Below are 111,315 nucleotides of genomic sequence, written 5' to 3' on the forward strand. Positions count from 1 at the left end.
TACTTTTACTTAAGTAAAGCAATTGAGTACTTTCTCCACTACTGCTCGTTGCTCACTTTTTTCCCCACAATTGTCTTGGATTCAATAAAACACACACACACACACACACACACACACACACACACACACTCACACTCACACTCACACACACACACACAGTAAAGATGACATTGTCTGTCAGGTGGAAACCTTGTAAGTCTAAACTGTTATTTATCAGGAAACAAATAATAATAAAAAAGAACCTTTTGTTCCAGTGGATCCAATGTAGTTATTATTTAATCACAAAGATAATACTTTTCCTTGGTTCAATACTTTTACAGTATAAAACCAGTGGTGGAAAAAGTACTAAAATGTTTTACTGAAGTAAAAGTACCAATACTTCAATGTAGAAATACTCTGTTACAAGTAAAAGTCTGGAATTCTAAATATACTTAAAGTACCAAAAGTAAAAGTACTCGTTAGGCAGAAGGTCCCATTTCACAAGTTTTCAAATGAATAAAATGTATAAAAATCCTTTGAAAATAGCAGATCTACAAGCTCACAACGTGTCGCAAAGTGACGCGTTGTGAGCTTGTAGATAGAAAAATCATGAAAATGTGTGCAAATCTTTGAATATATATATTTTTTTTTAAAGCGAACATTTTAAAGCAAATCTTTGCTTCTGGGGGTCCCTGGAACAAAACATGTTGAGATGGTGGGGGGGTCCGTGGCCAAATACATATTATTTTGGGGGTCCTTGACATGAAAAAGTTTGAGAACCACTGCTCTATTCTGCATGTTACTGAGCCCTTTAATTTATTGGCTATTTAAAAAATTGCAGATCTACAAGCTCATAGCGCGGCACTGAGTGCCGCGCTATGAGCTTGTAGATCACTTTTTTTTTTTAAATGTGTGCACATTTTTTAATATAAAGTTTTTAAAGCGAACATTTGTAACTCAAATCTTTGCTTCTGGTCCCTGGAACACAATATTATTATATAATATATATTAATTTATTATATATAATATATATTAACATATTATATATCCCTAGAACACAATATTTTACAAATGTTCGCTTTAAAAAATATATATATATTCAAAGATTTGCAAAAGTCCAAAAATAGCAGATCTACAAGCTCATAGCGCGGCACTCGGTGCCGCGCTATGAGCTTGTAGATCTGCTATTTTGAATAGCCCAAATAAATCTTAAAATGACACAGATGTGTTCCCGGTCTTAATGCCACCATATAGAAATACTGTGTTACAGTAAACAGGTTACAAGTAAAAGTACTGTATAGAAAGTTGTAAACTTGCAGTAAAGCATTTTGGGGCAAACAGTGTTGGTAAAAGTACTCAAATGTTTTACTTAAAAGTATAAAATACTGCAAAGTATAAATACTCTGTTACAAGTAAAAGTCCAGAATTCAAAATGTTACTTGAGTAAAAGTACAAAAGTTGTTGCAGAGGCCCTCTAAGAGCACAGTGGAGTGCCAACTGTTACCACCCTAAACTAGTTATGTACCAGCTGAGGTTCATGATAATTAACTGATTAGAACAGGTGTGCTGCCTCAGAGGCAATCAAATCCTCAGTCAGACTTTCTACACAGAGAAAGAGGAACTAACTAACTACTAGAGAAGGAGGAAGCCTAAACTGACTGTCACATCTCCAGACCCAAACCTGTTCCTCTTGTGAGTGTTCAGTGCTAAGTCTGTTTGGTTTAATGTTGGTCAGCAGAGATGTGCTTAATGTTAAGGTCAAGTCATAAGTCATGTTTGTGTTGAGCCTAATTGTTTGGTTAATGGGAAACACAGACCCTGTGCTACTGCATTTATTTCTGCCATAAGTTTGGGATATTGATGTTTCCTTCCATGTTATTCCCTATTGCTGAATGTTCTGTAATTAGATGAGAGCAGTACATGTTACAGACCACAGGCAGGGGCGGATTAACCCTTCATGGTGCCCGGTGCTTGGACCCGGTAAAAATGACGCTTCACCGGCGCGTTTTAGCGCTCCTTTAGCACCCCTGCTTCTAAATGTCGGCGTTTTTTTTTTTTTTACGCCGTTTTTTACGCCCCCAACCTTGGGGGGGGCCCCAAGGTTGGTGCCCTGTGCTTCAGGTTTGAATCCTCATCTGGACACTTATCTTTGATGTTTGAAGAAAAGTTAACAAGATGTTTGAATAAAAGTTAACAAACAGCTTGTCGAATACATCTAAAATCATTGTGTCTGTGGCACAACATATGTTCAGATGGGGGTCCATGGCCTGATACGTAGAAATTTGGGGGTCCTTGACAATAAACAGTATGAGTACAGTGTTCAGTCACTGGGTAAATTAATACCTAATGCTTTAATAAGACTCATTAAGATATTTTCTTCAAAAATGTTCTAGTAGTTTTATTAGTTTTAAGCTCGTATAGTTGTGAGCTTGTAGATCTTCTACTTTCGAACAGCCCAAGTATGAAATAGGGTTACAGTGGTTAAACTGATTCTGATGCTACTGTACATTAACTCCTTTTAGCTGGGGACCCCCTGGAACCCCCTCAAGGACTCCTGGGGGTCCCCGGTCCCCACTGTGAGAACCGTTGTGCTAGGAGACTGAGAACAGGTGACTTTCATCCATCCATCCATCCATCCATCCAGGCAGTTGTATGTAGTGAACTCATCTGCAAATAAAATATGGAACAGTTTGTAAAATGGGGGTATGTCTACCACTTCATGTACCACTACCCCTAGTGGTACATGAAGGTACTGCACGGGGTATATGTGACAGAATCCACTCAGAAAGTGGAAAATGTTAGCATTTATTTTACTGTTATGTTTAATACTAAAACACTGACAAAACATTGCGTGAATCTGCTGATCTATAAAATGTAATAACAACCTGACTAGCACAGCTGTTATTGAATAGAAAGCTAAAGTTATTTGCACATTATTCGAACACATCAGAGGTTCTCAATCTTTTGTCGAGGACCCCCAAATTGACCACTGTAATAAACAGTGGTGGAAAGTAACTAAGTACATTTACTTAAGTACTGTACTTACCGGTAAGCACATTTTTTTAGCTATTTGTACTTTACTTGAGTATTTCCAATACTTACTTACTTCTCTCCACTACATCTCAGAGGCAAATATTGTACTTTTACTGCACTATTATTTGACAACTTTAGTTACTAGTTACTTTGTAGATTTTGATTATTATTACAAAACATACATTAACGACTTCTGCCCTATATACATTACGGCCGTTTGAAAATGGCAGATCTACAAGCTCACAATGCGTCGCTTTTTATACATTTGAAAACTTGTGAAATGGGACATTAAGCATAATGAGCACTTTCTACTTTTGTACGTTAAAGGACAACTTTGGTGTTTTACAACCAAGGTTAATGTTTTAGCTAGTAATTAAAGTAAATAAAAGATGAGTGTTACACATTTTTTATTTACTGCCTTCTATAGTTTTAGCAATGTTTGCGATCTTTTTTACAGTGGGCGGGGGCATTCGGGCAGGTGGCTAAATATGTATTTTTTTACACAATAACCCGGCGTTTTCTACTGTAAATTATTATTTACAGTAGCTCTTCTAGCCCCCAATAACTCACATCTGGCCATCGAAGACCACAGGACCTTTTTTATTGTGTAAAAAAATACATATTTAGCCACCTGCCCGAATGCCCCCGCCCACTGTGAAAAATATCACAAATTGCTAAAACTATAGAAAGCAGTAAATGAAAATATTCATCTTTTATTTTATTTAATTACAAGCTAAAACATAAACCTTGGTTGTAAAAAAACAAAGTTGTCCTTTAAGTATATTTTGATACCAATACTTTTGTACTTTTACTCAAGCACATTTTTTATTCCGGACTTTTACTTGTAACAGAGTATTACCATTGATATTTTTTACTTAAGTAATAAAAACGGAGTACTTTTCCCACAACTGGTAATAAACGATGCTGTAATGATGGGGTCTTTTCCTGTACAATCATCAGATAATGAGGAACAACAGTGTTTGCCATTTATTACATTCATCATCAATTATAATATAAAACAAAACGTCACATTGGTGGGGCGTATGTACAGTAGAGCATTGGTTCTCAAAGTGGGGTCCGGGGACCCCCAGGGGTCCTTGGGGGGGGGGGGGGTACCAGGTGGTCCCCAGCAAAATTAGGTAACATAGCGTCGCAGTCATTTTAACCACTTAACCATATTTTATACTTTGGCTATTCAAAAATAGCAAATCTACAAGCTCATAGCGCGGCACTGAGTGCCCCGCTATGAGCTTGTAGATCTGCTATTTTTGAAAAATCCCTGGCACAAAATGTTATTTGTGATGGGGGTCCGCAGCCCAAATACATATCATTTCAGGGGGTCCTTGACATGAAAAGGTTTGAGAAGCACTGCAGTAGAGCGTCCGTTTTGGTTCATGTAAACATTCTACAGCATATCCTCAGTCATAACACATGTATTACTACATATTTATACACATTTTAAACATTCTACAGCATATCCTCAGTCATAACACATGTATTACTACATATTTATACACATTTTAAACATTCTACAGCATATCCTCAGTCATAACACATGTATTACTACATATTTATACACATTTTAAACATTCTACAGCATATCCTCAGTCATAACACATGTATTACTACATATTTATACACATTTTAAACATTCTACAGCATATCCTCAGTCATAACACATGTATTACTACATATTTATACACATTTTAAACATTCTACAGCATATCCTCAGTCATAACACATGTATTACTACATATTTATACACATTCTTCAAAACTATATATTTTTATCAGACTAATAGGTCCATATATCTAGAGGGCTTTGTTTTCATTCTGGTCCCTGTAGCTGCTTTTAGGTTCACATTCAACAACCTGTTTATCTTAAAATCCATTCAGACCAGGATCGCATCTGTGCCATTTTCAGATTTATTTGTCGATTCAAAAATAGCAGATCTACAAGCTTGTAGATCTGCTATTTTTGAAGAAAAATATACACACACACACACACACACACACACACACACACACACACACACACACACACACACACACACATTTTTTACTCAAATCTTTCCTTCTGGGGGGGGGGGGGGGGGTCCCTGGAATAAAATATTTTCAGGTGGGGGTCCGTGGCCAAATACACATCATCTTGGGGGTCCTTGACATGAAAAAGTTTGAGAACCACTGATATATATATATATATATAGCAGCATGTTTTTTTTTTCAGAAAACAAACTGTTAGGATTTAAAAGACAAATGCCTGCATGTGTTTTAATTGTAGAATCCCCCCAGAAGCAAAGATTTTAGTAAAAAATGTTCGCTTTAAAAAAAGAGAAATATTCAAAGATTTGCACAAACGTTCTCGATTTTTCAAAAATAGCTGATCTACAAGCTCATAGATACATGAGCTTGTAGATCTGATATTTTTGAATAGCCAAGAAATCAAAAAAAAAATGACACAGATGCGTTCCAGGTCTTAATGGGTTAATACAAATTAATAACAATCAAAAACATAGCGTAGTAAAACAATAATAATAATAAGAGTAGCGTCTACTGACGGATCAGAGAAATGGACTAAATGAAACACAGGACAAACTCTTCTCTCTCTCTTTTACCAACAGGATTCACAAACGGTACCGTTGCTGTCAGGGCAGAAATCTCTGCATTTTAAAGCTGCACGACGTAACTTTCCTCTTCTACCCCGGATTTGACACGTTGCTGACATGCTTTACCATTGAGCTAATTAGAGCCGGCCTGCTTGCTCAGGGGATAAATCGACTCTTGACCCATCAGGTCAGAATTGGTGTCAGATCCATGTGTCTAGGTGAGACACGATCTAAATGTCTCAATAGAAGAGCAGGGAGACAAAACACAACCACCCCGATTATATAAGTTATATTGTATTAACATACTAACATGCTAAACAAAAAATACGTAGTGCTGCTTTAACTTTTCGTGGTTTCTGTTGTCCATCGATACCCTACATCATTCATACTACAGTGTCACACTGAAGTTGCAAAAAAAAAGCCGATCTACAAGCTCACACAGATCGACGACTTTTTGTTTGCTATTTTTGAATTTGTTTTAAGTGCAAGTGGTTAAAGGTAGGGTAAGGGATCTTCTTTGGTTAAAATAAGTGTTAAATAAGCTCTATGTTGTGATAGTAATCATTACTATAGAGTGTTAGTTCAGTAACAGGAGTCTCCATGTCTCTCCAGCTCTTTAATAAACAGAAAATGCATTTTCAGGACGGGATACCAATTTTGTCCAATCAGGATAGAGAACTCAGTCAGGATACAGATGAAACAAATGAAATAGGAAGTGATGACACAAAGAAATTAGCAGAAAAAAATTGGAACTGGAACAAGCCATAATTTTTTTTTAAAGCTGATAAATGGGTACTCTCTCCTGATTGGCTGAAATTTTGCAACCCACCAATACTATATATTTTCTGCTTATTAAAGAGCTGGAGAGACGTGGAGACCTATGTTACTGAACAAAAACTCTATAGCAATGATTACTATCACAATATAGAGCTTCAACTTCTTGTCAAAAAAATAGTTTAGTTTTAACCAGAAAATATCACTTACCCTATACTTACCCTTTACCTTTAAGTGTGTCTGAACGTTTTATGAATATTGAACCAATGAAAAGTATTAACCAGAGCTTGTGACTAAATAATAACTATCCATTGGAACATTATCTGAAAAGTAGCAGTTTTGGACATACAGGGTTCCACCTGACAGTGACTATATGTAAAACATAGATAATATGATTTTCTGACCCAACATAACAGATGTTCATGGCTGTGCCCTAACAGTTTATGTATTTATTTATGTATAATTACAGTATCGGATTGCTACTCACTTGACCTCCAGCCTAATAGTACTGACCAAATCACCATGATGTCACCGCAACAACAAATGTCTTCCTGTGTGGATAATAAAAGCATAGTGTAGGCGTATAGCATTGGGACACATTATTATCTCTCTAAGGGAACAGAACACTTATATTCTCTTGTTCTAAATATCCACACGTTGACAAATCAGACACAGCTAATGTAACGGACACTTTATCAGTGGTACTAAAACTTTTCAGGTCCCGACCTCCCAAAATAATCATATTTGAACTGGGGACCCCCCAAAATAATCATGTGTGAACTGGGGACCCCCCAAAATAATCATGTGTGAACTGGGGACCCCCCAAAATAATCATGTGTGAACTGGGGACCCCCCAAAATAATCATATGTGAACTGGGGACCCCCCAAAATAATCATGTGTGAACTGGGGACCCCCCAAAATAATCATGTGTGAACTGGGGACCCCCCAAAATAATCATGTGTGAACTGGGGACCCCCCAAAATAATCATGTGTGAACTGGGGACCCCCCAAAATAATCATATGTGAACTGGGGACCCCCCACCCTGACAAGCACTTGGAATTGTAGGAGTTGAGGCATTACATTTAGTTTGACTCGTTTCCACAGATAAATATTGTGAAAATAGCTGATCTTCAAGCTCGTAGATCGGCTATTTTCAAAGAAAATGGTAATATGGTTTGTTGATTACTTTCAACACAGTAATGGTCTTATTTATTTGATCATATTTTCCATTTTAGAGAAAAAAAGGTTTCAAAAGTCCTTAAATTGTCACTGTATAAATGTGCAGATACCCTGTATACACTTATACTGTATGTTGGGTTGTTTACTGTTGAGTGAGAAAACAATGTTCCACATTAAGCTAATCATCTGGGGACCCCTCCGAAAAATTATTTGGGGACCCCCCTGAGGGTCCCGACCCACAGTTTGAGAACCACTGCCTTAGACATTCCACTTGTAAATACTGCCTTAACCGTTTGATTACAAAACATTCTGATTTGGTCTATACATGTGTTCTAAGTGCATCTGCTGGAGCAGAGGTCTCATAGTGCCACACACACACAGGCACACGCACACACACACGCACACGCACAGGCACAGGCACAGGCACACGCACACGCACACGCACACACACGCACTACTGTAAAGTTATGCATAGACATGCCTATGTGCATTCAGTCACAGATACGCACACAATGTGTACACACCCACACACACACACACACACACACACACACACACACACGCACACACACACTCTAGGGCTGGGCAATATATGGATATTCTATCGATACTGAATCTTTTTTCTGTGTTTGAATCACTGAAGTGCAAGTCCTATAATTTGTAGCGATTAAATACGTTGTGAGCTTGTAGATCTTTTGAAATTAGAATTTTCTTTTATCGTCACAATATTGATATATAGAGGTACTTGCAGGGGTGGACTGGCCATTTGGCGTACCGGGCAAATGCCCGGTGGGCCGCGGGCCAGTGGGCCGCTGGGCCACCCAAAAAAAAAAAAAAAAAAAAAAAAAGTTTTTTTTTTTTTTTTTTTTTTTTTAAATCAAATATTTTCGTTCCCGTTTTAGGATTATTACGGTCATTTCAGGGTCGCGTGGCCCAATTATTAGTTATGTTAATGTTTGGGCTGGGATGCTTTCCAGCAGGGGCCTCAGTGCGGCTGCAGAGTTCATGTGCAGGGCTGGGCTGAACAGTGAAACGCTCAAACGCTCCCCCCCCCCCCCCCCCCCCCGTTGACAAAACGGTCCGGGGGGGGGGGGTGGGCCGGTCCGGACCAAAATGCCAGGGCTGAATTTTGGTCCCAGTCCGGCCCTGGGTACTTGGTCCAAAATATTTTGACATTTGACTTTGTCCATATCGCCCAGCCCTAAAACACACACACACACACACACACACACACACACACACACACACACACGCACACGCACACGCACACGCACCCGCACATGCACACGCACATGCACACCCCCCTCTCTCTCATCGTGCCAGCGTTCCCATCAGAGGCTCCATGGCTGCCAGGAAGCAGGCCTCGAACTCCTGGTCGGAGAAGCGGGCGACGGACTGGCGAGCGTTGCGTCTGATCTGCAGCCTGGCGGCGGGCGGCAGCGCCAGGATCCGCTCCATGGCGTCGGCGTAGCCGTCCTCGTCCTCGGCCAGGAAGCCCGTCTGGCCGCCGTCCCACGGCACCACGATGTCCAGCTTGGGCCCGCCCAACTTGTGGGCCAGCACGATTAATTTTATATAGGCATATAACATGGACTCACAACAATATTTATGGCCTGAAGGCAAATGATATTCTTAGATAGTAGATAGAAATAGTTTGAGGGGGGGAAACTATTATTAATATATTATTATTATCATTATCATATTGCTATGAGAGAAACTTATAAATGTATTTGGCTGTCTAGATCACTTTGTCCAGGAGCTATTACATTTTAATAAAGTGAAATCTGTCATTTATTGACGGTCCCTAAAGTTTGTGAATGGAATATCTCTGATTCTGTTAATAATTAATATCTGACTGGATGAATTAATATCTGACTGTCAGATATGAATTCATCCAGTCAGATATGAATTCATACAGTCAGATATTAATTCATCCAGTCAGATATGAATTCATCCAGTCAGATATGAATTCATCCAGTCAGACATTAATTCATCCAGTCAGATATGAATTCATCCATGGATGAATTAATATCCACCGTGGTGAAGAACAAGAATATGAGGCGGTTGCCTGACAACCAACGACCTAATCATTGCGCTGCTGTTCCTCTCTAGACCAAGTTAATCATATAATCATATAACAAAATAATCATATTTGAACTGGGGACCCCCCAAAATAATCATATTTGAACTGGGGGGACCCCCAAAAATAGTCATATTTGAACTGGGGACCCCCCAAAATAATCATATTTGAACTGGGGACCCCCCAACCCTGACAAGCGCTTGGAATTTGGTACATTTGGTTTGACTCGGTTCCACAGATACATATTGTAAAAAATAGCCGATCTACAAGCTCACAATGCCTCTTTCTTTCTTATATTATTTGACAATTTTGCCAATGTTTGACCAGTTTTTATAGTATAGTTTGTTGATTACTTTTGATGCAGGAGTAGAGTAGCCTATAGGCTAATGGCCTATTAATGGCCTTTCTTTTTTTTAAAGGTATTAAACAGCCTTAAATTGTCACTTCACTGTCAACTGGGCAGACCCCCCTTGGGAGTCCCGACCCACATGTTGAGAACCACTGCTCTCTAGAGTAGAGTCTATTAGACTACTTTCTACTGTCACACTCAGCTCTTGTCACATGGCGTTTCACGGCCAGTAGGGGGCGCAAGGAGTGCCGAGTAGACGATTTGGTTGCGTGCAGCAGCCGCGGTTGCCTGACAACCGACTAGAAAGAAGCAAGCCAATCACGGCGCGACCATCCCTCCAGACTATAGGATGTATACCTACCAGCCCTGGAGTGAACGTTGTGTAAAACGTTGGATAAGGACTCTTAGGACTGTGTGTGTGTGTGTGGTCATAATAGATGGTGGTTGTACAGCAGCTCTGACCGTGACCGTGCGTGAGAATGTGACTCGCACTGCGTTTCAATAAACACAAAGCTTTATTTGTGCGTGCGTACCAGTTGTTTACTAGTGTGTGTGTGCGTGCGCGTGTGTGTGTTAGTGTGTGTGTGTGTGTGTGTGTGTGTGTGTGTGTGTGTGAACCTGAATCAGCTGCAGCGTTGTGTTCTTCACAAGGTGAGTGTAGCTTTAGATCAAGACTATCATACTGTAGGTGCATTTTATCGAGTCTGACTTTTTACTATCGTATCTACGAGAGTCTTAGCTCCACCCCCCCACCAGTTTGCCCTGGAATGTCACCAGTAAAGCCCGTATTTCTCCCAACATGTACAAAATGCTAAATATAAGGTGCTTACCCGCTTGCCCCAAATGTTAACTAGGTGTCCGGAGTGTTTAAGTAATGTGTTAGTCCATATTTGTCAATAAATAAGTGTTTTAATCCGTCTGTGGCCGATTCTGTGGGAAGTTCCCATGGGCGGTAGTGACGGGGCGCATCCGGTGAAAGCCGGAATTACACTCAATGTAAACAGGAAGTAAACGAAGGTTCGGCCACAGACGGGATTAAAACACTTCTTTATTGAACAACATGGACTAATACATTACATACATACTCCGGACACCTAGCTAACATTTGGGGCAAGCGGATAAGCACCTTATATTTTGCATTTGTACATGTTCGGAGAAATACGGGCTTTACTGGTGACATTCCAGAGCAAAATGGGGGGGGGGGGGGTACATACTACGAGAGTCTCGATCTAAGGCTAGTTACGCATAAAGCCCCGGTTCTACTTATACTCGCGTTATGCTGTGTTCACACTGGCAGCTACAATGCTACAGGCTACCAGTGGTGTAAAGTAACTGAAGTACATTTACTCAAGTACTGTGCGTACTTAAGTAAATATCTGAGTACTTCTTCCACCATTTCATAAAGCCCCAGTTATACTTATTGTTATGCTGCGTTCACACTGGCAGCGACAAAGCTACAGGACAGGCTTATAGTCAGGGGATATTAGCAGAAAGATTTCCAATCTTGGAATAAATTCCTTACCAAAAAAAATCTTCACCAATGTGTTTGTAAAGGTGTCTAGTAACACATCTCACAAAGACTGAAATTCAGTTTCCCTAGGAGAATTTTTGACAGCTGCTGAAAGTTGGGGTACCCACCATTTCCCTGCATTTCCATTCAGGGCAAAAAAAATCAAAATGTAATTCTGTTTTAAGTAGCATGTGAGGGGTCAAACTAGGGTGTTTTTATGATTCTGAATCCATTGCAAGCATTTGTTTTGCACCAAAACCACTCCTTGGGCTAAAAACAGCCCAATCTCAATGGGCTTTTTACACAAAAAGTATACCTGGACAAGGATGGCTATGGCCGTTTTCTCAATGGAACATGGAAGTAGGGTTGCCAACAATTTAAAGTAAGGGACACATCATTTCTATGCATTTTTTTTGCATAGAAAACTATGCATTTTGGCACAGTTGTACCTATAACACACAATACAAACACAACAGGTCTTACACCTGCATTAGGCTACTGTATCACACTTACTGTAACATGGCTGACTGTAACTAGTTCTATTCAGACCATAAATCACAAGGAATGCAATGCTTTAGCCATAGACCAGATAATGTATTATGTATGTATGTATGTATGTATGTATGTATGTATGTATGTATGTATGTATGTGCAACCCGATCTCCAGAGATTACCGTAACATTGCACGGAACGAGTGCACTTCATTCCGTGGATAGCCGCCTCGGAACTCCCGAATTGCGTGCATATGGTACGGCGCTGCCTTTGTGACAAAACCATTTCGGAGGCGCGCAGTCACAGGCGAATTGTCACCCCGTGAAGGACCACCGAGGGAGCTAAGGCGACCGAGTTGCCGTCCTGAACGGTGGGACATTCGCCTGTGCCTACTCAGCGCCGTTTGAGTTATGTACCGATAGGCACAGAATCGTAATTTTTTTTGTGGGGACTGCTCTGCTTCCGGGTTTTTCCGTGTTGCGACTGGTTACGCCCACCGTGGGACTCGCCGTACATATGCACGCAATTTGGGAGTTCCGAGGCGACTATCCACGGAATGAAGTGCACTCGTTCCGTGCAATGTTACGGTATTCTCTGGAGATCAGGCTGGTATGTATGTATGTATGTATGTATGTATGTATGTATGTATGTATGTATTTATGTTTTGCATTTTGACACTGGCAGTTGTTTGTTTGCAAAATGTGGAAAAAAAGCTAATTATAAAAGTATGCTTTGAAAAATGGTATGAAATAATGTTAAGTAGGCAAAATGTACACTTCAACGTATCGTTTATGCCATAATGACATCCACAGGTTTTATAGCAATAGTTGAAATTAGGCCGTACCCAATATATAATAAGTACACATGATGTGAACATGCACGGTACATCATTATCAGTCTTAATGTTATCCTTCAACTTCTTGTTTCTTCCCCAAAATGAGTGGATGTAGACGAGATGCGGTGCAACTGCTAAGTGAAAGCGCCGCCCCGTGAGCCCACTTGGGGTGGAGGTTCTTCCTTGGCCGACTGGGAGCGCAGAGTTTCACACCAAACGGTGCAGCGGTGTCCGAGATTAGCTGTACACACACACACGCACACACACACACAGACACAGACACACGCACATGGACAGGAGCAAAAACATAATCTCCGCCTCCCGGCCTTTCGGCCAGGTGGAAATAATATAATAACAAACCCCACGGCTAAATTAGGTTTGGCAATGAACTATGACCTTTAAGTACTACACATATCACTGAAGTCAAGAACCCAATATAGCAGAGGACAACAAGACAGTTGGTCTTGTTGTCTGGTACTTTGTACAGAGGACAACAAGACAGTTGGTCTTGTTGTCTGGTACTTTGTACAGAGGACAACAAGACAGTTGGTCTTGTTGTCTGGTACTTTGTACAGAGGACAACAAGACAGTCGGTCTTGCAAGGAGGCTGCAAGAGACACTTGCCTCGGTTTACAGAAGGAAACTTTAGCATCATATCTGCTATGAGGTCCCATTTCACTGTTGTGATGTGATGCACTCAAAAGCACATGTTGTATAGCAGTAGTTCTCAACCTGTAGGTCAGGATCCCACATGATTAAGGACTTTTAAGACCTTTTTAATACCTGAAAAAGACCATTACTGCATCAAAAGTAATTGACAAACTATACTATAAAAACTGGTCAAACACTGGCCAAATGATCAAATGATATAAGAAAGAGGCAAAATAGGGCTTTGTCAGTCGACAAAAGACGGTGCAACTGCTAAGTGAAAGCGCCGCCCGCTAAAATAAAAATGCTTTCTGACATTTTATTTAGGCTGCTAAAATAAAGATGCTTTCTCACAGTTAGGACGCTAAAATAAATATGCTTTCTCACAGTCTGGCCAATAGGCCTTCAGTGTACTATATGTCTTCCTTAACCAATTCTCTCCGTAGGTTGACCCTCCCCAGCTGCTGCAGCCACCATGGCGTTGCTTCAGAGCTACTGTGAGGCCAACTCCTCCATCTCCCGGACGTGGGTGGACCACGGCATGGCCCCCTGCTTCTACTTCACCCTGGTGCCCTCCGTGCTGCTCAGCCTGGCCTTCCTCCTGGGCACCGTGCACTGCGTCTGCTACCAGCGCTACGGCACCGCCATGGAGCCCAAGTTCATCCCGCGCTCCCGCCTCTACGGCCTCCAGCAGGCCGTCTCCGGCCTCCTCCTGCTCCAGTTCGTGGGAGGGATGCTGTGGCGGGCGGCAAGGTGATTATTATTTAACCCGTTAAGGACGATTCTAAAACATGTCTGCAGGGGTCGACACTATAAGGTCTCAGAGGCACTTGCCCGTCGGGCAAGCACAGGTCATGTTCTACTTGCCCACAGGTCTTGCCCACTTGCCCGAAAAGTCAATCGTCCAATATAAATGTATAGGTACATTTTGAATGACCGTTCAATTTAACACTTATTTCTCACTGTGTGTGTGTGTGTGTGTGTGTGTGTGTGTGTGTGTGTGTGTGTGCGTGTGCGCGTGCGCGTGTACGTGCGTGTGTGTGTGTGTGTGTGGGGGGGGAAGGAGAGAGAGAGAGAGAAGAGGGGACAGAGCACTCTGGCCACGTTCAGGTGTTTAGACAGATATCTCGTGTTGTGTTTATAGTGAACTAAAGACGGTTGTGTCTCCGCCCAAAACTCGCAGTTGCCCGGTCGGGCAACCCCAAAGCAAACTCCACCTGCCCGCAAGTTTTGTTTACCCACCACGGGCAGTCGGGCAGCCGTTAGTGTCAACCCATGTGTCTTCTAAATCAGTGGTTCTCAAACCACTGAGGAGGACCACCCAAAATGATGTGTATTTGGCCGCAGACCCCCATCTGAAAATGCTTTGTGCCAGGGACCCCCCAGAAGAGAAGATTTGTGTTACAAAAATTCTAAATTATTCAAATGTTTTAAAAAATGTTCAGAAATAGCAGATGTACAAGCTTGTATATCTGCGGCCTGGACCTCTGGTTCCAGCCTATGATACGATACCTCGTCATTTATCACATGATAATATTTCATTTAGTCACATTTTGATCGCTTCAGTTGATGTTGCTGTTTTATACTCTTACTGTACTATTTATATTATTACTTTACTAACATGTAGCTGCACTTTAACAATTATTGTGCAGCTACAATGTATCGTGAACCTAGTATTGTGATTCCATTTGAATCGTATGGTGAGTTGAGTGATATCTGATATAATAATTGCTGTTATGGCCGATAACCGATATAAACCGATATATGATGTCATTCTGTACAAAAAAAGTAATAATATTTTAGTCCATTCTGAAAAGGCATATAAACACTGAATTTGGAAAAGCAATGGCTTTCTTTTTTTTAAAGATATTTTTGGGGCCTTTTTTGCCTTTTATGTATAGTATATATATATAGTATACTTTTAATAATAATAATAATAATAATAAATTTTATTTGTATTGCACTTTACATTTGAAACAAACCTCAAAGTGCTACAGTACATAATAAAACAGATAACGAAAACCAGTTGCAAAAGAATCAAAAAAATCAAAAAGACTAAAACAGGATTAAAACATGTTTAAAACAAGTTTAAAAAGGAGAGACAGGGTTATTAAAACCGGCTTAAAAAGCTAACCAAATGCTTTGTTAAAATGGTAGGTTTTTAGTGCTCTCTTAAAAGTGTTCACAGTTTGAGGAGCTCTGAGATGGTCTGGGAGTGAGTTCCACAGCCGGGGGGCAGCTGCACAGAATGCTCGGTCTCCCATGGTGTGTTTTAATAGTATAGATGGACAGGAAACAGAGGAGAGAGATGGGGAGAGACATGCAGCAAAGACCGTCAGGAACGGGAATCGAACCCGCGGTGCGCTGTCAGGCTGCCTATGAGCCTTGGTGCCCGGACCTCTAGGCCAGCGGTCCGGGCCCCGATATATTATTCTGATATGGGTTCTAAGGCCAACATCGGCCAATACCGATATGATGACTGATTCATTGTCCATCCCTACTGTGTGTGTGTGTGTGTGTGTGTGTGTGTGTGTGTGTGTGTGTGTGTGTGTGTGTGTGTGTGTGTGTGTGTGTGTGTGTGTGTGTGTGTGTGTGTGTGTGTGTGTGTGTGTGTGTGTGTGTGTGTGTGTGTGTGTGTGTGTGTGTGTGTGGGGGGGGCATCGCAACGCATTGTGAGCTTGTAAATCGGCTATTTTCAAATGGCCTAAATGTATATAGGGCTGAAGTGGTTACTGTATGTTTTGTGATACTGTATGTGGTGCTACTAACAGAATGGTTCAGTCATGAGACGTTTTTTCTCTTTATTCCATGCTTTGCAGTGGAGGGGAGCTGCCCGGCTACGTGCTTCTGTACGGCTGTTTCTCTGCGCTGGGCTGGGTCTGGGCCGTGGTCCTGCTCAGGGTGCTGGTGATGGACCGCACCCGAGGACACAGCGCCGCTCTGCTGCTCTTCTGGGCCCTGGCCTTCTGTGCAGAGAACCTGGCCTTCGTCTCCTGGTTCAGTCCTCACTGCATGGTGGTGGGCTCTGGAAGACCCCCAGCAACATAATGAGAGATGGTTCAGTCCTCACTGCATGGTGGTGGGCTCTGGAAGACTCCCAGCAACAGGTGAGAGACAGTGTTGCCAGATTTTGCGAGAGAAATAACCAGGTTTATGAAAACAAGGCCCAAAAAAGGACGACTAGGTCACATGAGCATTTTAAACCTATATCTATTGGATATTTGAAAATAGCCGATCTGCAAGCTCACAACGCATCGCGATGCAACACGTTGTGAGCTTGTAGATCGCTATTTTCAAAGACTTCTTGGTACAGGGGTCCCTGGCACAAAAACTATTTTTAGATGGGGGTCCGTGGACTAAAATACTGGTGTCGGTATCGGTGAGTGTTCCAGCCTATGCCGATACAATACCTTGTCATTTATCACATGATAATATTTCATTTAGTCATATTTTGATCGCTTCAGTTGACTGTTTTATACTCTTACTGTACTATTTGCATTATTCCTTTACTAACTTGTAGCTGCACTTTAACAATTATTAATGGATTTATTTATTTATTCCTGGATCAGTGGTTCTCAAATCTTTTAATTTCTGAGAGTGTACAAAAGTGAACCAAATGGACCCGTAAGTGGTCCCAGTGGTTGTACACTCTCTGAGTTACAGTCCTGTAAGGGTCCATTTGGTTCCATTTGTACACTCTCTGAGTTACAGACCTGTAAGGGTCCATTTGGTTCCTTTTGTACACTCTCAGAGTTACAGACCTGTAAGGGTCCATTTGGAACCTCTCAAGGAACCCTGAGGGCAGGGACGTGCACAGATAGACTCTAGGTGGTGCTAGAGCACCTGCCCTTTGCCCTCTTGACCAGAAGTGCCCTTTTGAAAAAAAAAAAAAAGATTTTTTATTTTTATTTTTTTAGTTTACAGTATGTAGCCCATGGTGACATCGATCAATTCTGGATTAAAAACTTCTAATATATTAACAATTCCCAAAAATATGCATTGCAATTTTCTTCTATAAATCTCACACTACTAGGGCAGCTGGCGGTTCCGCGCGCCGCGCAAGGTGCCCTTTTTTTTTTACTTGAGCACCTGCCCCTCAAAATGTCTGTGCACGCCACTGCCTGAGGGTCCGTGGACCCCACTTTGAGAACCACTGGCCTAGATGTGTTTAAACTACACACTGGTATTGGATCAGTACTCAGTATCGAGCGATACTCAAGCTATGGATATCGGGAAGGAAAACATCTGTACATCTCCACTAACAAAATAACTGACACTGGAATTGGGAAAAAACTTTTTATTTATCCGAAATGTAGGCATGTAACATAAATCTATTAAAATCGATTCAAACTGGTGACAATTTAAATCCATTTAATAAAAAAAATATTTAGCCCAAAAAAAGAAGAAAATACTGGATTTTTGTAAGAGAATTGATGGAAAGAGTTTTCAGTCATTTGCTACTGTATTGAAAAGAGGATGAGAGAAAACACATTATTATAGTATAGAAAATACTAGATTTGTCTGGAAAATGATTGTGTTTAAAAAATGGTATCGTGAACCTAGTATCGTGACTGGAATCGTATGGTGAGTTGAGTGATATCTGATATAATAATTGCTGTTATGGCCGAAAACCGATATAAACCAGGACAAAAATAATCATTAATTTTGTCCATTCTGAAAAAGGCATATAAACACTGAATTTGGAAAAGCAATGCCTTTCTTTTTTTAAAAGATATTTTTTGTCTTTTTCTGCCTTTTATGTATAGTTTTATAGTATAGATGGACAGGAAACAGAGGAGAGAGATGGGGAGAGACATGCAGCAGGTACTGTAAGGAGTTAAAGGAGTAGTTCACCAAAAAAGGACTGTATTGCTATCAATGACACACCCCATGAAGCCATGAATTCATGGAGATTGTTTAGTTTTTGTTGCATTCCTGAGCCAATCATTCGATGACCAGAGGAGTTGGTCCTATTGACCGATGACCCGGTCATCAAATGAATGATGATGACTCACCACTAAACACCCTGCCGCTCATCAAAGAGGGAAAGACATTTGAACCTTAACCTTAACCTTTGAAGGTTAAATGTGTTTTTATTTATTGTGCTGCCTAAAATGTTAAATGGTGCATTTATATATGGTAAATGGTGCATTGATATAGCACTTTTATCCAAAGCTCTTTACATAGATTGTGCATTACATTCACCCATACATTCACACACCGATGGAGGAGGAAACCATGCAAGGCATCAACCTGCTCATCGGTAGCAATTAGAGGTTCAGTGTCTTGCTCAAGGACACTTCCACACTAACTCTGGGGGAGCCCGGGATCGAACTGAGAATCCGACCGCTCTACCAGCCACTCTACCCCTGAGCCACTGCCGCCCCAGATGTTATGTCTCAATGAGGTCTACCTGGTTAAATAAAGGTTAAATTCAAATATTATATTAAAGGTAGGGTAAGTGATTTTCTTTGGTTAAAATAAGTGTTAAATAGCTCTATATTCTGATAGTACTCATTGCTATAGAGTGTTTGTTCAGTAAAAGGAGTCTGCTTGTCTCTCCAGCTCTTTATAAAACAGAAAATGTATTTTCATTTCAGTTTCAGTTTCATTTCCAATTTTATCCAATCAGGATAGAGAACTCAATCAGGATATAGATTAAACAAGTGAAATTGGAAGTGATGACACTAAGAAATGAGCAGGCAAAATTGGAACTGGAACACTATAAAAATGAAGCTTAAAAATGGGTACTTTCTCCTGATTGGCTGAGATTTTGACACCTACCGGAAAATGTATTTTCTGTTTATTAAAGAGCTGGAGAGACAGGGAGACTCCTGTTACTGAAAAAACACTCTATAGCAACGATTACTATCAGAATATAGTGCTTTAACCTTTTAACAAAATACTTTTTGTTTTAACCCAAAAATATCACTTACCCTACCTTTAATAATAATATACAATTATTTAATAATGGGGCATGGTGCTGGGTTAGTGTTCACAGTAAGAGTATTACATAATAATGCTAAAACTATTCAACAATGGGACATTAATAATGGATCCCCCAAATGTTTATGATAACTTTATGCAATGTCATGTGTAGATTTCTCTACTCTTTGAATACATTTTCCTTAAAACAAAAAAAAACAAAAAAATTTGATTGATTGATCATTAAAACAAAATTCCCACAGCCCACCCATCTGACCACTTAACATGGTGTGTTCAGTGAACCCACATCCTTTACAGTTTTACATGTAAGAGTTCTCTCACTGTCACCTCAGGCTGCTGCAGTCTGTCCTGCAGGCGCACTTAATGGCCTGTAGGAGTCACTGTGGAGCTGGTGGTAAGTCAAGCCCCCATCACTGTCTTTCCATCTCCGTGTGACAGGAGTTCATCTACGGTTTCCTTCCAGATGTCTTTACAAGACATTTCAGTGCTATGGACCGAGGCATGCTACATCACACATCCTCATTCATTAAATATCATGTGGATGGATTGATCTTTCACCTATTTTAATGTATCTTTTCCTCAGATTACATTCATTGAGGGTCTAAAACAGATATTATAATGGAATATTTGATTGTTTATTTTGAGCCATTATTATTATTATTATTATTATTATTATTATTATTATTATTATTATTATTATTATTATTATTATTATTATTATTATTATTATACACTACTAGACCAGCCAACTATTTAAGTTGATTCTTAAGTTTAAATTGTGAACCTGTTCTAACTGAGGTTCCACAGTGATAACGGTTAAACAGCATATTCTATTTTTCATTTTCTTTCTGGTGTAAAACTCACTTCTCACTGATGAAAAAAACTCAATGGGCGCTCCCCGTTCAGCTTTTCCCACTTCTACTGGTTTCCCACATGTACTGTAACATATACATTTGAAAATGGCAGATCTACAAGCCCATAACGAGTGGCATTGCACGTGTTGTAAGCTTGTAGATCTGCTATTTTCAAAAAAAATCTTGAAACAAAATTGGGGTGTTTTAGAAACATTCTAAATACACAAATCTTGAATGGGGCCCCCTGGCATAAGATATTTTCAGATGAGGGTTCATGGACAAATACATAACGTAGCAACTTTACGGGGGGGTGGGGAGTGGGACAGAGTCGGAAGTCGCTTATAATAAGCAGACTTGGCAACGTTGCCAGTGTGTGTTCCCCTCCTTCTGCTCAGCCCCTCCCCTCTGTGTGAGGCCCCTCCCCTCTGTGTGAGGCCCTGATTGACAGACTGTTCCCACCTGGACAGCCCAGCTGTACAGTCTGTTCATTGGACTGGTGTGTGTATGTAAGGAGTGTTGTTGATAATGTTTTGTGTTTGCTGTGCTGTATGTATTCCTGCTCCAGTTTATTTCTGTTTTGTATTTTTGAACTTGAAGTTTGCATGTTTTTCCCTCTGCTAAAGGAGTTCAGTTTTTATTCAGTAAGGGCGCGCTCCCACCAAGAGTTGGCTGGTCGCTGTTAAACGCAGGTTGTGCGCGGCCACAGTTTTTTGCAGCCAGCGGATTCTAAAAAACGGGAGTGTCGCGCCTGTCACTCACTTTCAGGACCCTCCCCGTAGCCCGCACTGCCTACTGCCTTGAGTACCATGTTGCTTCCTGAGTCTTGAGACAGTCCGCCTTCCACTCACCCGATTGGACAGAGGGAGAAAATCAGCGCCTGCCTCCAGCAGTTTTATGCTTAGTCGCGGAGAGCAGATAAACGCAAGGTCTGCGCGACTAGCGGAAAAATCTGCTCTTGCGTGAATCAACGCATTTGCATTGACAATGCATTGGCAGATTCTGCAAACAGCGGCCAGCCAACTCTTGGTGGGAGCGCGCCCTAAAGGAGTTTTCTGTTTTTTTGCCTACAACCTTTATTTGTGTGCGTTCTGTGTTCTACCTTAGAGAGAGAGAGAGAGAGAGAGACACACACACACACACAGAGCAGGCTGTACATCATGCAGCACCAATACAACCTTGTATCTCCATATTTCAACTTTTTATGTGCTTTTGTAAAAGAAAGAAAATGCCCTCCTTTGAGTGTTGCACAAAAGTAGTGAAAATGGCAGATGTACAAGCTCACAGCACACAGCGATGTGGCGCTTTGTGAGCTTGTAGATCGGCTATTTTCACTTTTTAAATGTGTACATGTTTTTATAATGATAAAGGAAGGTTTTTGGACATACAAGGTTTCTGCCTGACATCAACACAATGTCAGATGTGAAACCTTCAAGCTAACCACAAGCCTGCCTCTCTGTACCCACCATCTCTGTAGGTCTCTGTACAAACATACACTGAACAGACACAATGTTATGCTTTCTATATCAACTATGCAGTATGAGGATAATATGTAAGGAGATATTGTGTCATATTATCACCAGCTGTTATTTATAATGTTTTAGTCTACTGGATGGAATGCAAGAAACAGATGCAAAACTTGCAATAATGAGCATGTGAACAAGTTCAGGACTTTATTGTTTATTGAAATATCACAGAAGACATCAGTGTAAAGTGGATAATGGACAGTGTTTAGACCCATGTCCTGCACTGTGAAGCCAGGACTGCATCTATAATACTTTAGATATAGGGACAAAAACTATGCTATTGTATGAAAATATAAAAAGTCAATGAATAACATGACTGTAGTATAGTGGTCAATAAAGGCTCTGTCATATTATCACCAATGTAATACTCCTGACATGGAATATCATGGACTGAAAGCTTTGATATTATTGAAAATGTGCATTATGTACAGTAGGTGTTGAGAAGGTTTCCACAGCCACCACATCCAGTGCTGTAGTGGAGGAAATATGAACAGCAACAGGAACACAAACATACATTGTTCACTATAGCCTACATATTGATTCTGAATATTTCAAACTGTTACAATACTCATTTACAAATATATGCATATTTATTGATATGACTTCTCTGTGTTCTCTAGGTGAAAGGTTAAGAATTTAACACACAGGCTACGCTGACACAAGCACATACGTATGCACACGCACACACACACACACACACACACACATACACATACACATACACATACACATACACACTTACACACACACACACTTGCCCCACATGTAGCAGCCCCTCCTCTCACTCAAAGTGCTGAACGCAGCTCAAATAATTATACTTCCTCTTTCCATCTCTCTAGTATGATTTGGCCAGGCCTCCTCTTTTGCATAATAGCCACTGATGAAAACCCCCACACACTCCAGAAATGACAGTTGTTTTGCTTTTATGGGTTTTTAAGTGCATAAATATAATCATAAACATAGGCTACAACGCCTATAATAGAATAAGAAATCAATGTAGTAATGATTGTAAAGGTTGAGCCTAGATATATATTATATTTGGGATCCTGCGTGCTGGGCCGGCGCTCCGGCCTCATCTCTTCCCGCTCCGCACGGCGGGGAGAGACGCACCAATAATTCCTTGTATCTCCATATTTAAACTATGTTTTCATAAAATTAATGCCCTACTTTGAGTGTGTGTCGCACAAAAGTAGTGAAAATAGCCAATGTACAAGCTCACAACGCACCACGATGTGGCGCTTTGTGAGCTTATAGATCGGCTATTTTCACAATTTTTAAATGCTTACATGTTTTTATAATGATAAAGGAACGTTTTTGCAAATCAACATCAATGTCTGCCTGACATCAACACAATGTCACATGTGAAAACCTTCAAGCTAACCACAAGCCTGCCTCTCTGTAACCGCCATCTCTGTCCCACTGAGCATTTTTCGGGCTATTAGACGTCTAAAATACGTGAAAGTGAAATCATAGCCGTTGAAATGACGTCTATAATATAGACGTCTATATATAGACGCTTAAAAAACAGCTAATCAACGTCTAGGCTAAGCCTAGACGTCTAAAAAACTTTCACTGTTAGACCAATTATAACCCTGTTGTAGACGGAGGTCTAATAGCCAACTATGGCTCACTGGGGTAGGTCTCTGTACAAACATACACTGAACAATGTTATGCTGTCTATATAACTGTATTCAGTTATATAGACAGCTGTTATTTATAACAAATGATTTATTCTACTGGGTGGAATGCAAGAAACAGATGCAAAACTTGCAATCTTGTGTGAGCATGTTCAGGAGGTCATGTTTATTGAAATATCTCATTTTTAGAACAGATGAACTCAGTGTTAAGTGTATAATAGACAGTGTTAGACCCATGTCCTGCCCTGTGACGCTAGCCATCTATAATACTTTAGATAGGAGATGCTATTGTAGTCAATTAACCCATTAAGGACCCCCACAATGATATTTATTTGGCCAAAAATGTTTTGTGCCAGAGACACCCAGAAGAGAACATTTTTGTTAAAAAAAAATCTTTCAAGATTAAAAAAAAATGTTCAAAAATAGTAGATGTACAAGCTCGAAGTGACACGATGTGAACTTGTAGATCTGCTTTTTTTTTAGCTATAATAGCACAGCTATAATAGCACTTCTGAAATGAGTTAGATGAGAGGGAACGACCAATGGGGGGCTGACAGGGAATTATTCACTTTATTATTATATTGTCTCTATTCTTCTCATCAGGGAGTTTATCTTCTCTGGTAGAATGTGGAAATTGTCCGTTTGCGCTTCTAAAAAGTAAACAAACAAATACATAAAGATCCTATATGATAACAGGCCATCATAACATAATGTAACTGTAGCATGTAGAGTCTTGTAGAAAGCGGGGCAGTGTGGTCAGAGCAGCAGAAAAGCAGCTTCCTCTTTACGTCTAGAGAAGAGGAAGTGCAGTGTGAACACTAAGGGTAAATGAGAGAGAGGTTAGTTTCAACACAGTGATGTCTGTGGGGTCCCCTGTATGTAAGCTTATGTCACGGTTGTAGTTCATCTTTCATTTATCTTATGTTTGTGTATTTGCTTTGTCTCTCCTTTGTGTTTCTATTGGTTTTCAGGACTTGGGGGAGCAGTGATTGGGGAGCACCAGGGCCCGGTGCTCAGACCACTCCCTTTAAAGCCCTGGCCTCCAGGTCCCTTTTGTTCACCTTATCCATTATGCACTCCTAACAACAATGTGGTTAATACATACATCACTACATAGACATATGAAGGTAGACGCCTCCTCTGGCTCTCAGGCATCTGTATCTCGGGCGCCATTTTGGAGAAGGCAAGCTTCCTGATTACTTTTTTCCAGGACTTGGCAGAATCTAGTTGTATAAAAAATATATAACAGGATATTTTTATACAACTAGATTCTGTCAAGTCCCGGAAAAGACGTGCTGTGATTGGCCTGTAGTCAGGAAGCTTGCCTTTTCCAAAATGGCGCCTGAGATACAGGTCGCTCCAATGAACTGCAGAGTCCAATGAGGAATCTAGGTTTCTATGTCTATGCATCACTAGCCTGGCTCCAGACCATAGACCCCGCCCACTCCACTGAGTGGCACGCCTCAGTGTGATAATCAGGCTCAATAAGCCATGCATGTGGTCACTGTTGTTTACTGATATAATCTCATCTTTTATTCAACTCAGGACCATTGTTGCGTGTGGCCATGACATCATTCTGACCTAAATCATTCACTAACCCTCACTGTCTCTCCTCTCACTCAGGCTGGCACACCTGCAGCTGATCTGGAATTGCTGCCGCCCCAATTACAGCCTCTATAAAAGACAGATTTAGTTCCACTCCAGACACAGACCCAGCAACAGCTCAGAACCCACACCATTGTTTATTACGGCTGAAAAGCCTTTTCTTTAAGTTATTTAGTTTACTTTAGTTTGTCCTGGAGATGGCCGGTAATTCCATCCATTCCATTCCTTCACAGATCACATGGTATGGATCACAGAATCATACATAAACATTGTATATATCAGTGTATAAACTGTCTCTGTGGTGCCCATGCCTATGAGTGATAATACATTATTTAAAGGGGGAGAACATTCTTCAGAAAAACACCCAACTTAAAAATAACATTTGGCTTGTCAGACTGAAGTATTCAAATGAATGTCAACATGGATAGATGATTTATATAATACTTTTGGTATGTTTTGTCTGAGATTAATAATACTAGCATTCTTACACTCAAGCAGGATGTGAAACTCATAACCAAGTCGGTTGTCATTACATAGGTTACAGAACCTCTGGGTTTTATTGTCTCCGCCAGGCCGAAAGGCATGGCGAGAGAGTATGTTTTACCCCCTGTCCGTCCGTCCGTCCGTGTGTCCGTCCGTCCGTGTGTCCGTCCTGTCCGTCCGTTAGCAGCTAATCTCTGGCACCGTTGGCCCGGCCGCTGCAAAACTGTGCACGCACACTCCCTGGATGCCAACTCAGAACCTCTGGCCCTGGAATTGTTCAGATTGGCCTGTGATAGCGCCACCAGGAGGCCGATATGTGCAAAACACATTTATTGATACTACTCCTACAGATTTTGTCCAAACATCACACAAATCGGTACACAGTATCTCTATAGTCATGTGATCAACACGGATTTATCCGATTTCCCATATTCCATCCCGATTGCCTAAGATTGGCTTCCAAAGTTTGCAGGATTGTTCCGTTTTGAACAAAATGCCTCAAATCATGAACGCAGCTTGCGATTTCCGTGAAATTTCACACGCACATTTCTATTAGGCCGACAAAGAAATGCCACCCTTTTCACATTGGCCTGTTATAGCGCCACCAGCAGGTCTAATTTTGCAAACATATTTTTGGAACAAAATCAAATCATGAATGCAGTGTCCGATTGCTGTGAAAAGCCCTTGAACAAATGGCACCCTTTTCACATTGGCCTATTATAGCGCCACCAGGAGGCCACAATAACGTACCTGACCTGGCGGAGACCTGTGCTCCGAGGAGCACTTTTTCTAGTTATTATATCTTATACCTTCCAGTAATCTTTGGGATTCTAGTATTATTCACCATAAAAATTACAAATGACTTATCCATACTTTAGATTTTCACACAGCAGGTATTTATGTACAGTAGCTTAAACTCTAGTTTAAACTCTACATAAATATCACATGATGTCATGCTATTAAGTTCAATTTGACGCTTTTGCAGAAAGTGACCTTTCAGCCTCTCTCAACAGTTAGTTTCAACCAGCCAACGCTACATCTCTGTGATGACCAAAGGTATACAGTATACTGTAAGTGTATACATGTTATCTGCACATTTATAAAGTTACAATTCAATGACTATTAACAACTTTTTGGCCAAATTGTCAAACGTAAGAAAGAGGTAAACATTGTGAAAATAGCCTCGCAGTGTAAAGCGTTGTGAGCTTGTAGATCGGCTATTTTCACAATATCTATGTGGAACCGATTCAAACTAAATGTAATGCCTACGATTCTAAGTGCTTGTCAGGGTGGGGGGTCCCCAGTTAAAATATGATTATTTTGGGGGGTCCCCAGTACAAATATGATTATTTTGGGGGCTCCCCAGTTCAAATATGATTATTTTGGGGGCTCCCCAGTTCAAATATGATTATTTTGGGGGGGGTCGCGGCCTGAATAGTTTGGGAACTCCTGCTGTAGAGTGAACTCCATAGACCAATTATTTGTTTACCAACATTGAGACTGGATGCACAGGTGATTGTGATCACGTGAAATGATTGAATCAATTCTCAGCCTGTTTCGGGGTGCGCTGGTTTCAGCACACCCCAACCCCCTCTGGTGTGTTGGCTAGTGCTGCACGCCCTAGCGAGACCTGGCAGAATGGGTTTGACGCTTGCGCAGTATGACGCTTGCAACCAGTGTGACGTCGTCTGTTAAGGGGTCTATAGAACACAATCATAATGTTCCCATTAGACACCACACCCAGTGGTGTAGTGGAGGGGATGTGAACAGACACTTCTAGTGTGTGCACAGGGGCGGATTAACCCTTCGTGGTGCCCGGTGCTTGGACCCGGTTCGGCGCCCCCCGGGCCCGTTTTGTCAACGGGGGGGGGGGGGGTTCCGCAAAAAAAAAGGACGCTTCACTGGCGCGTTTCAATGTTGTAGCGCTCCTTTAGCAGCCCTGCTTCTAGATGTCGGGGTTCTTCACACCGTTTGGTGCCCCCCCCCCCCCCCCCCCCCCCCAGGTTGGTGCCCTGTGCTTCAGCACCTCAAGCCCGTTGGATAAGCCACCACTATGTGTGCAGCAACAATATAGGTTTAGTGTTGTCACAAATATATATTGTTCAATCGCCAACACATTGATTCTGAATATGTCAAACTGTTTCAATATTCATTTGTTTCATTATAATATAATAAGAATATTAATTCTTCTCATCTGTGCCTAGTTGAAAGGTTAAGAATGCAACACACACACACACACACACACACACACACACACACACACACACACACTGCACGCAGCTCAAATAATTGTGCTTCCTCTTTCCGTCTCTCTAGTATGATTTGACCTCAATTTGTTCACAACCACTGATGAAAACTGAGGGCAAAAAAAACTCAAAAGTCCCTATTTTGCCATCTGGCCACCGAATTGAATAACTTAAAATGTACTTAACAGGATCTCACCAATTCATTTTAAATCAAATTTTGATTGCTTTCCCCCCCCCTCCAGACATTACAGTTGTTTAGCTTATATTGGCGTTAAGTGCATAAACATAATGCATGAACAAGTATGAGGCTACACATCATAACAGGCTGCTCCCTGTAGCACATGTAGCTTCAATGTAACTGTAGCATGTAGAGTCTTGTAGAAAGCGGGGCAGTGTGGTCAGAGCAGCAGAGAAGCAGCTTCCTCTTTACGTCTAGAGAAAAGGAAGTGCAGTGTGAACACTAAGAGGAAATGAGACAGGGAGGATAGTTTATCTCTGTAGGAGGAGAACCACAGTGACTCTGTCTGGTCAGCAGAACTGATCATCTATAGCTGACTAGGTCATTTAAGGACAGTTATGATGTTTTCACTCGTAAGGCCAATACATGCTCCTTCATAAAGGTTTCATAAAGGGAGGTGATGTACTGTAACTACATATTGATGTCATTACAAACTTCTCTCAGAACTCCTGCTCTCCCAGGTGTCTTGACTCTCTGAACTAGTTCAGAATTAAAGCCTGTCCGAAGTTTCTTCCCGATGTCACAAGGTATTGGCCTTTACAGAAAGACTGGAAGCCACACAGGACGATACCAACCTGAAAGTACAGAGGAAAAGCAGCTGAACTTGACAGTTAATTGACGTGACAGTCACCGGTATAGAGGTTGTTATTTTAAGTGTGCATAAACCATGTGTGTGGTCTGTCAGCTCGCCTGTTTACTGATCCGTTTTGTAGCCCAGGTCACAGCTCTGTGTTTTAACCCATTAAGACCTGAGGCTGATTCTAAAAACACCTTCTAAATCCTAACCTTTTCTGAACATGTTGCTGTATGTGGTCTCTGTCGGGTAGAAGAACCTCATGTGTCCAAAACTGTTACAGGATTACAATTCAAAAATAGCAAAAAGTAGCAGATCTACAAGCTTTGAGCTTGTAGATCTGCTACTTTTGTAATATGATCAAGTTGGGCGTTAATTTAGGAAAAAGCACAACAAGTTAAAATATGGAGATAAGAGGTTTCTGCCCGACAACAACGATATATAGTAACAAATAAAATGACACGGATGCTTTCCCAGATTTAAAGCTATGACAACGTATAGGCTTTCTGGGTCTAAATGGTTAAATGTATTGTTTCACGTGTGTGTGTGTGAATTCAGTTAAAAACTGCTGTGATGGGTTTTTCTTCACCTCCTCCTTTGCTGATTGCTGGTGTCAATAAGACATTATTCATACCCAGCTGTGACTGATATCAAATATTTGAAATGTTTCTTTACATTACAGTTTCATTAATAACTGTAATGTTAGTTCTTGAATGACAGTGGCAGTCCTCCTGTAGGCCGCGTACGGTTGGATCCGGGCCGTGTGTGTATAGAAACAAACAAATGGTGCCTGGTTCGGGGTCTGATGCACTGTGTGCCCCCCGGAGTCCATCCAGGGCTTAATTACGGCTTCCTTATTTGTCTTTTTTCGAGTCAGTCCGACGCTCCCCAGCCCGCCTATGGCCGGAAAACGCACCTTGTAGACCAGTCAGCTATGCCTGCTGACCAGCCGCTATGCCTGCTGACCAGTCAGCTATTCAATTCAATTTCAATTCAATTTTATTAAAGTGTCAAATCACAACAAGTTGTCTCAAGACACTTTACATGTAGAGCAGAGACCCAACAGTCCCACCCTGAGCAAGAAAGTTTTGCGACAGTGGCAACGAAAAACTCCTTAACTGAAAGAAACGTCAGGCAGACCCAGGCTCTAGGGTGGGGGCCTTCTGCCTCGACCGTGTCGGGGGGAAAATAATAGAGAGAGAGTGGGAGGAGAGACAGAGAGAGATACAAGTAGTAGAAATAACAATAGTAGCAAATATAATAGTGTAAGATTTTGCCGCAGGCTGAAAACCCACCTCTTCAGGAAACACTACCCTTCCTCTCTGCCTGACCTACTTGTTGTTAACTAGTTGTACGAACGCTTGTTTTCTATTGTTGTATTGTTTATTGGATCTTGTTTAGTCGAACTTATTTGTTTTAGCTCATGCTCATTTGATTTAGCTATTTTGTCTCATCTGTTTAAGAAGGTAGGTAGCTGATATATTGCACTTTTACCTTAAGCGCTAGGTATACTCTTGGTTGCTTGTTTTTGCAGAAAATTCACTAAAGACTTCTGGTGATTAGTAGTTTTCGTTCCCTACCTATGTTGAATACACTTATTGTAAGTCGCTTTGGATAAAAGCGTCTGCTAAATGACTGCAATGTAATGTAATGTATAACATAGTACAACAATAATGTGTATACAGTATATAATGGTATAAGAATGTTAAGATAATATACAGTATAGTGTAGTGGTATAGTGTAATGTAGTAGAAATCCACAGTCGTGCTCCATGGAGAGGCCAGGTCCGCATCACACTCTTGATCTGCAGCTGGGGGTCCGTAATGACAGTCCATGGAAATGCGACATGGGAGATAAAAGAAACCCTGAGGAGCGGGTCCCCGGATGTGGAATTAGTGGCTGGCCTTACTAGAGCGTGAGTCCGTACAGTGATAATTACAATTGCACCAGTGGGACACAAACCCACACAACCAAAAGGGAGGAGGAGAAGAGAGGACGAGATAGCTAGCTATGCCAGCTGACCAGCTATGCCAGCTGACCAGCCAGCTATGCCGGCTTCGATTAGGAAGCAGTTCTAACGCATTCACCAGAACAGATGATTTCTTAGTAAATACTTACAGGTTAATGATCAAATTTATGTCTGCTTTATCGTCATTTCCCCCTCTCTAATCCCCAATCAAGAATAAGACACAAACTTCATTTGTTCCTGTGAAATTAGGCAATGTTTGCCAGCTGTGTCCATTGCATTCGCAAATGGACTGGGGACGGTTCAATTTATAGGCTCTAAACTTTCAGAGACAGTTTTTACTGTTAGCCGTGGCACGCCGCTGGAGGCAGCCTCCATCCTGTCATGCAGCTATTAGTCGACAGAGATGTGCAAACTATGTCTCAATACATAAACAAAATAAGAATTTCTCTTTTTAATGCTAAAATGAGTGTTGTGTAGAGCAGAAACACTCAGCATCTATCAGTACACTGATACATGTTATGAACATCCATATTCTGATGAAGACCCTGACATTGAAAAAAAAAAACACTTAAATATCTCACAGTGTCATGTCATGTGGGTCTATACAGTATCTATATGTAGAGTAACAAGCCCCTCAGAACGCATCGAGGAAAGGCTTGGGCTACTTTGATGGAAAGGGCCACTAATTTACACACTCACTCCAGGGGGTCACATTGTGTATCTGCACTCTCACTAGGCTATAATAATTAAAACGGTCATGTAAACTTGCATGTTTGGAATTGCAACAGCTGAAATCAATAATATATATTCATATATTGACCCATGGTCCACATTAAGTGAAGGTGGGGCCCGCATTGGTCCTAGGGCCGCCAGTTGTGGAATCTATAGAATCTCTTGTCTTCATGAGGTGAAAGTTCATATTTTGAACATACTGAAAATGATCATCTATGTAGTGTAATGTGAAATAATGTCATCATAAAAACAATCAGTGTTTTAATTTCTCTTCACACTCTTTGCTTTATTGAGTCATTTCATCAAAGTCTCAGCAACACATTATTCTCAGGCTGAGGGTCAGAAGAGTGTATGAGTGTCAGTATTAGTTAATGATATTCAATCATGTGACAGGTTGTGTTTTAAAGACACTTGATGCCTGCAGTAAAACACATTCTGCTCTTACATACCATGTGCACAAGATGTAACAATAAATACAACCTTGAACATTTCAGATACACTGCAGGCCAGACTGTAATGGACCAAGCTTTGATTGGCATTCATTAACCTTACATACCACTTGTATCATGTTAGAATAGGGACAAAACTTTAATTATATTCTTTAATTTTTTTATATTCTGAAATTATGCCGGGAAAATATATTTTAAAAGATCAAAGTGTTGACTATTAAACCATGTAATGGGCCAACCTCCCACAGTTTAGATGTCAACTCCATAAAATGGCATATCTGATAGAGTTGACATCTGACGGAGTCTGACGGAGTTCCACAGCACAGTCGTAGTTAGTAATTTATTTTTCAAAGTTGCTTAGATTTCTATCAATGCTAATATAATTACACATTTTAAAACATATTTTAACAAAGATGATATTAATAGTACATTCTTACACCTATGTTATCAATACACATGGTTAGTTTTTTTAACTAAAATGTTAGAAAAGTTTAGATGTAAAAAAAAAGTCGTATGTAATTCATATATATAAATCCTTTAAGAATATATTTTCACCCAACATTTTTTTAAATTAGTGTGTTAATAAGTCATCATTTGAAATGTTTTGGTAGGACATGATTTGTCCTAATTCTCAAGAATGGGTGATATACATGTGGAACATCCATTACTATTGCTGTTTGTATATGCATGTTGAGATGTTGTGTTTTTGGCAACAACACAGAGCCATGTATAAAGATGAATGTCTCAACAACCAAATGTATGCAACATCTAAATAAAAGTGTGTTTTTTATATTTCTTCCTGACACATAGTTTCCTGTTCAAACTCATTGACGTCACAGATGTTGTTCTTAGTTGAGTTTGAGGAAGAGACAACTCCCTCAGATGAACTCAGACACTCGACATCGATGGATGTGAAGAAGCAGCGTCTTTTCTCTCAACGTCTCCTCTTCTGATGAAGGTAAAACGTCTCTTTGAATGAAGGCTCTGGTGAATGTGTGAATTCACCATCCTATAGCAGGACAACATGTTTGAGTATTATGTGGTATTGCATTGCACTATATGAATGTGGAAAAAATGATCATAAGAAGTAATATTATATTTATATTGTAATACTTACAGACCAGATTAGTTAAATCATACATGGGCAACTGGCGGCCCGGGGGCAACACATAGCCCCCACCTTCACTTAATGCGGCCCGCAGGTTAATATCAGAATACTGATATATTATTGATTTCAGCTGTTACAATTCCAAACATGCAAACATGACCCGCTTTAATTATTTCAGTCTATATTAGTAGCTTAATGACTAGTACTAAAATTCTATTGTCTTTTTTATGTCCAATGTAGTTGTATTTAAGTTCATAAAGTTGTGTCCCTCTGGAGTGAGTGTGGAAATATAGTGGCCCTCTGCATCATCAAAGTTGCATCACCCCTGGGTTAAATGAAAGTCTGATATTCAAGGTGAAAACAAGGCTCCAGTCTGGCATGGTGTTTAACATGAACATAAGCTGTGTTGTGTTAGCTGTGTGTCTCATGGTGTTTAACATGAACATAGGCTGTGTTGTGTTGCTGTGTGTCTCATGGTGTTTAACATGAACATAAGCTGTGTTGTGTAGCTGTGTGTCTCATGGTGGTGTTTAACATGAACATAAGCTGTGTTGTGTAGCTGTGTGTCTCATGGTGTTTAACATGAACATAAGCTGTGTTGTGTTGCTGTGTGTCTCATGGTGTTTAACATGAACATAAGCTGTGTTGTGTTGCTGTGTGTCTCATGGTGTTTAACATGAACATAGGCTGTGTTGTGTTGCTGTGTGTCTCATGGTGTTTAACATGAACATAAGCTGTGTTGTGTTGCTGTGTGTCTCATGGTGGTGTTTAACATGAACATAAGCTGTGTTGTGTTGCTGTGTGTCTCATGGTGTTTAACATGAACATAAACTGTGTTGTGTAGCTGTGTGTCTCATGGTGTTTAACATGAACATAAGCTGTGTTGTGTAGCTGTGTGTCTCATGGTGTTTAACATGAACATAAGCTGTGTTGTGTAGCTGTGTGTCTCATGGTGTTTAACATGAACATAAGCTGTGTTGTGTAGCTGTGTGTCTCAGCACTGAGAGTCCTGTAGTATATTATCTGCAGGTGTCTTGTTATCAGTGGTGTAAAGTAACTAAATACATTTACTCAAGTACTGTACTTGTGTACAGTTTCAGGGCACGGCCCCAACCAACTTTTATTTTACCTCTGGGGCGGAATCTGCCAATGCTTTGTCAATGCAAATGCGTGGATTCATGGGGATTTTTTCCAAGAATCCACGATTTGCATTGACAAAGCATTGGCAGATTCCGCCCCATACGTAAAATAAAAGTGTGGTGGGGTCGTGCCCATAAGGTATCTTTTACTTTACTTGAGTATTTCAAATGTTCAGTACTTTTACTTCTAGAGTGCCGCGCTATGAGCTTGTAGATCTGTATTTTTTAAATCGTGAAAATGTGTGAAAATCTTTGAATATCTTTTTTTCTGTAGCGCACATTTTTTACTCTGTTACAACTTCTGGGGGGTCCCTGGAACAACATATTTTGAGATGGGGGTCTGCGGCCAAAATTCATATAATTTAAGATTTGCTCAAATGTTCACGATTTAAAAAAAATAGCAGATCTACAAGCTCATAGCGCGGCACCAGTGCCGCGCTATGAGCTTGTAGATCTGCTATTTTTTAATAGCCAAAGAAATCTAAAAAAGACAGATTCTTTCCCGTCTTAATGGGTTAAAGACCTAATGAAATGACAAATACACATTTAGAGCATACCCACGGTCATAATGAGGACATATCTATCATTATATGCCATATAAATGATAGAATATATATGTATATATATATATATATATATATATATATATATATCTGCCACTAGTGACGTGGCCGTGGTCCTGCTTATATATGGGCGTATGAGGTTTGTTTATGGTTATGTCTGAGTCAGAGTGACGTGGCCGTGGTCCTGCTTATATATGGGCGTATGAGGTTTGTTTATGGTTATGTCTGAGTCTGAGTGACGTGGCCGTGGTCCTGCTTATATATGGGCGTATGAGGTTTGTTTATGGTTATGTCTGAGTCAGAGTGATGTGGCCGTGGTCCTGCTTATATATGGGCGTATGAGGTTTGTTTATGGTTATGTCTGAGTCAGAGTGATGTGGCCGTGGTCCTGCTTATATATGGGCATATGAGGTTTGTTTATGGTTATGTCTGAGTCAGAGTGACGTGGCCATGGTCCTGCTTATATATGGGCGTATGAGGTTTGTTTATGGTTATGTCTGAGTCTGAGTGACGTGGCCGTGGTCCTGCTTATATATGGGCGTATGAGGTTTGTTTATGGTTATGTCTGAGTCAGAGTGATGTGGCCGTGGTCCTGCTTATATATGGGCGTATGAGGTTTGTTTATGGTTATGTCTGAGTCTGAGTGACGTGGCCGTGGTCCTGCTTATATATGGGCGTATGAGGTTTGTTTATGGTTATGTCTGAGTCAGAGTGACGTGGCCATGGTCCTGCTTATATATGGGCGTATGAGGTTTGTTTATGGTTATGTCTGAGTCAGAGTGACGTGGCCGTGGTCCTGCTTATATATGGGCGTATAAGGTTTGTTTATGGTTATGTCTGAGTCAGAGTGATGTGGCCATGGTCCGCCCGCCGGCCGGCCGGTCCTCTCATTAGTCGGATAATGTAGGATATATTATAATATGTATGAGTGGGTGAACTTCATATCATTACTGTATAGCAGTGGTTCTCAACCTTTTCAGGCCGCGACCTCCCAAAATAATCATATTTGAACTGGGGACCCCCAAGGTAATCATATTTGAACTGGGGACCCCCAAAATAATCATATTTGAACTGAGGTCCCCCAAAAATAATCAGATTTGAACTGGGGACCCCCTAATATAATCCTATTTGAACTAGGAACCCCCAAAATAATCATATTTGAATTGGGGACCCCCCACCCTGATAAGCACTTGGAATTGTAGGAGTTGAGGCATTCAATTTTCGGTATAGATAAATATTGCTCACAAGCTCACATTTGCAAGGCGTTGTGAGCTTGTAGATCTTGTAGATAAGAAAAAAAGCCTCTTTCTTATATTATTTGACAATTTGGCCGATTGACCAGTTTTTATAGTATAATTTAATTTGTTGATTACTTTTGATGCAGTAATGGTATTTTTCTTTTCTTTCTTTTTGAGGTACTAAAAAGGTGTTTAGTCCTTAAATTGTCACTTCACTGTGATCTGGGGACCCCCCCCCAAAATAAATCAACCTGTGGGTTCTCAACCCACAGGTTGAGAACCACTGTTGTATAGTACCTACACATGACCGCCATCTTGTTTTGACAGGGTGAAGTTTGCCGCTGTGCATGTCGGCGCCATCTTGTTTTGACAAGGTGAAGTTAACGGTTGTGCGTGTGGGTGCATATGAAAATGCACCCACAAAGTGAATTGCTGTAATTTTTATGTCAAATTAGTGCAGCATTGGTTCAAAACGAGTAAACTAAATTAATATCTTTATAGCCTAGTGGTGCAGCACAAAATAACCAAATAACCACACAATATTACATTTAAATATACTGTCTTGAACAAACTAAAATATGTCTAAAACCTCAGCAATTCCAATGCAACAAAATAACTCCTCATCTAAGCCAGTGGTTCTCAACCTTTTCAGGCCGTGACCCCCCAAAATAATCATATTTGAACTGGGGACCCCTCACCCTGACAAGCACTTGGAATGCAGGAGTTGAGGCATAGCCGATCTACAAGCTCACAATGCCTCGCAAGGCACAGGCGTTGTGAGCTTGTAGATCAGCTATTTTCTAAATGTTTGCCTCTGTCTTATATTATTTCTTATGTCTGAGTCAGAGTGACGTGGCCGTGGTCCTGCCTATATACAGTATGGGCGTATGAGGTTTGTTTATGGTTATATCTGAGTCAGAGTGACATGGCCTCCGGCTGGCCGGCCCTCTCGTAAGTTAATTTTAATGCAGGATATTATATGAATATGAAGAATATGTATGAGTGGGTGAACTTCTTATCATTGCTGTATAGCAGTGATTCTCAACTTTTTCAGGCAGCGGCCTCCCAAAGTAATCATATTTGTACTGGGGACCCCCCAAAATAATCATATTTGAACTGGGGACCCCCCAAAATGATCATATTTGAACTGGGGACCCCCCAAAATAATCATTTGAATTGGGGACCTCCCACCCTGATAAGCATTTGGAAATGTAGGAGATGAGGCATTCAATTTTCGGTTCCACAGATAAATATTGTGAAAGTAGCAGATGTACAAGCTCGCATTTGCAAGGCGTTGTGAGCTTCTAGATCTGCTTCAAAAGAAAATGCATCTTTCTTACACTGTTTGACAATTTGGTTGATTGACCAGTTTTTATAGTATAGTTTGTTGATTACTTTTGATGCAGTAATGCTCTTTTTCTTTTCTTTCTTTTTGAGCTACTAAAAAGGTATTAAAAGTCCTTAGATTGTCACTTCACTGTCATCTGGGGACCCCCCCAAAAAAAAATCATGTGGGGACCCCCTGGGCCACAGGTTGAGAACCACTGTTGTATAGTAGACATGACAGTAATTATTAAGTGTTGAACATGTAGATCTGTAGACATATGCTCTGTAGACAGCTTAAATATTGTGAACATAATGAACACAGTCTATGGAACAGAAACAATCAGTGTTTTAATGTCTCTTCACACACATTCAATCAAAGTTTCAGCAACACGTCATTAGGCGAAAACAGCTGATCTACACATTCACAATGTCTTGTGCATACGATGCGTTGTGAGCTTGTAGATCAGCTATTTTCCATGCATTGCGACACTCATGATGACGATTGACAAAGTATAAATCAGGCTTAAAGGAGAAGTTCACCCAAAAAAGGACTTATTTTCTATCAATTGCACACCCCATGAAGCCTTGAATCCATGGATTTATTTTTGTTTTTGTGGCATTCCTAAGCCAATAATTTGATGACCGGGTGTGTATCCGGTAGGAGACACAAATGATCTACTTTGTGTCTCCTACCGGATACATTAGCCGGTAGGAGACGGGAATCAAATTATTAGCTTAGGAATGCCACAAAAACAAAAATAAATCCATGGATTCAAGGCTTCATGGGGTGTGCAATTGATAGAAAATAAGTAATTTTTTGGGTGAACTCCTCCTTTAAGACACACTAACATCCACTTAGATCAAGGGTTCCCAAACTGTTCAGGCATTCCACATTTTGGTGGCATAGCAGTAAAACAAAGTTAACCCCTTGTTTGAGCCAAATCTGGGTTGAACGTGATTTGTGGAGCTCCCTCTGGTGTTGTGATTGTGGACGTGTTTGAGGTGCATAGTCTAAGTGACATTAGATGAGTGCTCCTGTTAGAGTCCTCAATGTATTCCTACTGACCAGTGAGGAGATCCTGTAAAAGCTCTTGTGAGCTTGTAGATCAGCTATTTGCCCTTTTCTTTTGGCAATATTTGACAATTTGGCCAATTTGGTATTAAAAAGGACTTAAAGTCATTAAATTGTCACTTTATAAATGTGCAGATACCCTGTATGTCTACGCTTATAGTCTATGTTGGTTTGTTTACTGATGAGTGATTTGGGAACCACTGACTTAGATGGTGCGGGTGTGCGTGTGTGCGCGTGTGTGCGTGCGTGCGTGTGTGCGCGTGTGTGTGCGCGTGTGTGTGTGTGCGCGCGTCCTTTGTCAGTTAATCGGTTCAGGAATATAAAAGACATATTACAGGTTGTTTTCCAATCAATAGTTGTTTGATGTGCACACTGTATAATGTTATTGAGGCATCTAAACACACTGTATAATGTTATTGAGGCATCTAAACACACTGTATAATGTTATTGAGGCATCTAAACACACTGTAAAATGTTATTGATGCATCTAAACACACTGTATAATGTTATTGAGGCATCTAAACACACTGTAAAATGTTATTGAGGCATCTAAACACACATAATGTTATTGAGGCATCTAAACACACTGTATAATGTTATTGAGGCATCTAAACACACTGTAAAATGTTATTGAGGCATCTAAACACACTGTATAATGTTATTGAGGCATCTAAACACACTGTAAAATGTTATTGAGGCATCTAAACACACATAATGTTATTGAGGCATCTAAACACACTGTATAATGTTATTGAGGCATCTAAACACACTATAATGTTATTGAGGCATCTAAACACACTGTATAATGTTATTGAGGCATCTAAACAGCGACATGTGTAGTTTCTGGCAGTGTTGCCAGATTTTGTGAGAGATAAGCAACAAGATCTAGGAAAACAAACCCAAAAGAAGCAACTAGGGCACTAGGCCATTATGAGCACTTTAAACCTATATACTTTATACAGTACATTGGAAATAGCCGATCTACAAGCTCACAACGCATCGCAATGCGACGCCTTGTGAGCATGTAGATCTGCTATTTTCAAAGAATCTTGAAATAAAATGTGTAATATTTGGAATATTTTAGAAACATTCTAACAACACAAATCTAGTACGGGGCTCCCTGGCACAAAACATTTTCAGATGGGGGTTAGGGGACAAATACATATTCATTTGGGGGTCCATGACATGAAAAGATTTAAGAACCACAGGTTAAAATAATTTAAATTCAAAATTGTGAAGCAAGCCCAAATAAGCAACTAAGCTAAACAAAATGCAACCGACAACTACCAATATTTATAAGCAACTTCACAAAATTAAGCCCAAAGTCGCTTATATTAAGCAAACGTGGCAACTGGTTTCTGTCTCTTTAGACAGCTCAATAAACGTATACAGTGTACACATCAAAAAGCAACACAGCAGAAAACAATGTGTGATACAGTATGTCTTCTTTTATTTTCCTGGGCCGAGTATTTCACAAAGGTCACAGTCGTTCAGAAATAGTGTTTGTTCTAAGCTGGTCCACCTGGCTCTCATTGACTCCAATGTATTCCACGGCCAAACTGCAGAACTGCAAAATGACATAGATGTCCGTACCTTCTTTTTATATACCTTGCCAAACACCAACTAATACAGAGGTTGTTAACAGGTCCTGATGTCCTGATTGGCTGGATGTTTCGCCTAGTCACCTCCAGACCCGCTCACAGTACTGTCTCCACATGTGCTTTGTGCTCATGAATATGTAAGCAGGTATGTGATGTCTCACACCTACACTATGTTAATGTCACACTGGCTTAAAGTAGGTACTGTCATAAAACATAAACCAGTCATATAAAACATTATATTTAACATCATACACTATAACAATCACATTCACAAATCATTGTATGATACTCAGTCAGGACTGACTGATTCTGACATCATAGACAAAATAAAGAATATGATACATATATTAATACATCTATGCACAGCCTCACCAGGTGTCATCATATTGTTGTACAATATTGATTAATGTGAAGAAACATTGCCTTCTCTTTCAATGTCTCCTCTGCAGATGAAGATCAACTTTGACTTGATCTGGATGTAAATTCACCAGGTAAGAATCCTATATGGGAATATTAGAAATGTTTGATGATTGCATTATGTGGTATTACATTGTATTATGACTGTAGGAAATAATTGTATAAGATAATTATTTTTGAAAAAATCTGTATATACATTCAGTGATATAGATTTTTTAATTTTTTTATTTTCAGTGCTGGCAAGATAGCAACAGCAGGTAACAATATAATACTAAACCTCATATACATTGGTGAGTCATGAGTCATGTATGAATTGTCCCATTCTGGTGAATGAAGTCATGTGGTTGTTTTACCGACACAGACATGATACCATGTGATTAAGATAGATTTATTGTAGCCATATCTGGATTATGAGACGATGGGCCCCTGGCCACAGGCTTTCAAAGTGAATGTTTAGGCTAATCCTATAGGTTGCAGTATGACTTTTGTGTCTGTGTCATTGACTAATCCCTTTGACAAGAAATATAAATGTAATAACCATGACAATTCATGCAAAGGCTTTTCTTGGGCCTCTTGGGCCCCTGGGCCGAGGCCCAGTAGGCCCATTCAGAAACCCACCCCAGAATGGAGCAAATGGAGAGGAAGAGACTCAATCTGTATACCCTATGACATCACTTCATTGTGTTCATGAATACATGGATTCCTGATGGCTTTGAACTCATCAACATTCACACCTTTGTATTTGTCTGAAGCAGACAGGGGTCATCAATGTGTCCGTGGCAAGACTTATCCATGTCTTTTTTAAACGTAAAAATAATAATAAATACATTATGAAACATTTACTTTTGTTTCTTCTTATTGTGTTCAGGTAATGTGTGATGAAAGCACTGACTGTACTGATAAGAGCCAATTAGTCTCATGTTTTCTTCAGAATAGAGAGGCCACAGATTTAATTAATGCAGAAATATTGCAAAACAAAAATGTTCCATCACAAACCGGCATGGTGATGACCCCTGAAGAGGTGTTTCATATCTCTTTTTATTCTAATGCTTCTTATTCTATTGCTTTTAACTGTGTTATGGAAATTACAGAGTTAAAAAACAGAAAAAATGGTTTAGTCTCAGGGATACAACTCAGACATATTTCTTGCAGTTATAGCAGCTTCCCTACATACAGTGAACAACAGAATCATGCAAAACAAGTCATCCTTTGCCTGTTATATCAACTTCCAAAAGGCTTTTGACTTTGTCAACCGAGATCGACTAGCTTATCGTCTTCTGGAAGAGGGTATACACGGAAAGTTTTACTGGGCCATACAATCTTTGTATAAAGCCCCCCAGGCATGTGTTAGACTCCGTTAGAGTAAATGATTACTGTTCAGGGTGGTTCCCAACGCCATCTGGTGTCAAGCAAGGGGATTGTCTCTCCCCTACACTTTTTGCTATATTCATCAACAATCTGGCCAAGGAAATCAAACAACTAGGATTGGGTTTACACTATGATGGCAGTACCAAACTAGACATTTTGATGTATGCAGATGACATAATTGTGGTAGCAGAAAATGAAAATGATTTACAGAAAATGTTGATGTGTACAGATATTGGTGTAAAAAGTGGAAACTGACAGTTAATCATAGTAAGACTCAGATCAAAAAATATCACTTACCCTACCTTTAAATATGCAAATTAGGCATTTAGTCCATGAGCCAGAGCCCCAAAATTGAGCCAGATATTGAATATTCCCTCGTTAAAAACCAAACAAAATGAAATAAGTATGTTGACTCTGGCTTTGTCCAATGTTCGAATGTTGATTCTGGAAACTTATGCAAATGTTGGCATATTTTCCTAATGCCTAATTTGCATATTTAAATATACAATTTCAGAAAAATTGTAATACGATAAATCATTGTCATGTAAGTGATCAACTCCGGAAGTTTCATTATGATAACTATTTTTTTAATTTTGTCATTTTTTCACCTGTCATGTACGTATGGGGAAAATAACAAAATGTGTGATAACCATGAAAAAGCTACTCCACATGTGGAAAGGTTATCATATATTTATTTACTCGTATTGACCCTATGAACAATTTAATATAGGTTTGGTTTTGCCCACTCTTTCGATAATCATTGCTCAATTTTGGGGCTCTGGCTCATGGACTACAGCTCATATGTATGTAGAACACACTCCTTTAACCACTTAAACCCTATACTTAGTTGACTGCAGTCCCCCAGGGGTCTATACTACTACCAAATCTCTCTGCTGAAAATAGCTGATCTACAAGCTCATAACCCATTCCAAAGTGACTCGTTGTGGGATTGTAGATTGTGCTTTTTGCATAATGTTGGCCTATTATATCATGACCAGAATAGGGAGGCTGGGGTTCAAGTGGTTAAAATGGTTAAACTGTCTTTATGTGTTGAACACCAGTTGCTCCATGTGGGTTTGGGAGTCAGACTCATTAGTGTGAAGTCCTGAAAAAAGTTCAGTCAAATCTAATTAATCTAATCATCTTTTAATCATCCACACTTACATTAAGCTGATCTGCTATGGGAATGTAGCACCTGTCTACCACACACAGACAGACAGACAGACGCACAGACAGATAGACAGATTGTGTGTGGCTCAAAACTCCTGTTTGTGGACATTGTTGGACAAAATGTGTGAGAATTTCAGGATTCAGTTTCAGCACTAGAGATTATTTTCTTCATTTATCCAAAGCATAAATTACACCATTGCTGATGGTCAGTCCTTCCCACACAACAGTTCAAATGCAACATTGAAGCTACCAGAAAGCCTATCTTGGGTGAGCGTCACAAAACCTAACATCCGGATTTGATTGGCCAACAAATGTCACATAAAAATGACACAGCTTGACATCTGGGTTTGATTGGCCAAGCTTTGTGTGACATAGTGCTATGATGGGCGCTACTCGATTTTGGACTGGGGAGGTTATTGAAATGATTGTATATACAGTATGGAGCTGGTTTAGTAGCATTATGGAGGTTATTGAAATAATTGTATATAGGGCTGGTTTAGTAGCATTATGGATGTTATTTAAACTATTCTATATAGGGCTGGTTTAGTAGCATTATGGAGGTTATTTAAACCATTGTATATACAGTAGGTCTGGTTTAGTAGCATTATGCTGGGGTGGTTATTTTATCGATTGTATATAGGGCTGGTTTAGTAGCATTATGGAGGTTATTTAAACTATTGAATATACAGCAGGTCTGGTTTAGTAGCATTATGCTGGGGTGGTTATTTTATCGATTGTATATAGGGCTGGTTTAGTAGCATTATGGAGGTTATTTAAACCATTGAATATACAGTAGGTCTGGTTTAGTAGCATTATGCTGGGGTGGTTATTTTATCGATTCTATATAGGGCTGGTTTAGTAGCATTATGGAGGTTATTTAAACTATTCTATATAGGGCTGGTTTAGTAGCATTATGGAGGTTATTTAAACTATTCTATATAGGGCTGGTTTAGTAGCATTATGGAGGTTATTTAAACCGTTGTATATAGGGCTGGTTTAGTAGCATTATGCTTGTCATTCACCCTGGGGCGTACACTGTTTGGCCAAGCTGTCTCCACTTGTCACATGTGCTTTGTGCTTTAAAGCAGGTATGTGATGTCTCACACCTTTTATGACTGACAAACCAGTCATAAAACATTATATTGAGCATCCTACATGATATATGAACATGTGACATGTTCACACTCGGCACTGATGAAGGTGAATAAACTTTGTCTTCTTTTTCAATGTCTCCTCTGCAGATGAAGGTTGATCATCTGGATGTGAATTCATCAGGTAAGGGAAATTTATGTCTGATTAGTACATTATGTGGTATTATGAGTCTATGAAAGTATGAAATAATTGTATAAGTCAATGGTGAACGATTTGTAAAAATCGACAGACAGATCAATGTTTGAACAGTATTGTTTTGCATATATAAATACAACCATGAAAGATGATGGTGATGAAGTATTTTATAATGTATATTTCAAACATCACATGGATGCACCTGGGACATATCATCAGTGTTGTAGCCTGGGGTCATCGGGTGTTTCGGGTCTCGCAACATACACCCTCGCCTAGGTGACCCAGCCAGGGTTGATCAAGCCCTGACTTACGTCCCAGTAGCTAACCACGGTCAGTCCTTTTAGGGAAAGACAGGGCCACTCTCCGGAACTACTCTGCCGGGACTGGGGGAGGCTCTGGCACGTGGAGGGACTAGGCTCTGTGGGTGGCTCCTCCTTCGTCTCACCAGGTCCAGGACCTGAGCGCTGCACCAGACTCCCCCCGATCCAAAAATGTCCTATCTGTACTGTATATTCATAATGTTTCAGGAGTAGGTGAACATATCATTGAATTTATGATATTGTTTTAATATATGAATGTATGAAAGTATACAAATATGAACAAGTCATTTAACCTGTAACTGCTCCCTGGGCACTCTTAAAAACTTAAGGGGAACTTCCTGACATCCTGATTGGTTGTTTTTTTCATCCTGTCCTGTTAGTGCTGTGTCTACTTAAACTCTCCTGTGTAATTAGTTCCATGTCTGCCTGCTCGTCCTGCACTTGGGTCCTACTTCACACTCATATCCTGGCAGTGTTGTGAGCTTGTAGATCAGCAATTTTCCATGCATTGTGTTATCGTCATAATATGACGATTGTCAAAGTATAAATCAGGCTTAAGACACATTAAACAGCCACTTATTGTGTGTGTGTGTGTGTGTGTGTGTGTGTGTGTGTGTGTGTGTGTGTGTGTGTGTGTGTGTGTGTGTGTGTGTGTGTGCGTGTGCGTGTGTGCGTGCGTGTGCTCTTCCTCCCAAACACCAACTAATACAGAGGTTGTCCTGACATCCTGATTGGCTGTTTATTCATCTATTCACCTCCAGACCCGCCACAGTACTGTCCCCTCCTGTGTTTTGTGCTCATGAATATGTAAGCAGGTATGTGATGTCTCTTACCTTTGCTATGTTACTGTCACACTGGCTTAAAGAGCAGGGGTCATCACTATGTCCTTTATATTCAATAAATAATAATGCAGTGTATCTGAAACGATGTTTTTTTCATTATAATGTTCTCATTGTGTTCATGTAATGTGCGCTGAAAGCACTGACGGTACTGATAAGACTCAATTATTGAACTCCCAAACATGGTATAGCCTTTAACCATGCTGCATTGATACCTGTTTAACGCAAGGTTTATAGGATACTTTAATTAATGCAGAAATACTATCATTTTAAAACCTGTATCACATTGGCACAGACACAATGGCACATCAGGAGTCCACTGATATACATTTAGTCTAGGTCTGTGTATCTGGTTATTGACCGCTCATTATTATTGTCTGTGGCAAATAGAACATCTGACAAAAATGTCCATCACAAGCCGGCATGGTGATGAACCCAGTAGTGTGTGTTACAGTATGTTCTGTAATACATCATAAACCACTCAGTCATTTAAAACCATACTATTGCAACAACAGAATCACATTATGACACACTATGGATGTAGAACATCCATGACTATGCAACGCACTGATCGTCTGAAGCAGGGGTGATGCAACTGTGATGATGGAGAGGGCCACTATATTTCCATACTCACTCCAGAGGGACACATTGCATGTACTGTCAGGCAGACACCTCTTATCTCCGTATTTTTACTTTTTTCGTAATTAATGCCCTACTTCGTCATTCTATCTCACACAAAATTAGCAAAAATATCAGATCTACAAGCTCAAAACAGAGCTTGTAGATCTGCTATTTTTGCAAATTTTGTATTGGATTCCTGAAAAGTGTTTTTAAAAATGTTTTTATTTAATTTAAAATGCATTTAGTTATACTTATATATATGAACAAATACATTGGACATAAAAAAGACAATACAAATGTAATACTAGTCGTTAAGCTATTTTTTATAATTAGCTACTTTTTATAATTAAAGCAGGTCATGTTTGCGTGTTTGGAATTGTAACAGCTGAAATCAATAATATATCAGTATTCCGATATTAACCTGCGGACCACATTAAGAGAAGGTGGGGGCCGCATGTGGCCCCCACCTTCTCTGTATGAGCTGTCAATACTATTACCAGATACACAGACCTAGGGCTACCAGTGGACTCCTAATGTGCCATAGTGTCAGTGCCAATTGGATAGACATTTTAAATGATAGTATTGCTACATTAATTAAATCAGTGTCCTACATATTGTGAAGAAAACCTGGCTGTATACAGGCATCAATGCAGCATGGTTTCATGCCATGTATGGTCTGGAGTCACCTAGTCTTATACTTGGACTGTATAATTGTCATTATATAATAATGACAGTGATTCAGGGAATGAAATAGATTGGATATGTGCACACTCATCACTAGATCACTTCTAACAACTGTGTCTGCACTTATGGGTCAAAATATATATAATAGTGATTTATTTTCTTTGTTTTCAGTGATGGACAGATAGAAACACCAGGTGACAGATGTTACTGAAGGTCATTCCATTGGTGAGTCATGCATGACGTCACAGAGCTGTTTGACAGATACACATTTACTTCATTAAGTGAACAAAACAACCTTCTTTATATTAACAACAATCCATGTGTCTAACTGTACCTATAAAGCAATGTCCAACATCTTTTTCTAATTGAGTCTTTGTTAGTTGATGTGGTTAATGTGCACCATCTAGTGGACTCATTGTACAACTACACCACCTGATGTGTGATTTCTCTGCTGTAGTTTTAAACTGATTCATCATCTCAGAAGTGGACTGACCACTAGGTGAAGAACATGTTAATACAGACTGGATGTAGTAAATAAAGCACTTATTCCCAGTAGGATATAGAGTATAAATTATTCTAAGTTATTAAGTTAATTTGTTAAATTGTTAAACCGTTCTGTCCTTCATGACAGCAGTGGATATAATAACTTCAATCAAACAAGATCATCTGCATTCACCTACAGTCACTGTATATGTGTAATAGTGTTTTATTATAGTTCATTCACCTACAGTCACTGTATATGTGTAATAGTGTTTTATTATAGTCCATTCACCTACAGTCACTGTATATGTATAATAGTGTTTTATTATAGTTCATTCACCTACAGTCACTGTATATGTGTAATAGTGTTTTATTATAGTTCATTCACCTACAGTCACTGTATATGTGTAATAGTGTTTTATTATAGTTCATTCACCTACAGTCACTGTATATGTGTAATAGTGTTTTATTATAGTTGTATTAAATGCAGTTCTAAAGTTTAGCTTTAGAACTGCCTTATGTGCCACTTGTGATAATACAGTATGTGACCTGTAGAGAAGATTATGACACATTATCCAGATATGTATCCATTTACTTTACATGTCTGCATATTGCTGTGGCAAATATAATAACAAAGACTGGATGGAGTCATCTGGAGGAAGTGATTCTTACAGGTCTTTGATGGAGATGTATTGATGTACACTCTATTATTGTAAATAATTACAATAATACAGTGCAGAGAGAACCATATATGGCTTCAAAGAGACTAGGATAACAGGGGCCTGTTTCACGAAACCTAGATAGCAGATTAACCCGGTATTTATCAACTATCCTGCATGGATTAATTTATTTTGGTTTAGCTATGAATTGTTTTCATAAAAGCCGAGTTATCTAACCAGATTAACTTAGACAGTTATCCTGGATATGTTTATCCATGACTCGGTTTCATGAAAGCATTGCTACATTAGTTACCATGGAGATTTAGCTGGTCCAAAGCAGGCTAACAGCCAGGTTTAACTAATCCTATTGACTTTACTGTTTATTAAGCAGTTAATCTGATCACAAATCAATGGGCTTTTCCACACTTATTCAATTCTTATGTGTTTATGTTGCTTGCGTAGTTTATGACTACTTAAGCCCTATATACTTCATTATACATCTAATAACAAATATATAGGCTGCACAACCTCATCATGACAGCTTGTGAGCTTGTAGATCGGCTATTTTCACTATTAAAAAAAACATTTTGAAGAATAAAAAAAATGCTATTAAACATTGTGGCATTATAATACTAATTATTTGTGAAGTCGGACTATGATAGACCATAGTTTATGGGTGATCTATTTTGCTAGGCCCATTTGTGGAATATATAACTGCACGCACAGGAATATGAATATCTATCAATGAGTCCATTGATACCAGTGAGATTTGTTTTTCCGCTGCCGAGTTGTAGATTAGCTCGAGTAGATTATTTTCTGGACTGGATTCTTTATTGATCTATCCTGACGAGTTATTAGATTACTTTTTACAGTAAGTACAATATCGTAGAGCATCACAGAGATTCACTTGAATTAAATTTTGTAGGCTACTGTGCATGTCGGAGTGATCTATTCAAATAGATTTATACAAAACTAGGCTGATCTTCAGAGCTTGATCATTAAGTCCTTTTATTTTTCAAGTCATGCAATTCAATATAATATAGGAAACATAATAGTTTAATCTGAACCACTTAAACCCTCAATAAGTCAAACACACCACTGTACTACGTTCTTTTTTTCACTTTTAGGCCTACACCTACAGCCAATCTAGTCGATCTACAAGCTTCCGTCGCAACGCGACACATGTAGGCTTGTAGATCGGCTAATTTTGGTGGATGTTCCCCCAGAATAGGTTTGCTAGGGTTCAAGTGGTTAAGGAGAATCAAATAGGCCTACATCCCGTTTATTTTGTATGTGTTGTAAACATGAATACTTTACTAAATGTTACTGTTACTGGTTGTTATATAACATATTAATATTATTATGCTTACAGTATTGAGAATTATTTTATATTATTATTTATTTTATTATGAAGTTTAAGTGAAGAGCAGTGGTTACATGTTAGCCTGGGATCCAGCCTGCTTCACTACGTTTGGCAGATTCTTTTTTTCTCACTTCGCTTCTCAGTCTGGAAAGCCTCCTATCTCCAAGGGAGGCGGGACTGGATTTGTCTTACACCCAGGATGATTTAATTCTGCTTTTGTGAAACGGGCCCCAGGTCAACAATGAACCTAACATCTGTCTAAATAACATACTATCCTAATCACATTCTGTACATTTGTGGTACAAAAAATAATAATCTAAAAAAAACTATAGAAGGAGTGACCAAGATATGTCTACAAAGTAACCTTGGTCAATCACTAGCATCCATCGAAAGAAAAGGTGTCAAGAAGGAGTATAGGGAGAGTGAACTGCAACGGGAGCAAGGATGGAGAGGTTCTGACCTGGCCTCCATGCCTTCGGCCTCGCAGAGCCAAAAATAGCCGGTTTATTGTGTAAAAAAAAACAAAAAAATCCAATTACCCGAATTATCCCCAGTATCGCTATAACGATAGAAAGCTATAAATGAAAAAAGAAATAACACTCATCTTTTAATTATTATCATTATAAAAAACAAAGTTGTCCTTTAAGCTGATCTACCACACAAGCGGACTTGAGTCCAAATTGACCCTTTTTCCTACGATTTCATTTGCCAGTGTCTCCCCTTGGGGACTCCACACGCTCTAACACCTTCTCCCCCGCGCAGCAGGGATATCATTTTCTTTTAGATATCAATTAGCACTTCAATCCCACTCAGACCTCACAGGTAGGCTATGCTTCATTTAGTTTAGGCCTACAGGCAGAAAAATGTAATCTAATATAGGCTATAACTGGGAACGTTTTTACGGGAGGAAAATATTCCCAGAAACCTGGCCAGTGGCTATACCCACGTCATTAAATACCAGCATTTCAGTCGCTTTTACGCTGTAAAAAAATATTCACTGGTAGCGACAGAGTAAACAATGTTTCCTTACATAGATTAACATTTCAAAGTTACATTAATGCCTGCTGTCTGCAGCCAGCATCTGTCTCAATGTGCACAGACACATATCTCATTGAAGAGCATAAACAGCTGATCTACACATTCAAAATGTGTTTGTCAAGGTCTGCTCCGCAACCTTTGGAGTTTGACAATGTTCGTCAATTTGGACATTTATTTCCCTGGTTTAGGTTTTAGTTTTGTTTGCCTGATTTACTTTTACTTCTGTAACTGTGTTTAGTATGTTCAACCTCTGTGTGCAGGTCTGAGTTCTGTTAATTCCACAGGTGTTTGTTGAGCATCTTATTTTGTAGTAATGTTTGGTTTTATCTGTTACCGGTGTTGTCTCATCCCACTGATTATTGGTTCTTGTTCACCTGTGTTCTGTTAGTCTCGTCCAATCCTGTGTTGATTGTACTTTGAGTTCACCTGTGTTAGTGCTGCGTCTACTTTATAAACTCCCCTGTGTAATTAGTTCCATGTCTGCCTGCTCGTCTAGCCCCTTTCGGGACCCTGTTTACCTTTTTGTATTTGGGAAGGCGGTATCCAGGGTCCCTTGTTGGTTAGAACACGCTCTCTCGTAACGGCGGCTACCACTGTCTGGTCTCGGCCTTACATCTCGTCGCTTAGAAGTTGCAGAGATTTCTCAAAGGTACCAACAAGAGCAATACTAACACGCGAACAAGCGGCATCAAAAAGCGGGGATCGGCGATGCCGTTTAACATTTTTAATAATTTAGTAAACCTTAAGCTCATTTCTCACACTCTGCTCCTGCAGCTCCACTGCCCATGTCCCGCCCCCCCGCGGTGACTGACAAGCTGCGCGTCCTACGTTACTGCCTCTGATTGGCGAGCTCCTACATGCTTGCATGACAATCACAACGCGGGGAGGCGGGACATGGGAAGTGGAGCTGCAGGAGCAGAGTGTGAGAAATGAGCTTAAGGTTTACTAAATTATTAAAAATGTTAAACGGCATCGCCGATCCCCGCTTTTTGATGCCGCTTGTTCGCATGTTAGTATTGCTCTTGTTGGTACCTTTGAGAAATCTCTGCAACTTCTAAGCGACGAGCTGTAAGGCCGAGACCAGACAGTGGTAGCCGCCGGTACGAGAGAGCGTGTTCTAACCAACAAGGGACCCTGGATACCGCCTTCCCAAATACAAAAAAGGTAAACAGGGTCCCGAAAGGGGCTACCTGCTCGTCCTGCACTTGGGTTCTACTTCACACTCATATCCTGGCAGTGTTGTGCATACAGTGTTGTGAGCTTGTAGATCAGCTATTTTCCATGCATTGTGACATCGTCATAATATGACGATTCACAAAGTATAAATCAAGCTGAAGACACATTAAACTGTGTGTGTGTGTGTGTGTGTGTGTGTGTGTGTGTGTGTGTGTGTGTGTGTGTGTGTGTGTGTGTGTGTGTGTGCTTCCTCCCAAACAGAGGTTGTCAACAGGTCCTGACCTACTGATTGGCTGGATGTTTCGTCAATAGTCACTTCCAGACCCGCCCACAGTACTGTCTCCACATATCACATGTGTCATGTGCTTTGTGCTCATGAATATGTAAGCAGGTATGTCTCACACCCACACTGTGTTAATGTCACACTGGCTTAAAGAGTGTTCTAAGAGTGTTTTAATGTAGGCTACATTAAATCATACACTTATTTATACATCATACAATCATACGTTAGCTCCATTATGGAGCGAATGGAGAGGGAGAGAATCTCCTTGTATGACATCACTTCATTGTGTTCATGAATACATTGATTCCTGATGGCTTTGAACTCATCAACATTCACACCTTTGTATTTGTCTGAAGCAGACAGGGGTCATCAGACTTGTCCATGTCTTTTTTTAAACATAAAAATAATGAAACATTTACTTTTATTCATTATAATGTTCTTATTGTGTTCAGATAATGTGTGATGAAAGCACTGACTGTACTGATAAGAGCCAATTAGTCTCATGTTTCCTTCTGAATAGAGAGAGCCCACAGATTTAATCAATGCAGATATATTATTTAAAAAAAAAATGTTGCATCACAAACCGGCATGGTGATGACCCCTGAAGAGGTGTTTAGTCTCTCTTCTTATTCTATTGGTTTTTATTCTACTTTAACAGTTTATTTTGGGAGTTCTAGTAAAGTATTAAATGAAATAAACGTATATAGATATTTTTTTTCGCGATACTGTATCGATACTCCAGGCCGTTATATCGCGGGGAAAAAAAAGAGAAAAGGATACAGATACAGGCTTTATGAAAAAACATTAGAAAAACCTGTCACTGATCTGCAGCTACTCAATATGTAGTGTATATATATACAATATGTAGTTGTGATATATGTATATATGGCAATATGGCAATATGTATCGTATCGCAATATATTGCAATATGTATCGTATCGCAATATATCTTGATATCGCAATATATCGCATTATATTGCAATAATATCGTAATATATGGCAATATTTATCGTATCGTAATATATCGTAATATAATCGTATCTTGACCCAAATATCGTGATACGTATCGTATCGTGAGATTCTTGCCAATACCCATCCCTACTCTGCTGTGTTAACATTATGGATAACCCATTCAAGTGACAAATTAAATGTGAAACACAAACTATTGAGAAAACAAGAAGATATGCTGATAAAGACACTCTATACATTTGGAAACATAATTTTATTCAACTCTATATCGTCTCCAGTTCATGTAGGATCATTTTAAAAGTAGGCTAACTCTCATATTAATCTCATAGAGAATGCATTGACAGCTGCAGTACATCGTTCTAAGGGACCTTGCGTGGGTGCACTGTCTCAAATGTGGGTGTGAAATTTGTAGTTTCTGTGTGTCTCTATACCTCATTGGCCTCTCAGGGTCATCACGGCCGCCATATTTTGTGGGGAAAGCCGCGCCTCCTAATGATGTATGTCTATTAAAGCAGGCCGTCTCTCCAGTATTAAAATCATCGTAACTCGCAGAATTCTCAACCAATTTTCACGTGGTTTGATTTGTTATAAATGTCAGACATGTAGTACAATATGATACAGGATAAGTGGTTAAATACAAAATGTGGGTTTTCATACCAGAACAATCTTACAAAGTAACAGTAATAGTTATAAAACAGAAGAAATTAGTTTAGTCTCAGGGACTTATATTCTATACAACTCAGATATTCTATATAACCTGCAGTTATAGCAGACCTTACATACTCTAGTATGGAGGTGGTGTTGACGTGTGGCCCAGTGGCCAATAAGGCGTTTACTTATGGCTATGGTGCATTCCCACATAGACATAAAAAGGTCACATTGGATTCTGGGCCTGTATGTCCCCGCGGGCGCCATATTGTGGAGGGGAGCTCATAAGAGGCAGATAAGCAGCAGCTTGGAACTTGGCAGAACTCCACTGAGAGAAGAGACATGGTTAGTCTGTGTGCAGCTTGGGATTGGTTCAGAACAAAGTGTTTGTGTTATTGTCTTTAGTTGTGTCTCAATTTTACTAATTGTGCTTGCTTCACCACATCGCCACACAACACACAAATTACAGAGTGGCAACACGGCAAAAGTTGTGCAAAAACATTATCTTCCAGGGATTTTAGTTATTTTATTTTATTTATTTATTTGATGTATTAACCATTATGTTATAGGCTACTACTCTGCGACTTTGATGTTATAATTGCTTTCAACTGTCTTGGAGTGTTATTTGTTAACTGTACTGTATGCTTTCAGTGCCATTAGAATATGGAACAGAGACTGTCAATGATGGTAAATTACTGTCTTTCAAATGTGATGGATATGGACGTTTTTTGGTCCAAAAATGTAACAATAATTACCACAATTAAATAAATAAAATTGACAATGATATAAACAAAAATACATAATAATTTAATAGTAGAGAGAAGACCGCCTGCTTCAATAGACATACATGCATTAGAAGGCTCGGCTCCTCCTTCCCAATATGGCGGCCATGGTGACACATCGCTCCAATGAACTGCAGCGGCCAATGAGTTATCTGCGTTTTTATATCTGTGCATTCCCATATCGGATCCAATGAGCTGTATCACAATATGGCCGCCATCGCACACACTACATCTCCCAGAATGCCTCACCACTCTCACAGGTGTAGATGCTTAAGAGAACATATGACTAGAAGGAGCTTGACAAACACAGCATTCAGGAAAGGACATTGATGAACAAGAGCAGCTCAAATGTATGTAGAACACACTCCTAACCACTTACTGTAAACCCCTATACTTAGTTAACTGCAGTCCCCCATGGATCTACTACCAAATATCTTTGCTGAAAATAGCTGATCTACAAGCTCATAACACATTCCAATGTGACTCGCTGAGAGATTGTAGATTGTGTTTTTGGCAGAATGTTGGTCTATTATAACATTACCAGAATAGGGATGCTGGGGTTAATGTGGTTAAAATGGGAACAAAACTGTCTTTATGTGTTGAACACCAGTTGCTCCATGTGGGTTTGGGAGTCAGACTCATTAGTGTGAAGTCCTGAAAAAAGTTCAGTCAAATCTAATCAATCTAATATTCTTTTAATCATCCACACTTACATCAAGCTGATCTGCTATGGGAATGTAGCAGCTGTCTACCACACACGCACGCACGCACGCACGCACGCACGCACGCACGCACGCACGCGCGCGCGCGCACGCACGCACGCACGCACGCACGCACGCACGCACGCACGCACGCACGCACGCACAGACAGACAGACAGACAGACAGACAGACAGACAGACAGACAGACAGATTGTGTGTGGCTCAAAACTCCTGTTTGTGGGCATTGTTGGACTAAATGTGTGAAACTACTGTAAGACTCAGGCTTCAGTTTCAGTACTATAGAGTTTATTTTCGTCATTTATCCAAAGCACAAATTACACCATTGCTGATGGTCAGTCTTTCCCACACAACAGTTCAAATGCAACATTGAAGCTACCAGAAAGCCTATCTTGGGTGAGCGTCACAAAACCTAACATCCGGATTTGATTGGCCAACAAATGTTGCATAAAATGTCACAAACTTGACATAGGGCTCGTTTAGTAGCATTATGGAGTTTATTTAAACCATTGTATATAGAGCTCGTTGTGAGCTTGTAGATCATCTTTTTTGGTTTGCTTATTGTTACGGTCTCAAACTTTTACTGAAGTAATTTAGATTTGAGGACTTCTGAGTATTTTGGATGTGTATCACTTTCACCCCACGACAAAAACACATTTTGTACTTTTAACTTCATTACATTTCTAGGAAGGGAAAAAGTGCATTATGAATTAAACACTTAAGCCCTGTTTCAAATAATAAAAATAGAAGACATGTTGTGAGCTTGTAGATCGGCTGAAGTACAAGTTTTACCTCACTTTCATAAAAGCTTAAATGTGAATTAATAGCAGCATATTTTATTATCTCTTTTTAAATATGAATAAGAACTTTAATATCAACTTAACTGTTCCAGCCTGGGGGCTGGGTGGTTGGTGCAGTGCTAAAATCTATTGATTGATTTATTGATGTAGTTTATTTAGAAAGACATGAGAATAGTACATGACAGTACATAACAGTACATGGAAGTACAAATTCACAATACAAGGTCTACTAAACTGGAAACCCTCATTAAGCATTACGCTTGTTTAAGATGAGAACCCCATGCACACAAATCATGATGAAATATAAGAGGCAGGCAGATATACACACTACTATACAGAATGTCATACAATCAGCTTTCAGGTTACTGGTATGACGAGAGGAAAATAATATATATACATATACAAAAGAGGAAAATGAAGGAGGGGGGGGGGGGTAGGGGGGGGGTAGGTTAAGACTTTTCGAATTGCAGCCTCCTGAAGGTGTATCTTTAGGGCAGTTTTGAAAGTGAGTAGGGTTTTACACTCCTTTACTCCTTTTGGTAGGGCATTCCACATTCCACAAACCTATTCCACTATAGGCACTGGCCTATAAAAGTTTCAAACTGAAGTGTTTACTCAAAGACATTCCTGGTTATGTAGGAATGCAGGTACCAAAGGCACTCAAGTCTAATTGTGATGGACACAAAATAATAGCTACAACATGTGGCAAGTAACTAAGTACATGTATTCAGACATGTACTTAATTAGACCAGTTTGGGTCTATTTCGGACTAAATTACATAGTTCGGACTAAATAACATATAGGCTCATTTTCCTACTTATATTGATCTCAAATAACTGGCCATGTGGTCTATTTGCAGAATTGCCCCTGTTGTCCAGTTTCCCCATCAGTCCCCAGCAGCCCTCATAGCATAGAGCAGAGTCCATAAGCTACTTACTCTATTTGTTGCTGTCAAAAGTGATTAGTTTTTCATGAATCTGTTACTAGTTGTCAGTACACACACATCCATGCCTTTGGTTGTCCCACACTGCTAAACAGATGTTATGCTGTTATGTTTATTGCCAAGTAGAGTGTGTACAGTATGTTCTGTAATAAATCATAAACCACTCAGTCATGTAAAACAATACAGTTGCAATCGCACTACGACACACTATGGATGTAGAACATCCATGACTGTTGCAACATACATCCCATGTTCATAACAAGCTTTAAAAGATGAATGTATTCTCTGTGTCTTGACTGTGTTTGACTCCACTGTTTTATCCACAACACATGTAGAATATACAGTATAGATACCAGTAAAGTTTACCAGTTTCTATTCTTCTGTGTTTAAAAGTGTTTAAAATCCTTTTTGAAACTGTTCTTTGCCTTTCATGACAGCAGTTGATAATTACTTTAATCAATACGGATCGTCTGGCGTCACCTACTCTTATACTTGTGATTCAGTGAATTAAATAGATTGGATATGAGCACACTCATCACAAAATCACTTCTAACAACTGTGTCTGGACTTTCAGTGATGGACAGATAGAAACAGTTATCCATATATAATATATATATATATAGTGCTGGGAGACTTGAATCAGTGCTATCTGGACACTGTGTTGCCTGGATTTGAACAATATGTTAAGGATGCGACGAGGAAAAATAACATTCTGGACAAGTGTTATGTGAACATTCCACATGCATATGTTGCCACGGTTGGGCCGCCTATATTGACCTCTGATCACAACGTTGTGTGCATGACCCCAATTTATAAGTCAAAACTGAAGAGAGGAAAGCTGGAGAAGAAAGTAGTTAGGACATGGACAAATGAAAGCAAGGAACAACTGAAAGCATGCCTGGACTGTACAGATTGGGACACTTTTAGAGATGGTTCATTGGACGAAATAACCACAGTTACAAATGATTACATTAATTTTTGTGTACAGCTGGTTGTTCCTACAAAAGAAATTAAAATCTATCCGAACAATAAATCTTATGTGACCAAGGACATAAAGAATGTTATAAATGAAAGGAAAACAGCCTTCATAAACAAAGATTTCGGTGCCCTTAAGTTGACAGAAAAAAAGCTAAAAACTAAAATGAGGCAGGCAAAATTGGCACATAGACAGCATCTAGAGGATGCGTTTAAAGCCAATAATCACAAAAAGGCGTGGGATACTATGAAATCCATGACAGGAATGTCATCCCCAACCAAACCTATTGTGACAGACAATGAACTTGGCTTTGCCAATGACCTAAATACTTTCTATGCCAGATTCGAATCATTAGGTGATTCCTCTAAGTGCACTGAAATACTGAAGGCTGTAACACCTGCCCCCTCAGACAGAATTATCATCACTGAAGAGGATGTCAGGAGAGTGTTTCGGTGTACTAACACAAGGAAAGCTAATGGGCCGGATGAGTGCAGTGCTTTTCTCCTCAAAAACTTTGCATCTGAGTTGGCTCCTGTGTGGCAACCAATATTTCAAACCTCTGTAGATACACACATAATTCCTCTGTGTTGGAAAACCTCGCACATAAAACCACTACCCAAAATCCGATGTCCAAAAGAACATAAGGATTATAGACCCATATAGTCCATGAGCCAGAGCCCCAAAATGTAGCAGATATTGAATATTCCCTCGTTAAAAACCTTTGAATCCAACATCTTAACAAAATGAAATAAGTATGTTGACTCTGGCTTTGTCCAATGTTGATTCTGGAAAGTTATGCAAATTTGGGCATATTTTCCTATGCCTAATTTGCATATTTAAATATACAATTTCAGAAAACTTGTAATACGATAAATCATTGTCTTCATGTAAGTAATCAACTCAGGAAGTTTCATTATGATAACTCTTTTTTAAATTTTGTCATTTTTTCACCTGTCATGTACGTATGGGGAAAATAACAAAATGTGTGATAACCATGAAAAAGCTGCTCCTGTGGAAAGGTTATCATATATTTATTTACTCCTATTGACCCTATGAACAATTTAATATAGGTTTGGTTTTGCCCACTCTTTCGATAATTTTTGCTCAATTTTGGGGCTCTGGCTCATGGACTAATAGCTCTCACTTCAGTGACCATGAAATCACTGGAAAGAATACTGTTGCAACATCTTGTGAGTATAACTAAAGACAAATTTGACCCCTGTCAGTTTGCTTATAAGAAAGGTTGCGGTACAGAGGACGCGGTTGTCACACTGGTCCACTTCATTACAAAACACCTAGATAAGTCTAATAAGAATCATGCAAGGGTGCTGTTCTTAGACTTCTCTTCAGCCTTCAATACAATACAGTCTGATATTCTGGTGTCAAAGATGGTACAGTTGGAACTGAATCCATACTTAATTCACTGGTATGCTTCCTTCCTTACGAACAGAGTACAGAGGGTGAAAGTGAACAAAACCCTCTCCTCAGCATTAACTACTAATGTTGGTGCTCCCCAGGGTTGTGTAAGCTCAGCTGTACTTTTCACCCTTTATACTGACAGCTGTCGTACTGAGGAATGTCTGTCTGAATGTCGCACTGACAAACCAGACCAATACATTCTAAAGTACTCTGATGATACAGTTTTGATTTCTCTTTTGGATAGTTCCAGTGATCCTGGACTGCACCAACACAGAGTAAATAAGGTGGTGGAGTGGAGTGATAACAACGCTCTTATCATTAACACAAAAAAGACAGAGGAGATTGTTTTTGGTGCCCCACTAGAGATACACAGATCCCCCATTACTATTCATAGTGAACAGATCAACCAGGTATGTTCGTATACATACCTAGGAGTAGTAATTGACCACCTTCTGTCATGGAAAGACCAGATTGAATCAGTGGGTAAGAAGACAAAGCAAAGAGTCTATTTCCTTCGCCGCCTGAGATCTTTTGGTGCTAGTAGACAGATTCTTCTTTTGTTTTTCACTTCTGTTATTATGAGTGTTCTGCAGTACTGTAGTACCACCTGGTATGGATGTCTGTCTGTAGCCTTAAAGTCACAACTGCTGCAGCAACTGAACATTTGTTCAAAGATTGTTGGACAACCACTTCAGAGGCTCTATACATCTACGTATAATGACAGTATGATAAGGTTGGCAAGGAATATCACTTCAAACACTAGCCATGCTTTGTATGGAGAATATAGATTGCTGCCTTCAGGAAGGAGATACAGTGTTCCTACATACAATAAGGTCAAACTGAAGAGGTCCTTTGTCCATCAGACGACATTGAGGCTTAATCAGGAGTTTGTAGGCTTGGGGTAGGCTGAGAGGTGGACATTGCTCTTGTCTTTGTATGTCTTTATGTATGTATTTTGTTTTGTTTTGTTTCTTGTGTCATGTGAAATGTGTGTACTGTTTATTGTTTATTGTTGCATACATGGCTGCTGGGTCGCAAGACAAATTTCAGTGTGAACTGACAATAAAGTATTATCGTATCGTATATATGTATCCATTTCCTATACATGTCTTCATATTGCTGTATGTGGAAAATACTTATATTACATCTGGAGGAAGAGATATGATGTTCTTGGTGGTTTATGATGGAGATAGTGTTTGTGTTGTTTTGTTTGGTTTGGTTGTGATGTAACTGGACAGGATGTAAATGTGACAAACTCAAAAAGAGAAAAAATAAGGGGGAAAAGATCAATTAGACAGAATATTATGTTTAAAAACAGCTCACATTCTGAATGTCCATTTCAGTGACGTTGTTGAGCCACATCAGTAATGAAATGATTGTGATTTATTTATAAAGCTACACAAATGACCTGAATTCATATCCATGTGTTTATGCCTTGTTCAATGTAGTCTGTATGGTATAATAATTCTGTACCAATACGTAGTTTTACAGCCTGTTTACTTTAAAGTATAACTTTTAATAGATCAGACCAGCCACACTTCACCACCAAAGCCATGCCCCTTCTCAGGGAATGATCTCCATTGTAAGCCCACGCTATTAGACAAACATTAGCTTATATAGTTTAAAAACACTGTCCAATATCTTTTTGATTATATTTCCGACAAGTTGGAAATATTCTGAGCATTTCCACACTATTTGTTTCAATACTTTGTTTGAGCTTATGGGTAACTACTGTATCTGCTCTGCTCCGACCTGCTGCCGTCCCATGAGATTACTTCCACATTCAGCACATCAAATGTATTTGTTGATAGACATGCACACTGTGATAGATAGATAGAAAGATAGATAGATAGATAAATAGATAGATAGATATCATGAATCAGTCATTATCAACACTCTTCCAGAAATACACAAGTTAGACTCGCGAACGCGGGAAGCGAACGCAGCGCGAAAATAACATAGCAAGAAGAAATCTAAAACTGTCCTCAAACTAAGGCGTTTTGAACTTGCCATCCGGCCTGAAATATGCACAAATGACATGGAATTCTTAGATATCCCAATAGATGAACTCGTCTAGATGCTTTTAGATGTGTTATTTTTGACTGTAGCTGCTATATTTCTCTCAGAGGAGTGTAATTAGTTACCCAGGGGCAGGCGGATTTCAGCAACAGGCAGTGCACACAATACTGCACACAGACGGACACACGGACACACACACAACCCGAGCACGGTTTCATAGTAAGCAACACTTGCTTTCTGCGTGCCTCTGTTGCAGGTCCCAGGTAGCCAGGACAAACATACAGATAATAATGTCCTGTTTAACAGGAGAAAGGAGAACACAGAATATTTTAGTTGTTTGCAGACTGGTTGCTCTCATTGGAATTTATTAACAGAATTCACAGATTCACAATTCACTTTGTTTCCCATTTCTTTTGTTACTTTGTATTATCATTTCAATGTCTTTTACTTTGTCTTCCACTTTGTTTTCACCAAAATCACTCAATTAAACCACAACTGTATTACTGGAGTTAAACACCATTACAATATTGCATGTTCTTCCCATATTCTTTTCCATAGCAAACATGTTCACATCATCACTTCCAAACATACAATACAGTACCCAATTAGACCTTCATTAACTGTCTTGTCTTTCTCAGGAATATTCACCTTTAACTTAATGCACTTTTAGCAAGTATTTATTTAGCAATTATACTTTTCTTCTTCTTAGTAATGCAGCTTTAAGTTACTGTACTTGAAATGTTCATTGACCAAATCCTGAGAGTTTAACTAATATAACCAAGTCCAAACAGAATAAAGTAGCATGTCAAACTTCTTACAGAACACACAAAATATACCAAAATACATTACTAATACTTATACAAAAACGGGAGCTCTTATTGGGAGTCTGAATTAGGATCAGAAGGTCCTATGTAAACATTGCGCACTCACGTCGCCATTTTGCATTGATTGCTCCAGCCAAACTACTGTGTTCTGCACTGGATTCATTCACAAACAATAACCACATCTTGTAAACACTTTAGAGTTAGGCTCCACCATCAGAACGTGTACTTAATGTTATAATGATCACATTGATACCATTTAGTGAGTTGATGCACCACAACTAACCTGTTTAACAGGAGAAAGGAGAACACAGAATATTTTAGTTGTTTGCAGACTGGTTGCTCTCATTGGAATGACGTGAGCTTCCTGTCTGCAGGTAATATCCCATGAGGGAGAAAACACTCTGATACTGCCCCCTACTGACCAAGCTGAATACTCATACTGATAAATTAACACTGACAGCTCCAAAAACGATTTCAAAGCACAAAAATAAAATAAATAAATCAACACAAAAATGTGACACATTATGGGTGGGTCACACGCTCCCCGACAAAGAAAATGACTCCCGGCATTCAAAAAACAAAATACTCTTTTCAATACACTTTTTTTCAAGTCAAAACTTGTATGTACATGTCTGCGTGTATGTTAGTATGCAAAGGAAGGCACAGTGTATGGCATCATGACAGTGTATGGCAGTGTTGGGTATAGTGTGGGATAGGGTGGGTAATGTGGTGTTGTTCCCCATGCTGGCAATGTTTGTGGTCCGCAAAGTCCAATACTGTTGGCTGACCCCATTGGCTGGTAGGATGGCTGACCAAGAGACTCATATGTCAGCGTCCTGGGTGGTCTCCTGTCTCGCACTGGTCTTCTGACTGAATCACACTGAGGGGATGTAGGACTGTCATGGTTAGTATCATACCTGGCTTGGTCATGTTCATGTTCTGCATTCTGTTCATCATAATGTTGTTCATATCCATGTTCACTGAATTGTTCTTGCTCCATCAGTTCATGTTCCTCTGCTGTGAAGCTGGGATGCTGTCTGTGCTCTCCTGCTCGTATAGTCAGCCTTGCTTGTTCATGTAAGGATGGAGAGGTCACAGGGTTTCTTTGAGGCACATGGGTGGTTGTTACATTTGGCCTGTGTGGCTCCGCTGGCCTTGATACTCTGAGCCAGTACTGTGCTCTGGGGACATCTTCATCTTCATCAGATGAAGCACTGCTTTGGAAAGGCTCTCTCTCTGTATTCCTTTCAACCTGACTCCTGTTCCTCTGTCTCTCTTTAGTTGGTGCTTGGCTCTTTGACTGTTCCACCACACTCACAGGCAAGTCATTCACAAGGTGGAGAAGATTCCTGTGCAGAGTACGGACTTTGCTGCTACCTGTCTCTGGAGACACTTTGTAAACAGGGCTGTCATTTATTTGTTCCTTAACAATGTTTACTGTTTGTTCCCAGTAGGACCTGAGTTTTCCTGGACCTCCTCTCTCACTCATGTTGCGAACTAAAACTCTGTCACCGGGCTGTAAAACAACCCCCTTCACATGACGGTCATAGCGCTTCTTGCCTCGTGCACTGGACTGCTGACTGTTTTCAGATGCAATGCGGTAGGCTTCTTTCATTCTCACAGCCCATTTGTCCGCGTATCCTTGGGGTGTTTCACCCTCCTCTTCAGAGGACAGACCAAAGAGCAGATCTACGGGGAGGCGGGGGTGGCGCCCAAACATGAGGTAGTGGGGTGAGAACCCTGTGGCCTCGTGTCTAGTGCAGTTATATGCGTGCACCACCTGTGGTAAATGATCCTTCCAGTTACTCTTTTTCTCCTCTTGCAGTGTTCTCAACATCTGAAGCAACGTCCGATTGAATCTCTCGGCAGGGTTTCCCTGTGGATGGTATGGGGTTGTCCTGGAGTGACCCACCCCAGAGAGATGCTGCAGGGTCTTAAACAGGGAATTCTCAAATTCACGGCCTTGGTCGTGGTGTAATTTGGATAAAAACCCGAACCGAGGAATAAAGTCATTGAATATTTTCTCTGCAGCTGTTCTGCCTGACTTATTTCGTGTTGGATACGCTTGGGCAAATCTGGTGAAGTGGTCTATGACTACTAAGATGTATTCGTATCCACCCTTGCTCTGCTCCAAGTGCATGTAATCGATAGACACAAGCTCAAGAGGTGCACTGGTCGTGATGCTGCCCATCGGTGCTCTATCATGGACCACAGGTTTCTTTTGCTTGATACAGGGGCACTGTTTTGTGACATAGGCCTCAATGTCCTTTTTCATGAAGGGCCAATAGAAACGATCTCTTGCCAGCCCAATGACTCTCTCTGATCCTAGATGAGCCATGTCATCATGGAGATGCTTCAATACGAGGGGCCGATATTCAGAAGGTAGGACGAGCTGCCGTCGCCCTCCGGCGCTCCTGTACAGCAGGTCACACTCCATATACAGTTTACCCCACTCATGCATGAGTCTTTTCACAGGGCCACCTGCTTTCTTCCTGTCCTCATTTGTCAGTGCTGTCTTTGACTGTTTCAGCTTGATTATCTCACTGATGGCTGCATCCTGCCTCTGAGCTCTGATCAGTTCACTTTGGCTGATGGTCGGTACTGGGGACTTAACTTGTGACTCTGAACTTTGGGCCAGGTTAAGAAAAGCAACATAGGCGATGTCACGCCTTTTTGCAGCCTCACTTCCCTCCCAAGTAGCATGTATTGCATCTCTGTTGAGCTCTTCAGTACACTCCTCAACATAACTGTTTATGTCCAGTGGGAGACGGGAGAGTGTGTCAGCATCCACATTGAATTTTCCTGGCCTGTACTTTAGGTTGAATCTGAAGTCAGCAAGCTCTCCGACCCATCTGTAGCCTGTGGCGTTCAGCTTTGCAGTACTCATCACGTATGTCAGTGGATTATTGTCTGTATACACTGTAAAGGACGGGGCATAAAACAGATAATCCCTGAATTTTTCACATACCGCCCACTTTAAGGCTAAAAACTCCAGCTTTCCAGAGTGAAGGTTGTAGTTCTTTTCAGCGGGGGTCAATGTCCTTGAGCCATATGCGATGACTTTCAACTTTCCACTCTGACGCTGGTACAAGACTGCACCGAGTCCCAGCTGACAGGCGTCTGTGTGGAGGGTAAAGGGCAGTTCAAAGTCAGGGTATGCTAGTACAGGTGGGTGTGACAGGGTGTCAATGAGCTGCTCGAGGATAGTCTGGTGACAATCAGTCCACTGTATGGGGGTCTTTGAGGGCATCTGTGCTCCTTTACCTTTCTTTATCTTCCCCTGTTGTGCTTCAGGATTTCCTTTCACTTGTAGCAGCCCATACATTGGCTTAGCGATACGGGAGAAATCTTGGATATACATCCTGTAATAACTCAAAAAACCTAACAGTTTACGGACATCCCCCACCGTAGTGGGTCTCTTCTCCCTCAGTGACATTACAGCCTCGATGTCTTTTGGGTCTATTCTCACCCCATTAGCTGACACCAACCTCCCCACATACCTGACCTCTGGCTTGAACAGTTCACATTTTGTGGGTCGCAGCTTGACACCATGACGTTGCAGGGCTCTCAGGACTCGACGCACTGCTTCGACATGATCAGCGAAGCACTTGGAGTAACAGAGGATGTCGTCAAGGTAAGGAATACAGCATTCATCACGCAAGTTGACAAGCATCTCCTCCATGCTGCGCTGGAAAGCAGCGGGGGCATTGCTGAGACCAAACGGTATTCTCACCCACTCATGTAGACCCCAAGGCGATATGAAGGCTGTCATGTGGCGGGATCCTTCGGCTATGTAGCCCTGATGATAGGCTTTGCCTTGGTCAAGTATGGTGAACCAGCTGTGGCCGCCCAGGGTGTCCAAGAGATCCTGGATGCGAGGCAGTGGGTGGCGGTCTGGTACTGTTTTCTGGTTCAACTGCCTGTAATCAATACACAGTCTTAGAGATCCATCACGTTTTCTGACACAGACAACAGGTGCTGCAAAGGGTGATTTTGACTTGACAATCCAGCCTTTTGCAAGCAGCTCTTGGATGTACTGTTTGACCTCTTGATAGAGTGGTTTGGGAATGGAGGCATATGTTTTTTGGACTGGAATGTCATCTTTTAGACTGATGGTCATGTGGAGGCTTGGGATGTCACCAATGTCACCATCATCGCGAGCAAAAGCTCCTGATTCCTCCATCAACATTTGTTTCACCTCCTCTTGTTGCTCATCTGTCAGATGACTGACATCCACTGGTGGGTGCCACAGGTCTGCAGTGGGTGGGACCTGCTTAGAACTGGGGAGAGGTGAAGAGTCAACAGCGTTTACATGGATACTCTTAGGGTCTCTGTGGGGACTGTCTGTCTCTATGACTTTGTCAATGGGCTCAATGCGGCCTAGGACTGTAAAGCTTGGCAAGGTCACATCATGTTGGGAGTGGTTTGACACTGGCACTTTAATGAAACACCTGTCTGTCTGGTGAATCTCCATTAGGCCTGCTCCAATGCTCAATGTCTCCAGCTGTACACTGTCAAGGTTGGGTTCAAACAACACAGATGGCTCTGAGGGGTTAATATTGGCTGGAACCCTGCACTTAATGTGAACTACCTGACCTGAACAAATAGTGACCTCTTTGAAACCCACTTTTACAGCAGCATGTTCCTCTTCTGGGGAGTTCTGAGTCCGAATAAAACTCACTATGGCCCCAGCACTAGCATCATCAATCTCCATGGCACCGGCAAGGAGGTTAGACAGAATGGACATGAGTTTAGGCCGGCCTTCATTGCTCTTAATGAGTTCTTGGATTACATTAAAACCAACTACTGGTCTGTCTAGTTTCAGGCAACTCACTAGGAAGGGTACACGGATGGATAAGTCTGGATCATCATTGCCTTGCAGGTTTACCACCACTTCAACCCATCCGTCGTAGGGCACTTCATCACCTGTGACTCCAGACACATTCAGCTCATTATCCATTAGCTCACAGAGAGGTCGAATATCTTGGCCGGGCAGGTACTTGTTTTTCCACGTGCGGTCAATTAGGCTCACATTGGCTCCCGTGTCCAGCAGGACAGTGACAGCGTAGCCATTCATACTACATTTTAGCAGGGATTGGCGGCCAATGAGTGGGGCTACTAACTTGCATGGCTGTGATGTATTGTGAGATTGTATTGTGCTGGCATCACTGACCTTAGCTGACTTTGGTTTTGGGCCTGTTTGGGGTTGGGACATGGGCTCCGGAGCAGTCAAGGGTTGTCCCTCTGTCTTGACCGCACACCGTTTCCCGACGGTTTCTGTTTCTTTAAGCACCCAACTGCACGATGGCCTTCTTCTCCGCATACGAAGCAGTGGTTGCAATTTGGAATGGACTGTGCGACACATTGTGGGCAGCCATAGGGTCTCTGTGTCTTTCTCTCTGATCTGGGCTGATCAGAGTTATAGTAAGGGGTTGGTGCACACCGCTGCTCTGGTGCATGGGCCTGTGTAACTAGCTGTTTCAGGGTCTCCATTGCCTGGGTCAATGCTTCAACCTGTGAACTCAGTCTCTGTATCGTGTCATCTTTACTGACTGTGCTAACTTTTACCTCACTCTTAACTTTCTCCTCAGGTTCAGCCTGGGTGCTATGGGCTTGGGTTACTTTACGGGCAGAGCTGCGGCCAAATCTGCGCTTTCTCTCACTTTCCTCTGTTGTGGTCTTTATCACCTGTCGCAGCAAAGCTTCATCAGATACTGTCGGGTCAGCAAGGAGAGGCTTGATCTCACGCCTGACATCTTCATACTTCTCTCCTATTCCCTGACATATTGTGTTCAAGAATATGCATTGTATGGTGGAGGCATCATACTGAACAACTGAGCCTGTCTGTTTAGTAGTGAACATAATTTTTTGTTTGAGGCCAATCATTCTATACAAGAATTGCTGTGGTGTCTCATTTTCATGTTGCTTGGCACACATCAAGTCCTGAAAGAGCTCTGTGCATCCTTTTTCACCTAGGTGTGACTGGAGGAAGCTTTTGAGTTCTGTGACAGCCAGGTCGTCTTTGTTTGTCAACATATCTCTGAAGTTGCCAGGTTTGATTGCACGGAGCACACCTCTTATGACCTCACCCTCAGTGTGTTTCTCTCTGAGACCTTCATCTATTTGTTTGCATAAGCTGTTGTAGCTGAGTTCAGATGTAGTGTCACTTATTTGGCCCCCATGTATCCTGAACTCTTTTCGCTGGAGATAAGCAAGATCTTGTAGGGAGACCAATCTCTCTCGGGTTTGGCGTGGTGGTGTGGTGTCGATATCACTTTGGTGACGCGGCCGGTTGCCACCTTGTGCTGGGGTTCTTAGAGTCATTAGGGGGTCATTTGCATCACGGTTGTTCAGGTGTGGGTCAGTTGTGGTTGTCAGACCAGAAGATGTGGTGGGAGTCACTGTAAACTCCTGTAGTTTCCTGCCTATGTCTTCATACATGGCTTGTAGGTGCTCTACATTTGGCGTGGTTGTGTGGGCGTGTGTACTGGGGTTAGTGTGTGGTTGTGTAGTGTCACCCGAGTGTGTGGGTGGTGCATTTGAACCAGGTGGATGTGTTAGATCATCTGAAATGACAGGAAATTCAAAACAATCACGCTTTTTGATAACCTTCAATATCACACCATTCAATATCATCAACCGACTAATACCCTCATCATCAGAATTAAGCAGATCATCAGATTGTATAAAGGAAAGGATATGGTCGATGCAGCTTTCGTCATCAGTTGAGTTCAGCTCGTCTGTTCCTGGATGATCAGTTCCGATGGACATCGCAACCTCATAGGCTTCGGTGCCTGAGAGATTGTACAGTTTCTTTTTCATGCTCCATAAGATTTCTTTGCGTACTTGAGACATGGCCTTAGCTGCAGTGATGACACCTTGCTTCTGTCGTCGCGCTTGCTTCTGTCGTCGCGCTGCAGCCACTTCACTTTGCCTCTGTAGTCGCACTGAGTTTCTGTAGTCGCACTGCAGTCACAATGCAGTCTCTGTAGTTGCACTGCAGTCTCTGTAGTCACACTGCAGTCTCTGTAGTCACACTGCAGTCTCTGTAGTTGCACTGCAGTCACTGTAGTCACACTGCAGTCTCTGTAGTTGCACTGCAGTCTCTGTAGTCACACTGCAGTCTCTGTGGTTGCACTGCAGTCTCTGTAGTTGCACTGCAGTCTCTTCGGCTCTGTTGTCGCACGTCACCTCTGTACTGTAGTCGCACTGCAGTCACGCCACCTCTGCACTGTAGTTGTACTGCAGTCGCGCCACCTCTTCTCTGTAGCCGCACTGTAGACACACCACCTCTGCTCTGTAGCCGCACTGCAGACACGCCACCTCACTTTAGTAACGTGCAGTCACTCTGGCCTTCGGGTTCATATATCACTGGATCAGCAACCGTCAAACCATCAATGGCGTTGCCAATCCCGGACGAGCCCCCAAATATCTGTTGCAGGTCCCAGGTAGCCAGGACAAACATACAGATAATAATGTCCTGTTTAACAGGAGAAAGGAGAACACAGAATATTTTAGTTGTTTGCAGACTGGTTGCTCTCATTGGAATTTATTAACAGAATTCACAGATTCACAATTCACTTTGTTTCCCATTTCTTTTGTTACTTTGTATTATCATTTCAATGTCTTTTACTTTGTCTTCCACTTTGTTTTCACCAAAATCACTCAATTAAACCACAACTGTATTACTGGAGTTAAACACCATTACAATATTGCATGTTCTTCCCATATTCTTTTCCATATTCTTTTCCATAGCAAACATGTTCACATCATCACTTCCAAACATACAATACAGTACCCAATTAGACCTTCATTAACTGTCTTGTCTTTCTCAGGAATATTCACCTTTAACTTAATGCACTTTTAGCAAGTATTTATTTAGCAATTATACTTTTCTTCTTCTTAGTAATGCAGCTTTAAGTTACTGTACTTGAAATGTTCATTGACCAAATCCTGAGAGTTTAACTAATATAACCAAGTCCAAACAGAATAAAGTAGCATGTCAAACTTCTTACAGAACACACAAAATATACCAAAATACATTACTAATACTTATACAAAAACGGGAGCTCTTATTGGGAGTCTGAATTAGGATCAGAAGGTCCTATGTAAACATTGCGCACTCACGTCGCCATTTTGCATTGATTGCTCCAGCCAAACTACTGTGTTCTGCACTGGATTCATTCACAAACAATAACCACATCTTGTAAACACTTTAGAGTTAGGCTCCACCATCAGAACGTGTACTTAATGTTATAATGATCACATTGATACCATTTAGTGAGTTGATGCACCACAACTAACCTGTTTAACAGGAGAAAGGAGAACACAGAATATTTTAGTTGTTTGCAGACTGGTTGCTCTCATTGGAATGACGTGAGCTTCCTGTCTGCAGGTAATATCCCATGAGGGAGAAAACACTCTGATACTGCCCCCTACTGACCAAGCTGAATACTCATACTGATAAATTAACACTGACAGCTCCAAAAACGATTTCAAAGCACAAAAATAAAATAAATAAATCAACACAAAAATGTGACACATTATGGGTGGGTCACACCTCCTTCCACTGCGTTCGCAATCAGATGGAAGATAAATTTCAACTAGATGTGCAAAATGCAGTAAGTAAGTAATCGGACGTGATGTCACCAGGTCAGAGCAGCTACGCTGTAGTTACACAAAGCTCTCGTTCTTAAACAAAATACTTACATTTTATATATATACATATATATGTTTTTAATGATTGGATACAGTTTGAATTAAATGAGCTATCTAGGTCTAATTGTCTTACAATGGAGATCATGCCCCCCAACAAGGGACACGGCCTAGGCGCTGACGCATTTGGCTGTCTGATATATTATTCATGTGAAACTAATTATGATTCTGTCTTTTCACTTTCTGAGAGTTTGTTTTGTTGAATGTTGTTGTTTTTTGGTTTAGTTTTTCTTCACTAAGAGTTTCTTCGACTAAAGTTTTCTTACCTTTTCTATGACGTTATGATATCTTAGGATGAATGGTACTGTAGAAATTTTTCATAACTCCACCCCTGAGTCGCCACAGCTTAAAAGGTGCGCGGATAGGCCTTAGGTTAGATCACATATTTTAATAGCTTTTTTTCTAATTTTTTTTGGTGAGATCTGACGTTCATAGTGACAGAACACTATGCAACCAAAAAAAAAAAAAAAAAAAAACAGAAGTCTCGCTAGACGAGATTGAAATCTCGAGATTTCAATCTCGTCTAGCGAGACTTCTGTTTTTTATTTTTATTTTTTATTTTTTTGGGACAGTGTTCTGTCACTATGAACGTCAGATCTCAAAAAAAAAAAAAAAAAAAAAGCTATTAAAATATGTGATCTAACTTAAGGCTCAGGGGTGGAGTTATGAAAAATCTCTACTGTACCATTCATCCTAAAATATCATAACGTCATAGAAAAGGTAAGAAAACTTTAGTCCAAAATTCTCCTTTAACACATTGACCGCCAGGCCCGTAGTTCTACGGGCCGATAAATCCAACCGTAAAGCGCCGATCCCGTAGCCTACGGGCCATGGTCTTTTTAATGGTCCACGTTAGATTACCCCCTCAGGCACATCGTCACAAAATATCATCCATCTAGACCACATAGAAGTTGAAAAATCTCTTGATCCAATCACGTGATCACATAAAACCTGTTATTACAAAGCACCAAAGCTGCATAATGTCAGGGGGTCCGCCAATCCGCTTGTATCAAACCGAAAGTTTGATCCGAGCGAGCAGCCTCTCTCTCTCTGCCTGGCTGCCTCACTGACTGTGATCAGTGAGTGTGTGAGTGCGGGCGGGAGCATGCGCGCGCTCGGGGCGAGCGTGCGCGTGCGTGGTCTATGTGCACACTCGCGGGGGACTGAGCGAGTGAGACGGTGAGTGAACGAGTGAGTTTGATTGTGTGAATTTGTGTGAAACGGTGTGTGAACGAGTGTGATCTGAGTGAATTGTTAGTTTGTGTGAGTGATTATTGTAGTGATTATTGTAGTGTGTAGTGTGTGAGTCAGATATTTACATAGTGTGAGTGATATATATATAAATCCCAGTGAGTTCTATATATATATATATATATATTTTATAGATAGAGAGGGCGTGGAGGTAAATAATAGGTGGAAGTAATAGGAGTAATAGTAGGAGAGGTGATCGGCGATATAGGGAGAGTATAGGAGAAAAATAGGTGGTAATAGAGAGGAGAAAGTTTATATTTATTTATAGTGTAGCTACTGTGAGAGAGTAGCTATTTAGGGAAGCGCACACGCAAGCGCAAGAACACCCCAGGATCTGGGCAGCAGTCCATGGACCGGGGCTCCTGATGGAGCAGCTCCATGGGAGCAAGCTCCTGTGGTTCCGCCTGTGAACCTCCAGCCAGATCCGATTGTCGGACCTGACGACACCCAGGACCGCGAGGTTCCGCCCGTCCGTCGGAGTGCACGGATCTCCACCGTCACCGTGCCTGTTGTTCGGGTTCATGGTCCCGAGTGGGCTGTCAGTGACACGGAGAGTGAGATCAGGTTCGAGTCCGATCGTGAGGAGGACTCAGACAGTGACTCAGACAGTGACTCCAGTGGCGGCCATAGTCCTTTTTCCAGTGGTAAGCATACATTTTTTATCGTTTTATTTGTTACTAGTTGATTTGATCGATTTGTATTCGTTACTTGTTGATTTGATCGTGTTATTCATAGACCTGGTTGCTTATTACTCTCCCACAATCTGGCAACGCAAAACAACAGGCCCTTTTAGGCTCTGAACCTGTGGTTCGCGACCACAACGGAGCGAGCCTCGTACAACGACTCGCAACGCGATCTATATATGCATCTATCTATCAGATGATGACAATGTTTAGCCTCTATTGATTTATTGTGTAAAAAGAACACCTAAAAATAGCAGATCTACAAGCTTGTGAGCTTGTAGATCTGCTCATTTTATTATGCTTTGTGAAAATGCCAGGTGCACTGCTCCCTCCCTCCCTCTGCACATGATGGCTGTCATAATATAAAAGACATCAAAGTGTCCGTTCAGGTCAGGCCACAATAACAACAACAAAAATCCTGTTGGATCAAATGTTTTTTGTTGATGTTGTTGTTCTGTTCTGACCTGAACTGAAGCCTTTGATGTCTTTTATTGTGACATCCATGACCTGATTATGACCTGATCATCATGCAAGTTGATGATCAGGTCACGATCAGGTCATGTCCACAAAGTATTTGAAAAATTGCCTTTGTAATTCCACTATGACAGTAATGTAGTTACTATTTGATCTCATATGTGCCTATTGTAAGTAGCTCTGTCTGGATAAGAGTGTTTGCTAAATGCATAATATTCACCAAAGTATTTGAAATTGTATTCTAGATTCTGACACTGGTGAGGCTTTGGAGCCTATGGATGGAGGTGGACATGGTGGTGACCGTAGTAGAGGTGAGTGAGATGTCACAATTATATCACAGGAATAAAAAAAATGCTAAAACCAGGGCAATGGTAAATGTATATTTATTCACATCTCATATTTATTTATTCAGTGTATATATGTGGCATGTGGTCTATATGATGATGATAAATGATTTGCTAAAGATGGACATAATATTTATAAAAGTATATTTTATGTTATTCTAGGGTTACAGGCTGAGGCGGCTGTGGAGGAGTTGGAGGGAGCGGTTGGAGCTGATGGCGGTGGTTGTAGAGGTAAGAATTATTATCACTGGAATAAAAAATGCTAAATCCCCACAGGGCAATGTAAATGTATTCTCTCATATGTATTTATTCTGTATATGCATTCATGTGATCTATATGATGATGATAAATGCTTTGCTAAATGCCTGAATTGATGTGTTATTGCAGGGCCAGCTGGGGATGAGATCGAGGGCGACATGGGTGGAGGAGAATCTGTTGGTCCTAGTCGAGGTGAGAGGTGTGTGTGTGTGTGTGTGTGTGTGTGTGTGTGTGTGTGTGTGTGTGTGTGTCAAAACAAATGTATTTTATGGTAATTATCTATTTCTATAATTCACAGGTGGTGGCAGGCCTCAAAAGGGCAAGGGTCCTCCCCGTGTGTGGCATGCCACAGGCTGGTGTCCTCGGGACATCCCCTTCTCAGCCGGGACTCCGGGTCCTCAGGACTCCGGGTCCTCAGAATGCGGCTGCTGATCTGCAGTCTGTTGACCCCGTGGACTTCCTAGAGCTGCTGGTGTCGGATGAGATCCTGGAGGAGATCTGCGTCCAGACGAACCTGTATCACAAACAGCAGCCGCCCAGTGATCTGCAGTATGCCAGAGCAAAGGCCTGGAAAGATAATGATCTCACTGTAGAGGAGCTCAAGAACTTTCTAGGGCTCTTTTTTCTCACCGGAGTCAACCCAAAGCCGGACCTCGAGATGTACTGGTCCACTGACGAGTACCTGTCGTCCGCCGTCTTCGGCAAGGTCATGTCGCGGAACAGGTTCCAGCTCATCCTGAGTATCGACAACACCATGCCCCGCCTTGACCCTAAAGACAACCTCTGGAGAATCCGCCCAGTGCTGCAGTCCTTGCTGGCCAACTTCCAGGAAATGTATCTGCCGAAGGAGAACATCAGTATTGATGAGGGCATGCTATTGTGGCGTGGACGCCTGGCCTTCAAAGTCTATGCCCCACAAAAGCCCGTCAAGTACGGCATCAAGTCATACATTCTGTGCGAGTCTGCAACCGGCTACCTCCACCACATGCAGCCGCACTGTGGCGTGAAGCACTCCCTACCTGACACTATAACTAACCTACTAGGTGATTTAGCAGGTTTAGGATATAGGCTATACATGGACAACCTATACAACTCAGTGAAGAAGTCCATTATGCTCCTGAAGAAGGGGACCTACGTCTGCGGGACTCTCCGTAGGAACCGAGGGCAGCCACCAGCCATCGCCGAGGTGACCAATGCGAAGCTGCCACTTGGGTCGTCCATGTCACGTCATCACAAGGGCGTGATGGTAGTGGCATGGCGACCCAAGAAAACAAAGATTGTCACCATGATCTCCACACTGCAACCTGATGAGATGCTGCCCGTGCCCTCGAAGGAGACACGGAAGAGGAAGAGGGTGACCGAAATGAGGCCAGTGTGTGTTACTGAATACAACAAGTACATGAACGGGGTCGACAGGCTGGACCAAAACCTCAGCTACTACATGTGCACCAGGAAAACCAGGAAGTGGACGAAGAAGTTCTTTTTTTACATGCTCCAGATATCCATGTTCAACGCCTTCATCATCTACAAGGCCAGGCACCCAGGCCGCATTCAAGACTTCTTCTCCTTCATCATGGCAGTAGTGAAGTCCTGGACCACCCTCGGCCACCGTGGGGGAGTGGCCCCTCCTCAGGAGGGTAGGAATGAGGCCCCGCCTCCTGAGGAAGGGGCCGAGGAAGAGGGTGAAGACCTTCCTCAGGAGGGTAGGAATGAGGCCCCGCCTCCTGAGGAAGGGGCAGAGGAAGAGGATGACGCCGGTCCTCAGGAGGGTAGGAGTGAGGCCCCACCTCCTGGGGATCGCCCCGGCAAACCAAATGTCCCACATGCTCGCCACCCAAGGCCACCACTGGTTGACCCTCGGTCCAGGCTGAATGGCAAAAGTAAAGATCATCAACTCATCCAATTACCAAGTACTTCTAAGAAGTTCACACAAAGGGTTTGCAGGGTCTGTGCCCGATCAAAGTGTGCAAAGAAGAAGCGAGGGAAGAACATACGGAGCGAGACAAGGTATGAGTGCAAGTCCTGTCTTGTGCCCTTGCACCAAGACTGTGCATGGCGTTACCACAACGTAGATGACTATTAGTTTACGGGTCCATTTGGTTTCAGGGTAGGGAAAGGGTAGACGCACGCTGAAGAACTTTATTTTTGTTTATTTGCACTAATTGCACCAATGTATTGATTTGAATGATTATTATTTATTGTTATTTGACGTAGTTACATTTAGTTTGAAATGACTTGCACTTTGTGCTTTACAGTGAAACGGCTGCTACTTTTTTCAACCTACCTCTACACACTGCCGTATGCACAACACTGTTTAGACTTTTTCTTTATTTATTTTGCACTAATTGCACCAATTGTTTGATGTTGAACTCCCTAGAAATCCCTACAAATTGTCATAAATGGCATAAAGAAAAAAAGGCAAGCTATAGATTTGTTGCTATGAATGTAGTATGTACTGCATGGTGTACTGTAGCTTGAGATTTTGACTGTGGCAAAACGTTTGGAAAAGGAAGCTCTCGATGACCTATGTGTTGCACTTTGAATTATTATTTGATGTAGTTACATTTAGTTTGAAATTACTTGCACTTCGTGCTTTACAGTGGAACGGTTGTACTTTGTTCAACCTTCATCTACACACTGCCTAGTATGCACAACACTGTTGTCTAGACTTTTTATTTATTTATTTTGCACTAATTGCACCAATGTTTTGATGTTGAACTACAGTATTCACAAATTGTCATAAATGGCATAAAGGAAAAAAAGGCAAGCTTGTAGATCTGCTATTTGTTGCTATGAATGTAGTATGTACTGCATGGTGTACTGTAGCTTGAGATGTTGACTGTGGCAAAAAGTTTGGAAAAGGAAGCTCTCAATGACCTATGTGTTGCACTTTGAATTTGAAATTATTATTCTTTATTATTATTTGAGGGAAAAAAATGGAAAAAAAAAAAAAGTGAAAATTTAGTTTGAATTGAGCTGAAATAAGCTTGCACTTTGGAAACAGTGATAAATGTACAATCAAAGGCAGTTTATTTTTTATTTTTTTATAAACAAGTATTGTTTACATGACTGATGTCAATGAAGGCGCAAAATACATTTTTGAAATCATTTTTATGCCTCTAAAGTGTGTGTCTTACTAAAACGCTCATAACTCTGATTCTAAACAAAAAGGTCTGTTTTTGGTGAAAACCAAGCTGTATTCAACTACCTCTAGCTAAAAAACGGAACATGCTATCAACTCACTTTTCAGATGAAAGAAGAGATTCTAAGCTTTGTTTTGAGATATTCCATATGTTCATAGTCATAGCACAAAATATTCTGTGAGTCCTCAAAGATGAGTCAGAATGGTCAAAATGTCTGGCAGTGGGGAAGCCTTTTCTAGAAAACCCTATGGCAGTCAATGTGTTAACTGTGACATGGTGTTATTGTGCAGGTTCTGTGCTGTCATTTGTAAAGCCCAGAATGGAGGACCAGTCACCTTCAGCATCTGTGGCAGCTCCACAGACCCAGGTACAGTACATATGTTTACTGTTGTCTTCTTTATTCACAGCTTTACTTTATTTGTTTATTTAGACGGACGCCATATGTTAATGAACAGTAATGTAATGTAAATACACCAGACTTATAGCAATGATGCTCATTTTCACCAGCAGTCCCCACAAAAACACATCAAAACAAGCAACAATAGAGTATATTACATTTCAAAAGAAAAACAGAACAGAGATACACATCATCACACCTGTAAAATACCAATTTGTGAAACAATAGTCAATGTGGGATAAAATCATAGCACATCACACAGCTGTAACATAATCTCAGAATTAGCTGCATTTGAGAGCAAATGTTTCCACATGTTATACGATCATGTTCAATTCATTAAATAAAGTGCGGACATGATTTGAAAAAAAAGTGTGTGGTTAATAGTAGCCTACAGTCAAAACGCCGAAACATTTTTTACATTTTGCCGTGGATAGGCTACTAGAGAACTGAAATTATTTCAGCACATCCACTAACAAATTTGCCTCACTGCAACCTATGGTCAATGGTCAACCTATGGTCAACCTAGGTCAATTTCCAAATATGCAATATGAATTAACTTCTATATCTCCAGTCTCCATAAGTTGTCATTCAAATTCTAATGAAATATTTGACAATATTTTGACATATTTATTATCGTTTTGACATCTGAAACCGGTTGAATGATGTGTTTACAATTTACTGTTTACCCTGAGGTATAAATTAAGCTTAAGGCCTAATTCCAAATGAAATATTGAGAGAATACCTAAGATGTATGTTGATGCAATGGGGTGGTTATTGCTAAATACAAGAATGTTGTTGAACAATAGCACTCAGGCATGATAGGATTACAATAACATGACTGTGTACAACAGGGTGCTGGTGACGGCTTGACTTCAGAAAAGATGGATGCAGAAAAAGGTGAGCTTTTTCTGGTGCTACCTTCTGTTTACCAGTATGTACATACTCAATATCATATTCCCAAACTATGAATGTACCAGTTATTCCACTACTATTCTTGTGGGGATGTATACTGTAGTTGCAGAGAGCTTTATTTTGCATTCACATAATGAAAATGTTCTGTGATACATTTATCTCAACCACTCTCTTTTTCTCTTGCAAACAGCACATTTTGTGATCCAGCAGAGGGCAGAGTTGATTCAAAAGGTCACCACAGTCTTGCCTATAGTAGACAGTCTAGGAACCAAGGTCCATCCTGAGATCTCTGCTGGGATTCAAGCTGAGAAGACAAGCATGGACCAAATGAGGAGACTATATACAAAGGTGTTAGATCCAGGTGGAACAGTCGTTAGAGAAGCATTTTACGATGCCCTTAAACAACACCAACCCCTCCTGTTGAAGAGCCTTGGTAAGATCACGTGTACTGCTATTTGTATTGTCTCCGCCAGGCCGGATGGCCGAAGGCCGGAGACTATTTTTGTTTTCATTTTCAGACTAGGTGTCACTTTAATTGGCCAGCATATGCAACTACCTTAATATTCTTCAGCTACAGGTTCATTACTAGACACATCTAGTATCAATAGAGAGCAGTTAAGATGTGTCCTCCATTATGTCAATTATTCTAATTATAAAGAAGTGGTTCTCAAAGTGTGATCTAGGTAGCCTGGTTCCAGACCATAGACCCCGCCCACTCTCTGAATGGGGCTCCTCTTGGTCTGGTGTCATACTGTGAGCTATGGCTTTTCACGGTAGAAGAAATACCTTTCAAATCAGAGTGGGGGTGGGTCTTACGACAAGCCAATCAGCGCCACGGGGCGTTCTCAAGCCGTGCGACACTAGCCTGCGACGTCACATGTAGGCGGATCCTTGGATCTCTTGTGATTGGTTTAGGGAAATGCTAATCCCCTCCCCCAAGTAATCGACTACAGTGCAGCCAATTTCAGACTGAAGCTCCACGCAGCTTCAGTCTGAAAATCAGGCTAGGATCTAGGGACCGCCAGGTGGGTTATTTGGGGTCCCATAGCTATATTAGTTAATATAGCATCAATAACAGTTAAAACACTTTAAAACTATATAGGCTATTTGAAAATAGCCGATCTACTATACAAGCTCATGTGAGCTTGTAGATCTGCTATTTTCAAAAGATCTTGAAAATGTGTTTTGAAACATTTTGACAATACAAATCTTGTATGGGGGTCTCTGGCACAAAACATTTTTGGCCAAATACATAATAATTTGGGGGTCCTTGACATGAGAAGGTTTGAGAACCACTGTTCTGAACAATATACAGAACACACTGACTATGAAATACAAAATAAACTCACAAAAAGCATTTAAAAAATAAGTTATTTTTAAGGTTGTCTGGAGTCTTTTGTTCTAAAAAAATTACTTCAAAACGACTCATTCTGAAGTAATGTGTTAACTTGTGTGGCCCATTCAACTTAAGCAACAGTGTCAGCTCCACAGGCCGAGGTACTCATTGGTTACCAGGCTAATCTGGTAATGTCATTCTCAGATAATGACAAGAGTCCCATTACATGTATGTCATGTCCACTCACAGAGCTCATTTCATTATCCGCCTCTCCTTATGCAGGACCTGAACTTCCATTAGAAGACTCAACACCAATTCACACAGAGGTCCCACCTGCTGGTCTGCAATTTAAAGCCATTGGTGAGTTATGAAGGAATCTGGGTAGAGTCATTTTTACTCAATATATTGTAATAAACAAATGTCACCAGGACTTAATGACATCTTTATGGACTTGGATCAAATATCACATGACTACATAAAATGTACCGCCACTTGACAGTTAACTTGTGTTGTTGACAACAGTTGAAATTAATTGATTTAAAATGGAAGACTGTATAGCTACAGCAGCTACAGCAGCAAGACACATGATACCCTTTTAACTTTAGAATTACCAAGACCTCTGAGGACGACATGTACAGACACTGTTCTGTTCTGAAAATAACATACTAAAAATTTAGGAAAATCTTACTCCTGTAAAGGCATCGTTTTTACGATGGCGGGAGCTTAAAATGCCTGTAAGCTGGGAGAAAATATGTGCAATCTTGAAAATGATGCCTTTCCAGAAGTAACAGAATCCATTTAAACATCTCTTATATCAATTATTTGGAGGTTCAACCATGTACTGAAATATCTAATATTGGAATCATTGCAAACAGACCACTAGGGAGCGAGCCCAATTGCTTGCGATGGTTTTTGAAAACTTTATGCCCATACCTAACACCATGCCAAAAATCAAAAACTTCCCTCCCAGCTATTACCTAAATGTCAGATCTTAAATTGGCATGTAAATATGAAATAAATGCATAAACATAATCTTTATCTCTACTAGCTTTAGCCGTGCTAGCATTTTGCTAATTACATTCTGTTTTGCCGCTAGTGAAATCTGTATTCCATCCCTTAGCGTTTCAAAAGGAAACTACTGTCCCTTAGTGTATAATGTAAATTTCAAAGAAAGATTTATTAAACATGAAATAATGATAAACTACTGTTTTTAGTGAGAATTAACCTCCAGAGCAATTTGTTCCAGCAGGGGGCAGAGCCCAGTGGTTGATCTTAAACAGCATAAAAGCCATTCGAACTAGTTGTATGACAATTTGTTGTGAGCTATTGTAGTTTTATTGGCTTTTAAAAATAAAAATACAATTCATTACAATATTCCCCTATATTATGACATGCACAAAATACTAAATATTTCCCCTACAGCTGGGGTTGATGTGATGTGGTTGATGTGAATAGTTGAGCTATCACCACCACACCCAGGCTATAGCCTATATTTGGAATAAATGAACCGTCTGGGTTTGATTTGAACACTATATTGTACCGGTAATGTTTGTATTCTAGCGGCCTACTGGACATACGTATATGCTGTGCATAGCATATCTGACTGGTCTGTGTACCATGACACCCTGCAGGCTTACACAATAACACACCAGTCCACACAATAACACAACAGTCCACACAGATAACACAAGCAAACAACCAAGAACCATAATACGATATTTACAACGACAAACACAAACAACACTTAATCCACAAGCTCTGAATTAATATCTTATCTTATAACTCATGTGCACACCTCATGAAGTTGTGGCCTCAAAATACAGATTTTGTACCCAAACATTATTCAATTGTGGGCACAACATACAGTATATGACGTTCCCACAAGTAAATGAAATAAAATAAAACTTTAAAGACAACAAACAACACAATTTTACTTTTGCAGATCTGTTAATAAGACCTCCCATTTGAGGACCATATTTCTCAATGATGTCTGTTCTTTGGTCTTTCAGAAACTCTGTGCAAACAACAACTGAAGTCTAATCTGACAAAGAAGCTTTTGTGTTTGTCTGAGTGGATCACAAACGAAGGACAAAAAACATTTCTGAATCAGATCTACACAGAGGTCTACATCACAAAGGGAGGCAGTGGAGAGGTCAATAAAGAACATGAGATCAGACGGCTTGAAACAGCTTCCGGGATACCAGCCAGTCCAGAAACATCAATCAAATTTGAAAACATCTTTAAAGCATTACCTGGAGACGTTGAACCAATCAGAACAGTGATGACAAAGGGAGTGGCTGGCATTGGTAAAACAGTTCTAACTCAGAAGTACGCTCTGGACTGGGCAGAAGAGAAAGCCAACCAGGATATCCACTTTGTGTTTCCATTCACTTTCCGAGAACTGAATTTGGAGAAGAAGAATGAGTACAGCTTGGAGGAACTTCTTCATCACTTTTTTAGTGAAACCAAGAATGTAGGAATCTGCATCTTTGACGAGCCCAACGTTGTGTTCATCTTTGATGGATTAGATGAATGTCGGCCTCCTCTAGACTTCCAGAACACTGTGAAATGGACTGATCCCGAAAAGAAAACCACAGTGGACGTGCTGCTGACAAACCTGATCAAAGGAAATCTGCTTCCAAAAGTTCAAATCTGGATAACCACACGACCTGCAGCAGCCGACCAGATCCCTTCTAAGTATGTTGACAGGTTTACAGAGGTGAGAGGATTCAATGACCCCCAGAAGAAGGAGTACTTCTTCAAGAGATTCAGTGATGAGCAGCAGGCCAATAAAATCTACTCACACATCCAGACATCGCGAAGCCTCCACATTATGTGCCACATCCCAGTCTTCTGTTGGATCACTGCTAAAGTTCTGGAAGAAATTTTGAGCAAAGAGGAGAAAGAAGCACTACCAAAGACCCAGACTGCCATGTACATCCACTTCATGCTGGTTCAGTCCATACAGAAGAATGCCAAGTATCAAGACCCAGATGATGCCATTCTGTCTCTGGGCAAACTGGCTTTTGAACAGCTGAAGAAAGGAAACCTGATCTTCTATGAAGAAGACCTGACAGCGTCTGGCATTGATATCAATGACGCCGCAGTGTACTCAGAAGTGTTCACACAGTTATTTGGAAAGGTGCGTGGAACGTACAAGGACAAGGTGTTCTGCTTTGTCCATCTGAGTATTCAGGAGTTTCTGGCTGCCCTCCACGTCTTCATCACTTTCATCAACACTGGTGACAACCTACTCTCAACCGCAAGCACGTGGTCCAAGTTATTTGGAAGGATTTCCAAATCCAAGATTCGTCACCTCTACCAAAGTGCTGTAGATGAGGCCTTAAAGAGTCCAAATGGAAATCTGGACTTGTTCCTCCGTTTCCTGCTGGGACTTTCTTTGGAGAACAATCAGAATCTCTTACAAAGACTGTTGAACAAGACAGGACATAAGTCCCATTCAAATCAGAAAACAGTCAAGTACATCAAGGAGAAGATCAGGAAGAATCCCTCTCCAGAAAAAAGTATCAATCTGTTTCACTGTCTGAATGAGCTAAATGATCATTCTCTAGAAGAGGAGATCCAAAACTATCTGAGATCAGGAAGTCTCTCCACAGACAAGCTCTCTCCTGCTCAGTGGTCAGCTCTGGTCTTCATGTTGCTGTCATCAGAAAATGAGCTGGATGTGTTTGACCTGAAGAAATACTCTGCTTCAGAGGAGGCTCTTCTGTGGCTGCTGCCAGTGGTCAAAGCCTCCAGTAGAGCTCTGTATGTGAACTTACTGATACATTTAATATATTGTCATCTATTTTTTATGGAAAGAAAATACATTCATTTAATGTATATTCCCATTATTGTTTCTTAAGGCTGAGTGGCTGTAACCTCTCAGAGACATGCTGTGAGAAGTTATCATCATCAGTTCTCACCTCCAGCTCCAGTTTAATAGAACTGGATCTCAGTGACAATGATCTGCTCGATTCAGGAGCGAGAAGGCTCTCTGAAGGACTTCGGAGCCCACACTGTACGCTGGAGACACTCAAGTAAGTGTTCCTGAACCTGTTCAACACATGACTGTTTCGATTCTGAAGTAAATAGACATGGAGCTTAGACTAATTCATTTACTTTTTCAGTTTGTCTGTGCTGGTGTTGTTTGGGGAGGGGCGGGGCTGATTCTTATGTTCAGATCGAATGGATTTTGAAAGCAATCAATTTGTGCACATTGTGAACCCATGGCGCCTGATCCAAACAATGCGGCCCACTCCCTAAAAAACAAAATCACCTGCGCTGCTATCACTGCGCCAGATTAAGACCAGCTCAGTGAGTTGGTATTAACTTGAAGCACAAAGTCTGTGGGGAAAATAACATTGTGCTGTGATCCCGCCAGACCACACCTAATTTTAAGATCATTTGGTAATTAGACAACGCGGGTGCAAGAAGTGTGCGTCGGGTGGGAGATACCAAATATGCCTTGTGGTTGGCACAATGTGGCTTTGCACCATTTAGCGCTAGTGGAAGATAGGTCCCTAAGGGGGCCTGAGGTCAGGTCAGGAACGTTGTTGTGTATTATAACAATAGGCGTACCTCATACAGATTGAGAAAATTGGAGAAAATGTACCCACATTTTCAAACATAGTGAAAACAGCCACTCTAGCACATCTGGTATGTTTTCAAACCCAAGACGTCTCCACAAAAAAGCAGTTAAAACGACAGACGTGCACCGTCTAAGTAGACTTGAGCCATGAGAGTCACCACCGAGTGAGCTGCCAAAAGTTGTAAAGTTAATCATCACATTATCATTGGTCAATTAGTGTAGCAGTATAAAGTTAATCATCACATTATCATTGGTCAATTAGTGTAGCAGTATAAAGTTAATCATCACATTATCATTGGTCAATAGTATAGCTGTATAAAGTTAATCATCACACTATCATTGGTCAATAGTGTAGCAGTATAAAGTTAATCATCACATTATCATTGGTCAATAGTGTAGCACAGGAGTTTTCAACTGATTTTGACCCAGGGACCACCATCCTGACTAAGAGCAACCTGGGGACCACCACTATAGTGCGTGGTGGGTCCATCACAGACCCACCCCACTTTTTCCCCGATATCGATATCCGATATTCCGATATTGTCCAACTCCTAATTTCCGATACCGATATCAACCGATACCGATATATGCAGGCTTTTTCACCAAAAGTCCACTAATTGTCAGGAACATCACATATCTAATCAAATCAAATAGCTATAATATCAACATAATATAAAACAAAAATACAGTGATTTTGTTTGTTTTCAATGAAGTGAGTCCTGTGACTCAATGGTGAGTCCCACTAATCTTAGATTAGATGTTGGCCTATTTGACAGTGCAGAAGCATAATTGCTTTCATGCCTATAACATTAACAAGCTTCAATGAGTGTCAGCTGGACACAGACACACACACCTGCCCTCTGCAGTGCTCTAATTTGAAAGTGACTGGGGTCTGTCTCTTTTCTCAGCAAAAGCCCTTGAATGTGATGGAATATGATTAAGGATTACTGTGATTATGGAAAGCTCACATTTCATATCACACAAACCATTCAGTGAGAACTCCTGAAACGTATTAAAAGCAACAACAAAAAAAGTTTTATTTTTGTATTTATTTTTATTCTGAATGCATGGCCAGGGACCACCTGCAATGTCCGCGGACCACCGGTTTAAAACCCCTGGTGTAGCAGTATAAAGTTAATCATCACATTATCATTTCCTGATCTCGGGTGAGGACAAGTTGCAAGTTGAGGAAGCTCTCAGCTCTGAACTCTCAAAAATCCGTACCTGGCTGACCGATAACAAACTGTCTCTACACCTTGGGAAAACTGAATCCATCCTATTTGGGACCAGACATTCCCTCAGTAAAATGAAGGTAAATGACTTCAAGGTCAAAGTCGATGACACAATCATCACTAGCAAAGAAGAGATTACCTATTTGGGATGTATTCTTGACAAATACCTGACAGGTGAAAGCATGGCAACAAAGGTGGTCAAAGGAGTAAACCAGAGAACCAGATTTATGGGCAGAGTTTCCTCTTTTGTCAACCCTCAGGCCCTCAGGACCCTCTCAGGGGCCCTGATACAGCCCCTTTTTGACTATGCTAGCTCCTCTTGGTAGTCCAACACCTCAGTGTCACTGCAGACTAAGCTTCAAACCTCCCAAAACAAACTGATCCGACTACTTCTCGGACTGGGGCCCATGACCCACCTCTCTCCCACTCACTTTGCCAGCCTAGGCTGGCTCAGGGTGGAAGACAGGGTTAAACAACTAAAAATGGGTCTGGTCTTCAAAATTGTAAATGCAGATTTGCCCGATATGCCCCCTATACCCGCATATCTGTATAAATACCTCGAAAAAGTTAGTGACACCCACAGCCACGAAACTAGAGGGAGCGTAAACAACAATCTGGTACCACCCTCCCATAAAACAAACATGGGCAAATTCTCCTTCTATAGCACAGCCACCAAGGAATGGAATAGTCTAACCCCATCCCTCAAAAAATGCAGTTCCCTGGGCTCATTCAAAACAGCCCTAAAAACCCATCTTTCTGGAGGCCGAAAGAGGAGCTAGTACCAGTTTCCCTGTAGACAGACGACCCCCCCCCCTCCTCTTTTTGTACATATTTTGTATTTCCTCATGCTTTTTTTTGTATATAATTTTTATTTTTCCATGCTTCCCCCCCCCCCCCTTTTTTTTGTACATATATTTTTTAAATGCTTTTTTTGTACATAGTGGTATTTTTTATGTATTATCTGTATTTTCATGTTGATTTTTGAACTGTTTGGTTGCTACTATATATGACTATGAAATTAACTCAAGGACCCCAACGGAAACAAGTCCGCAAGGACTTTTTTGGCCGGACCTTTTAGACAAAAGCATTATAAATGTAACTGTGTTGTTTTACATTCTTTTGCCTAATAAAAATTTCAATCAATCAATCAATTGGTCAATAGTGTAGCAGTATAAAGTTAATCATCACATTATCTGTGGTCAATAGTGTAGCAGTATGAAGAGTTTGTAGAAGAACTGTGTAAATAGCTCAACACAACTATTATTGTGAGTGGTTTCTCCAAATTAAAGACAAAATGCCACAAAATGCCACAATGTGTGTGTGTGTGTGTGTGTGTGTGTGTGTGTGTGTGTGTGTGTGTGTGTGTGTGTGTGTGTGTGTGTGTGTGTGTGTGTGTGTGTGTGTGTGTGTGTGCGTGCGTGCGTGCGTGTGTGTCTATCTTTATATTACATGATATTAAATATATGATTTTATAACTTTGTTCTCTTCAGCCTGAGTGGCTGTAACCTATCAGAGAAATGCTGTGAGGCGTTATCATCTGCTATCAGTTCCAAGTCCTCCATCCTGAGGGAATTGGACCTCAGCAACAACGATCTACAGGATTTGGGAGTCAAAGAGCTCTCTGGTGGACTGGGGAGTCCAGACTGTAAACTGGAGACCGTCAGGTCAGTATTCCTTAACCTTTTCAACCAATTTCAGCTGGTGCACGTGCATATATATAAGCAACGATGCAAATGAAATAATATGCAGCTAAAGTAGAAAATATAAAATGTTCACTACGTTGCACCCTTTATTCATTGGATTTGGCCTTCAATAGATCTGTATTAAAGAGTCATTTTTTGTTGATTTACTATACTTCATTTTCTCTGTGTAGAGTTTGAGGAGAAAATCTGAGTTTGAGGAGAAAAAGTTAATCCCTTAAAACCTGTAGAACTCTTTAAAGGAGTAGTTCACCCAAAAAAATGACTTATTTTCTATGAATAGCACACCCCATGAAGCATTAAATTCATGGTTTTGTTTTTGTCACATTCCTAAGCCAATAATTTGATTACCGGCGGAAAGATGCTAATGTATCCGGTAGGAGACTCAAAGTAGACTCTTTGTGTCTCCTACCAGAAATACACTGGTCATCAAATTATTGGCTCAGGAATGCGACTAAAACTATAGAAAATAATCCATGAATTCAAGGCTTCATGGGGTGTGTAATTGATAGAAAATAAGTCATTTTGGGGTGAACCACTCCTTTAAACCTGTAGAACCACCACTCATTAAAACCAGGAAAGCATCTGTGTCATTATATACTTTGGCTATTCAAAAATTGCAGATATACAGTACAGTACTGCAGATATACAGTACAAGCTCATAGTGCGTCACTTTGTGCCACACTATGAGCTTGCAAATCCATTTAACTCAGAAAACTCAAGATGAAATCAAATTAAGATAAAGGTGTTAATCCAAAACAAAACCAAAGTAAAGAGTTTTGATTAATTACCCCAAAAAAATTAAAGCATAATATTAATCTGCTTATCAGTTAAAGTGTAGGTTGAAAAAGAAAATTCCTGAATGAGCAGCTGCTTCCCCTCTTTCTATCTCATATTTAAATGCACTCCTCCTCATGAGGTTCTTCTTTAGTCCAGGCATTTCATTATTTTATTTGATGGCTGCCATGATGATCTTAACCCCACAGTTAATCAGCCTAGCAGTAGCAGCTTAAAGGAGGAGTTCACCCAAAAAAAAAATTCTATCAATTGCACACCCCATGAAGCCTTGAATCCATGGATTTATTTTGTTTTTTGTCCTATTCCTAAGCCAATAATTTGATGCCCGGGTGTAGTCTCCTAGCGGATACATTAGCCGGTAGGAGACAGGAATCAAATTATTAGCTTAGGAATGCGACAAAAAAACAAATAAATCCATGGATTCAAGGCTTCATGGGGTGTGCAATTGATAGAAAATAAGTCATTTTTTGGGTGAACTCCTCCTTTAAGTGGCCACATATTAGGTAACAAGACCAGGACACCTGGTTCTGCCAGACCCAGAATGAAGTCCTAGTATGTAACACACCTACAAAACACTTTATTACTGAAGTTCATGATGTCATGAATAGTTCGTGACGAAAGGGGACGTCACAAACTTTTTTTTGGCTGGGGCCGAAGGACAAATGGCCCCTGCCCATGTATGGACGAAACAGGTACAAAGCTTCATGTAAGCCCGACCCCTTGGGTCTGGCAAAAAGGGATCCCAGCCATTCAGCAACTACTTCACTTATTTGACCTATTGTATCTGCTCCCACATGCATAATCTAATCTGTCAGCAGATCTCACAAAATACTTGGATAGGAGCTTTCTTGGGGGTAGGCCTTTGATCAGGATTTAAACTGTGCTTTACCCAATCAAAATGGAGTGGGTGTGACTGATACGTAAACCTCTGCCTTGTGTGTTGTAAAGTGGAATGTATGTAAAACAGTCAAAGGGGATGCATAATGCATTGGATATAATAGTTCACTTCATGGGCTAGTGTAAGTCGGAGGTGAAACGTAGCACCCAAAAGTTGTTGAAACACAAAAAGGTTGGAGATAAACTTTGTATTCTTTACTCAGTTTGGTCAACAGCCATTAGACAGTGAAGTGCAGAGAACTTTATTCTTGAGACAACTTGGCCACTTGACTTTTATATGGACCAAGCCCCATCAAACAAACTGAGTATCAGCCCTCAATTCCACGTAGCAAAGGTCCTTTTGTTAGGAAAAAGCGGCAACATTGTATTGACCTCGTCTTATTACGTGTGTGTGTGTGTGTGTGTGTGTGTGTGTGTGTGTGTGTGTGTGTGTGTGTGTGTGTGTGTGTGTGTGTGTGTGTGTGTGTGTGTGTGTGTGTGTGTGCAGGTTGTCCCGCTGTATGATCACAAAGGAAGGCTGTTCTTATCTGGTCTCGGCTCTGAGATCCAACTCTCATCTCAAAGTGTTGGATTTAAACTACAATCACCCAGGAGACGGAGTAAATCTCCTCTCTGCTCTACCACTGGAGACTCTGAGGTATGGAGAGAACTGCTGTCACTCATTGTAAATGTGTTCTAGTTGAGTAAGGAAAACATATGGTGATTCTGTACAATATTATTTAATGTTTCATCCTGAAAAATCACAATCAATTATTGTTTATATTATTGAATGGAATATGCAGACATTTACTTTGTATCTCCTCCAACCCCAGAGTCGAACATTGTGGCGAGTACAGGCTGCACCCTTTGCGCCCCGACAAGTGTAAGTGTGAATTATGTTTCATTCATTAAAAAAATCAAGTATCACACATCCAGCTATGTAGATGAACAGCTCATATACACAGCAACATTTGACATTCACTCATTCACTTCCTACTGTTAATGAAGATGATAATCACTATAAGTGTAATGTGTTTTCATTCACAAGAATCCCCTGTAAATGGGTAAGGTTGTAACAGTTTAAACATCCATCTTGGAGTTGCGGTTCGGCCTTCCGTGGCCCATTAACTTGCAGGGACAACATTAGCATGAGTGGTTTTGGTTGGTCATTGGCCCATTGTTCTCCGGTTACAAGCCTAATCCCCGCCCATCAGTATCGCTCCTCTCTGTGGTGGTGTAAAGTAACTAAGTACATTTACTCAAGTACTGTACTTAGGCTAAGTACAATTTTGAGGTATTTTTTACTTTACTGGAGTAATATCCACTGGGTGAATATTCAACCTGAGGCTGAAACTAACTTCACCACGGTGGGAAGCAGTCAGTATTGCGTTAGGGACAGAATCTCGAGGTTACGTATGTAACCCCAGTTTCTATACCTTCGAAGTAATATATTCACTTATGGGATAACATCTCCCCCTGGCGATGCACAGAGCACTACACATGGACTCCCGCGACAATTCTATTGGATAGGGTCATGTTACGCAAACCGGTATTCCGGAAGGGGTATAAAACCCCTTGTGTAACTGGGATACGCCCTCTTAATAACTTCCCTCTGCACGCCAAATGCGCACAGAAGGGGTATTAGGTGAATATAGTACTTCGAAGGTAAAGAAACTGGGGTTACATACGTAACCTCTAGTTGTCTTTTCCCTTCTTCATAATATATTCACTTATGGGACACATAAACTCCCCTGGGGAGCTAAGTCACACGACCCTACCCATCCGTACGCCTTTGGCCCCAGGTCCCGCCCCCAGGTGAGACCCCGGCCTTGTGGGCGCCCCGGCCCACCGGGCCAGGATGCGGAGAAGGTACCAGAAGGAAAGGCCCTGACAGACCACACGGTCTGCCTCATTCAACTAATGGGCAGACACAAGTCTATCCCATACTGAAATGAGAACCAGGGCCTCCTCCCCCGCGGACCCAAGCCTAGCTGGTCCAGGGGGGGCCTAAGAGGAAGAACAAGCCGGAAGAAAAAGCATGCCCCTAGGCCTGCTCATCTCTCCCCTGGCTTGAAACAGCCGCTACACCCAAGACCGTTGGCCTAGCCACGCCTTCCTCTGACCAGTCCGGCCAAAAGAGACGAACAACTGTGAGGATCCACGGCCGGCCGCCGTCTTCTGGCAGTAGAGCCTCAGCGCTCTTACTGGACAAAGACAGTGCAACCGTCTATCCTCCACCGACGCGAACGGCAGTGGATGGAAAGCTACCAGCTCAACTGGGGCCCGGGCCACCATGCCAGTCTTAGACACAAACGCCAAGTTGGGTTTAAGCAAAACCCTCTTGCCGTCGTCTGAGAACCACATGCATTCAGAACTCACCGAGAGTGCCTGCATGTCACTGACCCGCTTAGCTGTACACAGGGCCACCAGGAGGACCGTCTTGAGACTCACGATCCTCATATCTGCAGACTCAACGGCTCAAAAGTAGGACGGCAGAGTGCACCCAGCACCACCTCCAGGTCCCACTTCGGGAACAGAGGCCTGTTAACCGGCCTGGCCCGCCTAGCACCGTTCATGAAACGGCGCACCAGCGAATGATGACCCACCGTCTTGCCATCAAACCCCTCGTGACAAGCGGAAATGGCTGCCAGGTACACCTTAACAGTAGAGAAAGCCAGATCCTGATTCAAGCTGTCTTGCAGGAAAACAAGGATGCTGTCCACCGGTGCCTGGAAAGCCACCACTGACGGTGACTGTTCCAAACACGAGGACACAAACAAGTTCCACCTGACGTCATACACCAATCTCGTGGAAACATCCCTAGCCCCCTGTATGGTAGCCACCACATCAGGAGGCAACCCCTGCGAACTCAGATTCGCCCTTTCACGGGCCAGACCCACAGGTCCAGTTCCTGGGGGTTCTCGTGGAACACCTCGTTCCCTCCCTGTCTCAGCAGGTCTCTGAACAGAGGGAGGGGCCACGGCTCGCCGGAAAGGAGGGGAGTAATCTCCGACCTCCACACGCCCCACGCCGGGGCCACCAGCAACACTGACAGGCCCTGGAGCCTGACCCTCTCCAGAGTTGGGGGGATCAGCTCCAGAGGCGGGAAAGCATACAGTAGTACGTTCGGCCACTTGTGTGCCAAGGCGTCCACTCCCAAGGAGAGGTCCCTGTCCCTCCCTGACAGTAGGTCCGCCCGCAGTTCAGGAGGCCCGGTACATGAGAGGAGTGTATCGACACTAAGCGCGAGTCGCACCAAAGCGTCAGATCGCGTGCTAGCTTGTCCAACACACGGGAAGCCAAGCCTCTTTGTTTGTTGACATAACACATCGTTGTGGTGTTGTCCGTCCTGAACAGAACATGACACCCCAGGATGCGGCTCTCGAAGTGTTTGAGAGCGAGGAAGACAGCCAGCAGCTCCAGGTAATTGATGTGGGCCTCCCGCAGGACGGGATCCCACGTCCCCCTGGCCGAGTAGCCCTCATAGACAGCCCCCCAACCTGAGAGGCTGGCGTCTGTGGTAATAACCTTCCGTGACACTACAGCGCCTATTCTGACCCCCTCGGACAGAAAGGCCGCTCGTGACCATGGTCGGAGTGCCTCCACGCACCGTGGTGACACCACCACCTTCCGAGAACCCATGGTGTGCGGGATCCCTAGAGCTCTTATCCACCTCTGAAAAGGTCTCATGTGGAGTCTGCCCAACCGAACCAGGTGTATGGCCGATGCCATGAGACCCGCTGCTTGCATGCATGTTCTGTACGTGACTCGACGCCCCAGGTGAAGAGACCTCACGCATGCCAGAAAACCGGCTATTCTGTCCTGAGACAGACGCGCCATCAGTGTGGTCGAGTCCAGCGAGATCCCTATGAAGGTGGCCTGCTGAGATGGAATCAGGACACTCTTCTGAGCATTGATTGTGAACCCCAGTGATGTCAAGTATGCAATGGCCACCTCCGTGTGCCGCGCCACCTCTTCCCTTTCGAGCCCGCGGCCAGCAGCCAGTCGTCGATGTACGTCGACAGGCGTAGACCCTGCTGCCTCAGTGGAGCTATGGCCGCATCGGTGCACTTCACGAACACTCGGGGGCTCAGTGACATGCCAAACGGGAGCACCGTGTACTCGTACACTCTCCCTTCGTAGCCAAAGCGCAGGAACTTTCGGTGCGGAGGGTAGATTGGGACGTGAAAATAGGCATCCTTGAGATCTATGCTCGTCCACCAATCTCCCTGTCGTATCGAGCGTAACAACGTCCCCGTTGTTAGCATTCGGAAGTTGAAGACCTTAAAAAATCTGTTGAGGCCCTTCAGATTCAGAATAGGTCTCACCCCCCCCTTTCTTTTTCACCAGGAAATACTCCGAATAGAACCCCAACCGGTTCTGATCCGGAGATAGTTCCCTGATTGCTCCCTTGCTCAGGAGAGACAAAATAACCTCCCTCAGCGTCACGGCCGCTCGGCCCGACGCGCGAGAAAACAACACTTTGTCTGTCATCGGAGGTTTGCTGGAGAATTGCAACCTGTAGCCCTTATGAACGGTGCGTAATACCCAGGGATTCGGTTTGCAAGCTTTCCATTGATGTAGGCACTGAGCGAGTGGATTCGTGGGGGTGGAGGGGGTTGCTGACGTCACCATCCCCTCGGAGCGTGCGCCCGTTCCCATAGGAACCGGTGACGCCTTCGCTCCGATTAATGGTACCGTTGAGATGTCCGCTAGGGACAGCAGAGGTAGCGTTGGTCCGTTCGTTAGACATGGGGAAGTCAAGTGACCCAGGACGGGAGCCTTCTGTGATGTCAACATCCGCAACGGACTGTTTACCAGACAAGAGGAAGTCACGTGACTCAACCCTCCGACATGTAAACTTCCGCCCTGCCTCGGTCGCCGCCATCTTGTCCCGGTCTGTCCGTCGCGCTGAGAGTGACGACAGAGCGACCCTCCCCGAAGGAGGCGTTCTGCCGCCCACCAGCAGAGGCGGACGAGGCACAGTACTCAAACGGCTGTAAACACACCGAACCTCCCCACCCGCCATCTTGGAGGGACTGTGGGAGATTCGAGTGGCCATTTTGAGTTCCCCCCGACCCACATTGGCACTTGGGCGCCCTCTGCTGGACGGGGGAAAGAAATGGCGTGACCCTGGTAGAGTTTTTACGTTTACAGGAGGCACTTAAACCCTGAAATCGATACATTCGAGACATTTGATTCATTGCAAAAGGTTGTACTACCTACATTTGATTCAATTTGTTCATTGTATGCATAGGATTTGTCCCAGCAGTGTTCGGAATGCCCTCCAGGGGGCAAACCGAGCACTGTGGGCTCATTAAAGAGTGATGATAAGGGGCACGGTGGCGCAGTCGGTAGCGCTGTCGCCTCACAGCTAGAAGGTCCTGGGTTCGATTCCCGCCGGGGACGCTGTGGGCGCTGGGGGCGTGTCTTCTCCTCCACGTCATCAGCGCCCATACCCTAGGTGGGGTTGGCGAAAGGGCCTACTCTGTGTGGAGTTTGCATGTTCTCCCCGTGTCTCCTAGGGTAGTTAATACCCTCACAAAAACATGTAGTAATCCTGGTCGCTATACTGCCTCCCCCATGACAGTCGGGGCGCCTGATGGAGGGGAAGGGAACTGGTTGGAATAATGTGTTCCTTCCACGAGCTACGTCCAACCAGGGAAACTCCCCCCTGTCAGGTGACAAGAAGGTCAGTTGGCTCTCATGCCTGAAGGAAGCATGAGCTCGGCCCTGGCCTCCCTACTGTGGGGGACTGGTGTAGTGCTGGTGTAGGGCGGGTGTAGCGCCCAGGATCACTTAGGAAATTGGCACCGGGTGAAAAAATGGGTTACAAAAATCGCGGGATAAAAACAATTTTAAAAAAAATAAAATAAAGAGTGATGATGACGGGGGTCCTCCCTGACTTCGGGGACCGATCCGCATCGTTCTTTGACACGTGAAATAATGAGCGGTTGTGTAATTGGCAATACTTTTATTCCACACATAGGCTGCACATGTACACACATTGGGACCACAGGACGACATATCAACTGAACCTTGTCTCTTTTAGTCTTTTTGCACCCGAGGAGCCGCCCTTGGCTCTCTCCATCGGGGCAAGGTGAGCGCCAGTCCTCTTTCCCAACTGCAGCTGGGGAATGGGTCCCACATTACATTACATTACAGTCATTTAGCAGACGCTTTTATCCAAAGCGACTTACAATAAGTGTATTCAACATAGGTAGGGGAACGAAAACTACTAATCACCAGAAGTCTTTAGTGCATTTTCTGCAAAAACAAGCAACCAAGAGTATACCGAGCGCTAAGGTAAAAGTGCAATATATCAGCTACCTATTTCCTTAAACAGATGAGACAAAATAGCTAAGTCAAATGAGCATGAGCTAAAACAATTCAGTGTATCGACTAAACAAGATCCAATAAACAATACAACAATAGAAAACAAGCGTTCGTACAACTAGTTAACAACAAGTAGGTCAGGCAGAGAGGAAGGGTAGTGTTTCCTGAAGAGGTGGGTTTTCAACCTGCGGCGAAATATGGGCAGTGACTCTGCTGTCCTAACATCAGTGGGAAGTTCATTCCACCACTGTGGGGCCAGAACAGAAAAGAGTCGTGACCGTGTGGATCGGCCAGAAGGACCCTTGAGTGACGAGGCAATCAGTCGCCCCGAGGTGGCAGACCGAAGTGGTCGGGCAGGGGTGTAGGCATCGACCATAGCCCGGAGGTAGGAAGGAGCTGTTCCTTTCACTGCCCTATAGGCTAGCACCAGGGTTTTGAACTGGATGCGAGCCGCTACGGGGAGCCAGTGTAGAGAACGGAGAAGGATGGTTGTGTGGGAGAACTTGGGGCGGTTGAACACCAGACGAGCCGCAGCTTTCTGAACAAGCTCCAGAGGTCTGATGGCAGATGCCGGAGCACCAGCGAGGAGGGAGTTGCAGTAGTCCAGGCGGGAGATGACGAGAGCCTGGATGAGCACCTGGGCTGCCTTCTCCGTGAGGAAGGGGCGAATCCTCCTGATGTTGTAGAGGAGGAATCTGCAGGACCTTGTCACTGATGCGATGTTTGCCGAGAACGTCAGTTGATCGTCCAGGGTCACACCCAGATTCTTCGCAGTCCGAGTTGAGGTCACCACAGCATTATCAATGGTGATGGCCATGTCTCGGTGTGGACAGCCCTTCCCCGGGAGGAACATCAGCTCGGTCTTGTCCAGGTTGAGCTTCAGGTGGTTTGTCGACATCCACTCCGAGATGTCAGCCAGACAAGCAGCAATGCGTGCCTCCACTTGGGTATCAGAGGAGGGGAATGAGAGGATCAGCTGGGTGTCATCGGCATAGCAGTGGTAGGAAAAGCCATGGGAGTGGATGACAGCACCCAGAGATGTAGTGTAGAGAGAGAAAAGAAGAGGACCCAGAACCGAGCCTTGGGGAACCCCAGTTGTGAGTCTGTGTGGTTCTGACACAGACCCTCTCAGCATCACCTGGTAGGAGCGACCCGTCAGGTAGGATGCAAACAGGGAGAGTGCAGAGCCTGAGACACCCATCCCCTCGAGGGTGGAGAGGAGGATCTGATGGTTCACCGTGTCGAACGCTGCAGACAGGTCCAGGAGTATCAGGACGGAGGAGAGAGAGTTCGCTCTAGCGGCATGGAGCGACTCCGTCACTGCCAGGAGGGCAGACTCTGTCGAGTGACCCACTTTGAACCCAGACTGGTTGGAGTCCAGGAGGTTGTTCTGGTGGAGATAGGAGGACAGTTGTTTAAAGACAGCACGTTCGAGAGTTTTAGATAGGAAGGATAGAAGGGAAACCGGTCTGTAGTTCTTGATCTCAGAGGGGTCAAGTGTCGGTTTCTTCAGGAGGGGGGTGACTCTGGCAGTTTTGAAAGTAGAGGGAAAGTAGCCAGATGTCAGAGAGGTGTTAATAAGGTGGGTTAAGAAGGGAAGAAGTTCAGGTGCAATAGACTGCAGCAGAGTGGATGGGACCGGGTCCAGAGAGCATGAGGTGGGGCGACTAGAGGTAACAAGGAGAAGGACCTTGTTAGGGGAGAGGGGAGAGAAGTGGGATAGAGAGGGGATGGGGGGGGGGAGAGGAGTAGATGAAGGTAGAGAGGGGGGGGTGGCAGGCAGACGGGTGTGGGTAGTGCGCAGGGCACCAGCCGGGGGAGGAGGGAAGGAGGATCGGATATCGTTCACCTTCTTGTCAAAGAAGTTGGCGAAATCGTCAGGGAGGAGGGACGAGGAGGGAGGAGGGGGTGGTGGTTGCAGGAGAGAGGAGAAAGTTTCAAAGAGTTTTTTAGGGTTGGAAGCAGAAGCCTGAATTTTAGTGCAGAAAAAAGCAGTTTTAGCAGCTGATAAAACTGCTTTTTTCTGCACTAAAATTCAGGCTCCTCGCCTTCCTAGTGGTCGTGGAGGGGCCAGCTGAAAGCCCGGTGAGACCGGGTCGGGACTGTCATTTACCCTGCCCTCTGCGGCTAGCCCCCGTGTCCTTGCGTTGGGGCCTAGGGGAAGAGGTGGGGGACGACTTCATTCTCTCCAAGTCCGCGCAGAGAGACATGGCCCGGCCCGTCCACATCACTCTGTTGCAGGTACAGAGGATGGAGAGCTGCATTAGGCGGTAGAGCTCCTTCGCGTCTCTGACCCACTCGCGATGGAGCTCCTCCGCGCTCTTGATCCCCGCAGGTTTGGCCACAAGCTCCATGAGCTTTACGTTGGCCGATCCCTGGAGTAAGGACACGGCGTTGAAAGCCTTGGCCGCCAGCCCCGAGGCCTTGTAGGGCCGCGGTGTTGGCCCTCCTGGCGTTGTCTGCGAAGACGGGCCTGACCTCCGAGGACCGCGCCGGAGCCTTTTCTGCCCTCTTCGATGCCCTTGGCCAGGACCGGGTCCATTGGGGGGAGGTGACGATCCCCAGGTCCGCTGCGGACATGACCTCCACCACAAAGCCTAGCTTGGTGGGCTCTTTCTTCTCCTCCCAAGAGAACTGCAACGCCTCCCTGATGCCGCCGGCCTTGGGGAGCAGCTTCGACTCCACCTGCCGGGTAGGAAGGGGCGCCAGTCCCTGGAAGTCTGGAACCGGGGCTCCACCGGACACCTTCAGGGTCTCCATCGGCTGTTCAAGGCCGCACCTGGCGATGGCCCGCCTGAAGATGGCCGAGACGGGCTCGGGGGGCTCTGTGTCCTCGGCAGAGGCCCCCACTGTGGGTGCAGGAGGATCGACCCCCCCTGGGCTGGTCATAGTGATCTCCTGGACCTCCTGGTAGGAGGTGATCTCCCCCTCTTCTTCCTCCTCCCCACCTTCATCGATGCCGTCGTCTGCTCCGTCGAACTCTCCGCCGTCGGAGTAGTCGCTGTCCTCTGGCACTCCACTGGCCACAGCAGCAATGGTGGAGACCGGCGACGAGGCCATAGCCCCGGAGGCGACCTCGCGCCGGTCATTAGTAGCACCGCTGCTCCTCGGGGCGGTGTGCAAAGGTGGGCCCCAAGGCTTCCATCTTCTAGCGGAGCCCTAGGCCCCGCGGCGAGGGGAGCGCCGCTGTGTCCGCTGCTTGTGGAGGCCGTGAGGTTCCTGGCCCTCGCGAGCCGATGGTCCAAGTGGAAAATAGTGAAGCACGCGCAGGCCTTACAGGCGTCCTCGTCACCTGGGTAGTAGTGGGCGACGTATGCGTGGTTCACCCCCAAGCAGGACATGCAGACGCGGTGTGGGTCATCCGCTGCGACGCGGAGGCAACAGCCCTCCAGGCCGCATTCCCTCAGAGACTCCATTTCATCTCTTTCTTTTCTCTCCGACAAGTGGCGTAGACAAAAGGCTAACTAGCCCCCTAGCCTAGCTTTAGCTTAATTAGCGTAGCCTAGCTTGCTAATAGCTTCCAAGCTAGCTAGAAGCCACGCAGGAAAACAGAGAGGATAGGAAAGTAAATAAATCGCGGGAGCATAACGAAAACTTTGTTTGAAATACCTGTGGAACGAGCACAAGTGCCCTCGCTTTGGGATCAGCTGGATTTCAAGTAAGTTTCTCCGTAGATGTGTCTTGGCTCGTGCGCATTCGCTGTGCAGAGTGAAGTAAGAGGGCGTATCCCAGCTACACGAGGGGTTTTATACCCCTTCCGGGATACGGGTTTGCGTAACATGAACCTTTCCAATAGAATTGTCACGGGAGTCCATTTGTAGTGCTCTGTGCATCGCCAGGGGGCGATGTTATCCCATAAGTGAATATGTTATGAGGAAGGGAAAAGACAACTGTATAGACAATATAACATTGTAGCGAACACAGCAGCTAGGTGAGAGCGGCCCCAGCTAAACAACAGGCCGCTCGACATTAGTTTGTATAGAAGTATTTTACTGAAGATGTGGACAAAACAATGGTGGAGTAACGAGGCCAGTAGCTTAGCATTGTTAGCCCGTCGTCAAGCGTCATGGCTGAACGTACACCTGGTGTTTGCATTTCTCCATTTACAACTCGTACATCTACATAAACGTTCAGATTTCAAATATAAAGTGCTTATCTCATGGCCACGGGTGTTATAATTATGTACGGGCCCTCATAAGTACCCGCATCTTCTGTATTGTTCAATAAAAAGCATTTTGATCCGATTGGTGGCCATTTTCTCGTTTTTTTTCTTCCAACTACGCGGCCGTATCGGTTGGGGGGTGTATTGTACTCTGATACGTTATAACTCTATGAGAAAATGGCCGCCGATCGGATTAAAATGCTTTTTATTGAACAATATGGAAGATACTTAGACCCACCCGAAGTGAATTGTAACATCCGTGGTCATGAGGTAAGCACTTTATATTTGAAATCTGAACGTTAATGTAGATGTACGGGTTGTAAATGGAGAGTGCAAACACCAGGTTGGAGTTAATCCAGGACGCCCGTGCTACACCCGTAGCCCGTAGCGAGCTACTTTTGTTTATCCGTTGTCACGGCAACCTAGCTGGTGCGTGTCTTTATTATTAATAGGTAAACCTCGACTATAGTCGACTACCAGTGGGTCAAATTTAGTGGTGGAAGAAGCACTCGTGGTAGCAATACCACAATATAAAAATACTCTGTTACAAGTAAAAGTGCTCAAAATGTTACTTGAATTCAATCAAAGTAAAAGTACTAAAGTATTGGTATCAAAATATACTTAAAGTACCTAAAGTATAAGTACTAAAATGTTTGAAAATAGCTGATCTACAAGCTCACAACGCGTCGCAATGCGCATTGTGAGCTTGTAGATCGGCTATTTTCAAATAGCCTATGTATAAAATAGGGCTAAAGTGGTTAATGTATGTTTTATAATGTAATGATGTATATCTGCAAAGTAACTAGTAACTAAAGTTTCAAATTATTGTAGTGGAGTAAAAGTACAATATTTTCCTCTGAGTAGTGGAGTAGAAGTTAAAGTATTGGAAATACTCCAGTAAAGTAAAAATACCTAAAAAACTTACTTAAGTACAGTACTTGAGTAAATGTACTTAGTTACTTTCCACCACTGGTCAATTGAGTCGACTAGTAAAAATCCGAAAATTATGTGTTGTAGCAGTGGGCAACATTTTAATTGTGTTGCACCACATTTCTATAGAGTGGACAGCTGACTGAAAGTTGTCAATAGGGGAGTGATTAGAGGAGTGGCTAGGTTGAATAAATTACCCATTGTTCACGCCCATTACCTGGAGCTGAGAGGTGCTAGAAGTGGAAATTCTTTAGAAGGGATTATCTCAGTTTGGACTATTATAGATAACAAGATTCAAATGGTCACATCTTCTTAATTTGTTTCCAATTTCAATGAATGACACTTCATATGAAAGCTTATATTCTTCTGTACTTTAACAATCTGTAATAAAATGAAAAATTACAAATGCCCCCTTGCGGCCTAAAGCACTGTACCCGCTCACATATTGCCTCAAAAGTAAAAGTACTCATTGTGCAGAATGTCCTATTTCACAAGTTCAAAATGTATACAAAATCTTTTGAAAATAGCCGATCTACAAGCTCAAAATGTGTCACGATGCGACACATTGTGAGCTTGTAGATCTGCTGTTTTCAAATGGCTGAATTATATATAGGGCTGAAGTGGTTAGTGTATTTTTTGTAATAATAATACAAATCTACAAAGTAACTAGTAACTAAAGTTTTCATTTAATTGTAGTGGAGTAAAAGCACAATTCTTCCTCTGAGATGTAATGGAGTAGAAGTAAAGGTATTGAAAATTGGAAATACTCCAGTAAAGTAAAAGACAAATAGCTCAAAATTGTACTTAAGTACAGTTCTTGAGTAAATGTACTTAGTTACTTTCCACCACTGTGTAAATATGAAAATAATGCATGAGTAGCAAGTTATTTTAGTCATCCAAATCCACTCAAATCCACTTCCGAGTTTGTTTTTCCATTACATCCACTACTAAGTACAGCACAAAGAAACATTTATTAACCGCAAAATCCCTGTGAGGGCCTCAGGCCGACTTCTGCCCCGCGAGAGCAGCTTGGCGAGAGCCAAGTGAGTGCCCACACAGAGCGGGCACTCGAGTGGGCACTGTTGGAGTTGCACCAAGGTGGGAATTTTTTTTGATCATTCCCACACAGAAGGGTACCCTCAGATGCCAAAATTGGACGCCAAAGGCTCCTGATCAAGCAACAGAATATGACATATTGGGGTGAGAACAGGTTGGACAACGATTCTCCAATGATGCTTCATTTCAGAGAGAGAGAGAGAGAGATTGATTGATTGATTGAATACTTTATTTAGAAAGACATGGTAAAAGTAACAGTAACAAACATGGAAGTACAATTCACAATACAAGGTCCTCTAAACTGGATCGCTCATAAAAGCACTTGGCTTATTTAAAATGAGATCCCTGTGCACTCAAATCATGATGACATTTAAGAAGACATACAAATATACACTACTATGCAGAACGTCATACAATACAAAAAACAAGACAGAGAGAGAGAGAGATGCCACAACAGTTTTGCAGAGCAGGGCGGCTTGGTATGAATTAATCAATATAAATTTGAACTTTGATCACAACATTCAATGAAAAAAGGTGACAACCTGAGTCTGCAGTGTTTGATTCTTCTAACCTAATCGAATGTTGGTGATAAAGTCAGGTCTAGTATTAAACAATGATGTGTAGATTTGATTTGTACAGGAGATTTCAGCCTGCAGTGTCAAAGCATCCAATATACTTTCAGAGAGCATTCATTGAAACATGGTTGTAGACTAGTTGTCAAATAACAATAATTGTAATCAAACGTAGCGTAATCACTGAGAAAAAATACTGAAATGTACAGTAGTGGAAAGTAAGTAAGTACATTTACTCAGGTACTGTACTTAAGTACAATTTTGAGGTACTTTTACTTTACTTGTGTATTTCCATTTATTTGATACTTTATACTTCTAATCCATTACATCTCAGAGGCAAATATTGTATTTTTTACTCCACTACAATAATTTGACAGCTTGCGGATGTATTATTACAAAACATACATTAATCACTTAATGGGATAGTTTTTTCTATGGATTAGTCACCCCATGGAGACGTGAATTCATAGATATATTTTAGTTTTTGTCTCATTCCTAAGACAATAATTTGATGACCAGCGGACCGGTAGGAAGCACATTATTGCCTTAGAAATGCGACAAAAAAAAATCTATGAATTCAAGTCTCCATGGGGTGACTAATCCATAGAAAAAAAGTCATTTTGAGGGTGAACTATCCCTTTAGCCCTGTTCTATACTTGATCTTTTTAGCTGATCTACAAGCTCATAATTCTTCCACCAGGAAACCCTGGCCTGTATACACTTATACTGTATGTTACATTAAATATTAAGCTAATCATCTGGGGACCCCCAAAAAATATTTGGGGACCCCCGTTTGGGAAGCACTGCTCTACAGCAGGGGAAAGTAAGGTGGGATGAGGAACAGGGAATGGTGACAGCAGATACAACTTGTCAGTCAACAGTGAAATTATTCATCAGACTTGGTCTGTTACAGTTTAAATATTGTACGGTTGCAAGTGCCGATTATTTGCTTAGTGATTACGTTTTCAATTAGTTGAATAATCAAAAGTGCTTTTTACTTCTTCTTTTTTCATATATTTACTAATTGATGTGAAAAAAATAGGTAGATTAGTCTGATTAACCACTGAAGCCAAATGTTACTGTTTGCTGTACAATGGTGTCATGCAGAAATAGAGAATATAGCATATATATATATACCGCTATTTTCACTATATACTTATGTACTGCTGTAAAAAAAAAACACACACACTAGCAGATCTACAAGCTCAATGTGTCATGAGCTAACTGCTATTTTCACTACTTTTGATTTAAACAAATAAAACAAAGAAAATTGTATTATAAAATGAGATTTTAACCAGTTTGAACATTATTTTTATTAAATTGATATTTTGTTGATGGCAAATTCAAATCAATTAGCTCTATTAACTGTTGCACACCCAGTTTAAAGTGCTACAAAAGCTTCATTTATCCAGAAGCAAGTTGTCCAGAATGTACCCAGGTCTAGATGTGACTTGTCTCAGATGTGCTCATGACCTGGTCATCCTTTGACATTCAGTAAGTTTCTGAATGTTCAAAACTGTCCCACATTTTGGACAGGAACATTTCATATTTTTGTGTGACATTGTCATTGATGCCAGTCAGTCCTCTGACTGTGATATTTGGTGTGGTTGTGGAGGGGACACTAGTGTCAACAGGTCAATGACAGGCCATCCTTTTGTCTTCATTTAGTTTGTCTTCATTTTAGGCCCTAGGAGGGGTCCACGCGTGACTGCTTATTTCTTTTTCTAGTTTGATTTTTTGGCATCCATAGGACCTCTAATATTGGGATTTTGATGATCCCAAGAAAAAAAGTGGTCCAAAGTGTGTTTTTTTCAATGTTTTATTAACCCTGTGAGACCTGCGGGATGGCTGTCTAGAACGCCGGCGAGACTGTCTTTCAGAGACTGTGGAACGCTCAAATTTAGATGTCGCCCAAAGATAGAGATACCGTTTGATCCCAGACAACCTCAGGTTTCCAATGGGACCAACCTTGTCATGCTACCTTGTCGGGAAGGGGGCTAAATACCTAATGATTCAAAGTTAAGACAACATTTTGTCGAGGGAAAAACGACCATCACCATTTTCCAAATGGTCCCTTGTAGTAAGGCGCGAATATGTCGTTTTCAATACACGATAGTGCACTTGGTGATACAAGCGCGAAATTTGGCACAGATGTCCTTCATATGACCCTAATTGATAATCAACCTCTGGCCACGCAGAAATCCTAAGATTTCAAGATGGCCACCACCAGTTTTCAAAATGGCTGCAACTGGGCCAACATTTTGGACTATATCACTTTGCTGGGGCTGTAAATTTTGATTTCCCCCTTATTTTAATATAGGAGAATATGTTCGGAAGGTATTTCTACCAAGTAAGATACAAAAATATATATTAGGTTCCAATATGGCGGCATATTTTCCAATATGGCTGCCGATAAATTGCATTAATGTACATTCACATGAGCTTGTAGCACATGTATTTGTATTAATTACCATACACAGAATCAATTTATAGCACATTTTAAAGTGATTTGGTAGCTTTTTAATGACCTAGGGCAACAGACTTTTCAATATGTTCACCAATAAACACAAAAACTTAGATATATATAGGGATATTTTCTCAAACAGGTGCTGACCTTTTTCTCTTTCCGTGGAAGGACAAAACTTTATGGCATCTGCTGAACGCATGAAAGAAGCAAAGACCTTATGACTTATCCAATAGCTGATGCATTTTCATGAAGGGGGATCCATCTGAGGAGCTTCGACAGCTTTTTCAAGCCAAGTCTTTGTGTCTGGGTAGCTCAGTCGGTAGAGCTTTCACCTTCGGATCACATGGTCATGGGTTCGATCAGGATCAGTGTATGAGTAGGTACGGTCAGTGTGGCGCTCCACCTCAGCAATACCAGGGGGTCTATAAGACCCCTGCGTTCTCAGCTGATACTGACAATAAGTCTCAGACTTACTTAATATGAACCAGTGCAACTGCTATGACAACAATGTCAGTATCTGAGCTGCGAATCATGATGTGTCAGATGCTATCCTCTGCAGCTCTGCCTCAGATACTGACATTGTTGACATAACAGTTTCACTTGTTCAAAGACTTGGCTTGAATTAGCTGTGGATTGCCTTTGGAAGGAGGGAAGGATCTCAGATGGATCCCTGTTCATGAAATTGCATCAGCTATTGAATCAAAGTCATCAGGTCTTTGCTTCTTTCATGCATTCAGGGGATGCCACACAGTTTCGTCCTTCCATGGAAAGGGAAAAAGGTCAGCATGGCAGACAACTTCTCCAAATTAGGTTCAACACCTGTTGCAATAAATGATAAACATATGCAAGTCTTTGAGGAGTTCATAGTACTCATGTATGATAGAACTTCATAGAAGTAGTTCCTACAAGGAAGTGAATGCAAGTGAAGTTCATTCCAAGCAGGACATATATGGGGCCAGTCACTCTTGTGCAGTCCTGTTTGCCAAATTATGCCAGAGGCTGACACGATGTGGATGTAAAAAAGCATGTTCTGGACACTGCAAATGCTTTAAGTTTGGACTTATCTGCACACCCCTCTGTGGTTGCAGTTGCTAGTACACTGGCCTGTCACTTGCCCAGCCACCATTGTAAATGAGAATGTGTTTATAATGACTTGATAACAAAACAAAAAGTAAGCACTAAGCTTTACCAAGCTAATAAATCACTTTCAAATGTTCCATATATGGATTCTGTGTATGATAATAAATACAAATACATGTACTACAAGCTCATGTGGATAAACCATAAGCAGATGCACATTTTTGCAATTTATCGGCAGCCATATTGGAAAACATGCCGCCATATTGGAACCTAATGTTATTTTTTATCGTACTTGGTAGAAATACCTCCAGAACATATTCTCATATATTAAAATAAGCCCCAGCAAAGTGATATAGTCCAAAGCATTGGCCCAGTTGCAGCCATTTTGAAAACTGGTGGTGGCCATCTTGAAATCTTAGGAATTCTGCGTGGCCAGAGGTTGATTATCAATTAAGGTCATATGAAGGTCATCTGTGCCAAATTTCGCGCTTGTATCACCAAGTGCACTATGGTATCAATTTTCCGCCTTACTATTGAGCTGTCACCTCAATATATGTGAATGGAAATGGGTTACATGTATACCCACAAGCCTCCCCTGTACAGACATGTCAAATTTATGCCTATCTCATGCAGTTTTGGGCAAGAACCATGCAGTGTTTTGCATGCAGTACAAATATGTAATTTCTGCCTATTGTAAAAAGGAGACCACTTTACTTTATCTATAGCTGTATGAGACCACTGTACTGTATCTATAGCTGTATGAGACCACTGTACTGCATCTATATCCCACTGTACTGAATCTATAAACCACTGTACTGCATATATAGACCATTGTACTGCATCTAAAGACCACATACATTGACCACTGTACTGTATCTATAGACCACCACTATACTGCATCTCAACTCAACACAACTTTAAAAATGTATGGCCCTATTTACCTTTCATCCCAAAACAGTGGTCGCAGCTTCACACCTGTTCAGAGCAAAATGTCTCACTGCACTATTTTCTTACCATATAAGGTGCAAGGCTGTGCACCTCACAGTCTATTTCTCAATTTAGAATGCTATTTCTTAACCCCATTGTTTCTAAACATAATTATTGGTACCGGTGAGCGTCAGACGGTTTACCAACCCTGAAGCCAGCTGTCTCCTGACCCTGGAGGTCAGATAAGAACCCCTTACCTATCTTAAATTCCAAGGAGGTATTTCTAATCTATGATCCCTGCTTCGAGGGGTCCCTCAGGGGGGGCATCTGGTCATACTAATTGCCCCACCCTAAGAGATGTACAACGGTGTGTCCCAACCTGTCTCTGTTATTAACCCTTAATAAATGATAGTATTAATTTAGATCAGTCCTGGATACCATACACCATTAACATGATGACTAGGTCACCCAAAGTGCTGTACAGGTTAAAACAATACATAACATAAAAATGCAATATAAATAGACATTAGCATAAAACACCAATGAAATAGAAACAAAAACAAAACATTAGCACCAGTAAATGAAAAACATGGACTGCCAGGCTCAGCTGTCGCTAAAGACCAGGCAAATTGGTCTTTAATAAAGATTGGAAAATATCAATTGACTAGGCAGCTCCGATGTGTAGGGGCACGCTATGCCCCCTGTGGGGGGGGGGGGGGGTCGCCATGAAGGTTCAACAGATGCACTAGAGTGGTCTAGAGATTCACTAGAGTGGTCTACAGATGCACTAGAGTGGTCTAGAGATTCACTAGAGTGGTCTACAGATGCACTAGAGTGGTCTACAGATGCACTACAGTGGTCTACAGATGCACTAGAGGGGTCTACAGATGCACTACAGTGGTCTACAGATGCACTACAGTGGTCTACAGATGCACTAGAGGGGTCTACAGATGCACTACCGGGGTCTACAGATGGACTAGAGTGGTCTACAGATGCACTAGAGGGGTCTACAGATGCACTAGAGGGGTCTACAGATGCACTACAGTGGTCTACAGATGCACTAGAGTGGTCTACAGATGCACTAGAGGGGTCTACAGATACACTAGAGTGGTCTACAGATGCACTACAGTGGTCTACAGATGCACTAGAGGGGTCTACAGATGCACTACAGTGGTCTACAGATGCACTAGAGGGGTCTACAGATGCACTACAGTGGTCTACAGATGCACTACAGTGGTCTACAGATGCACTACAGTGGTCTACAGATGCACTACAGTGGTCTACAGATGCACTAGAGGGGTCTACAGATGCACTAGAGTGGTCTACAGATGCACTACAGTGGTCTACAGATGCACTAGAGGGGTCTACATATGCACTACAGTGGTCTACATATGCACTACAGTGGTCTACAGATGCACTACAGTGGTCTACAGATGCACTACAGTGGTCTACATATGCACTACAGTGGTCTACAGATGCACTAGAGGGGTCTACATATGCACTACAGTGGTCTACAGATGCACTAGAGGGGTCTACATATGCACTACAGTGGTCTACAGATGCACTAGAGGGGTCTACATATGCACTACAGTGGTCTACATATGCACTACAGTGGTCTACAGACGCACTACAGTGGTCTACAGATGCACTAGAGGGGTCTACAGATGCACTACATTGGGCTACAGATGCACTACAGTGGTCTACATATGCACTACAGTGGTCTACAGATGCACTAGAGGGGTCTACAGATGCACTACATTGGGCTACAGATGCACTACAGTGGTCTACATATGCACTACAGTGGTCTACAGATGCACTAGAGGGGTCTACAGATGCACTAGAGTGGTCTACAGATGCACTACAGTGGTCTACAGATGCACTAGAGGGGTCTACAGATGCACTACATTGGGCTACAGATGCACTACAGTGGTCTACAGATGCACTAGAGGGGTCTACAGATGCACTAGAGTGGTCTACAGATGCAGTACAGTGGTCTACAGATGCACTACAGTGGTCTACAGATGCACTAGAGGGGTCTACAGATGCACTAGAGTGGTCTACAGATGCACTACAGTGGTCCACAGATGCACTACAGTGGTCTACAGATGCACTACAGTGGTCTACAGATGCACTAGAGGGGTCTACAGATGCACTAGAGGGGTCTACAGATGCACTAGAGGGGTCTACAGATGCACTACAGTGGTCTACAGATGCACTAGAGTGGTCTACAGATGCACTAGAGGGGTCTACAGATGCACTAGAGTGGTCTACAGATGCAGTACAGTGGTCTACAGATGCACTAGAGGGGTCTACAGATGCACTACAGTGGGCTACAGATGCACTACAGTGGTCTACAGATGCACTAGAGGGGTCTACAGATGCACTACAGTGGGCTACAGATGCACTACAGTGGTCTACAGATGCACTAGAGTGGTCTACAGATGCACTAGAGTGGTCTACAGATGCAGTACAGTGGTCTACAGATGCACTAGAGGGGGTTCAACAGAATGCACTACAGTGGTCTACAGATGCACTAGAGTGGTCTACAGATGCACTACAGTGTTCTACAGATGCACTAGAGGGGTCTACATATGCACTAGAGGGGTCTGAGAGTGAGTTGTGTGTACAACTCTGAGAGTGTACAAATGGAACCAAATGGACCCTTAACTTTAACTTTAACGGGTCCATTTGGTTCCATTTGTACACTCTCAGAGTTAAATTGACATAGATTTACAATATAAATTGCGGTCCAAGTGATAGAAATGCCATTAAATGGGGGTCCGTAGCCCTAATGCATGTCAAACTGGGGGTCCTTGAAATTAAAATGGTTGAGAATCACTGCTAGAGTCGTAAAAAATCTTCTCTTATGGGGGTCCCTGGCATATCTTTTGAAATGGGGGCTAATAAGTGTCAATTTGGGGGTCCTTGACATGAAAAAGTTGTAAGAACCACTGATTTAGAGGTATAGGTTAAGGGGTTAGGTTTGGGAGTTATAGCGCTATGCATTGCGGTCACTGAGCTTGTAGATCAGCTATTTTCAGCTTTAGGGTTGTGGTTAAAAAGAATGATAAACATGTAACCAACCTTAAATGTTGATGTCCTCACAAGTATACAGTGGTGTAAAGTAACTAAGTACATTTACCTCAAGAATTGTACTTAAGTACAATTCTGAGGTATTTTTTACTGGAGTATTTTAAATGTTCTCCACTACATCTCAGAGGCAAATTTGTACTTTTTACTCCACTACAATTATTTGAAAACTTTAGTTACAGTTACTTTGCAGATATAAATTATTACATTACATTATGAAATATACATTAACCACTTTAGACCTATATTATACACAGGCTATTTTCAAATAATTTTAGTACTTTTACTTTTGGTACTTTAAGTACATTTTGATACCAATACTTTTCGTACTTTTATCAAGTAGATTTTTTATTCCGGACTTTTACTTGTAACAGAGTACAACTTAGGCTACATTGCAGTGTTGATACTTTTACTTAAGTAAAACATTTGAGTACTTTTTCCACCAATGCAAGTAATAGATAGTGTGTGTTTGTGTGTGTGTGTGTGTGTGTCGTGTGTGTGTGTGTGTGTGTGTGTGTGTGTGTGTGTGTGTGTGTGTGTGTGTGTGTGTGTGTGTGTGTGTGTGTGTGTGTGTGTGTGTGTGTGTGTGTGTGTTGTGAGTTGTTTTTTAGGTTGTTTTATGTTAGTTGCACACACAGTGTTTAACACCCCCCCCTCACCCCCCGCCCCTCCCCCGTCGGCGGCGGCGTGGTCGCCCCCCCCCCCCCCCCCCCCCCCCCCCCCCCCCCCATACAACCATCACAATAAAGCTCTAAACTCTATAAACACATAATATTCATGAGGTTTTAATGTGTTGTGATGTTTTGTCATGTGTTCTTCTCACAGATTCCTGTTCAACTCTCACTGGATCTGAACACCATGAGCGACTACCTCTCCCTGTCAGAGGAGAACATGAAGGTGACTGAAACAGAACAACGCCAAGGTTACCCTGATCATCCAGAGAGATTCACCCGTTACGAGCAGGTGTTGTGTAGAGAGAGTCTGTGTGAAGGTGGGAGGTCCTACTGGGAAGTAGAATGGAGTAGAGGGGTTTATATAGCAGTCTGTTATAAAGACATCAACAGACAGGGTGGTGAGGTCATTCTTTGGAAACAATAACAAGTCCTGGTGTTTACGTTGCTCTGATAGAGGCTACACGTTTCAGACACCAACAACGTTGAGACTAAAGTGTCAGAGTGTTCCTCCTCCAGAGGCAGAGTGGGGGGTTTACCTGGATCACAGTGCAGGTACTCTGTCATTCTACTGTGTTACTGACACAAGGACCCCTCCTCTATACAGCTCACACCACCTTCACACAACCTCTATATGCAGGTTTATATGTTTATGATGGTACAGCAGAGCTGTGTAAGATCTGGTAGAGAGAGAGAGTGAGAGAGAGAGCGAGAGCGAGAGCGAGAGCGAGAGACTAAACACACGGAGGTGTGGGAGTGAGAGAGAGGGGGGGGAGAGAGAGAGAGAGAGAGAGAGAGAGAGAGAGAGAGAGAGAGAGAGGCTAAACACGCAGAGGGTTGTCTGTAAGGAGAGGGGGGAGAGGAGACTAAACACACAGAGGTGTGGGAGAGAGAGAGAGAGAGAGAGGAGAGAGAGAGGCTAAACACACAGAGGTGTGTGGGAGAGAGAGAGAGAGAGAGAGAGGCTAAACACACAGAGGTGTGTGGGAGAGAGAGAGAGAGAGAGAGAGAGAGAGAGAGGGCTAAACACACAGAGGTGTGGGAGAGAGTGGGGGAGAGAGAGAGAGAGAGAGCGCGCAGCTAAACACAGTAAAGTGTGTGTGAGGTGCTGCAGTGGTGGTAGAAGTACTCATACTGTATATTTTGGACTTGAGTAAAAGTAGAAATACCACAATGTAGAAATAACTCTGTTAGCAGCAAAAAGTCCTGCTTTACAAATCGTACTTAAGTCAAAAGTATTAATGTCAAAATATACTTAAGTAGCAAAAGTAAAAGTACTCGTTAAGCAGAATGTATTTCAGTGTTCTATGCCAGTGGTTCTCAAAGTGCGGTCCAGGGACCCTCAGGGTTCCAAATGGACCCTTACAGATCTGTGACTCTGAACTCCTTGAAATGACAAGAAAATGACAATGAAAACATTGAGAACCACTGCTCTATGGGTTGTGAGCTTGTAGATCTGCTATTTTTAACTTGTTTTGGTTGAAATCAGTGTAAATGTTTGTAAACACACCCTGATGAAGACAACTTGTCTAAACGTTGATCATTAAAATCATTTACATGGAACTACACTGAGTGTGTGTTGTTTTTATCTGTTTTACACACAAACACACACACACACACACACACACACACACACACACACACACACACACACACACACACACACACACACACACGACTTGAGGTCATGTTTCTAAACTCTAGACACAAAAATCACAACC

The 111,315-nt window shown here is 41.9% G+C and overlaps 2 protein-coding genes across 6 annotated transcripts; both read left to right on the plus strand.

The window, feature by feature from the left end:
* Positions 1-10,447: 10,447 nt before the first annotated feature.
* On the plus strand, positions 10,448-16,534 carry LOC308080234 (ATP-binding cassette sub-family B member 6-like; the record flags this gene model as incomplete). Its single annotated transcript, XM_080422010.1, has 3 exons — positions 10,448-10,652; positions 13,933-14,239; positions 16,306-16,534. Exons 2-3 carry the CDS (start codon positions 13,962-13,964, stop codon positions 16,532-16,534), a joined length of 507 nt encoding a protein of 168 aa, XP_080278136.1. The 5' UTR covers positions 10,448-10,652; positions 13,933-13,961.
* Positions 16,535-32,604: 16,070 nt separating this feature from the next.
* Positions 32,605-89,266, plus strand: LOC308080329 (NLR family CARD domain-containing protein 3-like). 5 transcript variants are annotated; one of them, XM_080422142.1, is made up of 17 exons: positions 32,605-32,700; positions 39,834-39,934; positions 40,239-40,280; positions 40,441-40,463; positions 43,986-44,019; positions 45,063-45,166; positions 46,667-46,720; positions 51,473-51,602; positions 76,752-76,828; positions 77,710-77,755; positions 77,961-78,203; positions 79,389-79,466; positions 81,116-82,874; positions 82,973-83,146; positions 86,420-86,593; positions 88,812-88,961; positions 89,137-89,266. In XM_080422142.1, exons 9-17 carry the CDS (start codon positions 76,781-76,783, stop codon positions 89,213-89,215), a joined length of 2,751 nt encoding a protein of 916 aa, XP_080278268.1. In that variant the 5' UTR covers positions 32,605-32,700; positions 39,834-39,934; positions 40,239-40,280; positions 40,441-40,463; positions 43,986-44,019; positions 45,063-45,166; positions 46,667-46,720; positions 51,473-51,602; positions 76,752-76,780; the 3' UTR covers positions 89,216-89,266. The 5 variants fall into 5 exon arrangements, with proteins under 5 accessions (XP_080278268.1, XP_080278270.1, XP_080278269.1 ...); XM_080422144.1 differs by having other exon boundaries at positions 45,063-45,158; XM_080422143.1 differs by lacking the exon at positions 40,441-40,463.
* Positions 89,267-111,315: the final 22,049 nt, after the last annotated feature.

Source organism: Gymnoscopelus braueri, assembly GCF_963280865.1.
Source record: "Gymnoscopelus braueri genome assembly, chromosome: 24".
Taxonomy (NCBI): domain Eukaryota; kingdom Metazoa; phylum Chordata; class Actinopteri; order Myctophiformes; family Myctophidae; genus Gymnoscopelus; species Gymnoscopelus braueri.

Coding starts and splice junctions, on each gene's coding strand:
- LOC308080329 (XM_080422142.1), top strand. CDS start 76,781: ATGGAGGACCAGTCACCTTCAGCATCTGTGGCAGCTCCACAGACCCAG. Junction 82,875..82,972: donor AAAGCCTCCAGTAGAGCTCT/GTATGTGAACTT, acceptor TTGTTTCTTAAG/GCTGAGTGGCTGTAACCTCT. Junction 83,147..86,419: donor TGTACGCTGGAGACACTCAA/GTAAGTGTTCCT, acceptor TGTTCTCTTCAG/CCTGAGTGGCTGTAACCTAT.